General features: G+C 30.0%; 2 protein-coding genes across 2 annotated transcripts; one reads left to right on the top strand and one right to left on the bottom strand.

The window, feature by feature from the left end:
• Positions 1-30,687: 30,687 nt before the first annotated feature.
• On the bottom strand, positions 30,688-114,244 carry LOC107436133 (RYamide receptor-like). Its single transcript, XM_016047713.4, has 4 exons — positions 112,508-114,244; positions 100,695-100,795; positions 90,130-90,220; positions 30,688-31,713 (listed from the first exon to the last, which is right to left on the bottom strand). The coding sequence occupies exons 1-4, from the start codon at positions 113,354-113,356 to the stop codon at positions 31,483-31,485; spliced, it is 1,272 nt and encodes a 423-aa protein (XP_015903199.3). The 5' UTR covers positions 113,357-114,244; the 3' UTR covers positions 30,688-31,482.
• On the top strand, positions 46,274-47,362 carry LOC147807751 (uncharacterized). The gene has a single exon (XM_087165587.1). It carries the CDS (start codon positions 46,579-46,581, stop codon positions 47,335-47,337), a length of 759 nt encoding a protein of 252 aa, XP_087021713.1. The 5' UTR covers positions 46,274-46,578; the 3' UTR covers positions 47,338-47,362.
• Positions 114,245-144,179: the final 29,935 nt, after the last annotated feature.

Below are 144,179 nucleotides of genomic sequence, written 5' to 3'. Positions count from 1 at the left end.
CAAAACGTACATATCATTTCCGTTTTTTTTATACTATTGATTCGGACTTATGGCCGTCAAAATATAGAGAGTTGCCGCAATTTCGGAAATATAGTCAGGTTGGTCATGAGAGCGATGATCCAAAGTTTGAACCCCTTAATGCAAATTTTATTTTTCACATATTTCAACATATATCGAAAGCCTTTTTTAAGTGATTTGAAGCCTTTTTGGTCATAATTATAAAATTCGTTTATTCAAAGATAATTTCATGCGAAAAATAACTTTTATTAAATATTTATTATTTTTCATTATTTATTTAATAATTGTCGAAAGAATTTGGAATAGTAAGGCATTAAATTTTAACATCCTTTTAAAGAAAGTGACTTTACATATCAAAATGCAAATTTTAAATGAAATCGGTCGAATAGTTCTTGAGAAATCAAATTTGAAATATAGAATTTTTTTACAACTTTTTTTAGATTATTTATACAAAGAAGAAACTTAGATCCTTAAGCAATATACCAGAAATACTTTTTTTTAATTTTAAATGCCGAAGTTAAATTTTTTAGTGAAAAAGTAATTCATTGTATTATCATTTCTATTGTTTCGATGCAAGGACGCTGAATAAAAAACTGTTGTCTAAATTTCACTATTGTCACAGAATGATAAATTTAATCAATCACCTCATTCTAATTGAAGAAATGTCTTAATTAAAATACTCCCTGGTTTTTCTCTTGTGTATTCTCAATTCCGTTTAAAACTTTTTTCCCATTGTTCCATCCTCATGAAAAAAAAATTTTAATAATTAATAAACTAATTTCTTTAACCCCAATAAGTAAAAAAAAAAAAAATACTTAACTCTGATGAGGTATGTGTAAAAAACCACTTATTTTTTAATTAGATATTGTATACAAACAATATTTTTTAAATGCATAAAATTAAAAAAATATTCAATTCCTTTTGAATAATAATGTTTCAAATTCAATTCCCGCTGTAGCTTTTGATTTTGTTATTTTGAATTTACTAAGATATTTCATCAATACTTAGTATAAAGAGGGAAGAAATTCTTTTTTTAAAAAAAATGCTTCAAAAGAACATTTGTTTTTGTCAGAAAATCTTATTTAAAATGCTCGAGAGAATATTTCCACACAATGTTTTTATAACTTTAGAAAATAATTTTTATAAATTCAAAAAGCATTTAAAAAACTACAACTTGTTTAAATCACTATTTAAATATTTAAAAAATAATTCAAAGTAATTTATATAAAATTATAAAAAATAATTTATTAAAAAAAATGATCAAAATTTATAAAGGCAAATACAAAACAGTTTTATGAATACATATAAATTATATTTGTGTAGTTTTATTAAAGAATCAAAAGTTTATGCAAATTAAAAAATTATACTTCGAAAAAAATCAAAAATCATCCATGAATAAATAATAAAATAGTTTAAACATAGTGAAAATATTACAGCTATTACTACTATTTTGTGTTGTATAAATCTATTTAATCTATTATACAAAATTTCAACAATGATTTAAATTTTTATTCGAATGAGTATTAAATTTTTAAAATAAAATAATGTAATTTAAAAGCTAATACTAATCAATTAGGCCCATAGCCGTGTGCTCAAAATAAAATGATTAATTCTAAGTTAGTGAAATAATTAAAATATTTGAATGCACAAACATTTAGTTTCACAGTATCTATTTTCTTTAAAGTTTTAGATTAGTTTCGTGTAATTTTGCTTGATGATCATCACCACTGAGAAATACCAATTGAATTTGCCCGTTTGGAATGTTGACAGAGAAATCGCACTCAACTGGAAAGAATATAGACAGGAGAGTAGGCTGTCTCATCCTTTTTCCAGGTGTAAAACGCTTCAAGGCGAGGCAAAGTCAAGTATTGGATGGCTTGATGGCATGAAGAAATTTAAATGTTTTAGTGTAAAGTTTTGTGTGCTAAAAAACTTAGAAAAGCACTTTTGATTGAAGAAAGTGGCTTATGTTTAGAGTTGTACATTTATCTGATAACATCTGTAAATTGCAAAGAGTTGGGTAACATTTTGTTACAAACTGTCTCCATTGTTTTGGTTCCAGTATTGCAAGTACATACAGGAAATTTCTTCTACAGGTAGCTCTATTCATTATTTAATAACTTACATGCGATTTAAATAGATCATAAAAATGTCATGAAGTGTGACATTCATCTAAAACGAAAACAAATAAATAAACACAGATCTTGCCATGTTAATTAATTAATTATGTAAATCATTGAATTTTGCATATGAAAAAGGTTATCTATAAATAAATAAAAATAGTATCGAGGTTTAAGATTAAATAGTGTTTATTGGAGAAAAATTAAACTCGCATACACATTTTAAAATATAAATTTAATAAATAAAGCAAATTGCAGTTGAGATAACATTATATTAAAAAGTTAAATTTCTATAATTGTAAATTGCAAATTAATGAAACTTATCTAACCAGTTAAAGCTGTTTTACGCTATTATAGAACCTTTTCGAATACATATGCTTAGCACGTGAAATACTTGAGGCAATAAAAGGATAAACAATACTCTCAAATTGTACAAAATAAGACTTTTATTTTTTTAACTCTAAACAATTTACAAGTATAACTAATACGATGATTCTGTGTTTTATGCTGTTTTCTTGCACACTGTAAAAAAAATTCGGGATCAAACTATAGTAAAGTTACTGGCACTCTGAATGCAATATTTGTAAAGTCCATGTTATCGTAAAATCTATTCTTACCTTAAAATTGTATACCGTAATTTTTACTGCAACATTTATTTCATTACAGTGATAAAGTGATTTTACACAAAATTACTGTCAGTTTTTTTTGTTCCGTGAAACGTAACAGTAAGGATAAATTTTAGAGTAAAAATCACTAGTATCCTGAGTGCCGAAATTTCTTACAGTGTATAAAAATTGCTGAAATTGGTAAAGTTACTCTGGAAATAATACTAGAACTATAAATACTGAAAGTAATGAAATAAAATACTGAAATAATCAAAATTAGTTCTATGCAAAAAATGAATTTTGAAGAAATTTGGTTTATCATTATAGTACCCTGATTTTAATCTATGATTCGAAACTTTATAAGCTTTCTTATGTGCTTTACCATGCTTTCATACTTAATTAAAATACTTTCAAAACGTTCCTTTTCTAGATAGCTCTGTAAATTATTTTCTAACACTTCTTAGTTTTTTTATAAATTTTTTATTCATTATTTTATTTCCATTATATTTAATTATTTATATTTTTATTGATACTTATCGGTTAATGTAAGAAATCCAGATCACGTATATCATTTTTGTTTTGAAAAACCTCATTTTAATAATTCTTTTAATATCATTTATAGTTTTACTAATCATTTTTGTTAAAAAAAATATTACTAACGTCAGCATTACTTTTTTAAGAAGATCGTAAACGAATAACCTTAGATCAGAAAAAGAGAAATTCGTTTTAATTTATTTTCTTGATTGAAAAAAAAATACGAAAAAGCATTCTTAGCAAAGAACTCTGAACTTACATAAGCTGCATACCAATGAAAACTTGTTTCGACGTCACTAAAATACCATTTTTAAATTTTCATAACTCTTTGCAGTTGTGGGTCTTATTTTCAAAAGCTCAAATATTTGCCTACGTGATAGTTTTTGCAATTTTTGCTTGGAAATTTCAACACTAGGATTGCCTTAAAATTAAAAAATCTTTCGAGTTCTCTTTTATGATTTTTATTATCATCCTAAAACCAAAATTTTAATAAACAAACACTTTGCTTAACGACTAAACAAAAAACAAATCCAAAAGCGAAAACATATTTTATTTATAAAGAGTGTAATCTTGCTTTAAGCGCAGAGCAAGTAAATTAATATTTGCGAAAGAAAAACAGGTGTTTTAAAGGCGTAAATAAAAAATTTAAAAATATTTACGATAAGTAAAACTTATAAAAGCAGATTATTTTTTAAATTTAAACCCTAACAGATTACATTGTAATATATTAAAGTAATTTTATTTTGAAATTTGAAATTTTATTGCTGAAATGTATTCAATTGTAATCTATCAATAATCTATCACGTATAAATATAATTGTGGCTCTAATCCTATGGAGACACTTTGATACAAAATAATATATTCTTTCAATTATACTTTTTTATTCATTTTTGTGGCTGATATACTTGTTCGTTTGAGAGATACGAAATCAACATAAATAGTTGCAAATACATCACTGTATTTATAACTTACAAGGGAGACTAGGGAAGTGTGACTCGCCAATTTTGAAATAAACTAGTGGGATGTATGCCTTATGAGGAATAATTTTAGGGGGCAACATTCGTTTCGGCCTATAGAAGGTCCTGTCAGAGATGAAAAATAATTCAATAAATAGAAAAATCAGTATTTTATTGCTTCAATGCAGACTATTAGGTATTGTAATTGTCTCATACTCCAATTAATTTGTAATTAATTGGATGATTAATTAATTTGCTAATTAATAAATTAATTAACATTCGTTTCGGCCCATAGAAAGTCCTGTGAGAGATAAAAAATAATTCAATATATAGAAAAATCGGTATTTTATTACTTCAATGCAGACTATTAGTTATTGTAATTGTCTCATACTCCAATTAATTTGTAATTAATTGGATGATTAATTAATTTGCTAATTAGTTGTTAATTAAGTATTATTTAATTGTTAATTAATTATTAATTGATTTTCAATTACATACTCCAACTAATTTGGAAAGTTTTTTGGAAAAAAAATTAAAAAAATTTGATGTAAATTTTTTTTTTTAAATTAACCTAACAGGTTTTTCAGAAAAACTACAGATATATAAAATTTTCGAAATCAATTTCGACAATAAATATGCATTATATAGTACGTGAAAGTACCACAAAATTAATTGGAGTATGAGACAATTACAATAACTAATAGTCTGCATTGAAGTAATGAAATACCGATTTTTCTATATATTGAACTATTTTGTATCTCTCACAGGACCATCTATGGCACGGCTAAAGAGAATACAAGGGCTAGTTCACTCCGCTCTTAGAGCTGAAGCTACGATTTCCCTCCTCATGACGTCACTGTGTCCGCAGATCTCGGAGATCGCAAGCAAAGATATGATAACTTTGCTTCCTTCTCTTTGTAAAAATAAGTTAAGACTTTTTCTGGTTATTAGCCTTCAAACTTTACGTAATTAACACATTATTTCCGTTCATAAACATAGTTAAAAAAAACTTTCTTGGTTATTATATTAAAAAAAATACCATTTTAAACTTATAAAAATGTTTTGCTAGTTGGTGAAAATGACACGATAAATACTTTATTTTAAAAAGTTCAGTTTTAACTTTAACTACTAAGAAAAATGAAGGCATATATCGACACTTTTTTTATCTACATATTCTTTTATAACGATAAGTTAAGTTAAATTTAGAATCCCTGATTTTAAAATATGTCGTTAATAGCAATTTGTTCATACTTAATCATTAGGAAACATCAACCTTAAACGCTAATTACTGAAACAAAATAATAATTTAGGTTCATAATGGCATTAGAAATTTTACAATTGTTTATAGACATTTAAATTTACGATGATATAATTTATAGATATTTAAATTGAAGAGAATATAATTTTTAAAAAAATCATAAATATTTAGAATAACTACATTAAAAAATATGTTATGAAATTAGGAGAATTTCAACTATATACTATATATTTTATTTATACTTTTCACTTACATTTTAATTTTCTTTGACTTTATCCATTTTTTAATTCTTTTTACCTGCCTTTCTTTATGAAGTAACGAGGCGGTTTCTATTTTAGATAATGAATTTTTATAAAAGTTATTTGCGACAGAATAAACGTATTGCTGTTTTATATTAACTGTGTCATTTCGGAATCCATTCTTTACATAGTTGTTCATTTACTTTAGGGAACACGCGAAAAATTATACTTTTTCCTTTTGTTTTTGTATCAGAATTTTTGCAAGTTGCAATCGCGCAAACTGGCATTTCGATAATAGTTTTAAATTCTTGTAAATTCACTGCAAAAACTGAGGAAAGTAATTATAGAAAATAACAAATGTCTTAGAATATCTCGCAAAAAGAAATGATCCAATATTAGTTAGAGCTAGTAAGGCCAAACGCTCCGTTCTTGAAGTAAAAGTGCGAGCTTTGCGCCAAAGTGACGTCACTAGAGTGACGTCGGAGGATCGGCGCGGCGAAAGATACTTCAAAGGAGTGAACCAGCCCTTCTATTCTCTTTAGCCCTGATCTATGGGCCGAAACGAATGCTTTCCCCTAAAATTATTCCTCATAAGGCATACATCCCACTAGTTTATTTCAAAATTGGCGAGTCACACTTCCCTAGTTTCCCTTGTTAGTTAAGCAGTTAATGAGCACCAGTGAACTTAAGTTAAGGAATACTTGTTTCATACCTTCTGACTCTAGAGAGAGTTACGCAAGCCCATGAGTTTATACTACAACTATTCTTAGTATTTTTTTTATTTGTATCACATTAAACTGTGTCCAAACCAAATTTTATTAAAAACCTGCTGAGTAGAACAGACGAAAAGGGATGAATAGATGATATGTTTCTTCTTACAGATATACAGATTTTATCACGTGCTTTCAGATTTCATTTTATATTTTATAACTGGTATTGAACAATGGACCCAATTCTGAATCTACGTATCAATGTTCAACTACGTAACCTTGTAATTTTGAACCCAATCCAGATTGAACTCTGATATTGAACTCTGATGCTTTTCGAGGTATTTCTTTCAATTTTGTTTTTCCTTCCCCAAATTCAACTTTTCTTTCACATTTGAAAATTTGCAATTTGTAATTTTTTTTTAACTATTTATTTTGCTTTTTAAGAAAAAATTCGAAATTTGCTGATTTTAACGTCTTAAGTAATCATCAATGGTACTTCTCCTGTCCCCTTTCCAGTGAAAATAAGCAAATCATCAACTCCCTGATAGGTGCTTACGTTATATTTGGACTGCCCCGTAGAAACTTCTGTTGCGATTGTTTTCACGAGTTCGGCAATGCTTTTTTCTAACCTTAGATGTTCTACGAATTTATTCCTAGATTCTTCAACAAACACTATATAGTTGAGAGGATAGTGGTAAACTCAGAATTGAGTCGACTGTTCGACACCGGTTATAAAATAAAATATGATTACGATATATGGTGGTGACTCAAGGGATAAAGCACTCGTCTGCCATTGAGGTGACCTGGGTTCGATTCCCATCAATGGCTGGCCTAATATTCCCGGATTTAAACGGATCATGGGTTAGTGTCTCCTTTCTGTCAAGCTAAGCGTAGGAGTTTTTCGAGGTTTTCCTTTTCATTTAACGAGAATTAGGGTTAGTTCCAGCAAAAGGTCCTAGTTTTTACCAATGCTTGATTCAAAAGTTCTCTTCTTTTGGGTTGGATTCAAAATCAAAAGGCTTCGAGTTGAGCATTGATAGTTGTAAATTCAGAATGATTCGGCTATTCAACGCTACTATAATATTCGGCTATATCACATCTATTTAAAATTAGAGTCAAATAAACTCTAGCAAATGATAAACTTTAAAATTTCTCTCCCTTACTAACTCTAGTTTTTTTAGCACTTTTTATTCATTAAAATGCAAATTAACGAACAATTTCCCCCTTGAAATAAAAGGTCTAAAAATGCAATTCAAACACAAAACAAAAAAAAAATTAAATTGTTTGAAATAAAATAACATTAATTTGTGTCCATTATATCATTTTAATGAGAATTAAAAATATAATAAATCCGAAAATACAAAACAAAATATCACTATTGAAAATTCGTTAATTATTTATAACTGTAAAATTAAAAAAAAAATGCAATGCTGAACAAATCGTTTCTGTTACAGTGTCTGTATTACCTGAAAGTTCAATTAATTAAAAAAACAGAATGCAAATACTTGTATATAAAATAATTAAAAATCGAATTTAAATAAACTTTTTCTCGATTTTTTTTTAAATTTCGAGTTTTTTTTTCACAAAGCAAGTGTTTTGTATTTTTGTCAAAATATTTTATAGAAATTTTATATAAAAACAATATTGAAAATAAATCAAAAATCCGACTTTATACATTCCTGTAGTATAATATAAGTCTAGTCATTATAAGTTTAGTCAATATAAGTCTGAAAATTAAGCAAAAAAATTTCGAATATAAATTTTCACTCTATTTAATTTTTTCCACTTGCAAGTAATTGTTTTAAATAATGTCTTATTTGTTATAAAATTATATTTTTAAAAAATTAATAAATGTAGATAAAGAGTAATAAACATTGCTTAACAAAATATTTAAATAATTGAATAATTTACTTTGACTTGTTTATAAGATATAAAAATTGCTTAAAAGATTAAAAATAATTAAAGCATATAATTCATCTTAATATATTAGATTTGCCATTTCTCAGGACATCATGAAAAAAAATAAGAATTCGGAGTGTAAAAATATGAAATAAGTCTCTTGTTTTATTTGGCAGAAAAGTGATTTTAAAGTGATGTTTAAAACAACTGACACGAATAAATTTTCTATTTGGTGTTTAACGAAAAATTTCTTTTTTTTATTAACCAACATTAGTAATTATGAGTTTTTTCAGTCGAATTTCTTAAAACGCTCAGAAGAAAATATTTTTTAATTTTTTTTCTTTATATCTAGCTTAACCTTCTGCACGCAAAAGCTTGCGAAACACTGAAATACGCACAAATACATAGATCAAAGCTCGTTTCATACACTTATTTCACTCTAGTGTTACTTCAGTTTTTATATTTTAATTTCTACCGTAAAATATAAAAAGTTTTTTTTCATCTGTACACGGAATCACTCTTTGAACCTTGAGTTATACCTATTAAGTAACAAATATTAAGGAATTGAATTATGTAGTTTTTCGTTCCTTGCAGGCAAATGTCAAACTTGTTAATTGTACGTCATTAAAAGGTTAGCTGCTAATGAAATTCTGCTGTTTGATTTGAAGTTCAATATCTCTAATCAGTTTTGTTGCCAATACTATTTAGGTTAGAAACAGTGAAAAAAAATGGCTAAAGATGTAAGAATTTATTCCAAAAAGCTTCATGTATATTTTTAAGGAAAAAGAAAGCAACAAAATGAACTTTTCTCTTCCTCGACGTAATTTTGTCAAAGACACAAACCCACTTTGAAGGGACGCTATAAGAAAGCCCGGATTAAGTTGTGGTGAAAACCGGCAGAATTCAGGGTGTCAGTATTTTTTTCTACCCCTAAAATCCATTTTTACCGTAAAATTTTACAAAAATAAGAAATCTGATATGCCGAAATTTTTACTATAATATTTCTAATAAAATCACTGAATCACTGTATTAAAATATATATTACTGTAAAATATGCCTACTGTCTAAAAGTTTAGGATAAAGATGGACTTTACGGATGATGCTCTCTGGGTACCAGTACTATGAACCGTACTATTATCTGTACTTGCTGTGGGAAATTAAAAACAAATATTTATTGATTTTTTTTTTAATTATAAAAATATATAATTTTAAATTCCTTAATTAGAATTATTCCACAATATTTTTTAATGGATCAAGAAGAACTGATTTTCTAAATACAAAAAAGTAAACATAATTTTTTAATTATATTAAGAAACTTCATTAAAAAAAGGCAGAAAACAAAATACAAATATTAGTAGACGTGGAAAATATTTTGGCTACCTATATAAACTTGACTAGCTGAATATCCGTTCTTCGTACTGGGTGGAAAAAAGTAAGCAATCAATAAATGAGTACTGAACAGCACAACGAAATCCTGACTAGCTGAATATCCGTTCTTCGTACGGGGTGGAAAAAAGAAAGCAATCAATAAATGAGTACTGAACAGCACAACGAAATCTTAACTAGCTGAATATCCATTCTTCGTACGGGGTGGAAAAAAGTAAGCAATCAATAAATGAATACTGAACAGCACAACGAAATCCTGACTAGCTGAATATCCATTCTTCGTACGGGGTGGAAAAAAGTAAGCAATCAATAAATGAGTATTGAACAACACTACAAAATCCTGACTAGCTGAATATCCGTTCTTCGTACGGGGTGGAAAAAAGAAAGCAATCAATAAATGAGTACTGATTAACACTACGAAATCATGCGCAATACTGAAAGATACATACCAAACATAATAATTCTATTTTTTAAAACTCATTATTATATGTTCTCCTACCCGTCGAATTTACGTTATTAGATTAACCGAAACACATTTATCAACCATATTTTCATTTCATTTATAACAACACATTTATCTTGATGTTACCAGTGAAAAATACCAGCATTTTCGGTGCACATAAGATAATTAAATATATAGACAAAAGAATATTTTAAGACATTTTTAAAGTGAAATATTATTGCACGAATCGAAATATATATTAAAGGTGCTTCTTATAAATTGAAATAAATCTTTAATTTACGACTTACAAATGGCCTTCATAATCTTAATTAGAAGGTAATGAGTTAAAAGTATTTCTTAAGAAAAGTAAAGTTAATTTGTAAACAAAAGATGCGCTAACTTTTGTATCAATATTTAGTAATCTGTTACGTGATTTGGTTACTATTTATTCATAAGGATTTAAGTTAAGTTGAAACGTGTATCAAAAGCGTATCTTGTCCCTTTGAACAAACCTCTTCATCTTTACATTTGTCAAAGGTTTCTGATCTCAATATATTGCCAATTAAAATTTCTATCCTTTGAATCGTCTGAATATCAAATCAGTTGATTTTGACTAACTAGGGCATGAAGGGAGGGAGAAATTGCAAATTTAATTTCCCTGGTAAAAGATCAGTTAAACATCAAAACGTAAAATTAAAAAGTTTTTGCTATCCTTAGTATTTAATTCAATATAAATTATTTCGAAAATAGTTTTGCATCTACTTTAAATTTGAATTACAAATGCCTTTATTAAAACATTAATAAAATGGTAGAGTATGTATTTGCTAATAGTAGGATTAACTCATTCTAAATAAACCAATCTTGAGTTTGAATTAAATTTAACTAACTTAAGTGCTGCTCCATTGCAAAATGCTATATGAATGATTCGAACAAATATTTTTTTATTCGTATCGGAACAATTTTCTGCTTACCTAACTGTTTAGAATAAGTATAGTGACCTAAGACTCTATGTACTTTTAAAATTCTATATAACACATTATTTATGCATCAGATATTCATTTCTCAATTCCTTTATGTCTAGTCTATGGAAATAAATATACTTATATGCCCTAGTTAGAAAAATTGCAGGAACTGTGAACTATAAAGGGAAAATGATTTATCAATTTTAAAAACGTTTTTCCTCGTATAAATTTTTACAATTTCTGATAAATTTCAATTACATGTTAAATTTATATTTCAATACAATTAAATTTAATTTCAATGCAATAATAATTTCAAGGCAATTAAATTTAATTTCAATACAATAATAATTTCAATACAATTAAATTTAATTTCAATACAATAATAATTTCAATACAATTAAATTTAAACTACCTAAACTCAAAGGCTCCAAGATCAGGTTCTGTTGGATAGATCTAAATGGAATTTCAAAGCAGTGTTATTCAGATCATGGCTGGAGGTTTCAGTATAAAAAAAGCTCGAAATCTCATAATGAGTCGACGCTCTAAAGCCGCGAAAAGAGTAACTGCTTGAAATTGAAAAAATAACAGAATATTTTATTTCTTAAACATCTGCTTGATTTAGGTATATAACTTGCCAGTCACCAATATGCATATAGTTACATGTGTGCATTATTTGTGTATGGTTTTTTCAATACAACCCCACCTGTTGGTAAAATGTCAAACTATTTTTTTTTATTGAAACATTTGCCATATGAACTGAATAAGGTATGTTTAAAGTTTTATTCCGGTTCATTCAGTATAACCACAGCTATAAGTAGTTAAAAATTGTGGTGGCGCTCACAGGCAAGTGTTCCGGCACTGAGGTAGGAGGGAAAGAAGATAATCTTAATTTGGATATATTGGGTGAGGTTAAAATTACACTAAAATCGCTGTGCTTCACTATTTAATGTTAGGGTAAAGTTATACTAGTTTTTCACTAGTATTTTTACGTCACGTGTCAAAAGAGAAACATTATTAATTATAATTGTCTCATAAAGTAGGTCGAGGTATTACTCAGGTCTTCAAGCTTGGTTAAGGGAAAAACTTAAAATTGTTAGCTGGGTGATTCTCACGAAACATGACAATTCACTGTCCCTTGCTCCAAGATCTAATACTATAATACTAAAAGAACTTTTTTTTAAAAAAAAAATTGATAAATAGCATTGCTGTTAGCATTTTAAAATGACTTTGCACTACCATTGACTGCTCTGTATACTTAAAAAAATTAATTGAATATCAAAATGTCATTTTCCTGGTATGTCCCAAACAATATTTCCAATAATAACTAGCTTCAAAACTTCCCATACATTTATCAAAATCTAATTTTTTTTATCTTATCCATGTAAGCATTTCTAGAATATACGCAGAGGATATTGTTTACGAAAACTTAGTTTAAAATAATTTTTTCTGTTAATAATTTATTTATCCCCTGAAAATCTGTCATTTTCGTTACTCCTTTTATTTAGTGATTTATAACCAAAATAGATAGTGCCAGGAATAAATATCTTATGTTAAATACTCTCCTATCTGAACATATCCTGTTGCATGAATAAAGAGCCAGTTTTCTGGTTCAAAATCTATTTCAAAAAACGTTTCAAGGTCAGTAGGTTTTCATGCTGTCATTTTCCCGACTTCTTGAAATCATTAATAATAAAAACTACATAGGTTTATCTGAGTTACTTTAAGAAATACTGTTGTTATCTGTAGAATATAAATGTCTTCGGTCAAAATATTTAATAAAGTAAAGTTATATGCTATAAAATGGCGAATTTGTCATGATCCTGGCTGTCATTTTCCTGGCTTATGAATGCCAGGACATTGAAGTATTACAGGAAATTCTTTTTAACTGCTAATACTGTAAATAGGGAAAGCAAATATTAACCTAATACCAAGTTTATTTATGATTGTAATATGCTTGGATGTAATCAAAGTTATTTATTTATTTAATGATTGATTATTATACACAATTTTATTCTGTACATATCAGCAACAAAAACTTTTCTGTTTCTTTCTACAGTGGATAAGAAGAAGAATTAATTTAAGCAATTTATGATCCATCTAACATAAAGGCTTAAGTTGAGTTACTTACTACTAACTTAAAATGACTGTTTTTTAAACTTCTAAGGTAATATGTCATTTTCCTGGCATTCAAGATTTGGTGAATTTCTATTTTACTTTTTTTTCTCGAAAAAATGTCAATAAACTACACTGCTGTCTGTAAAATATTAATAAGTGTAGCTAAAGAAGTATACAAAAAAAAATTAGATTATTTTGCAGACGTTAAATTATTATTTGTTAAGAAATTACTTGGTCCTAATTGTCATGTTTCGTGAGAATCACCCAGCTATAAATTCTTTAATTATGACATGAATGTGAATTATTAATTATGACATGATGTGAATTATTAATTAAGTAAACGCGTTTTTGTTTCAATTATGAAATAAGAAAGAAAATTTAGACAAAGAAATAGTATAAAAAGATCTGTTAAAGGTTTCTTATATGTTAGAAATATTGAAATTGTAGGAATGATTTTATTTATTGAACAACTAATTACCTAACGTACTTATACATTATTACACGTAAATGAAGCTACAGTTTTAAAATTAAAGGTTACCTTTGGTGAAATTTTTTTCAGAATATAAATAGAGCTAAATTTATAGCAAAACTTATTAAATTTTACAAAATAAATATATATAAATAAAACCATAATAATTTATTTCACTACCCATAAATATGAGAAAGTAATTGCGATTTCTGCATGGCAGTTAATCATTTTATTTCATTTTGAGAAGACCAGAGTTTTGTTTCATTTATAAAAACTGCGATTACATAAGAGAAAAATACATTTTATAATTAAAGATTCGATTCTGACAAAGCATACATCTTCGAGTAAAGTTTGGGAGCTTAAATTTCACAACAGACCAATAAAATACATATTGTTTAATTCCAAACAACCATTTTTAAGAACTCGATAGTAAAGAATGGCTTATATTTTTGTTTAAACTATCTTTTTATGCTTTCATTGTTATGAGTGTTATTAAATTAATTAATTAATTTAGAAGAAAAAAACAATTGTAAAAAAATGTATTGTGTTAGAATTAATCTGATTTTTCCTTTAATAAACATAGTTGTTGTGTTATTATTAAGTAAAAATGTGCAAAAGTAATTTTAAAACATTAGTAATCAACATATTTTTAATTGCTGCAAACAATGATATGTAAAGATGTGTAAATCAGTAAGAATATTTATTTAATAGTAATTAGGCTTTTATTGTAAAAATTGAAGATAAACATAAAATCTAAAACAATATAGGCATCTTTTAAAGTAGCTTTTACATAAAAATTCTTAAAATTTAAATGTGAATTGTTAAATTAGTTATGCCATTTTATTATTTTTTTTTTAAATTTAATTATCACGTAAATCAACAAGAAGTTCTTTCAATAGCCTTTTTCTAAAAATATATGTTGAAACTCAAATAAATAATAAACGTAAAGATGTATTTGCGTTAGAGTTTTAAGAGAATAAATAAATCTTCGCAAACCTGAAAAGATGTATTCACAAAACAACCGTTTTTTAAAAAAATTACGGTCTTAATAGCTTTAACTAGATCTTATTTGATGTATCTAAAAAAATTCACATCATGCATACTATTAATGCAAATACAATTGCACTGATGAATTTTTAAAACTTTGATTATAGTTCATCTACTTAATCAAATGATAAATCCTGGTCCTTAATAATATTCCGTCATTTCGTTTAAAATACTTATAAAAAAATTAAGCGTAACAGTGTTTACTTAATTTTGCATGCTGATAAATATTTACTTAAAATGGATACAACTTAAGGAATTTATTGAACCCCTGTAGAATTATCTTCGTCTTCAACACTATTCATAGATTCAGTTTCAAATAAGTAATTTTATTGACTGATTTAAATTTTATGTTTCAAAACATGCGTTAAAACTTTCTCATCAATAAATTCACTTTGAAGTGTTCTTTTTTTTTCTCTTTTTTTTGTAAAATTCCCAGGGGTGTAAGGTTTGATTAAATTGTATTTGAATATTCCTTTTCTAATTAATTAGTTTAGTTTAGAAAACAGTGCTATTTAATATTTATATCATGCTTATTTTCTACATGTAAGTTTTCTTTTTTCATTACGCTTAGAAATAATTTGAGGGCGCTTTACTCCCTCATTGGAAAATTTATTACTTCAGTATAGCTCAGTATATATGGTGATACTCTTTTTAAAATATAATCCTAAAAGTTTTTAATACATCATAATAAATACCTCATGTAAGACCTTTGATTTATAAGCATTTTATTACTTTTTTATCTGCAATGAAAAAGAAGAGGAAGTTTTATTTGTATTTTAAACTTACTGTAACTGTCTTCGTCAATTGCTTGGCACATAACTAGAGCGAAATGAATACAAAACTAACATGAGGACTAAACCGGAGATATAGTTTTTGAGAAAAAATGCGTTTCAGTTGGTGCGTACAGGTTGGCACATAACTACAACTTATTTATCCTTTACCTAACTATGATTCAAAGCAAATTTACCCTTTTTTGCTTATTTACATATGAAGATAATTTATATGTAAATAAGCTTAAAAGGGTAAATCAGTTCGTATCAAATGGGGAAGAAGTTAAACTTAAAGGAAGGGAAGAAAATTTGATCTTTTGAGGAAAGATAATTTTCAAGATGTTTATGAAAAGTTCTTCATTTAATCCACTTTACGTTTGTAAGAACAAAGTTGTTTTCTGAGTTTTTAACAATTAATTAACTATACTTTTTAATTTTTTTGGTTTACCCGAAGTTTCACTAATTAAAAATTCAAAGTTAATGGATTCAACAACATTTTAACTAGTTTTAAGTATAAAAGTTTCCTGTGAAATTATTGTTCATTGTAGAACAGTTTAGGTGCACCCTAACATTAGTAACGCTTTTGATGTACTAGTCGAAAAATGCAACGGGAATAGAAATTTTTTAAAAATACGGGATTTAAAAATAAATGTACTTTGACGTTCGAGTTTGCTCGAACCGAATAGAAATATTCAAAACAATCAGTTTTTTTCGGGAAAAACAATAAACATAAGGGCCTGAAAAGCCATTAACTAAGAGAAAAACGAGCTTAAGCTACGCGGAATCCATTGATGGCTCTGTTTGCCTGTAAATTGTAGGACACAGCTCCTATTGCTGTTATTGAGAGCGGTAAATCTGAAAAAATGCATACTTATTCTTTATGAAACACTTAAAATATGGGATACTCAATTTCAGGATCTTGGCTGTTAAGTTTTCCTTCTGGCTTAGAAAATGCCAGGCGAGGAACATTTTTGTATTCCAGGAGTGTAAAAATTTTTTTGTTATTTCTGCTACAAAATTCTATAGACAGATTTAGGCTTAAGTAAGTTCTTACACATCTCATCACATTATTTCATACAATAATAGATTTTTTTTTAAATACACTATTTCCTAGCATAATAGATGTGCTTTACAGGGCAGTGAATACAAAAAGCGTTATATACCTCAGTTTGAACTTATTACAAATTCATGATAAGAATTTTTTTTTTATTTCCAATGAGCTGCACAATCGGTCTTGCCGATAAGCAGACCTAGTGCTTTCTCCAGAGATGGTATCCATTTTTTCAGGACCACCACAATGAGGTGAGATACCGTTGGTCATGTTAATTTGGACGTCTACTTTCTGCCACACTAGATGGCAGCACCGAGACTCTATTTGGATGCTAAAGTGCACTAGGAATTTAATTTTGCCGGAAACGCCAAGATTTATGATAGGATTATCAGGGGAATTTGATGATCAAATTCACCTGACGTAAAGTGAGGATAGTAACGGTTAAAAGTCTCAGTTTAGAACTTAAAATCTATGATAAGAACGTCAGGTGAATTTGATCATCAAATTCACCTGACGATAGAGGGACAACAGAAACTGTTACGTTCATCAGTTTTAGAATTAAAATCTATTACAAGAGCGCCAGGTGAGTTTTATCAACAAAATACTTTATCAATCCAACAGAATGGCATGAATAAACTGGGAAAATTTGACAAAAACTAAAAATTTCTTCGTCTTTTTTACACTTTTAGAAAAATTTCTTGCACCAGGAGAGTGAGATAAAAACCTCAGAAAGAATTATTTAATTTTTCAAATTGGTGAGTTAAATGGTTATATAGTTTCGAAAAATATTGTCTTACACCTTAAAGTAAAGATAGTTTATTAATATACTTTTAAATATGAAATATTGGTGTAAATACACTCTATAACAAAAAAACCGACGCACCAAGAAACAATCATCCGATTGCTTTGAAATTTCGTATGCATGAATGTTTTGAACAGATATGGCTGGAATGATGCCGACTGAGGACGTATAGTCTTTAGCGACGAATCCCGCTTCCAACTGTGTCCTGACGATCATCGAAGACGTATTTGGAGAAGCACAGGGTAGAGGGGGATCCTGCCTTCACTATTGCGCGCCACACCGGCCCTCAACAAGGCATTATGACCTGGGGTGCCATTTCCTTTGGCAGCTGGACCCCATTGGTCGTCATTAGAGGTACACTTACTGCACAGCGGTACGTCGACGACATCCTAAGACCTGTTTTGCTACCATTCCTTTTGCAGCGCCCTGGGCTGGTTTTTCAGTAGGACAATGCCAGACCACATACGGCACGTGTTGCTATGAACTGTCTGCGAGCTTGTCAAACTCTTGCTTGGCCTGCCAGATCACCAGATCTCTCTCCCATCGAGCATGTCTGGGATATGATGGGAAGGCGATTGCATCTGGCACGGAATGTTGATGACCTCGTTCGACAATTGGATCGAATTTGGCAGGAAATACCGCAAGAGACCATCCTGGAGCTTTATCGGTCTATGCCACGCCGCGTGGCAGCTTATATCCAGGCTAGAGGTGGGTCAACACCTTATTGAACTTGTTACTTTAACTCTGCAATAAATAATTCATTTGTTCTGAAATTTTAATCATTTACTATTCTGTACATTGTCTTCCTATCCACCAATTTTCGTTTCAATCGGACAACTCCTTCTTGGAGGGTCGATTTTTTTGTTATAGAGTGCATTCAAATAACCTAAACAATGTTAAGAAAAAGTTTCAAACAAGCCAGAAGATTGACATTTAGGTAATTTTATAATTTTTTGTATAAAATTCGCGATTAAAAAATACCGGCACTCAGAGTGCCGGTACTTTTTATCGCGAATTCCATTTCGCCGTAACATGCTACAGAACAAAAAGTCTGGTATATTGTAATTTTTAGAGTAATATTTATTTAATTAGAGTAATTCAGTGATTTTACGGTAAGTATTTAATTAATTTTATTATAGTTATACTAGGAGGCTTCGCCCCCTGCTCGCTGGCGCTCACCAACCCCCGGAACTCCTTTCACAGTTCATTTCGGATTGCTTCGCAATCCAATGCTCCCTTTGCTCGCTAATTGGATACGTTCTTAACGTCTAGTTTTTGTATACTTTTTTGAATACTGAAGTTCCGAAAACTTTTCACTGTAGAAAATTCTAAACCTACATTTCAATATTAATTTGAAATTGCAAACAGTTCACATATTTTTCTTAATCACACTATTCTAAATTTCAGTTGTTGAGAAAAGTAACTGTTGTAAGTTTTGTTTTAAAGTCTTTCCCACCAGAGGGCTAAACAATGTGTTGTAAAACAATATGAAATAGTAGTCTGCCACTGAACGCAGGATGTAAAGCATCGGCTTTGATGAAGATAATTTTGTATTTTTAATTCTCTGAAGGGCGCCACCTTAATAATATGGAATTTGTAAAATAAATGTATATATTTTTGATGAAGCCCATCATTTTGTGTTTTCATCAGTGTTCTGAAGCAGAACAACTATAAGTTTTTTATTTTATCACAAAAATATGAAATGTATAAAAAACAAAGAAAAGAGTAAGAAAATGAGTATAGTCATAGAAAAAGATAAAATTATAATAAAGTATTTGTCAGTTAAAATAAAACTTTTTGTTTAAGTCATTGCTAACAATTCAAATTTCTCCGAGGCAATTCTAAAGTATAAATTAAGGTAGTATTGTTAAGTTGAAACACAATATTTTTAGTTTTGATGTCAACAATACAATTCAATTTTTCACAAAAACGATTGTTTCCATTGTTAAGTTCAATGTCAACAATTCAAATTAAATGTCAGTATTCAACCACAAAACAACTTGAAGTCCTCAAATTTAGCATGAAGTTGTAAAATGTAATGAAAGAGGGTCATAGCAATAATGAAAGTAGAAGTAAAGTTAGTACGGTAAAATTAAAACAATATTTTTAATCAATGAGGTAAGTTCTTCAAGAAGTAGTTGTAGAAGTAGGTTGTTTATTTAAAACTTTTTATGGAATTTCTTTAAGAACACAATTGTTAATTTGGGCATTCGGCGATACAACACTTTTAGAATTGAAGGATTTTTTACGTCAAGCTCTCAGGTATCATAATTTTGATCTAGTTACGCTTCAATGTCATTTTGATTTATGTTGGTAAGTTAACTTTCAAAAAATTCTATGGCTGGCAACAGCATTTTTATTTCTTAAGTTGTTTATTTTTATTTATTTTAGAATTCGTTATTTTTTTAGCGAAATGTTTTTTAACCTAACAGAATTCTTTGCCGATTGTTTTCTCTATGAATGAAGAAAATAAAGTAAATATTTAACTGTTGTGAAAAGAATCTTATTTAGTTGTACAAAGTACTTCAGCCAAAATTTGGGAGCCACGTAAGAGAATTATATTTTTAGATCAGAAACACATCATTAAAAGGCAGAATGCTTTGGTGTTTTCAAAACAAAGCAAACGTTGCCACCGGCGGAAAAGAAATACAGCCAAAATTTGGGAGCCACGTAAGAGAATTATATATAATAGATTTTAAGTATAAGGTAAAAATTTATTACATTCATTTTTTACCGCAAAATCCCTGAATTACTCTAATGACATAAATATTAATATGTAAAAGTTACGGTGTGTAGTATTTTCAGTTAAAAATGGATTTTACGGTAGAATGCATTACTGTTGACGATTAACATGTACTGGAATTTTATGCCGTAATATGATCCACAATTTTTCATAGTGAATTATATAGTAAAAGAATAATCTATTTTACATGAATACATGGGGAAAATAGTGTCTTTAAAGTAAAAAAAAAAGCAACCTTTTATCTCAAGCCGATCTTGTAATATTTTGTTTGGACATTTTGTTGTTAGGTTTTCCTAGAATCACCCCTTTGTCGTTGGCAAATGCAAACATTTGCACAGATATATGAAATTTGTTTCCTCTGGTGTTGATCTTTGAGTCACGAATGACCTTCTTCAGTGCGATGTTGAAAAATATAGTTGCCTGCGTGTCACGTTAACTTCATTTCTTATTTCCATTGGTTTTGAACAGTCACCCTGAATTTTAAATCTTTTTATGGCTTTGATAAAAATAGCGTAAGAGTAGTGAGTCTTGCACTGTAAGAACTCAAAACAAATTATGGTATGAAGTACCGATACTTTGGGTGCATCATCCGTAAAATTCATTTTACTGTAAAGTCTATTTCAACTGGAAAATACTATCCCGCAATTTTTACATTAATATTAATTTAATTAGAGTGATTTAGTAATTTTGCGGTGTAAAAATTACGGTGCATCAGATTTTTTTGTTCCGTAACCTGTTCCGGTAAAAATGGGTGGATTTTAAGGAAAAATGATCAGTAATTTGATCCACAATTTCTTATAGGGTACAAGTTTGCCTGAGATATTAAATTCTCGCATAGTTTCAATTAGTAGATTTCTATTTGTGCCATCATAACCAGTGACCTAATTAAATGATTAAATAATCGGAAAACTCAGGAAAAAAGTTTAAAGCCTCATTTTCAAACCACAAAAATGTAAAAAGTTTATGTTCTAAATAAAAAATCACGTACTTAAGTCACCTGACGACGACTTATTTGCATATATTTTTATCTAGATACTTTTGAATTATAATTTTAATATTCTTATTATATTTATACTTTTTATATGCTAAGCTTAATACTATGTATACCCTTTAAAATTACAATAGAATTTCCTTAACTATGTTACCCCAGCCACATAAAGAGCTAATTGCATTTAAACTTATAATGATTAAAATATTTGAATAATACAATGATTAAAATATTTAAAATACCAGTAACAAAACGCAAAACCAAACTGTTCAAAAGAAGAACTGAAACCAGTTTTAAATTTTTCCAAATGAATCAGCCTCATTATATTTAGAATTGCCATAGTTATTTTTTTAATTAGTAAATAAATGAAAGAAATTCTTTGAACACTTTTATTTGGTTTTCCAGACAACAATATTTTACAAACAGACTGTTAATACAAGTTTAAAACAGGTTAAATTTTGTTACTTATGTAATTTTATTACTACTTACAGTTTAAAATTCCAAGTAAAGTGACGGTTTCAAAAAATCTCACATAAAATGTTCTTGTAAAAGAATTACCGTAAACCGGGGCGAGTCTACCCATTTTTTCAGTTTGTCAACTTTCAAGTGGTCAAACTTTTGTAAATATTAAAGAAAAAAGGCTTTTAATAGGTGTTTCGGAATCGCTATTTTTCCCTCTTTAAAGCTGTGAAATCGATTTTAGAAAATATTAACAGTTACGCTGTTACTGTATATTTTTATAGAACTGCTGACAAATCTCTCGTATGGGGCGAGTCTACCCATTCTACTAAAATGAATGTTAACATTGTAAATAATCAAATTTTACTATTAAATTGTTATTTTAGTTACTATATAGGATATTTATGAAGTAAAATTAATAACTTTATTATATATTCCATTTTTTTATTCATAAAATAACACAAATTGAGTATTTGATCGATTATCACATTTTGATCACAGTTTTGTTTTCATAATCATTAACATTATAAAATAAATTTTTTTTCTGATTACTGTTGATAAAAATAAATTAAAATTAATATAAATTTACAATTAAATAATTAATAAATAATAATAATTAAAGATTATTAACAAAATCATGGCATTTTTTTGTAACATTTAAATCCATTTGTTTTGCGAATATAATTTCGAACCATCTGTAATAATAAATAATAATTTATTTAACTTGCATTAAATAAAAAAAGTTAATTTTGTAATATAAAAATTGAAAAAATAGGTAAAATAAACATATTTTATATTTATATTTATATTTAACCTATAAATTTTCTTATTAATGATAAATTTATCAATGCAGAATTAAAATAATACACTCAAATTCAATTAAAATGACTTAATTTTAATATAAACAAAGTTCTAAATTATATTATTATGCTTTATTAAAACTAAATACGAATGGGTAGACTCGCCCCGCAAATTCTGGCTTTTTGTTTACAACAGCAAAACTTACATTCTTTTTGTTTTTTTTTCATATAAAATTAATGTAATCTTAGTCTTAGATAAGTTTATCACTTAACCAAAGTGAAAATAGTAATAATAATAATATACTTACGGAGCACCAACTAAAAGTTTGCTGATTTTCAATACAAATCTCTCAAAAGACGTTTGAACAGGTCGGTTAAAAAGACACAAAATAAATAAAAACGGATCAAACTACTACAGCGCCATCTTCCTTAGAGTCTGAACCAAGTCCTCCGTCGGTAAAAAAATTTTTATTTGCAATTTAAAATAGTGAAAATTAAATAAAACTAAAATGGGTAGACTCGCCCCTGGATGGGTAGACTCGCCCCGGTTTACGGTACTATTATAAAAAAATGAAAAAAGAACAGCAATAAAATATTCAAAACCACAGTAATTTCAGAGCACCATATGTGGATAACAATAAACTACATACAGTTTAAATACATTGAAATCATGCATCATATAATAATACATCAATTGCATCAATCATACAATTATATCAATTCTATAGAATTTCTACTAAATGAATCGCGAATAATAAATTGGACTAAAAATTTAAAGTTTTACGAATAAAATGACAGAATATGTTCTACACTGCTAATATATAAATATTAATCAGATGAAAACACATAATTTTTGCTTTAATTTTAAAATATTAATCATAAAAATATCGAAGCATATCACGAAATATTAAGAATATAGGGTTATAAAGTATCAATGATTTAACAGTATTGTACAACAACGTATTGATCAACAGTCAGGGTGCCTACCGGCCACGAAATTTTTTGTGACCTTTATTCCAAATTCAACGATATTCGAGGATTTTTCGCCTAACTACTTTTTAAGGTGCAAATTCTTAAATGAATAGGAATTTTAGTTTTTAAAAAGTAGTTATATTTAACAGAACCACTAAGAGAGATTTTTCTTCGAGATTCTCGTCAACGGTAGGCGCCCTGAATAAGATAGAATATTAAATTTTAAGGAGTTTGGACCATTGAGAAAAATTTATACACCGACAAAATATATGAAGTCAAACCAGTGAATAAAATGCAAAAAAAATTACAATTTCACAATATCAATAACATGATAACAAAAAGAGTGTGGATTCTATAGAATCATGAGCTAACGATAAAATGGGATATCTATAACATCTGATAAATCGTCTAAGTAATAAATATTGTGGTGAATGTCAAAAAGTCATCTGGAAGTTAAACTTTGCTTAGAACCAGTATGTTTTAATGTCATAAATCTTCCCTAAGTGGCAAATTTCAATCCTTAACATTGTACTATAACGTTTTGTTTTATCTTATTTACGACCTCAATACTTCAAGCGCATCAACAGGTGTATTACTATAGTGCGACTTTGAGGAGAACTCCTCCAGACTGAAAGTCTCGGGCTGTCTGCTGCTATGGTAAGAAGAGTGAGAGCACATTTCTAAGGGGTGGTGAAATGGAGGAAAGAAGGTGTCGATTGGTTTACTCACGACGACCTAAGCTAAGATTAAGAAAAAACTATTCACCCCAAATCCCTTTTCGAAGTGACCTTTCCTCGTAACCATAGTACCAGCAACGACGCGAAACGGGTGTTTGGAGGAGTTTTCATGAAAGCCACACTATACATGACAATTTTCACCCACACACAGTGAATTCCTCAAAAATATTTACTGTAGAAGTCTTTTATGAAGGTTTTTAACCATCCAACCTACACTCATGATCTTACTTCCGAAGACTTTTATATGGTTTAGCAGCTAAAGAAATTCCTGCATCGACATCCCTTTCCAACAGATTTGCAAACATCTGCGACACACTAACTTCATTCCCAAGGGGACAGACTGATATGATACTGGACTGCAGAAACGTATGCCAAGGTATGACAAGTTTTACAATTTTGTAGATTTTTACATATGGAAGTAATTGGAATATCTTTTAGAATAAATCTTTCCTGGAAATTAAGTTTTGTTTCTTTTTCTGTGACATTGGAGACTTACTTTCCTTGAAGTTATGGAGATAAAGTGGATTACCGCCTGATTTTAGATACGCTATGAATTCTCACAATTCCTATGAGTCTCTTTATCCAAAATTTTAGTGCAAAATTATCTGCCTCTCAAAGCAAAAAGCACAAGAATCATGATAAATATCTTTAACTTTATACATACTTTATGTAATCTTTACTCAAGAGAACTGTTACAAAATATTGAAATTGATAGGCAGGAGTAACACTTTGCATACTTCTGTTTTGAGCAAGATGGCCTACCTAGTGATATATCGATCATTTTTCAATCATTCTAAATGACTTTTTGGCTACTATATACATGGTAACCTAAATTGGTTTTGGTTTTCAAATTTTTTTAACAAGAAATGATTAAGGATGAAAAATTAATTCGGTCAACAAGTTCATGTGACAGGGAATAAGTATTTTCTTCCGAAATTTTTGCCTAAGTTGAAAGCATTTTCGATAGATGGCGCTGCAAGAAGAAAAACAAAGAAAAAAAATAGAAAAATCGCATCACAAGTTTTCGAAATCTTTCAATGAAGACCACATTGCCTATTTTCGAAATAATCAAACGCAATCAAATATTATAATCGAAAGGTTGAATTTGCAAGCATCAAAAAGCTATTGTATGAAAGATTTGCAGCGGCATCTGTTGGAAATATTTTGAACAAAAACCAGGAATTCAAAACTAAAACATTTAAGCCATGTAACATTCATTTTTTTGCAAGAGTTGTTTTTTACTCAACTGTTTTCTTGTTGTAAATTTTTGGAAACCTTTAGCCCAATTTAGGACACCCTGTAATAACAATAATGACTCTACGAAGAGTTGAATACAACAATGTTGGCAATCACAAAAAAAAAATTAACAACACTCAACAAGTAGAATAATAAACACGAATAATTGGAATATTTACAAGGTGTTTATTTTTATCTTACTTTCCGAGCTATATATTTTTCTTGATCCCGTATATTTTACTCCTTTAACTAATGTCAATAACAAACTACTTCACAAGCTCTACATTGTGTTTACTTTTAGTAGTAAGCTCGTCTTTTGTTAGCATAACAATAAATGCAATTTCCATCCTTTTGAAAAATCTCTTATTCCAGTAATTAAACGTTGTTAATCCCTTCCACTCCATATATACCTACTCTTTTATTTATTCAAAAAAGTTTTTCTTTTCTAAAAAAATTTTCTTGTTAAGTAGTAATGCTGTGTTTTTTTATTATTGCAGGATTTATCGTGGTATCCTTGCTTATTTGCCTATGAATTGTTTTTTAGAAGTTTGGTAAGTAATATAAGCAGAAAGTAGACCTGATAAGCTTATTGCATAGTGAGTTTGGTTCATGAAATTTTTCTTTCGTAGATTTGTTAAGTTACTAAAAAAAGATAAACTTCTTTTTTATAATTTTGATTAAATTTTCAACTGTCAAATGACTGTTTAAGAGTCATGAGTAGCAGATGAGTTCTTTTATTTCTCAGTATTGTGCTTTTTACTAGTTTGATATTTGTCTAATCGCATAAGAAAAGTTCTTTGTCATTATTTTAGAACCTTATTATTTTTTTATTATCATCTTTTTTTAATTTTTTATTTATATTTATTTACTATTTGAATGAAAATGCGAATGCTGATTTTAACACTAACTAACTGTAGAGCATTTCATTTAAATATTCAAGGTATGAAAGAGACATTTATTCAAGACTAGATTTAAATTAATATTAGATTCTTAAATTATAATTTTTTATTATAAATCCATAATGAAACATGAAACATGAGGATTTTTTATCGATTTCCAGTGCTTCCAAAAATATGAAAAATATTTCTATAATTTAATTATAGAAAAAAATTAAGCAATCATTACGAAAACCGTTTTGAAAAACATACATTTTAAGTTGTTAAAGTTTATTCGCAATGCATATAAATGGATCTGTTTAAAACATCAAATCTTTTTAACAAAGTTAATGCATATACACAAGAACTGGTATGTATTGCATTACTTGATAATGTACAGTTTTATTCCATGATACAATATAACACTTAAACTCGCATTAAAAAATGTTAAGCTTATACACGATTTTTCACACAATTATTCTTATTAAGAAATATACAAATTAATTATTTTTCACATGATTTTTCTAATTAAGAAATATACAAATGAATTATTTTTCACACGATTATTCTTATTAAGAAATATACAAATGAATTATTTTTCACACGATTTTTCTTATTAAGAAATATACAAATGAAACTAGTTGATGAGGCAGTTTTTTATTCCTGGTGTATGCATTTCATATTATTAGCAAGAATATGATTTGGAAAATTCAGTTAATGGTGAAACTTGGTGTATCAATATATTTTAAATGAAAAAAAAACTCTGATAATTTCCAATAAATAATTAAAAAATTTATTTATCAGTAATACCATTATTTATTATTACTTAAAGGTTAAATATAAAAAAATCCTTTTATATTTCAACTAATAATAATTGTAAATAAAAAATTTATTAAAAAAATATTTAATAGAAAATTAAGCGACCCAAATAGCGAATTGAATCCGAAGAGTTTAGATGTCAAGCAAGTATGTTACAACTTTACTATGTCGATGTTACAATGTTCAACCATTCTAAAATGCTCTCCTCAAAGATAAACACTTATATTTATCTTATATTAATAATACTCTAAAATTCACTTTAAAGTGAATCTCTTAAAATAGCTAACGGCATATAATAGTAAACAAACATATGAAACGCTTCCTAAAATGCAATTTCTGTTCAATTTTAAATTATTCTATTTAATATGTATTTATTTTTAAATTTGTTCTTAACAATATATAATGAATTGCTTATCTTTGTTTCAGTTTAGATAATTGCTTTTACTTGCGTAAAAAGAAAAATCAGTAAATTAGACGACAAATTTAAAGAGAGATATTTTGAATACCATAAAATAGTTTAATTCTAATGAATATTAATATTCATTCAGAACTGCGCTTAATTTCCTTACAGGTATCATTCGAAAAATTTAAATCACAAGCAAACAAGTATAAATAAAGAAACTGTTTATAAAGTATATTGAAATTTCCTCAACATTTTTAAAACAAGTGTGAATTTTCATTAAAGTTGCAAAAGAGAGTTATTTTTTGAGGTAATTTAATTTTAAAATATGATCATACTACTTTCTTTACTCAATTTATTCATTCAATTCTAGTAATAATTCATTTTAATTTGAAATAATTTATTAAAAACTTACGCTAATTTATAACAATCAAACCCTGAAGGCGATATTCTAATTCGAAATATCTTTATATTTATAATAAATATTCAATATTTAAGTTAAATATGAATTATTCAGGACCTGTGTCCGCCGAGAGCGTTTGACATTAATTTTTATTGAAATAATTTTTGATGTGTCTCTTTTTTCTTGAAACAATTAAATAAAATGAGAAAAACACTATAATAAGACTTTTTGTTATATATTTTGTCTTTCTCTATTTGCGTTAGTTTTTATTACCTATTTTTACTAATTTTAAGTTATTTTTTTAATTTGATATTTTTTTTATATTTTCTTAGATAATATAATTTTTGCCTTAGTTTAAAACTATAAAACAGTTACTTTAAATAGTTTTTAAAAATTTTTTATTTGATTTTTCAAAGCACACTTTTCTTTGAGCAATTAGGCAAAGTAGCCACTTCATAGTGCTAGTAAAGCCATCATCATAAATGCTTATTCCAAGTAATACAGAGTGATTCTGAAATTATCGTTTAACCTTGATGAGAGAAAGAACTCACCATAAGGATTAAGAATTGCTTAGGAACCCATAAAAGTAAAATATCATTAGGGGGGGGGACATTGATTCCCAATTAAGATCTGTTTCTTCGTGTGCCTTTGAACAGATAACTTTATTGATGTAAATTATCTTAGTTTCATGTTAATTTCATGTTTTCCAATAATTGGTCTCAAAAACTGATTTTAAATTGATCTAGTATTACATTTTTGTCGTAATTTAATGATTTGGCGAACTTGTCAAGTTAGACACCAAATTATTACATTACGATAAAACGGCTAATACTGCTATCTGAATGCAATTAATGGGAATTACTATTAGAAAACATAAAATTAAGATAATTTGGATAAATAAAAGTACTTGTTCAAAGGTACGCGAAGAAAAAGCTCTTAATAGGAGAAGCATTCCTAGCGGCTTAAGATGACATTTCCGGTCAAGGGTTTCCTATGCAATTCTTAAGCCTTTTATGATGTGCTCTACTAACACTCCAAGTTTATCCCACGATTTTAGAATCCTCTTGTACATGTCAAATAATAATGAATAAAATTTGAACCAAGATTAAAGACGGATGAAAATCATTCGTCATTTTATGAAACTATATAAACTTTTGTAAAAAAGCATTAACTTGTTTTGCGTAAAATATCATATTATTTTGTTTTCCTTTTCTGTTTGAAAATAATTTTTTCAAAGTTGAAGCAAAATTGTTAAATCGTTTGTTTCAAAATTTTATTTTGAACATATATTATTATGATCATAGCGTAATGAAAACGCACGTTACTAATACTTTTCAAACTGGAGTTAAATACTTTTTATTTAAAAAAGTTGCTATATTTTTTAATTTTTCCTTCTTTTTCAGAATTTATTTTTGCCCTCCATATTTGTGTAAAAAGGGCTATCTCAAATTGTTTAATGTCAAATTAATATTTAATGTTATAAATAATAAATATTGTCTTATGAACATGTGATTACTTTTATTATGTTGGCTGCCTCACGAGTACAAAAGGAGTGTAGAGATCGAAATACAAAAGTTATCCTGTTAGTTGTTCTGTTAGAATATTTTTGTACATAACGAGAGAATAAAAACTTATCATAGAACACGCTATCACGAAGTCACATTGAGGGGATGAAAATCGCGAAAAAAAGCACACTGGCTAGGAAATTTGGCGATGAAAGGGACAAGATTTCGAGTGCAAGTACCTTGATGTAACATAACTGAAAAAGTCGAATGGAATGCTTGGGAACCCTTTTCTGGCTTGCTCATTCCCCGGAACTCAATCCACGTGACTTTTTTTTTATGGAGTCACTTTAATCCCTTAACGATCGGTTAATTTTCAAGAAAACGGTCATAAAAGTACCTATTTTGCCAAATACACGCATTTGATTAGTGCTAACACCTAGTTTAAAATAAACTAACTATCTATAATTACATTAAAAATATCCTGGTACTGCCATCTGGTGTGCAAAATGAGAAATAAAATGTTCTCTGGACAAAAGAAATGAATTAGTTTTATTCTTATTGGCGCATTACTACTGAACACTCCAGCCCGGAAATTTTACGGGAGTGAGAAATAGAGGGCGAAACCTCCACCCGTCATTTTCACGGGAGTGAGAAGGAAAGGATTAAAGCATTAATTCATGCAAATTCTGTGGACATACCAAAAAATCTCAGAGCGCGGATTATTCTCGCTTCAGCAGACATCGAAAGCACACCGGTCAACTTCGAGCACATTCAGACAACACTTTTAAGTCTATGAAGAATATGCAATGATGTCAATGGTAACACCTTGCAACAACTCTTGTTATAATTATTGAACTAAATATTTCTGTTAATGAGGAAGATTGTAGTACTGGTTTCCAGGGTGACGTTGGAACTTGTATAGGTTTTTCTGTGATTTTCAAACCGTCAACGTGATTTGTGAAGCTATGTTCTATGATAGTTTTCCTCCCCTTGATCACCTCTCTGATAAACTGTTATCTTCCCTTTGAATTCGTGAATCGAATTTTGAGCTACCCTTTATTGAGCTCTACACAATATTCCACTTTCGAAATTTCAGAAACTTAACCATTTTTTTATTGCGATTAAACCCTTCTTTCGATTTCTGGGAAAATCCCAAACGGCAATAACAATTGCGAGAAAAATTTTGAAAACTCAATAAAGCTCGTAACTGTTGTGATTACCTGTTATTTTTAGCTAAAAGTGAATAATGTTCACGTTATAGATAGAAACACAATGATGATATGACTTTTTTCTTTTCATTTTTGTCATACATGATAAGATATGGTTTTGTTGTTGCTGTTTCATTTGTTAAACTACCTGTTATTATATTTGATGGGTTTAGGGCATTGTATTAAGAAAAGCTACATTTTTTCACAAAGGCGAGTTTGTTAAATCAAACTTCTAATTGGTTTTTCTTTTTTCAGATAGTTCCTTCACAAAATTTTAAATTTCTACTTGTTAACAGCACATAACATGTGCATACGCACATGCATAGTATTGCTAGCATGTTTTGATTTGATTTGATTTGATTTGATTTGATTTGATTGTTAACGCACCACTTAAGTTACACTTTTACTAGAGCCCACTAGAGCTACACTAGCTATATGCTTCCGTTTAGGGTTCAGCACAAATGATGTTATTTATTATTATTACTGGTGCAAAGGACACTGCCACAATTTCGATCGGAAAGCAAAAAGCAGTAGTAATACCCCGCTCTTCACATCACGCTTCTCAACAATTGGGTGGCTTTTCTGTCTCTAAATCATTGAAATCATTCGAATAGCATGGGTTCAATTCCAAATAACTAATTTACTATTAAAGAAAGTGCATTACGACCAGACACTTTGCATTTATCACGGAAAATCGAATTCCTGTCCAGGTTACGGTAGCCGAAAGCTATATTCATTACAATTAGCCCAGAGCCCACCCATGGAAATCGCTAGGGACGTTCTATGGAACAATTTGAAAATGTGCCTTATTATTATATTGCCCCAAGCCCTTAAATTCATAAAAATTTTGCGTTGTAGTTTGTATAGTTAGGCTACATGAGGTTGTTATATTTGATAAGTTGTGATGTTATTACGTGATATTTTCTACTTGTTGTTACTTAGCTCGATATTATACTAATTATTATTTGAATAATCACAAGATGACTGCGTTGTACTTGAACGGACTGGGTGCTGTTGTTCAGATTGTAGGTATCTTTCCAGTTCTCCGAGGACGTTGTCGACGACGTAACTTCTCCTCGTTTGAGAGAGCGACATGGAATACAGCACTATGTCGGAATCGAAACCTTCACTTCGTTGGCGCTTCTTACAGCGACATTGCGACTTAAATTCAGATTTGAAGCGATCCTGAAAATTAAAAAAAAATTATAACAATAATAAATAAATATCTTAAATGAAGCAATATATCGCTCATGGGTTGCAATAGTGGCACAACTCAAAAATTCAAGTTTTGAGATAAGTGAGTTTAAAGTTTTCTTTGCTAAGCTAAATTCATTAGAAATGCTTTAGTTTGCTTAAACGAAGATTACATTCAAGTTGAATTATGAGTTGTGCTAGTATTGCTGCTGAAAGAATGTCTATTTCCATATTTACCCCTGTTCTTAGCCCGAAACTCGTGTTTTTTTAGTTGTGCCACTATTGCAGGCCATGAGCGATGGTATGATTAGTAAGGGAAAGCAGATAATATAGTACCGTATTCACTTACAAACACGAGAAGAATTTCGAACTTGCTTTCAAGAGGAGTAACATATTGAATTTTTTCTTGGCCGTGTTTCGTGTTCTCAACGGTAGGGGACAGTATTTGCAGAAGTTGTTTTACCTTTCTTTCGAAGATTTGCTATTTCTATTTTATCGAAGATTTATCGATTTTTTTTTCATTTACATCAGATTTTGACTTATTTTTTAATATAATTATTTGTTTTAGATAGCGGAAAATTCGCTTGCAAGGAGCAGCAGTTGTTTTGCAATGTTGGGCTCACTATGCGTCAAATGACTGATTTGTCAACTGAAATTAAAATGTTTAAATTTCCCAAAAACGTATCACGCCCTGAATTCCATGGAGTAATGTATTAAAAAGGAAAGATTGAAATAATTTAATAATTGTACAACCAGTTTTTTTTTGTGGCTATTAAGACATGCTTCTGGAGTATTACTGGTGTCTATAAGTCAATACGGTTTTTGAAATTTTGGAACATCGTGTTTCTAGCAAACTTAATAAAGTGAAAACATTGCCTGGGAAATGTACCAAGGGAGCATTTTGTAAAATTGACGAATCTTTATTCTCTCATTTTTGAGGATATATGAATTTCGACACAAGCATGAGATCTATACTTACATGACAATTACAAACTTGATAATTGAAGTTCGACATAAAACAAAAATTGTAATACGCCGTCATATTGAGGGATACCCTTGACTATCCAGTCATACCAAGAAAAAATTTTCAATTGTTGGTGGAGTCCAATAATGAGGATTAGACACACGTGTGGAAGCAATTTTTTTAAACAGTTAATACTTCGCGTTTTCTCAAAAAATCACGACATTTCAGGATGATAAAAATTCAGGCTGTCAAAAATTGCGATTTAAAACTGAACACGAAAATGATTTATAATGCACTGGTGTGCAAAAATTAAGGACAAAATGGTTTTTTGAATGTAAATTTTAACAGCCGTGTTGAAATTCGATGAAAATCATACCATTAGATCTTAAAATGTAGGAATATGGGGGAGTAAACATCTTGCAAAATATGAAATCCACAGGACCAATAAGGAGCTTTATTGAAATATAAACTTAGAACACAATTGTACAAATGACCAAAACATCAATGTTACACGGGATTGACAGGGAAATTCCATGCTGAATTTTCCTGGTCAACACCGTATTAATGTATGGGATATGATACACTAGTATGGGATATGATATCTCTCATGCTACGCAGGATTGACTCTTGAGGAATTGCTGCCTATTCCTGTTGTAGTGCAAATCGCAGATACGGAATTGTTGCTGGCTACTGGGGTCATTCTTCCAAGCATTTCACAAGAGTGTCTCTTACGTCTTAAATCGGATTAAAATCCGAGCACCTCATTGACCATTCCATGCGTGAAATATCTTTACTCTCCAATAGTTCTATGACAGCCACTGGTGCAGAATTATCGTCCATGAAGATGAACTCAGAACTCACAGCACCTCTAAAAGCGACGCACACGAGGAAAGAGAACCTCGGTAGAATAGCGGAGACAGGGGACAGAACCACCTTGGAAGATGTAAAAATCAGTACGGGTGCTAAGCATGATCCGGCCCCATACAAGAACTCCACCTCCTCCGAATCAGTGTCTTTCGATAATGTTAAAGGAGAGATTACGTGCTTCTCGCTCTCTCCAGATATGCATGCTTCCAGAATCACTGGTCAGATTAAATTTGCTCTCTTCTGCAAAGCGTACTCTACCCCATTGCGCATCTGACCAGTTGCTGTATTCCCCGCACCAGATTAAACGGCGTCCCCGGTGAACTGGCGTTAATGGAATACACCGTACTGGCGGTCGGGCAAACAGACCATCCTTGTTCAGTCTCCTTTGCAATTATGTTTGACTTATACTTTTACATCTACGTACATAAGGATTTGTATATTTGATGATTAATCGATTATGAAATATGAATTTGTCAGGAATACAGAAATGGTACAGTGGCTGGAATCTGTTTGTTGTGTCATGGGTAAAATTGAATACGTATTCTTATTAATTAATCTAAAATGCCAAACGTCAAGTCAAACAGAAAAAAACAGAATAACACCGTAAAAGAGGAAAGTCGAAATTATTAGTTCTGTTTTAACCTGAAATCCTGTTAAAAGATTGACTATGAATCATTGGTTATTTTGCAGGATTGAAACCTGGCAAATCATCATACAGAAAGGCTCATGTAATAAACAATAAGACAGGTTTGATTCCAGGGAGACGAAAAGAGGAGTTGAAAAATGATTATTACAGACACTTTTAAATTTCATCCTCCTATTAAACCAGTTTCGCATCCACACCTTACTCGATTGTAAATTGTTAGATTTTCATAGCGTTTTTTTGCTCTCTTAAATATTAATTTTTGCCTCCCAATTTGTATATTTTTGTTATGTTCAAAATTCTAAAAATGCATATTAAGAATATATATGTTAAAAATACTTACAAAAATACGAAAATCATAGTACATTAACCTTTTGCTTTTCAGCGCATGACATTATAAAGTCATTCTGGTCCACTAAATGTACCAACCGTAAGCAAAGGGTTAAAGCGAATATAATAAGGAACAAGATAGGTTTTATTGCGAAAGGAAGCAGGGAGGAATAGAAAAACAATTCTTACTAACACTTTAAAATTTCAACTACCAATTAAACTCTTTATTTGATGTTTATTAAACATTATAAAGTCATTCTGGTCCACTAAATGTACCAACCGTAAGCAAAGGGTTAACGCGAATATAATGGAGAACAAGATAGGTTTTATTGCGAAACGAAGCAGGGAGGAATAGAAAAACAATTCTTACAAACACTTTAAGGTTTCAACTACCAATTAAACTCTTTTTTTGATGTTTATTAAACATTATAAAGTCATTCTGGTCCACTAAATGTACCAACCGTAAGCAAAGGGTTAACGCGAATATAAATAGAGAACAAGATAGGTTTTATTGCGAAAGGAAGCAGGGAGGAATAGAAAAACAATTCCTACAAACACTTTAAAATTTCAACTACCAATTAAACTCTTTTTTTGATGTTTATTAAACATTATAAAGTCATTCTGGTCCACTAAATGTACCAACCGTAAGCAAAGGGTTAAAGCGAATATAATAAGGAACAAGATAGGTTTTATTGCGAAAGGAAGCAGGGAGGAATAGAAAAACAATTCTTACAAACACTTTAAAATTTCAACTACCAATTAAACTCTTTTTTTGATGTTTATTAAACATTATAAAGTCATTCTGGTCCACTAAATGTACCAACCGTAAGCAAAGGGTTAACGCGAATATAATAGAGAACAAGATAGGTTTTATTGCGAAAGGAAGCAGAGAGGAATCGAAAAACAATTCTTACAAACACTTTAAAGTTTCAACTACCAATTAAACGCTTTTTTTGATGTTTATTAAATTCCCTTTCCTCTAGTTTAAATTTCCAAATTTCTATATCGTTATTGTTTTTTCTTCCCTTAAACATTAATTTGCGACACCCGATGCCCTTACTTTTTTCGTATGTTACTGATCGTAGAAACACACATTGAGGTTAATCTATAAAGAACATCCTGTAGAGTAGTAGTAAGAACTAACAAAATAAAAATTTTGAAAATCAAAAAAAAAAAATCTGAATTTTCCGTTTTTGCTATTTTTGCCGAGCGACACCCTTAGGCGGTTTTAATTGCTTTGTAGATATTTAGTTAGAAAAACTGTACATTAATATCTTAAAGCAAATGCAGCTAATACTTAAAATTAGGATCCAGGGTCGTGACGAAACTGTAAATTGTTTCAGATAAGATCTTCATTTTTCATGTCGCTCTTTTTTAGATGATAACCACATGGCCAAAGTTTATTTTTTCTCTATTTTCTAAATTTTACACTAAAAATGTGAAATACTTTTTTATGATTCAAAAGAAAGATCGTAAAATATCATGCTTCAGAATGTGTAATAAAAATTTATAAAATAATAAAAATCAATTTTTTCTTTAAAAACATTAAATGTCCCTTGTAGGGCTCTAAACAATTTGAACAGGAACAATAGTCCATCCTTAAACCAGCCCTGGTTATTTATGCAGTACTAAGACAAAATGATAAGTGCGTTTTTGACTTCAATTCTTTAATTAAAATTTTTGAAGGTTACGGGTTAAGTCAAGGTTAGAATAAGGCATTTCATCAGAAACCATGTATTGTATCAGAAACCAATGCTTTTACATATATATTTATTACCCCTCTTTAGAGTGTTTTGCAACCTCTAAATGTAATAAATGATCTATATCTTTGAAAATATGTCAGAACGATCCTCATGGTAAAAAAATAATTAAAAAGAGCTTTTAATTTGATATTTTACGAATAAAGAAAAATTGAAAGGTAAATCTTTGTTTAAATTGTTAAAATGGAGAGTTATCAATCTTAGTCGATTAAAGTCTCAGAATCTTGATATCCTTTACATTTAATTGGCTAAAACTGATTCAAACCAATCCTATTCTGTTAAAGTCTTAACCAATATCTCAAATACAAATTATTATCTGTCAAAAAATACTATTGTAGATAATGTCGAGCAAGTTCATACGAGAAATGGACATTTACCTTTAAAAAAAAATGCTAAGAATACCGGGTGATTTTCTTTAATCTTAAAAATCATCAGATTATACTATATTCCTAGTATCAGGCGAGACTGGTAGGTACTATATCGAGCCAGGGTTATTTATGTATATCCCAATAATATATTGCTCAGCCCTTTCAAGACTGGTGAAAAGCTTTTCTTTTGGCAGCAGATTGTTTTTTCACCATTAATAATATCACGAATAATGTTTTTTTTTAAATCTGGACTCTTTCCTTGTAATTAGATCCTGGGACATTATTGTCTTATTAATTTTGAATGACTAATAAACAAACGACTACTGGGATGCATACATACCAAGTCATAAAGGTTAGGTTATTTTTATGTGATAAACTTTTAAAATCATGCAAACTATGGTTCAAAATAACGGAAAAAGGATATAAATACGGCTTTAATTATGAGATAATTTTTTTAATTCTATTTCAATTAGTTTTTTCTCAAAATAATTTTAATAATAATAAATGGTCTCAAACATGATATCAAGACAGTTTTATATTTTCTGCCAACCATCCAAATAGAAGAAGGAAAATTAAAAAGACTGTAATGTGCAAATCTAGTGTCAAAATAGCATCTATTTTGGCCGAAAGTCTACTTGGGAAGCATACGTCTTGTACGGTTTGTACGGGTTAATCAACCAAAGGAAACGTACCTTCGATTTAAACGATTAAAATTACTTAGGTCTAGTTTTAACACGATAAAGATGAAAGCATTGTGAATTCTGCGAGACTAGGATTGTTCAGACTAAGTTTCTTCTTCTTCTCAGGCAAGGTCGTCTCAATCAGTTTACACCTTCCAGATCTATTCGACGCTACATTCTCCACCTGTTAACTCCCAAGTCATTTAACCCCTTCTCCACTCTATCTAAACATCTTGTTCCATGCCCACTTTTTCTTCATCCTTCCGGCGTTTGGAAGGATTTTTAATAACATTTTCATCACTACATAGAAATACATGTCCTAGCCACCTTATTTGAGAAACCTTGATCACTTTTACTATCTTAGGTTCTTTGCATTTTTATTGTAATTTATGGTTGTAACGAATTCTCCAGGTTCCGTTTTCTATTACTGCACCAAAAATTTTTCTTAGTATATTTCTCTCAACAGTCATCTGTTTTGCTAATTGCCCAGCATTCATAGCCATTTAAATCTCTTGGTCTCGCTAGTTCTTGTACAACTGTATTTTTGTTTCACAGCTTATGTACCTATTTACATTTGAACTGGCCTCTCAATCCGTGATAGCATCTGTTAGCCACGTTGATTCTATATTTGATTTCAAATTTTGAGTCATTATTATTATTTACTATTGGGCATAAATGTAGACTAAGTTTAAACTGCTTAAAAATAAAAACTTTAGAGGTTTTTTTGTTTGTTTAGTTTTGTTTTACCGACTAAGACTAGGACCCAGTTTTAGTCGATTAAATGTAGAAGCGTTGGATATTCTTTAAATTTTAACCGATTTTAAACCGTTTAAAGTTAGAAGCGAGTGTGAGATAGGTGTTTAAATTACTAGAATTTGCAAATCGCTTGAATCGTAATTAGAAAAACCTATAACCGGCTAAAGATTGAAGGTACTTCGGTGTTTAAATTATTAAAATTGACAAACCTGCCTGGTTAAACTTATTTTCATCTTCCGATTCTATTTTATACGTAACAGTTAAATAAAATAGTTTTTCGGTAAAACAAAATCTTAAAAAAAAACTTTTCTCTTCCTTTAAAATTCATTTGTATATATTTTTTAATTATGATTTTAATGGACCTACTTTAAAAGCTCATCTAATAGTTTTAGATATGAACATCGAATTTCCTACCTCTAATGTTTCTGATCGATCAAAAGCAATCTAAAGAATGTTGCATCCCAGGTATTCCTCCGTTTGACCTGACATCTGGTGGACGTCGAATCTACACACAAAGAATACGCACTGTAATCCTCACTTCACTTCAAATCAAAAACGAATTTTTAACAATATATTAAAGTGGAAACAATTTTAGCATGAAAAGATAACTTTTCAAAAGAGTTCCTACTACTTCTAAAATATTAAATACATGAAAAAAAAACTAATAAAATTAAAATAAAATCAAGACCTAGACTTTAAAAAATAAAATAATCTAAAAGAAATCTAGATTTAAACAAAAAAATATTTTCGTGTTCTTACGTTTTACTTCGAAATATTACACGCAATGAGGTTTTAATTCATTTAAAAATTTGTACTTCTTATAATAAATTAGCTTAATGTTTTTTTTTATCGAACTATATTTACATTTTAAATGAAGCATGTTTTACCTCAAGTTTAAAGTATTAACTGAATTTTTTTTGTTGAAGCAATATCTTTAATGAAAACTTCGAAATAAGTCACAACTGCAGCGTTAGCATTATGTTTAAAAATGTATAGCTAATATTACTAAATTCTTTGACTTTCCCTATTAGTAAATATATCATGCAAATAAACAAGATTTTTTAACTAACTTAAAATAATTAATTCAAGAGAAGCTTTACAAGATTTAAGGGAAAAAAATCAAAAACGCGTGCTTTTAAAAGGAAAAGGCAAAATGCGAAAATCCTTTCTAACAATCATTTTGTTAGCGGTTTTAACTCATTTAGATGCAATTTCTATGCTTTCAAATACCGCAGAAAGTAATTAAAGACTTTATTTGAATAGTCAGACTACTCCACTTTCGTTCATTTTGAGATATAGAGCCTTAAAGTCAATGGTGAACAATATTTTTCCTATCTAGTGTATTTCTCTATTTAACAACAACTATAAAATAGATAAACTTATTTTTTAAGAAATCGAAGTGACTTTTATAAACATGAACTTGGAGTTGAACCTAATTTTTAAAAGAGTGCAATTGGACCATTATTTAAATAGGGTTATTTACACCGAAGAGCCATTACATTATGACCACCCTGACCATGTACGACCATCTTTAGCCCTCAAACTGCTATCACCCGCCGTGGCATTGATTCCACAAGGTGCTCATAGGTAGTCTGAGGTATCTGGTACCCAGCACTCACCAACTGGTCCTGCAATTCTCTCACATTGGGAGGGGGTAGCACGAATTTGGTTTTCCAAGTAGGACCACAAATGCTCTATTGGATTAAGGTCAGGTGAATTTGGGGGCCAAGACATGACTTGAAAGTCACTGGAATGTTCCTCGACGATTCGACCCTTATGACATGGTGCATTATCCTGTTGGGAAACACTACCCCCAGCAGGAAAAACTGTTGCCATGAATGGGTGAACCTGGTCTGCAACTATGTTCAAGTAGCTTACAGACGTCAGGATTGTTCTATGAGGATTATGGGTCCTATTGCGCCCCATAAAAACATTGTTCCTGGACGAGAAACCGTGAAGCTCTGGGAGAGTCCATTGTTACAGATGGAGGGTGGTCATAATGTAATGGCTCTTCGGTGTATATTACAGGCTATAGAGTTTATTCTCATTGTATGATGTGGAAGTGTTTGGAATATGAAACTTAATACAAGTATCATATGAAATTTTATTAAGCTATATTCAACGAGATTTCGTTCATGTGAAGAAATATTTTAAGTTTGTCACATAGGGCAGTCATTTAAACAGTAAAATGAAATAAAGCAAAGTGCAATGTAGGCCAGAATTTCATGATGGTTAAAACTCCACAATTTCATGACCATTAGAATGATGGTGGTTATGTGGTGTCTTTACTTCCCGTACAAGCTAGTACCCATATTCGAAGTTGGGAAGAGGGGCTTTAAGCCCCCATTGGGATTGAATTCCAATTTATTCCATCGACAAATCAGTGCCTTAATGACTGATCAGTCGTGGCTCAAATGGAACAATCTCTTTTCAATGTTCTTGAAAATATAACGAAAAATTATCGCATTCTTTCATTCCATTTAGCATCAGGAAATGAAACAAAATATAATAGATAGGATAAAATCCTTTCCATCGACATAAGCCTGTTCTGGATAAAATTTACTCAAAATATTGACCGGACCCATTTGAAAAGTATTACGAACCTCTAAAAATGTGAAGCAATTTGCTTCTAAAGGTTTAATACTCTTTAGCAGCCACAATGCCTTGCACAATACGGAGCTGAAGTATATTTTAAATTGCATTACTTATGGTTAGACCGTAATTACAAATCTGATGTTATTCTAAAATTTGATATTTCCCGAGTCATTATTAAGTTAAATTTTTAAATATATCAGGTGAACGCAAAAGCTATCAAACAAAACTTCGCAAATTGCGAATTAAAGCAGAATACTCCCATTTTCTCTTATCGAGCGAAAATATGATCAAACAAATCATACTAACAATTTCTGATAACTCTGAGTTTTCTAAGAAAAATAATTACATTTTGCTGACCTTATATACGATATATGATTACGGGAGGATTTTTTTATGAAACAAGTATTAGATTAAAAGTTTTGAATCCAGTGGGTATCAGAATTTAATAGTATCGAACAATTTTCTCACGGATACGATTCGAGACATTTGAGCAAATAGCTTATTTGATTTAAAAGCATAAGTCCTTCTATATTTATCTAATATTTACGATCCTTTACAAAAAACCTCTGATTTAATTATTATTTAAATTTTTTTTTTTTTTTTTTTGCTTATTCACATAATTTTTCGACTTTGCAAAATATATTAGTTTATTCCATTGAAAACTAAAACTTCGTGATCAAGAAGAAAATTACTTTAGATTTTATTTGAAATTTTTATTTTTTATTTTTAGGACTTTTAAGCTAAAATTTCTTTTAAAAAAAATAAGTAATTAAAAAATGCAATTATTTAATTAAAAATCATTATTTTTCCTTAAGACTTGCACTAAAGATAGATTCTTTACCATATAAATATGGTATTAAAGATTCACAGTTCAGTTACTGTCATAATTTTCTGGGGTCGAACAACTTTCATAGCTGTGATTAGAACTATTTAGGGATAAAATAATTTGATTTTCTTGCATATTTATTCAAGTAATATGTTACTTTACAGAAAACCTCTATTTTAGTTATCATTTTAAAATCTAGGTCCTGGGTTCGAATCCCGGGCAAATCATGGATGTTTCTTTCTCTCTGTGTGTGTGAAGTGTGTGAATGTGACCCGCCCTATAAACGGGTTGTGATTGTGTGACTGGCGTGGCAGAAGTCGAATTCTTGGCCATAGATGGCGCCACTGAAAAACAGGAACAATCGCACCCCCACTGCCTATACGACAAAAAACAAAAAAACTTTTTTTAAATTCGCAAATTAGTTCAGTTTTTATTGACCAAAAATTAAAACGTTATTTTCATGAAAAAAACTATTTAAGATTTTATTTGAAACATTTTTTTAAGACTTTTAAACCAAAATTTCTTATAAAATTAAGTAAATAAAATAAAGCATTCCTTTAATTAAAAATCATTAATTTTTCTCATGAATAATGTTGAAGTATGATTCTTAATGAAATAAATATGATATTGGATATTCACAGTTCAGTTGGTTTTTTTATTTTCTATGGTCGAACAACTTTATCATGGCTATGATTCGATCTATTTAAGAGTGAAACAATTTGATTTCCTGCCATGTATCGTCATGTATTTATCTTATATGTATGATACTTTACAGAAAATTTCCGTTTCAGTTATTATTTTAAAAGCTTTTATCATATAATTTCTTATTTATTTAGTTTTTAAAATGCACAATTTAGAGCAGTTTTTCTCGACTAAAAACTAAAACTTTATTTTTCAGGAAAAAACTATTCTAGATTTTATCTGAAGTACTTTTTCTTTATTTTCTGAAACAATTAAACTCAAATTTATTAGTAAAAATAAGTAAATGAAATGAAATGTTACAAATCAATAACTTTTCGCACGACTAGTGTTAACGATAATGATTCATAACGATACAAATATGATACTGAAGATCTAGAGTTTTGTGTCGCAAGTTGGTGTCGTAATTTGCCGTTAATGCCGTAATTTGCTTCGGTCGACATGTTTTTCTATTCAAGCATTTGAGCGAATAACTTATTTGATTTCCTGGTATATATCGTGATGTATTTATCTAATATTTACCATCCTTTATAGAAAACTTCTATATTAATTGTTATTTTATAGCTTGTTTGCTTATTCACATAGTTTTTGAGCTCAAAACTTATTTTTATTTATTCGGTATTATTAAAAACTAATTCGATATTTATTCTTTATTTATTAAAAACTAAAACTTTACTTTCAGGAAGAAAACTATTTTAAACTTAATTTGTAGCAGCTTTTTTATTTTATTTTCAAAAAAATTTAAAATTAAAATTGCCTGGAAAATAAGTAAATAAAATAAAGTTTTCCTTTAATTACAAATCAATTATTTTTCTCAATACAATTGCTAAGGAAAAATTCTGAACGAAATAAATATGATATTGAGAATTCGCAGTTCAGTTGCTGTCATAATTTGCTAGGGTCGAACAACTTTGATATAACCACGATTAGAGTTATTTCAGCATAACCCGATTTAAATTTGCTATCATATATTCTTACGTATTAACACAATTTTTATTCCCCTTATAGAAAAGTCTAGTTTAATCTAGAGTTTAAAGGCTGTCCACATTACTTACATAGTTTTTCAAAATCATAAATTAGTTTCTTTTTTCTGACCAAAACTTTGAAAAATTTTTGGGAGGATATAAACTATATTAGTTTCCTTTGTAGCATTATATTTTTTTTTCGAAACTTTAAAATAAAAATGTCTGATTAAAAATTTACATTCTATATTATATAAAGTATAAACCTTACTTTTTTCTTCTTTGCAAAATTCATACGTTTTTCTTATTACAAAATTTAAGTAATTTTTTGTCCGTCATTTTATATATTTGCAAAGCAAATTCTATTCGCAATATGTTAAAACCAAATAACAATAAAATTTTTTGTATAAAGTAAACAACAGCCAAACTATTAATCAATGGATCAACTATTAGCCACGTCCCTGTTCATGAGATTGGTATATTCTCCTTCTAGGTTATAGTATGTACCCATCAGTTACAAGAAACTAAGTGGATTCCTAAGGTGGGTGGCCTAATTGACGCGGGTGAAACTCGGGTTGCTTAATCGTATTAACAGTCAATAAGCGATTTTTCACAAAGTTAAGATTATGAATAACATCTTTTTTATGGTTATTTGACTATTTTGGTAATTGAATAAAATATTATTTAAGCATTTGGTACTACAAATTTGTAACAGTAACCACCAGTCTAAGTTAATCACTAAAGTAATCACACCGCTGTTGGTCAACTTTACACAGGTTTCACCGCAATTGATTTCTCTTAAGAAAAATATTACTACTGTTTTTTTATCATACAAAATTAAACAAATCCCTCTTAGTAAAATCTTTGTATAAACACAAACAGCACAACCCTAATTCCTTTAATAAATTATTTCAAAATCAACTCACATTTTTAACACAATGATACACCCGCAAACAGTGCACAAGAATACTTTTATCGATGAGTTAACACAGCTTTGTTCGCATTATTTTATAATCAGTATGTTATTCAACCATTAAAAAAAAGTTTTATTTTAAATCATCGCACACAGCAATTGTGTAATTAGGAATTTCTTCAAACCTCAGAAAATTCTTCCCCGGAAAAAACTTCTATGAACTGACCTCCACAGACCTCTTCACAAAAGGTTTCTTACCAAGGTTTTTCAAACTGCAGCCCACCAGTGTCACCAATCTGGCCTAGGCAGACATCAGATTATTTGCTTTTTTAGTAAACACATAGCTTTTAAATAAAACTTCACAAAAAAACGGAATCTTACGAAATAATTATCTAATTAAACACAATATAAACATGATGAAATTAAACAGTTTATAATCGGTATCAAATTATATGAAATTTATTCTTAAAGCTTACGGAATAAACACAAATATTATTATCCATATATATATATATACAGGTGATTATCAAAATAATGGAAATACTTGTGAATAAAGGGGACATTTAAGAATTCGCTTCATAAGCATTAAAATATAATCTTAGCTACCAGTTTTTTCCAATGTAAAAAGTACACATATTGGGTGGTATGAGAGAGCTTTAGCAGAGTTGTCTACGTTTTGATTTTTTGTCAGAAGCGTAAAATGTCAGACCTCACAGATTTTCAGAGAGGCCAAATTGTAGGAGTCCGACTAGTTGGAGCAACAGCGGCCGAAACATCCCCGCTTTTAAGCGTTTCTAGAGTTACGGTGTTTAAAGTCATGACAGCATACACACAGCGCGGAAAGACAAGCTCAGCAAAGCAAAATAGTGAACGGAAGGAGAAGCTGAGTGAAAGAGACCGACGGGTATTGACGCGGATTGTAATGTCTAAAAAGAAAACAACTGCAGCCAAAGTGACTGCAGAGCTCAATCAGCATCTGGATTCTCCAGGGTCAACAATTACAGTTAGGACACACCTTCATAAAGAGAACATTTACGGCCATATTAATAAGGGATTCCTTCAAAATCCAGGGTGTTTCCATTATTTTGATAACCACCTGTATATAAATATATATATATATATATATATATATATATATATATATATATATATATATATATATATATATATATATATATATATATATATATATATATATATATATTTATATATATAAGTTCAAAATGAAGAATAAAACAACGAAAAATTGTAGACATATGAAAAAAGGGGGGGAAATAATAAGAAAAAAATAACAAACATCAATGCATATTTAAAAAAACAAAACAAAAGAAAGGATTAAATTTTATTTAAAAAACCGGGGAAAAAAACCGGAAAAAAAAAAGATATAATCTTTTTTTCAGCCCGCACGATTATATCCGCAACTTATTGTTTTTCTTAACTTTCTTCGTGTTTTCTTGTATTTATATATATATATATATATATATATATATATATATATATATATATATATATATATATATATAATACAAAAATGATAAATACTTTTGTATTAATAACAATATTAAAACTCTTTCGTTTTCATTAAATGTCTTTGGTAAAGAATAGGTGCAGAAATTCTATTTTGGGACTTCAAAGCTGAAAACATACCATAATTAGATTTATATTTCAAAGGAGGAGTTATTTTTAGAATCTTGTTCCTCCTTCACTTCCATATTAGGAAGCATTAAATGATTTTCCATAATGCGTAGAGTTACAAGGTATGTATGACTGGAACCTAATTACATCAAAATCTGTAAGTATTTAATGCGAGACCGTTGGTTTTCGCATGTCTTTTGCTGAATAACGTGTTCCATAAAAGCTCTGCCGGAACCATCCGCAGTTTCGTCCACACCCCCTCCCTTGTGGAGTGGGGATTTGAACTGTTATAACCACCAGCCTACCTTTAAATAAGCCTTTTTTCAACATTTTATGGCTTTTGACTGCATTATTACTGCTGAATACAACAATGTTAACAGGGGTGCAGCCCTGTCATTATATATATATATATATATATATATATATATATATATATATATATATATATATATATATATATATATATATATATATATATATATATATATATATATATATATATATATATATATATATATATATATATATATATATATATATATATATATATATATGTAGTATTATTATTAATCGATTCTTGAATCGATTAATGAGATGATTATAAATATTTTATTATATGTTGGATGGCAACAGCTACAGGAAAAAGATAGAACAGAACGATGAATAAATACTTACTTACTAACCTTCTGAATAAGATGTCTTGTATTAAAGCGATGAAACAACACTTCAATGGTGACTATGCGGACGATTTGAATTGATATTAATTATACCCATCAAGAATTTTGTTTAGTTCGATTCTGATCTCAGTTTGAAAAAAAAAAAAAAAAATCTGGTGACGCCATTCAGACTTCTTTCGCCATGTCTGAGGTAAGTGCTGTACAAATACCACTATATAACAGATCAGATCCTGCTCTTTGGTTTATTATGTGTGAAAGCACGTTTAGATTGGCATCTCCCAAACCTATAACAGAATCTATAACCAAATATAATTACATTGTTTCTCAATTACCGCCAGAGATTGCATCGATTGTACGAGATATTTTAATGAATCCTGATGCTACAGATCCTTACAATAATTTAAAAACAGAATTAATTGTTAGATCAGGCGAGTCATCGCAACAAGAAATTCGCCAACTTTTGTCTGGTGAAGAACTGGGTAACAGGAAACCTTCCGAACTATTAAGGATTATGAAACGTCGTGCAGAAACATTAAAAGTTCCTGAAAAGCTTATGTTAGAATTATTTTTGCAGCGTTTGCCAACATCAGTACAAACGATTTTAGCAGCTGTTTCAGATTTAACTTTAGAAAAAGCAGCCGACATTTCCGATAAGATATTAGAAGTCACGCCAGTTCCCATGGAAACCCACTCTATAACTGAAAACGATTCAAATTCAATGGAAGAGAAATTACTTCGCCAAATAAAAAAATTAAATGAAAGAATTGACAAACTTGAAATTTCTCGCTCTCGTTCTCCTTATCGCAGGAACAGAAGTAATAGTGTTAAAAAACGAGATTCATCTGTTTGCTGGTACCATCGCAATTTTGGAAACAAATGTAAACCAGGAAAATGCGTTATGCCATGTAAGTTTCGGGAAAACGGAGTTGGCGAAGAATAAACGCGACATGTTCTTTGCCACAAACATCGCGTCGTCTGTTCATTCGAGACCGGACAACAAACTTATCATTTCTGGTCGATACTGGATCCGACGTGTCCATTCTCCCGGCAAATTATATTCAAAAAAGAAATAATCCTCTGCAAACAGTTTTCGCTGCTAATTCTACACCAATTAATGTTTATGGACAAAAAACACTTTCTTTAGATTTCGGATTAAGACGAATTTTTTCTTGGTCATTTTTTATTGCTAATATTACGACGCCAATTTTAGGTGCCGATTTCCTTCACTCTTTTGCTTTAGTGCCAGATTTACGCAATAAATGTCTAAGAGATTTGACGACTAAATTTAAAACAAAAGGTCATGTTAAGGAAACAATTTTGCATTCAGTTAAAACAATATCAGGTGATTCCGTGATTCATTCACTTTTAGCAGAATTTCCCTCAATTACTAAATTACCGGATCCCAATCAACCCGTAAAACATAACACCCTTCATTTTATAAATACGGTAGGTCCTCCAGTAGTAGCAAGACCTCGCAGATTAGCTCCGGATAGACTAAAAATTGCAAAATCAGAATTTAAAAAAATGATGGAATTAGGGCACATAAGACCATCTAGAAGTAATTATGCATCCCCACTTCACATGGTCCCAAAAAAGGGAACACTGGAGTGGAGGCCAGTTGGTGATTTTAGGGCACTAAATGCACAAACAGTGAAGGAAAAATATCCCATTCCTTGTGTAGCTGATTTCACATCTGAACTGCATGGCGCCAAAATTTTCAGTCACATTGACTTAGTAAAGGCCTATCACCAGATTCCAATTAACCCTGATGACATTCATAAAACGGCCATTTGTACACCTTTTGGACTATTCGAAAGTACACGCATGCAGTTCGGACTGTGCAACGCAGCAGCTACATTCCAAAGATTTATTGACGAAGTCACTAGAGATTTACCTAATATTTATGCATTTGTCGACGACATATTAATCGCGTCTAAAAATCATAGTGAACATATACAAAACCTTAAGAATTTATTTGCAAGATTAGAACAATATGGTCTTTGTATCAATGTTGAAAAATGTACATTCAGTAAAAATTCTTTAAATTTCTTAGGCTTTAAATTAACAGAATTAGGAATCGAACCTCTACCCGATCGCGTACAATGCATATTAGAATTCCCTCAACCTTCCAATTTAACACAACTTCGCAGATTTTTAGGCATGTTTAATTTCTATCGCAGATTTATCCCAAAAGCCGCTGATATCCTTAATCCTTTAATACAATTTTTAGAAGGAAATAAAAAGAAAAATCATTCTAAGGTCAAAAATGAGCCATTAAAATGGAATGAAAACGCAGAAAAATCCTTCTTAAAGGCAAAGGAAGCAATCGCGCAGGCAACCCTCTTAAAACACCCTATTCCTGGTGCAAACTTAAGCTTATGGGTCGACGCATCGGATTTTGCAATAGGGGGTTCATTAATGCAACTTTCAGAGGGGAAATGGGAGCCTTTAGCTTTTTACTCGATGAAATTAAATAATTCTCAAAAAAAATGGTCAACCTATGACCGCGAGTTATTTTCTATTTATTCGGCAATAAAAAAATTCAAACACATGTTAGAGGGCAGAGAATTTCAAATATATACTGATCAAAAACCACTAATCTATGCATTCAAACAAAATCCGGATAAATGTTCCCCAAGACAACTACGCCATTTAGATTTTATATCTCAATATTCAACTGACCTTAGACATGTACAGGGACCCGAAAATATAGTAGCCGACACACTTTCGCGTATAGAATTAGATTCAATTACTAAATCGAATTTTCTGAATTTTCACGATCTGGCGAAGGCTCAACAAACTGATGCAGAAATTCAAGATATTATTAAAAATAAAAATTCTTCTCTTCATCTTGAACTCAAACCATGTCAAAATACAGACATTGACTTAATATGCGACAATTCAAATGGTTCTCCACGCCCATTCATTCCGACAACATTTCGAAGACAAATTTTCGAGCACTTGCATGGCATATCACATCCTGGTATTACAGCTACTACTAAGCTCATCTGTGCCAGATATGTTTGGCCAAATATGAAGAAAAACATAAAAGAATGGGTGAAATGCTGTGAACCTTGTCAGCGTTCTAAAATTCAAAGACACACCAAAGCTCCTCTAGGAACATTCAGCTTACCTGATGCTCGATTTCAACAAATACACGTCGACATTGTAGGCCCGTTACCTTCATCTGATGGTTACCGCTACTTATTAACAATGATCGATAGATTTTCACGATGGCCAGAAGCCATACCGATTGTGGACATGCAAGCCAAAACCATCTGTCGTGCAATTTTCCACACTTGGATATCTCGATTTGGATGCCCTTCGATAATTACAACAGATCAAGGTTCTCAGATGCGATCATCTTTATATCGTGAGTTTTCCGGAATGTTAGGAACAAGCCGAATTCGTACGACAGCATACCATCCCATTTCAAATGGCATTGTGGAAAGATTTCATCGCCACTTAAAATCATCAATAAAAGCGCATGAAAACTCACAGTGGACAGAAGTACTTCCAGTAGTCCTTTTAGGAATCCGTACTGCTGTAAAGGAAGATATCAACGCATCGTGTGCGGAACTGGTATACGGAACAACTCTTCAACTTCCAAGCGACATGCTAGAAACATCCATCATTCCACCATGTGATGATATTTTTGTTGATCGTCTTAGAAACACCATGCGTGAATTGAATCCAATTGCAACATCTGCTCATGGACGAACTACATTTTACGTTAATCCCTCACTAAGCACTTGTTCTCACGTGTTTTTAAGAGTGGATTGTGTAAAACCTCCCTTATGTCAACCCTATACAGGTCCACATAAGGTTTTGAAGCGATCAGCTAAAAACCTTACAATTCAACTAAATGGCAGGCAATCTACTGTGTCCATAGACCGTGTAAAGCCAGCATATTTGATTCCTACTACAGAGAAGGTTGAATCAAACTTACGGGTCGTAAAACCTGGAATTTCCAAATCTTTACATACAGAAAAAAATCATTCTCCCAAGGAACCAGACAAAATTGTGACTAGGTCTGGAAGACATGTACACTTTCCAGCAAAACTGGCAACTTATGTCAGTTATTAACATTATTAGCTAAGCAAGGTTGTTAGTATAAAAATATTATTTTCAATGATGTAAATAGAGTAATATTCAAAATTTTATGTAAAATATTATGTCGTTTCAGAGTATAATTCTCTGACCCTGGGGGGATACTCTGTAGTATTATTATTAATCGATTCTTGAATCGATTAATGAGATGATTATAAATATTTTATTATATGTTGGATGGCAACAGCTACAGGAAAAAGATAGAACAGAACGATGAATAAATACTTACTTACTAACCTTCTGAATAAGATGTCTTGTATTAAAGCGATGAAACAACACTTCATATATATATAAGTTCAAAATGAAGAATAAAACAAAGAAAAATTATAGACATATGAAAAAAAGGGGTGGGAAATAATAAGTAAAAAAACAACAAACAACATATTGTTACTTATTGTTTTTCTTAACTTTCTTAGTGTTTTCTTGTATTTATTTATTTATTATATATATATATATATATATATATATATAGGGGAGAGTCGGGTAGCCCCGCCCACTGTCAATTTCATCTGTGTAAAATATTTTTTCAACTCAATGGGCCATCGGACATTAATTGTTATATTTATAAAAGATTATTTTCAAAGTTTCAAGTATTTATGCAGCTGGTAACATGGTAAACAATAGTTTTGAAAATATTTTGAATACAGTAGTCATGAAATTAAGAAAAATTGGTTGAATGTTTCGATTAAACTTCATTTTAATACTAAAAAAATAATTTTTTCTATACATACAGCATTAAAGTATGTAGTCTTAAGTTTAATTTGCACAAAGAAAGAAGTTTGTATGTAAAAAATTGTTCGAGTTATTACAAATTTACAAAAAAATTGGATTTCGGGTAGCCCCGCTCACATGAATATCGGGTATCACCGCCCAATTTTATTTCGTCGATAAATGTACGGTTGCAAAGATTATTATTTTATTGCTTCAAATTTGAATGTTATATGCATTTTTAACAACAGATATATGTTTTAATATTATATGAAACATAAATTTATATATTTAAAAATGAAAAATTAAATATTTTTAAAATTTAAATGATATATCCAAATTAAATTTAATATCAAGAAATCATAAATATTATGATAAGCTATTTGCTTACTTATTTATTTTCACTTATTTGTGAACGAATCAATCTACAGAAGCATTTGAATGCAATCAAAATACAAAGTGAATTTGCAATTTTATAAGAAGTATTTTATATTAAGTTTATAAGAAGAGATCAACCAAATAAGTTTATATTGAAAAACAACTATTGTTATTAATTTTTGTTACTTAAATTAAATTATTTTCGTTAAATATTTAATATAAATATATATTAATATTATAATATATTAATATACATTAATAATGATAAAAAGTATGACATTTGTTGTTATTAAATGATAGAATTCACTAAAAGTATATAAATATATGTAATAAATAAAATGATTTTGTGATAAAAATGATAAATGAGGCTTATCTATTGTCAATACATTGGTCATTCTCATTTACACCTGAAAAAATAGCCAAAAAACACAATTTTTGTAACTGGGCGGGGCTACCCGACACATTTTGAAAAGAGCTGAAAAACATGAATTTCTAAATTTCTATTTTTTTAAGTTTAATTATTCTTTTTTTGGTTTATTATTTTTGCATTATTTAATTAGATGATAAAACAATAGAAACATACAAAAATGTTGATTATTACTCAGTATTATACAGAAATATAAGCAATACTCCTAAAGTGAGAGGAGCTACCCGACTCTCCCCTATATATATTAGTCTGTTGGATTGATCTAAACTAGAATGCATCAATAGTTTAAATTTTACGCTTGAAAATATTTTCAAGATATCTTATTAAAAAGCAATGAAAATAAGATTTCATTGCACTGAATCATTTTTCTTCCGATCGATTTATATTTTACATTGGTTCGGTAGACGGATACAAACGACATCTCTCAAAACTCCTGAAGCCATGAAAATATTTTATTGCAACGTGCTTTTTGCTGTTTTGTTTTTTTAAATCCAATTTAATATAATTCTAAAAATTTCTTTATTTATTTATTCCGATATTGAAATAATATTTTAAAAATAAATATCTTTAGCATCTTTCACTATGAAAAGCAAATAATTGAATTAATGCGTATGCGGCTTTAGTAAAATAAAGCTTAATACGTCAATATCGAAATCGTCATGATTTCAGATTATCTGCTAAGTTCTATTAAAAATAAACATTTGTTTGTCTATTATATAAGTTAAGGCTCATATACTATCAGAGCTGACCTTTCAAGCAATATTGGAGCAAAAAAGTTCGCAAGTTAACGTTATGTTAGCATTGTGCTTATGTTAGCTCTTTGGAGCAAAAATAGATGATGAGTCGGCCTGTCTAATTTATAAGTAGTATAAAAATTTTATTACGTATTTTTCCATTCTTGTAAACTGCAACAAAAAAAGGAAACTACAAAAACTACAAATCTCGAAAGATACAGATAGTCTAAGAAACGATGCTTTGAGTTCGAATGAATAAATAGAAACATCGTGAATGAAGCTCAAATATAGGAACAGAAATGGACAAATAATGGAGCAGAAAAAAGTTAAATTGACTGTCATGCCTCCATGTTGTGATGGCACGATAATCAAGTGTAGATGTAGTGAATAAAGATATGTAAGAGTTAGCAGGAAGTAGCTGTGAAGTATGGACGCTCTTTTGTAGGAGTCTGGGACTCTGAGAAATTATTGTTTGGACAGTGCGATATTACATTGACATTAACTTATTTATAACTTGTTTAATAAATTAAACACTGTAAAAAAAATTTTACATTTACGGAAGAATGCTCTGTCAGCTGGTGTGCTAGTATAAAACCGTTTATTTTGCTGAAAAATACTGTTATTTAAAAATAAACGTCTGTTTTTTAAGTAGATAAATGCGGTTATTTTAACAAACAAACTCTGTTATTTTAAGAAATTCTTTTATAAAATAACTATGCCAGTGTTGTGGTCGGTCCAAAACGAGAGCTCGTACTGCCAGTCGACGTTGGGATTCAATTCTGGGCCACCACACTGGCAAGCGGGCACTCTATCCTCTGAGTTATCGTAGCTCTAGAGACTAAGTATGAAGAAAAATAACAAACTGTTTTATCTTAAAAGTCTAACATTTTATAGTCGTTACCTTGAAAGTCAAACAGCAGTTTTGCTTATGCGATGTTCAGAACCATGAAATAATTGCTGAAAAATAAGAGCAAGTAAAGAAAATAACAGTAACATGATTGGAAAAAGGGTAAAGTTATCGAACTGCAATAAAACAGCATGGTAAAAACTAGAATTTGAACTGACAGTTTTAATCTGTTTATGATTAGAATGAAAAACAGAGAAAAACCGTTTTGTCAGAGAAAGTCTAAAAAACAGGACTTTTTTACAGGACAGGAATTACAGGAATTTTTTACAACGTACACTTCGTCTAATTTTTGCATAATATAAATAATAGTTCGCCATGAAAATATTTCGTGACCTTAAATGATCAGATTAATATCTAGCTAGAATATTTTTAATAGTTTCTTTTAGATCATATGCTGAAATGACCCTTTTTTATGTAGCATATATACAAAATAATCAATTTAGTGTAAAAGTACTTTGCAAAGTATGTTTAAACATCAAACAAATTACCCTATTAGTTTATTTTATTAAATGTATCACTAAATTCCATCAGAAATGTGTTAATATAAAGGATGTTCTGTAGTGATCGCACTTACTATATATTCTAGGATCCTTGCCAAAAGGGAAGTAAAAGGAGCGAACTTACTAGGGGTCGCAATTTTATAAGCTAATATAATTGAAAAATTCTAATGAAATTGCCGTACTGTAAATCCGGAACTGTATCTGGTAAAAAAGCCATAGTTGTGGTAAAAATCCGAAATATACCGCATTTAAACCATTCCTATAATATTTATAGGGAATTCTGGTTTTCAGAACTATAGTTTTTATTTTACCACCATTTCAGTTACAAATATAATTTCCCAAAAAATAAGTTTAACCGAATAATAGTTCATGTTCAAAGATATTATCATAAAATTACCAAATTTTAACAGATATTATAAAGCAGAATTTTATTGTTAATTTTAGCAAACTATTTACTAAATTGTTTCAAGTAAGAATTACCTTGTTTTCGGTGTCTTCATTGAGCCAAAAGCATCGTAACTTTAGATTGAGATTTTTAACATTTCGTAGTGTTTTTCCTTTCTCCACCATTGAATATTAAATTTAGAATGTTGGTGTGACTTTGTTTTTCACATTAATTTTTTGACAATTATTTAAAACATAAATATTAGAAGTGATCATTGCAAAACACGCAGTATTTTTCCAATTTTCAAAGATATGACAAAAAGCACAATATTGGTTTTTAAAAAAAAATCTTCGATATGAAAGAATCTGAAACTGATGCTAAAAATTATGTGAAGATGCCTGAACCTGTTGCAATAATGTGTAGAAATGTAGATAAAAGGTCATAAGATATGTTATTGAATTCAGAGTGTACACTGCAGAAATTTCCGGATCAAATTACAGTAAAATTACCGGAGTTCAGAGAGCCGGTACATTTTTACCGGAACATGCTACTGAGCAAAAAATCTAGTATACTGTAATTTTTTCAGTAATAATTACTATAAAATCACTGAATTACTCTAATTAAATAAATACCACTGTAAAAATTATGATATAATATTTTACGGTACAAAAGGATTTTACGGATGATGCTCCCAAAGTGCCGATACTTTGTACCGTAATTTGATGTAGAATTTTTATAGTGCAAAAAAATACATACCCTGAAATCGCATAAAAATTGGTTCAACGATGAACTCTAATATCGGTTCCTCGGTCTGTAATATTTTAAAAATTTGCTACAACCTTAATAAGAGCCTGAATTGAATCACATTTCCACTGAATCACTCTAAATAAATAAATACTACCGTAAAAATTAAGGCATAATATTTTACGTTAAAAAGGAATTTTAGGGTTAAGGAGATTTTATGGTCAAATGGATTTTACGAATATGTACTGCAATTGCTGGTACTTTTTACTGTAATTTGATGTGGAATTTTTACAGTGAACGAAATACATACTCTGCACTCGCATAAAAATGGTTCAACGATAAACTCTAATATCAGTTCCACCGTCTGTAATGTTTTGCAAATTTGCTACAACCTTAATTAGTTCCTGAATGGAATCACGTTTCCGTTCAAATTGAACCACAGTATCGCGTAATCAAGTTTAAGAAGCACAATAATAAGCTTCAACTTGTCATCATACTTAGGTTGGTAGCAAATTTGAATGGTATCAGAGATATTTTGCATAGTGTTTTTCGAACATTAATTCTGAGACGTGTAGAGAAATTTTTACACACGCACTGTGAAGCTAAAATAACTTTCGAATTTACTGAAAACCGCAGCACTTTGAAAAATCTCTCTATTATGGATCAAAACACTTCAAAATTTCTAACAATGTATACTAAATAAGAAAAAAAGAATAAAAACCAACATATATTTATTCAACTATTGCAAATAAAAAAGATGCATTTAAGTTTTTTTCAGGGAAATTAAACTTAACAACATTCATATTTTCATATCACTAAAATTTGAAAGCATCGTGGTAAATTATTTGTAATTAATACATTTTTATTCCACTAATATAAGTATAATTATTTTTCCAATACTTCATCTAACTTCCTTTCGATGCTTAAATTTAATCAAGAAGTCGCTTTTATCGTGCTTATTTGGATCACGATAAAACATATTTTATCAAATTCACATGAGAGCACTTAGTCATTAGATATTAGTAAATCCGGAGTTGTAATTAATTAGCCTATGTAAAAAGAAACTTGTGGTAAAACATTTTCCTGATATATAAGTATCTTCACTAATAGACTTGCATTTTAACGATAGACGCCATTCATTACAAAGCGATCTCTTTTTATGCTTTTTGCGCTATAATTTTTTCTATTCTGTTTTGTTTCACCAGGCAGTTCGTTAATACGAAATCAGTTGTATTGTTTTTTATTAAAAACGCTTCCAGAAGACGTTTTTTCAATTTTTTTTTGTTTCTAAGAACTATTCAACTGATTTTATAAAACTATAGACTTGATATCTAAAATCACATAGTTTGAAGTTGTGTTGAAATTTTTGTACTTTGCAGTGAAAAGAAATTTTAAAAATCAATAAATAAGTTTTTTAAAAATAATCAGTTATTATCTAATTATTTTACATGGAATGACACTGAAGAAAAACATTTTGTTGCATTTATACAAATGCTTGATTTCGCCTAATTGGAGTGTAGGGATTTTACGTCAGAACTTAGTTGTTCTCCTAAAGTTATGGATTTTTTTTTATAAACTGACATTTATAGTCAATTTTTTTGTCGAATTATACAAGTTCAAAATCGCTGCATCAAACATGCGACATACTTCTAGGGATGATAGGAACATCAGGATAAAAACTGCATAGGAGTACATGCCCAAAAATATCGTCCCACCCGGCTAGGAACGCTTCCATATCAAGACCTGTTCAGAACTATACGAAAAAGGAAGATAGGAAAATTTCAGAAAACAAAATGCTACTGCATATTTCTAAGGAGATTAGAGCACATTATTAGGATTTATATTGCTCGGAAACTCTTGCCCGGAAAGTCATCATATGCCGCTGGGTCTTCCCTATTACAAACTATTGTTTCGTGAACTTCTGAACAGGTCATAATAAAGAAGCACCTCTAGCGCCGTATGACGACATTTTCGGGCATAAGTTCATATTCAATTTTATTCCTTATGATGTACGCTAACTCCCTCAGTAACTTATAGTAACGTTTATGAGACCTTCTGTTATACATAACTCTTTTAAACGTGTACAATTCAACCAAAAATAGACTGAAAATATCTTTTTAAAAAGAACTCTAACTTGGAGAGAGAAACTGCATGCAAATTTCAAGTCAGCAGTTCGAAAATATCTGACATCGGTTGAAAACCTCTCATGCAACATAAGAAAAAAATTGCTTCCCAGTGGAATAAATTAATTTTATAGTTGTGTGCACATAGAATTTCTAATTTATGAAAAAAAATCCACGATATATCGTGAACTATGCAAAAAGTCCTAACACCATATTTTCTAGATTGTGACTTTTTTCTAGATTGCTGTATTTTGATGTTTAAAAATCCAAATTATTCATATAAAATGGTATAACACTTATATGAAGTTGGTTTTTGTATATGATTTCGTCTCACCACTAATAGTTAATTTAATAAATAGTAATTTTGTAGTCAACTCTTTAAAACATTATTACCGGCTCTTAAAAGGATGGTACCCGAAGTATCACTTATATTCACAGAAAATGGCTAAGCTGAATTATTACGGCATCAGTTCTTAAAACAAACAATTTCTCACTGAAATTGAATCATTATCTGTGACCTAATAAAGGATGCATCACTGTCTCCATTAGTGTGATTGTAACTAGCCTTTAATGTAATTGGCCCATAAATGCGACACTCAAGGTACCTAAATGCAGTGCTATTTTACAACGTTTTTGTTCACTTGCTTTTGTGTTCATAACAGAGAAATCTTGCCATTGAAGTTCCGAACTCTTTCCGACTAGTTAGAATGATCCTTACCCAATGACAATACGAGTTTAAACCGTTTCATGATGAATGCAAACAGCGTACAAGGAGCCGTGATGCCTCAGGGGATAGAGCAGGGCTCGAAAAAACTCAGAAATTTTACCCGTCCCGAGGACGGCTTGTCCAACAATATACCCGTCCTCCTTTGAAACTAACCCGTCGCTTCTAAATAAATAAAAATATAATTTCCTCTCATTTATTACAAACATTTATATAAATTGCACAATGAATTGGAAGTTACTAGGATTACATTATACAGTAATAAAAGAAATACTAGGTTACTGATAGTAACCTAGTATTTCTTTTATGAAATAATTTAAATGACAATGGTCAAGTTATCTGGAATGTTAATTTATCCGAGGGTACTGAGTTTTTTAAATGAATCAAATATGACGTTTGCCGGTTCCACAATCAAGGCAATGACTTACATAGGTTTCTGCACAGAAATTTGAAAGGGGTTTTCCATTTAGGTAGATGTTCATAATTGCGTTTATAACGCTACTTGTTTGTTTAAAACCAGTACGTAATTTGTTTTTCTTCTAAGTTCATTGCTGAAAAGCCCCTTTCAAGCGCTGCAGTATACCCAGACAGGGAAAACATCAATTCCACCATACGCAATATGTTGCTGTATTTCTAGATTAGAGGGTCATTTTAGAAGTGAAACGCTAGACTCTTGTAAGATAACAAAAATTGAAAATGTATCACGAACATTAAGGCCATATCACACATAGCGAAAATTCGTTCAATTCAACCATAACTCAACCCCAACTTCAACTCCGAAGACAACCCCGTCCGAAAACATAGGTGTGCTATACTTATCCGAGTTGGCTCTGTTGCTGTTCAACTCTTTCACATCTCTTCGAAAATGTTGAAGCAACTTCACAATTCAACCAATCAGGTGGCAGCAACCGCACGGGGTTATGGGATAGCGCAAGTCAAAACAATATGGCGGCAAAGTTTATCTGACGAAGCAGGATATCTAATTTGTTATATATTAATTCAGGTGAGTTTTTAATTGAGTATTGATTTTAAAGTTATTTTATAAGAAGTATAAATCTGTTTCTAACCATTAAAGAAGTTTATGTTATAAATGTGTTACGTTTTTAACCGTGAATTTAAAGTATGATTTTTTACGGCAAATTCGGAAATCTGAAGTAAATTTTGCAAGTACATAAAAGTAGTTTTGTTTTATATTTTGACATTACTTTAAATGCTAAACAAATTTTATGAATTGCATTTAATCTTTTTTGTACGTAACTGTATATTTGTTAGTATTCGCCGAATTAAAATATAGTTGTTTTTTTTTTCAATTACTTTGCTCTTTTTATAGTTCCGATAAGATTATACCAGCAATTATTCTAGAGTTGGTACTGAATTCAGTGATTTTGAATATTTTTTTACAAAGGAAAAAATAGCGTTATAAAAAGTAAACTTTTCTGAAAACTTACTCATACCTAAACAATATGCTGACAGAATTAATATATTTGTATTATTTTATTTTTAAACTGTACATTTGTCAGTATTCGCGGAATAAAAATTTGTTTTTTTTTTCCAATTACTTTGCACTTTCTATCAGGGTTCGACAAGTGGGCCCACCTTGAAGAAACCCACTTGGGACGCTAAGTGGGTTTTATTAAAAAAAAAATGTTTTTATTAAAACTTATTGATTCACATTTACTTTTATGTAATTTATTGTTTAGCATAAGTTTGTCAAATAGATTTGCATGCTTTATATGATTAAGTTTTTAATATTTATAAAGTTGAAGAAACTTCAATCTGTAATTTTATAATACTATTAAAAACTTAAAGCGGGTTTTTTCAAAAAGTAATATTTAATGAAATTAAATTAGATGGAAATTTAAATAAAATAGTCTGTAAGGATCAATTTTTCAAATGCAGTTGCATGCTTTATATTATTAATAAGCAGGTTTTGAATAAATTATGAAGGAAGTTGAAAATATTTTTTTACCCGTTAAAGCACTTAACAGGTTTTTTCAAGGTAATATTTTTAATAAAAAAATATTAACACGCGTTTAACATTAAATGTACTAATACGTAGGTACTTTTTATATCTGCTTTTTTCATAATTTAATAGATTAATTTATTTTTTGAAATTAAAGATAAAGTTCAAATTATTTATCTAAAAATGAAGTCTTTTTCTTAAGGTTAAATATTTGAAAAAATGGTAAATTGTAATTATACATAATTTTAATTTCACTTTCTATTAATCTTATTATAAAAACATAGAAGACCATTAAAAATTTATTTCAGTTTTTACCGATAATAAAAAACTTACTCATACCATAACAATATGCTGACAGAATTAATTGGTTGGTACTATTTTATTTTTAATGAATGTTCCTTATTGTCTGCTGCCTTAAATACACTTGCTTCACCTTTCTTAATAAAATTTTGTACTTGTATTGCAGCAATGATGAGTAAAAATTTTGAACAAGCTCCCGTTGGGGAAACTTTTAAATAGAGCATCGAAATGGAGAGCACATTTATTGAACTCTTGAAAAAAGAGAACATTTGGAATGTAACATCCCGCCACCACAGGAAATATCATTTAAGAGCTCATAAAAAATTAATCGAAACTGCTTTTATATTTCTTTTAGAATAAATTGTTCACTTTTATCAATTCTTGTTTTTCCTAATTTTTAAATAGTTAGTGTTTATTCATGATGAACCTTTAACAAAATAGTGCCGTTTAATAGCTTTCTTTTTTTTTAAAATTCAGTTTCACATAAACTTTTAATTTTCTATAAATGGCAGGGTTCGTGATTTTTTTTATTTTTTAAAAAAAAATCAAAAAAGTCCGATTTTTTTTATTTAAATCAGATCACGCTGACGCCGGATTCGAGAAATTCGTTGTCCGCGGGGAATTTTTGACAGCCGAGGGCGGGCGGCGGTATTTCGAGCCCTAGGATAGAGCGTTCGCCTTCCACCTGGTGTACCGTGTTCGAATCCAAGCGATGGCTGATCGATACGAATTAAGCACCCGGTAAGCACTGACAGCAGTGCTAAAGTAAAATATCCTCAGTGGTAGATTGATCATGGGTTAGAGTCCCCTTTCCGGTAGGCTAATCGTGGGAGGTTTTCGTGGTTTTTAAAGGAACGCAAATGTGGGATAGTTTCTTCAAAAAGTCCTCGATAAATTTTTCCCAATATTTGATCCAAGAGTTCCATTGTCTTCTGTATTGGGTTAAAAATAACAAGGCTGCGGAGTTGGACATTAGTAGTCATAAATACAAAAAATTGGGTCTGGTGTTCACCGACAGTAAAATAAATAAAATAAGAAATCACGGACCACTGTGGTTCAGGGAATAGAGCTCTCGCCTATTCCCTGATGGTTATAAAATTTAAAAAAACAGCATTTATGGTCATTTAATAACAAAGTTGAACATATCTTCTATCGAAATTTTGATAATTTTTAAGACAAAGCAAAGTGCTTAAAATACGCATAGAGCTCTTCTCTGAATGACTGTACAAGTTCCCATTGTTTTTAGACTGCTACTCGCAGAATTTACCAAATAGCAATTAACCGAATTCCTTTCAAGCTATTAAAAAGAACAATAACAAAATCATATTCACTTATAAATTTCAAACAATTTCTCGTTATAGTTCTAATTCAGAAATATCTATAAATATAATATGAGTATATTTGTATATATCAGAACAAATCAAGCAGTATAAATTATTACAGCTAAATGATATTTAATCTCTTTAACGCAGCAAATCTTTTGAACTTTTGCTAACTACATGGAAACATTTTTTGAAGAAAATAAACAATTGTAATCTTTGTAACATTTTGATTAGTTAGCATACCGGTCACATTACATTGCAGGCTAGTCATACAAACAATTGTTTGTTTACAAATGAAAAATTCCATTGTTACTTGTTTTGACGCAATAAGCAGCAACCGTCATAAAAAATAGAAAATTACTTATTTTTTCTGTAGATAAATAGTATCAAAATATTGTTTCTCCTAAAAATTAATTTTTCTTCGGAAAATACAAACTTGTTTAAAATAAACATGATAAATTCCATTTGGGGGGGACAAAGATAAGATAAAAGGTTGAATTAACAATACTAAATTTTGGACAACTCTCCTGACTAAACTACTTGAACCATATTTCTCATATTGCAGCTACCAATATATTTTGGGAGTCAAAAATCCGTATCCGTTGAAACAAATGCATGTTTATTCAGAGAAAGTATGTTTTTATGCCTGATTTCAGACCTTAAAATATCGTCTACAGTAACTAATTAGCATATTTGAGATCACCCCCTTGAACCATTACGGTTAAATTCTAGAACATGACGATTTGATTATTAAATCAAAAGTTATTCACAATGGTCCGTTTTTTTTAGTGCACTGTACATTAACTCTAATGAGTAGAAATTTTAAAAAATATTTACAGCAAAAAAAGAGATTACAAGAATTCTCAATGTATTTTATTAGACTTCGTGATTAGTTCTCAAAAAATATGCTTAATAAATTAATATTTTCAGCCTTTAGATGTTTTTATTCATCGCGAAGAAACTAATGAATTTCTGTGAATGTCTAATGAATGTAAAATGAATTTTTTAAAATTTCCTCTACCTTATATGTAACTTTTTCATCATTTTAAAAGTATTGTGCCTTCTAAAAAGTTAATTCATCCATTCTTTAACTATTACTACTGTCTTTCTTTATTCTGCTTTGTATCTTTACTGCAACTTTTTTTTTCAAAAGTTATTCAAATTAAAACTATGTCGAAGAAAATGACCTTTGGAGAAACACTTTAACTCAGAAATTTATAGAACTTTTACCTATCAAAAGTATTAAAACTAAAGGCATGAATTTTTCTGCCCATATTGCTGTAATAGATATTAAAAAAAATCCAGAAAAGAATATTTTTGTTTCAAAAACCATTTAGTAGGTGGCGAAAAGACTGGCCAAAGCAATGGTTTAATCAGAATTAAGAATAATTGATGAGAGGAGATTAAGAAGGTAAGAAAGAAAAGGTTGTTTTAGGGTTTTTTCAACAGAAGACTTTTGCCTATTTTTGACTGTAGTTCCAAATGTGATAATGATTCAGATTTAAAATATACTCTCTTTTTCCCATGTTTTAATGTAGAAGCTACTGTATGTTTTATGTTTTTCATTGAAAAACTATTAAGAGGGAAAATTGTTTCTAATAAATGTTAAAAAAGCATATTTATGGCTCTATAAAAAAAGTAAGGAATTGGTATTCAAAATCTAGTAAATTTACCGATCTTATAACATACTATAAAGCACACAGGGTGTTCCATGAAAACAACCAGTGATGTACATTTTTTAATATTTAGCAAAAAATGTTTAAAAAAATACATATCGATTTCTCAAATTGATATTGAAGCCAGAAAGAAAAACAAAAATGCTATCGATTTCTAGCAAGTTGCATAGAAGAATGCTAAAGTAATAAAAATCAAAACAGGCTTAATTGAAGGTTGAAACTTGAGGGAGTTTCTAATAATCACTTGTGAACTTTCTCTCTCTCAACATCTGTTTATTGCATCCACCTACCTGTAATTTGTCAGACCTCGATACTATATTTGGTTTTCTTTACATAAATATCAATTTATAAACCCTAATGTGTATACTTTTTCATTTTCATTTTCGACCAAAATTCTAAACATACAAGCCGCATACAGATCAACTTTTATTATCTGAACCTCTTTAATCCGAACATCTCAGTTAACCGAAGTTAATTCCACCTTCAGTTAACTGTGGTTAGGTTTTTTTTTTCGTTTCTCATCCTTAATAATGCGCTAACATAATACACCAACATATGATACTTTCAATAACCATACATTCCAACATATGAGAACTTTTTCCATTTGATTGTATGGCCTAAAATATAAATTAATAATGTATAGTTCGTCAATAAATATATTTATTAGTATATTTATGATCTACCCTTCGTAAGTATTACGATGATATAGTAGCACATGAAAATCCGACACTTAGAGCAAAAGTTACTGAAGGTTTTTAATTTTTTTTTATAGCCACTTCTTCAGGTGCTACAGCGTAAATGGCTTCAAAATTACACTTTGGCTATTTATTGCGAAATTTAGAATATACCTTTTAAAAACTAAAAAGAAAAGTGACATTAATTATAAAAATAATAAGTAATGAGTTCAAAATAGCTTTAAATTTCAAGCTTGACTTCTATATTACAAACAGCATTATACTTTTAAAAGATTAAATGGAAGTGTTACTGATGAATGCTTTCGAAACTAAATAAATCTGAACTAAATAATGCTCTCGGAACTAAAAAAAAAGTAGAATCTTCTATTTCGAAATATTCAGCTTCACTTGTGAAACAAAAAAGTAAACATCAGGCATAAAAGTATCGCGGAACAAAGTATAAAAGTAAACTTGTAAAACATCCACTTATCTAAAAGATTAGAAAATAATACATTCTTCAACATCTTCCACATCAAACTACAGAAACGAAGTATATTTTTGTTCAAACAAAGTACTACTTAAATGCAACAACTTAACCAGTAAATATTAACTTAGCTATACGCTACATTGCTTAGATAGTAATGAAACAAGAATACTTGGTATTTGTGTAACTTACACTTAACAATTCCCTCGGCCTTCAAATAAAGTGGATATTCCTTTTATCATTAGGTATCTTATCTAAAACTACAAAATAACTATCAAAAAACTTTTCTAAATTAGGAAGCTTCTCCCACTGCTCGCACCACTTACAGACCTCCATGATTGCTACACGTTTATTTTTTTTTTCATTTAAAAGCAGTAAATACAAGATTATTCTGCTTGAAGAATATTTAAATATTATACTGTCATGTTAAAATATTCTGCTGATATGCTTTTGATAATAAAATGGATGTAAAAATAATTAATTGTACAGTAAATTTATACTTAGAAATAGCTTTGTGGTTGCATTTCTGCGAAATGTAGAGCGACCCGAAGGGTATTTTCTACATTAAGTTTAACTGTTGATAGTTCATGAATTAATTATCGAATTCTAACTTCATTCCATCACACTCTTTGTACATTTTTCTGCACTTCTTCCTAGTTTCAAGTTTATAATTCAAGCCTTTGCACAGAAGAACAAAATGTAACGTTAAATTGTGTAAAGCAAAAAGAAAGTGTGAAAAAACTCCGGAAAAACCAATTAATATTACAATAACTTTTGAGAAAAATTAAAATACCAAAAAAATATAATGTGAAGTTTGTAACTGAAAATATCACTTTCAGCTCGTTAAATATCAACTCTGCAATTGACTTTCTTTAGGCTGCACAGTGCCCTGTATGATCCTTTTTCCACAATTTAAACTATTATTAATTCTTGAGAAAATTATCGAATATTACATTATTTTATTCCATCGTACTCCCTGTACATTTCTCTATGCACCTACGAAATTTCAGGCTTCTTGCATAAAACGAAATATAACGTAAAGTTAATCAACCAAAGAAGTGACGGCAGATTTTTTAATTTTTTAACGTTAAAATGCCTTAAGCTTATAGCTATTATTAATATTTATTAGCTTATTATTAATTAATACTCAAATTTTAATTTTAGTAATATTATTATTGCTATAATTTTTAGTACTGAGCTGATGATAGAAACAATGTTTTTAATACATTTTCGTAACTTTAGCAGTAAAGAATGTTTACATGAAACATTAAGATCTTAAACTGAATGTGTCCCTCATTTTAAAGAGTAAAAAGTTGTTTTAAAGAATCTTTCACAAGATAAAACACACATTTTAAAGGAAAACATGCTTGGCTAATAAATGTTAGCTTTCTTGAAATTAAGCATTATCTTATTCACATTATGATTTGGACTTTTTTAAGAGTGATCCAAGGTAAAAAAAAAAAGTTGCATCGTAGGATGATAATACTAGTTATTAACAACCTATATTGTACAAAACCTTGTTTGGATGTTTGTTTGCATTTTCTTTATATAAGTAATAGCTTTTTAATACAAAATGTATTTCTTTAATACCGTAACGTTAGTGATACTGTAGCGTAATGAGCATATTTTACCAAAAGAGAGCTCAGAGCAGATTTTCTTAAAAGATGTCTCGAGCTATAGTAAGTAATCTTAATCTAGTTAAGCCCGATCTGCGATGCTTTATTTTTTCTTTTTTGACTTTCTTTTAAATAAGAGATAGTTTGTTTTTATTCCTTATTTAAAAATTTGTGTATTTGCACACTAAGTTTTGAAATAAAGTTTACAACTCGCGTCGTATTTTCTGTTAGTTGCGGCGCTACAATACATATTATCAAAATTAATTAAGCATTGTTGTCAAATATAATTTGGCGATTTTTTACGGTTCCCAAAAACGAATATGTATCTTTTTTTAATAACTTTGCTTTTTAGTTAATAGTTTTTTTTATTTCAATTAATGCCTGATACCAGGGGATAGAGCGCTCGTCTCCAAATGAAGTGACCCGGGTTCGAATCCCAGCGATGGCTGGTCGATACGAATTCCACATCAGGCTAGCACCGATGACAGTGCTGCCGAAAAATATCCTCAGTGATAGACGGATCATGAGTTTGAGTCCTCTTGCCATCGAGCTAGCCATGAACGGTTTTTTGCCTCTGAACTGGTAGTTAGTTTTATTAAGAAATCGTCTACAAAGGCAAATTTCTCCTTATACTTGGTCTAGGAGTTCCCTTGTGTTCTGGATCGGATTCAAAATTACAGTAGGGAACCGATTATCCGGAACGATCGGGACCATCGCTATTCCGGATAGCTGGTTTTTCCGGTTTTCGGAATCGCTACAAAAAGCCGTTTTTTTATTGTGAAACCCAACTTAAAAAAAAAAAAAATTTGGAAATAATCTTAAAAAGAAGAAAAATCGATGAAGTAATACACTAATGATTATTTCCAAAATGATGGTAAGGTGAACATCTTTCAAAAAAGAAAAAAAAATCCTAAAATCTTATAAGGAAAAAAAAAAAATTTTTTTTTTTAAAAATGGCGGGAAAATTTATCGAATTTCATTCCGGTTTTCCGGTTTCCGGATAACGGGTTCTGTACTGTACAATGATACAGGGTTGAGCATTGGTAGTCGTTAACTCAAAATTGGGTCGGCTGTTCAACGACGTTCAGAATATGATAAAAAAATTCATTTTATCAACATAGATTAAACATCATTGGCGTCAATAATAGTATGACGATTTTTTGTGGTTGGGTAAAACGAATAACTACCTTCATTCTTTAAAGTTAGCTAATTAGAACAGTACATAGTTTATTTTTTCACTTCAATTATTACCTTTTCGTAAAATTAATTAAGCAACTTGGCTCCAATAATAGTTTGGAATTTTTTTTACGTTTCATATAATCGAAATTTTCCACTTCTTTTCTTTATTTCGCTTTTGCATACATAACATATTTTTTAAAATTCCTTCTCCGCTGATCTTAAGTTATTTAGTTAAATAGAAACGCATTTTAAAAACATAATATAAGTAAAGTAAACAAGTCTTTTAAATGTAACGTAACATAAATATAACATCTTTTCAGATAACTTTAGAATTACTCTGATAGCTATGAAATCCGCTTGTGCTGCCGCGTTAAAATTGATCCTTTAGAAATCGGAATTAACTTCTTTTTTGAACAAATAGAACTATAACGTAGCAAAAAACACTGATGTCATCTTTAAAAATTTAAAAAAAGAATTGTCTGTTGTTAAGTTTGAAAAAAGTGGCAAATGCTTAACCAATGAGAAAATTCCATTTTTCAAACAGCTCTCCTGAACGATCAAAAAAAACATTTCGAACAACTTTTAAGATCCAAAGCTAAATTTGCAAATTTCAGTCGCTGTCCAAATTTCAAGACAATAGAACAAACGGTTTTTGCATTATAAGAGTCACACGCTGGTGCATCTTTCTGTCTTCATTTTACTACGCATGCATAGAGTCTGCCAGAGATGAAAGTAATCTTGCTTCAGCTGTAAAAGAGGTTGCCATTTCAGAAGGATCAGAAAGACGTTTACAGCAAATGTTTATCGAAGTTCGAAGTTAATAACTTTTATAGAAGCAGGAATGTTACAATTTTAAAATTTCGGGGGAAATCAAAAAAAAAAAATTTGAAAAAAGATTATTAATAAAAATTTAGATTGTTCATTTCGAAGGAAAAAGTCTGAACTTACCGATGGAAAAAAATTAAAGTTCTAACATGTTTCGTTTGAACTCGTTGCGCTTCGAAATGCTGATGTATCGAAAAAATGAGAAAAAGAACGAAGCCTGAAATACACCTGAAAAAACTCATAATTAAAAATCTAAAAAGAATTAAAAATTGGTGTTCATAATTTGCTTGCAGTTGTTCTCATTTAGTTTCATGTTGAAAGTTATATTTTTAACTCCTACGATATACCCGCATTTCGGTATGGAAGCATTGACTTAAACTTACTCGCACAAATCCTTCGTTTTATTGTATGCATAAATAACTATGAGCTTGGTAAGGAAAATATTTAGAAGTTGTACTATTCAACAGAAATAATTGACAGAACTCATTTACCAAGAAATATCATAATACAATCCAGAACAATATTTCATGACTTTTCCTTAAAGAATAAAAACTTTTAAAAGCCATGTCAAAAATTTTGAAATGAGAAAAAATTATGTACCGAGTAAATTTAAATTTAAGAGTTACATTTTATAGTCACTTCGCTCTTAAAATAGTCTGTAAATTCCTAAGAGAGTACGATTTTGTTTTAAGTTTTCAAAGGATAATTAACAACGAATATTTTAAAAAGGAGTCTGAAGTTTAATGGTCTAAGCGCTATGTATCGTTTTTCATAAATTAAGACAGGAGAAACTTTCTGAAAGGTGAGAAAAATGTTTAGAAATATTTAAATACATTTTCAGTATATAAAAACAAAATATATATGATAAATCTAGACAAAACTGCCTTGTTTCTTTTTTAAACTTCAAACTCATGGCAAACAATAGCATGCTTTTCCTTTATATAATTGAAAGTAATTGGGTATACTATAGCCTACGTCACAGATCGTGTTATTCCTACTAAATTTAACTAGTAAACAGCATTTTCTGCGAACCTGATTTCTAGCAACAAGTAAAAGCATCAAACGATGTGTCTTGTTTATAAGTCGCTACTCGCCAGGTTGGAATTGTATTAGTCTATCTCCTTTGGAAATAATTTATATTGTTGTTTTACCGAAGTTTATGAATTTAGTAAACATATTTAAAACTCAGTTTATTAATTAAACTAAAAGGTAAAAGTGGAAGTAGTTGTGCTTTTTTCATATTATACCCAATTATATTCAAGTGAAAAACAAAATCTGAAGAATATTTTCAATTTATAAATTTCAAATTTTATCACTCTCGCAAATTTAATTCCATGTATATAGCTTTTCTCTGTACAGTGTGCCAGGAAAGTGGACTACTTTGAATAACTTTTGATCCAATGATCGGATTTTCAAGTTCTAGGACTCAATATTAATGGTTTGAAGGGATTATTTCGAATATGCTAATTAATTAGTGCCGACGATGTTTTAAGCTACCAAATCAGACCAAATGCGTATTTTCTCTGAATAAACATACATTTTTTTCGAAGGATTCTGAATCCCGAAATATAGAGTAGCCGCAATTTGAAAAATATTATTCTTATAGTTTGGTCATAAGAGCAGTCCAAAGTATGTTCCCTTTAATGTTCATAATGCTTTTTGAGTATTTCGCCATATCTCGAGAACTTTTTTAACGAATTGAAACATTTTGGCCCCACAATTACAAAATTCATTTATTCAAAGTTATTTCCAACCAAAAAATAAATATCAGTAAATATATTTTTATTTTTTATTATTTTATTTAATAATTGTCGAAAATAATTGAATTTTAAGGTATACAGTTTACATCATTTTAAACTGTCTAATTTCAAATTGAAAAATACAAATTTTGAGCAAAGTCGATCGAATTGTTTTTGAGAAATCGAATTTTAAGGAAGTCATTTCCTAAAAATTTGAAGTCTCAATAACTATTCGATCACTTTTGCTGAAATATCGTATTCTGCCATGTAAAATTGCATACTTTAAAATTATACAAAACAATGTATGCCTTACGATTCAGAGTGTTGCAACTATTATTAAATAAAATAATAAATGAAATAAATATCAACTAAAAAATACTTTTTGCACGAATTTATCTTTAGACAATTGAATTTTATAATTATCTGCAAAACTTTTTCAATTCGCTTAAGAAGTTCTTGAGATATAGGGAAATACGAAAAAATTAAAATTAACATCAATGGGTCCAAACTTTGAGGCACCAAACGATTAGGACCATACTTCCCAGATTGCTGCTACGCCTAATAGCTTAGGGGTCAAAAATCCAAATCCATTGGAAAAAATTTTTTATTTATTAAGAGAAAGTACGCTTTTGTGTTTGATATCGTATTTTAAAATATCATTTGTACTAATTAATTAGCCTATTTAAAGTTACTTTCTCGAACCATTAAGATTGAGTCATAGAACGTAAAGATTCGATCATTAGATGGATCGAAAGTTATTCAGGGTGTTCCAATTTTTTTAGAGCACTGTACCTTTATATAGTTTGCTCTTAAAAGAAAATTTTAATCTAAGAAAGTGATGTTTTATAATGTTTCAACTTTTTTCTTTTATTATAAATCCTTTAAACGTAGAGATCACTTTCCTTATCGCTACTTATAGTAATAATTTGATCTAGTTACATCTCATATTATAAAATGAGTGTTCTTACTACCATATAATATTTTTTGACTATTTCTCATTATTACACTGCGCTAAGAGAAAAAAGTATGGTTAAAACTACTAGAATAAGGTAAAATTCACTGCTTTTGTGACTCTATGGGAACACCAAAAAGCTCGGTAATTTTTACCAAAACACTTTGTAAAATCGTAAAATTAACATTAAAATATGAATTTATAATAGGTAATACAATTTGGTAATCATGATACCTTAGAGCATGGCATAAAAACCATTTATTTGGTTAAATTTACTTTTCAGTTTTGTATTTGTTACTAAGTGGGTGGTAATAAGAATTGTATTTTTGAAAAACAGAATTTTCAGTAAACAGTTACCATGAGAACCAAATGGAAAAATTACCAAATGAAAGATTTAAATACCGCATGTTTTCGTTTCATTAACCGGAATTATTTTTTTTACCAGAAATGCCACAACCATATGATATGGTAATTTTACAGGAATTTTTTTTCTCCGTGTACTATATAATATTTTTTGATTATCTATCACTTTTGATTGTTTAAATTTATAATTATATATGAAATTTGAATCAAAAGTTTTTAAATTTTTGCATCGTTTTATCTGCAAATATTTAAGATCAAAATCATCAATCATTTGGTATCATGATTACCAAAAATCAAAAGTTTTAAAATTTTTTCATCATTTTATATTATTGTATCCAAATCTGAAGTGAAACGATTGGATAGTTCAGGAGAAATCATAATTTTAGAGAATGTTTCAAAATTGTATAGCTCGCATAGTATTTTATTAATTTCTTTCAAATTCAGGTTCTGTTTTTTAATTCTACATGGTTTGAATTTATTAAAATTTTTAATTAATTAATAAAATATTTAACTAACTAATACTATATTGAATTAACTAATAATAAAGATGAAAATATGTATTTTTTCTCGTTATTATATTTTTATAGGCAAATATAATAGCTGTTTTCAAAACTTTTGGTTCTGTTAAATAGTTTAAGAGATATTGAGAAACATATAAAAAAATAAATATAACAATAAGAGTTCTAATTTTTTATCGCCCTCTAGACAAAACTATTGGAACCATCCTTAATATTGAAAGATCAAATTATTAATTCGTCTGGAAAAAAATAATGCTTATTCGGGGAAAATAAGCTTTTATCTTCTGTTTGCAAAAGTTTTTTTTAACCGCTGCAGTGTAAGAGTTACAGTATAAAATTCCATTTTATGGCAAGTAATATTGAATAACCTAATACAATATTGAATAACGTAATAAAAAAGTTGAAAAATATGAATTTTTCCTCGTTATTATATTTTTATAGGCTAATATAATAGCTGTTTCAAAACTTTTAATTCTCTTAAATAGTTTAAGAGATATTGAGGAATATATAAAAAATAAATATAACATTAAGAGTTCTAATTTTTTATCGTTCTCTTGACAAAACTATTGGAACCATCCTTAATTGAGGTATGAATTTCCGGTTTCCGATGAATTAATATTTTGATACTTAACTTTCAAAATATTAATTCATCGGGAAAAAAATAATGCTTATTCAGGGAAAATAAGGTTTTATCTTTTGTTTGCAAAAATGTTTTTTAAACGTTACAGTGTAAGTGCTACAGTATAAAATTCCATTTTATGACAGGTAACTCCGATTTTCAGATCAAAAGTTACTGATGAGTTTTTTCCCTCCCGTTTGTTCTCAGATCTAACATTTCTTTATTCTATTACCATGAACTTAATGCTTTTTTAAAAAATGATCATGTATTTTACGTGTCTAAAACATGTAGACAAAAACATTAAAATTTATAGTGCGGCTTTCAGGAGAGCTCCTCTAGACACCCGTCTCGTGTCGTGGCGGGTACTATGGTTACGAGGAAAGGCCACTTCGAATAGGGATGTGGGGTGAATAATTTTCTCTTAATCTTAGCCTAGGTCGTCGTGAGTAAACCAATCGACACCTTCTTTCCTCCATTTCACCCCCATTACAAATGTGCTCTCGCTTGTTACCATAGCAGCAGACAGCTCCAGACTTACAGTCTGGAGGAGTTCTCCTTAAAGCCGCACTATACTTACTTAGTTATATTTTTTCAATCCGTATCGAGCATAAGGTCTTTGTTATGAACCTATTGGTGGCCAATCACTTTATCTCTCTTCATGTTTCTCGTTTTTATTTCATTTGTAATAGTTCTGTCCGATGTCATTTTAGATCTCTTCCATTCACCCTATGGTGTCCAGTCCATCACCCCTTTTACTTTGAATTTTTCCGGTTTTAAGACAATGTGTCTAATCTATCAAAACTTGTTTACTCTGATTTCTAATTCTATTGTTTTTGTTTGGTGATTTTAAATAATTCATTTTTAGATTTTTTTAAAACCATTTTTTATTAAGAATTAATTTGATACATTTCTTAATAAAAGCCTGTAAATTATTTGTATTTGTTTTCAAATTTTGCCGAGTTTCTAATGCGTATAAAAAAATTTATTTAGCATTTGAGTTAAATTGTTAGCATTGAGTTGAGTTGTTTCATTTAATATAGTCCTGCATGATTAATATTTATTTAGAATAGCAACAAAAAAAACTGCGTTAATAAATAAATAGATTTAATTATTAAGGTAATTTAACATTAATTGTGTAATATTTATTCATTAAGTTAATTTAACTTTGTTTTGATCTATATGTGCTGTTTCTTCAATTGCTTACTTTATAGTATTCCCATCACTAATATTTTTTTAAAAGAAAGTGCTATTACCAGATATTCTTTACACTAATATTTTTTTAAGTTTAAGATCCAAATCCCGGTATGAATTCACGACGTTGATGTTTTTTTTAAAAATAAATTGTCATTGCCATGCATTCTTTACTCTGAATTTTATCTCTGGTATTTTTTCTGATCTCCAGAGATACTAAAAATCATCCCACTTGCTAAAGAAAAATGAGCAAATATAATAACATAAAATAAAAATTAGTACAACATGTGGCGAACTCGAAGCGTCAAACTGCTATTAAATGCATTTACTTATTAGAGTGATAATATTTTATTTTCAATTTCCAATTCCCTAATCGATCAAAAATGGAGGACAGGAAAAATTCTACCTGCAAAAGGAAAGCAGCAACCCATTCCACATAGGGAAGCAACTTGGAATTGGAGGACAAGCGCAGCATGCTTATTGTTTAGAAATTTTTGCAACCGGTTCTTCTGGCTTTTGATTTCTAATTTTTTTCTTCCAGAGGTTAAAAAAAATTTAATGTCTTTAAAAAATCTCTGGAAATTTCCTAAACGGAAAAGCACTTTTATTCGCAACACTTGTTCTAATCCCTACAGTGAGCTCATAAATATGCTGTTTTTCTCCTCACCACGCTAAAAAAAATTTAAAATCCAGCCCCTTATGGATTTTAATGTACTTGTCTGGCCTGTTAATAAAACAAAATTTAAGTCACTCATAGATTCTATTAATATTGATAATCGTTGGAGTCATTTAAACATGTTTTGTCGATGCATCCTGGGTTACATTGTGCAAGCCAGACACGTTTTAAAATTTAAATTCAAGGAAACAATAGATATGTTCGCAATCACAAATTCTATATCTCATCTATTGTTAGAACTTCAGGCATAAAGCCAATTTCAGTAACACTAAAATTCTTCACCCGTCATCTTTGGTTTTGATGCTCTGAATTCCTAATTCACGTGGCTGTAATTCATAATTTTAATATACTGTGGGCTATGATTCATAACTGATTTTCGATAATGGGCGTCTGCTTCGAGCGCCAACATTTTTCTCCTAAATATTTAGAACTAATGAGTTTTTCCATTGACAAACAGCATTGATTATTTATTACTATATTTGTAGGCATTTCTCAAATGAAAAAAAAAAAGCTCTGTTGGACTGAATCTAATTGACTACTTAAATTCTTGCCGTTTTTTTTTCGTTTTGTTTTTGTTTGTTTTTTTCATAATGCTCCAGCTTATTCGAAAGATTATGCTTCATTCTACCGAAATCTATATTTCGCTAATTTTTTTCTAGTCAATTTGTGTAAGCTTTTAAATAATTACGACGGAATATCAAGTAGAGAAAAATTAGCAATTTTGATACCTCTTTTTCGCTTTAATCAAAGCTCAAAGCTGAAAAAGTTTCTCGTGATATTTGTGCTGTGAACAGAAAGTGTTCCATAGCTGAAAAAAACCACTTATGAGTGATACCCCAAGTTTAAAAACGAAAATTTTGACCCCAAAAACTCACCTCATTCTGACCGTCCTTTGAGTTCCATGAAAAGCAATTCAAACAACTTCTGCTCGAAAATTCAAGTCAAAGCCGACAAGAGAACAGGAAGAGAAAATTTTAAGAAATCTCACTCTGCTTACAGAAAACTTTAAAAAAAATTTAAAAAATGGAAGACATTTATTTACTCACTCAATATTTCAACTGTTATACGTGAGTAATATGATACATTTAGTACTATTTCACTTACTCGCAGAATAAATTTTTGAATATTATTATTTTCTCTCCTTAATATGATTGTAAATGGGCATCCAAGTACCGAATTAATATATTTTCGTTGCTAATACAAATCTTATTTTTTATAAAGGTAAATCATTTCTTACATTTTAAGTGAGCAATCTATCGAAAAATTATCTAATAGGTTTTGATTTAATTATTCTTACGAGAGAAAAAAATCTTAGCTTTTAGCAATATTTAAAGTTAAACTCAACGATCTCGCATTTTAACGATGCTTCAACGATCACAAAGTACTTGACTGGATGCGAGAAAGATTTTTTTCATCACTCAAATTTCTTAATTAAACTTTTAATTTTTGTTTCTTATTTGTTTTAGATGTTTTTCAGCAAGGTTTCTTCATTCTTCATATATTGTCTTTTATCAATGATAATAAGTGCTTATGAAAAACCAATTTCAATTCAAGTTCAAGAAAAGTTCAATTTATGTCACAAAAATGTTTTAGCTGCAAACATATAGCATTAATAAAGTTTCATTTGGCAAAAGATTACATATTTATGTTTGCAACTTTTTAAAATTTATTGTTTTTTTGGAGAAACGAATTACCGATGACGCAATTTAAACAGTGTGTTTTGTAGTTAGCCACTATAATACATATTTTTTGATTTTCATTGAAGATTCTAAAAACCTGCTTGTCTAGAATGCCTAGGCATTGCATATAATACCTAAAACTATCCCAATATTAATGAAACAATTAATATTTCACACATTTTCTCGGCATTTTATAGAATGCCAAATGGGAAGATTTTTTAGATTGACAAAGTTTAAAATACATATCCGATTCATTTAGAATATCACGTTGCTAGGCGCGTAAAGTTTAGCGCGAACCTCAAAATTCAAAATTTGTCAGCTGCACTTTGCGGTTTGTTTGGAAATGTCACAATAATTCATACTTAGCATAAAAATTTTCAGCTGTATGCATGCTACCATTAAAGTGTATAATTCCTTTATTTCATAGAATAACTATAGATATTTCATGAAATAACTAGACAAGTCAGTTAAAGTGTATAATAAATGAATAATTTCATACTTTACCTATTTATTCTATGAAATGGCTAGTTATTCTATGAAATCACTAACGATAGACCATTAAAATGAAAAATAAACAATTTCAAAATTATTTTATAAATTAATCGATAAATAAAATAGCTAAAACCTCTCGAAAAATACATTTTATCCCTATTGCGGATGATTAATTGATAAATAATATGGAAAAGCAGATGTCAAAATTTATTATTGCTCATATTAATAATTGCGTCTAAAAGCAACGGAATGAAGCTTACCAAACACGTCATTGCAAAGCAGCTATAAGCGGTTTAAAACTGACTAAAATCAGCTAGAACTGATTCAAAGAACTTCCGAGTGCCATATTTCATGCTTTAACGATCAGGAAATCGCTATTCTACAGAATATCTGGTTAATTCGTAGAATTTAATAATTTTATGTTCCTTAACTAACTTGTCTAGTTATTCTGTTTACTTGTCTAATTCACACTTAAACGGCAACAAATAGGCACTCAATAGAATGCCAGCGTTTCGTAATTTCCCGGTATTTCATAAGTTGCCTAAAAACGTCCAACATTATATACAATTCCTAAGCATTCTATAGAATCCCGGATTTTTATACTTTGCCGTTATATAATTGCCTTACCAAGATCTTTTTTCAAATTTCGCCTAAAGAGCATTTGTCATTCAAAAGAATGCCTAGGCATTATATACAATGCCTGAGGAAAGTCTGTAATAATTTTTGTACATCTACTTTGCATAAAATCGTACTTTACATATTTCGCATGCAATGCTTAGTCATTCTATAGAGAGCAAACGTTTCATGCATTACCTATAACATGTACACAGTATAAATAAACAGTATACTCATTATAGGTCGCGAATTAATTTTTAAACGAAAAAAAAAATTGTCAAAATTTTTTGAAGTAGGAGGAATTTAAATCAGTTTTATTCTTGGTTGCAAATTGGGTGATTTTCTAATATTCGTTTCTCACCTTTTTTAAGTTCCCTTCTGCTTTCTTTAAAAACTTCCTACTTAATTTTCGACAAAAAGTCTAAAAATATTTACTAAAAAAGTGCAAACTTTCTTGCAAACAAATTATATGCTGAATTCTCATTATCATTCAGCTATGAAGCATCACTTATTTCTCAAAGCTACATGCTTCACTCTTTTTTGCATATTTTTTATGCATCGTACCTTTCTGTTGAGTTTTGTCTTCTAACTAGTACGTTTATTATAATTTTGGTGCTGATGGTTATTCTTCCTAACTCTCACAAATTTTATACATTTTTTTCATTTTATTTGGTTTCTTGACAATAATTTCTATTAACAACTTGCTGAAGACAGTTAAAAACAAATTGATTTACGTTATTTCATTAAGAAATGTCGCATTGTTTCTTGCGTAATAAATTCTAGATTAGTTATCAGTTCTATTATAAAGAAATATGAAAAATAGAATAGCAAAGCTAATAGTTTGATATCATTTAGAGGACAAATTTGATAAATGCGGAAAAGATGAGGAAAAGACAACTTGATTAGTTGAGATAATTTAAATAGTTTCGAAAACTCACAGACTTAAGATGAAACATATTTACTTTTGTAACTAGAGGAACTATAATTAAAATGGCTGAAAATTCTAGTCAGCTAGATTGTGAAGTCTAGTGTTATGAAATTTAAAAATAATCATGATGAAATTCGTTTGGAAATGTTTTAGCTGCCTACTTAATTTAATAAAGATAATGTGAAGAGTTTTGAATTAGAGAACTTCAAATTGAAATTCAGTATGATTTTTCCTTAATTTTCTTTATTATATGTTTATATTTCGCGCTACATTCGTACTAAGAAATATTTCGTGATAAAACTGAAATTGTTAAAAAAGCTTTGAAAGTTGAATTTTAAAGTGGTAACAATAAAACGTAAATTTTAGGTTTAATCCTTTTATCCTCATAGCTTTACGGAAAGACTTCTTGTGAAATTGTGTAAGACAAAAAAAAAAAAAAGATGTGTCGTACTAAAAAGTAGAAAAAAATGCTTTTCAAATTTCGTAGACTTAATAAATCCTATTAACAGCCAGATCCTATTAACAGTCTTTTTTTGGCGAAAAAAGAGACCAGCGCCCATTATTGTAGCGAAATTCTAGAAAATTAGTAGATTTGACCTTTAAATTTAACGACCAGCTCCTATCTTTGAGATAGAAGTTCACTTAACGTATAAATGCTTTCCTTGAAGAAGGATCTTCTCGGTGAGCAGCCGCCATTGTTTGTTAGAGGTCACGTTACTAAAAAAATACATCCAGACACCCATCTAGCACCCACCTAAAATTATGACCTGATTGTGTTTTTATGATTATCTCTAGATCTCTTTGTTCCTGTGGTTAAAAACATGAACCCAAAAGGTGGACCCTAGATGAATCCTGACATTACCCTGGATATTCTGGACAATGCCACTCTTCCAACACTCAACTGCAATATTCCAGGGTCGGTTTCATTTCTCATTTTCAGAAAAACTGTTTCATTTACGCATCGGGACTTGTGCATCCATGTTTGGACGAAATGAGTGTTCAAATACTCGACTGAATTTCTCATAATTCTGATCTAAATCCCATAGGCCCATTTTTCCTTCTGAGGATAACTGTTCTACTTACACATCGAGACTTATGCGGCCATGGCTCGGTTCGACGAAATGGAATTTTAAAAACTGGACTAAACTTCTCATAGCCCCTATCTCAATTCCATTGGTCTATTTTTCTCTCTGAACATAATTGCTACATTTACGCATCGAGACTTGTGCTCCCATTATTTAATGAAACGGGTGTTTAAATATTGAACTGAACTTCTCGTAGCAGCAATCTGAATCCCATAAGCCCATTTTTCTTTCTGAGGATAACTGTTCTACTAACATATCGAGACTTATGCAGCCATGGTTCGACGAAATGGGTTTTTAAAAACTGGACAAAACTTCTCAATTCCATTCGTATATTTTTCTCTCTGAACATAATTGCTACATTTACGCATCGAGACTTGTGCTCCCATTATTTAATGAAACGGGTGTTTAAATAATGAACTGAACTTCTCGTAGCAGCGATCTGAATCTCATAGACCCATTTCTCTTTCTGAGGATAACTGCCCTATTTGCACATCGAGATTTGTGCAGCCATGTTCTGTCGAAATGGGTGCTTAAATACTAAACTGAAATTCTCACAGCCCCGATCTCAATACCATAGGCCAATTTCTCTTTCCAAGGATAACTGCTCCATTTACTCATCGAGACTTGTGGTGCTATAGTTTGACGAAATGGGTGTTTAAATACTGGGCTGATCTTCTCCCAGCCCCTATCAAAATCTCGTAAAACATCTTTAGGATGAATTAGAGCGAAGATTACATAACCAACCAAATAGACTACTTACTTCAGCTGTGTAAATGCCTGGAAGTCAATTCCAATGGCCACCTATCAAACAATGATGGAAAATGTCACCAGTCGAGTGTAGGATGCCATCTATGTTAAAAGGAGACCAACATCATATTGATGTATGCCTGAGGGCTCCCTGGGCTTATATCACTTAACTTTTGTCCAGATAGTGTAACTTTATCAATGGTTGGTGACAAAAGGCAAAAACAAAACTTGTTGGTTCTGGATATCAAAATAAAAAGTGAAACTGATGTAACACAACAGAGAACTGTCTTTCGCGTCTCGGTAAGCTGATAACATATGGAAGAAAATTAACTAATATGCTATTATTATTTCAACTGACATACTTTCAACTATATAAAACTTTTATCTTGATATATGAATAATTTTATTTTCTCAAATCAGTGTACTCAGTCCAGCATTTTGTTGTTTGATATATATTTAAAAGCAATGCATTTTAAACAAGTGAGAAGTTGTAACTCTCAAAGCAACTAACTAAATATCTGATAAGAAAATTAGTAATTCAGACTAGTTTTCAAAAATTCAACTAATAATCAAATTTTAAAATACAAACATTTTGAAAAATAATATTAGATAAAATCAAAATAAAGTTCAAACGCCAAAAAATATTCTGAAAATATGAAAAAGAAGTTTTGTAAATATTCGTTCAGCAACCTGAAAATTCTGATGTTTGATCCGTATTTCGATATATAATAAGTATCTGAAAAGCTTTAAAATTTAATCAGTAAACAAGAGTGTTTAAATTTATTTATGTAAACTCAACTGATAATTGAATTTTTAAATATGAATATTTTTGAAAGCCGCTTAAAATAAATTTAAACTTAGACAACCAAGAAAATTATGAAAATTTATGAAAACAACTTATATAAGCTTTCTCTCTAGTCGCCCTCAGCTACCAACTGGTTCGTCCTTTAAACATATCTAAGAATATAAAAAAATTCCTTTAAATATCTTCATCGTTAAACAAAATAGTGAATTATCCTTCAGAAAGAAAGTTATACTTAGGAGCATTTTGATTTTTTTATAAAGTTTCAAAACACCATTTATTTTATTACTTACATCTGGATAAAATTACTAATAAATAATTTCATTTTTCTTACTTGAAATATAGTTAAAGAAAACTGGAAGATAAATTTATAAAATATACAGTAATGAATGAAAATTGAGAACTCTAATGGAATCTAAGCTGCAAAGAATCTAAGATGATGTCAAATCAATTCTTAAATGAAATTATGTCACTTTCTTTACTAAATTTTTCAATTTAACAATACTTTTAAATTATTTAATATGAATATTTTATTCAAAAATATCAAAGAAATAAGATGCTTAAGTTATGAATTCTTAAAATCTTAATTTATTTTAAACCAAGCAATGTTATTTTATATAAACAGAAATTTGAACGGTCTATTTGCTTTCGAGAAATTAAATTAAATTAAATTGTTTAAAAATGCTATTTTAAGAAATTAAAAATAGTATTCCGACTAAAGTTTTATTTCTTAAAATCATTATTTTAGAGCAAAATTTCTTCAAAAGTTTAAAGATGAGACATAAGGTTAGAGGGAAGAAAGGCATGAGTACTCTGACTTGTCATGCATTTATAAAATCAAACACTAGACTACAGATTAATATATACTGAGTACTTACTAATCCCCTTCCTCAGGACATATTTTTAGAATTTTGTTTTTCTTTGCTTTTTTGGAGGACTTTTTTATAGAACTATCTCGCATTTGCTGTACATGAAGAGGAAAACCACGAAAACCTCCCACGATTAGTCTAGCGGTAAAGGGATTCTAACCCATGATCCGTCTACCACTAAGGATATTTTTCGTCAGCAGTGCGAGCCATCGTTATGATTCGAACCCGATTTTCACCTCATTGGAAGACGAACGCTCTAACCACTGAGCTACCACTGCTCATATTTAAGAATGAATCAGAATCTGACGAATCACTATTGAGCAGAATTAAAAACATCACATACAGTGTAACTATTTGATGTATTTGTATATACGGAATGCACTTTAATTGCTCCCTGTTTCATCTACACTGCAAAAAAGACCAGATCAAATTACTGAAAAAATTACTGATACTCAAGGTGCCGGTACATTTTCCTATAGGATCCGAAAAACATTACGGAACATGAAGTTAGACATACCGTAATTTTTATAGTAACATCTACTATAAAACCACTGAATCATTGTAATTAAATAAACATTATTTTAAAAAATTACAATAAAAAAATTTTAAGGTAAAAATAGATTTTACGGTTAAATGAATTTTACGGATGCTGCACTCATTGTGCCCGTACTTTTGACCGTAATTTGATCCAGAATCATACACAGTCAAAATGGTTTCAATGTTCTCATTCTAGCCCTCCTAAAGCTTTGGTATTGTTCTTTTTTCTCGCAAAATACTAATTCTCTTTTTTTATGGGGATTTTCTTCTTTCATTTTTAGCAAAAATATTTAAAATATATGAGAAGGGTGGTGTTTACGGAAAACTCTGTACATGCCGTATTCTATTTTTACTCGCTCACAAGAATAATGTTCAATGTGCTTATTTATCTCTTATGCGTCAAAATTGACTTCGTAAATTGAATTGATATTATGATTAGTTTTATGAACACTCAGACATCCAGACAGACCTGCTAAATCACCTGACTTGAATCCCTTTGAAAATTCGTGAAACATGTTGAAACAACGGGTAAAACACCGAATTCAGCATCCTCAAATCCTCAGCTAGTGGCTTAAACAGGATTCGACATACCTGCTAAACGTTGTGGGCTTTTTTCCTAACCGAATCCAGGTGGTAATCAAATCCAGAGGGGGTGTTACATGTTATTGATGTTTTTCATGATTTCTCTAATTGGGACTTATTTCTTATCCGGTGGGCTTATTATTTACGTTATTTTATAAGAATTGAAACAAATATAATAAATTTTATTAAAACAGTTTTATTTTGTATGACAGCATTGGAGTTTTAATAAAAATTTTAATAGTCTTCTATTCTTGAAAATTTTTAAAGTCAATTTTTTTTTCCGTCTCTATTGTGTAGAAATATTTAATTTCCTTTTGCATTGGTAATTTAAATTTCATCGAATCTATGAAAACACCATAATAAAAACAAAATATATTCAGAGCTTAATTAACAACTGTATGAAATCACAAACCATATTTTACCAAGATTCATTTTATTCAACTAACTATCTATAATTTTTATTTAATTTATCATCTACTTAATTACCTTTAATTTGAACGTAATGTATTAAAAAGAATAATAACAGCGTTGTTCTTTTAAAAATGTAAAAGATTTAATGTTTTTATAATGCGAAGAGAAAATAAAACTCATTCCTTATTTTGAAAACTTTCGGGATTTCACTTTGGGTAACAATAATTTAAAGTGATTTATGACACAATTACATACTTTTTAAAAAATTGTAGTTAATTATGATTCAAAGTTTTATCTTTTATCATAAAAGTTTTAAGCTAAAATGTCCAGAGCAATACATTTTATTTAATTCTGTGATTAAGTATGTAGAAAAAGATTTATTAGACAGAAATATTCTGCATCATTATTTCATTAAATAATGTCCGCATAATTTTTAAAAATAAATGGAAGATTTTATTGATAAGTTTATTAACGATTTAGGAAAAATAACGAAAGTTTTCAGAATAGCTAAAATTGTTCCCTCATTACATTCCAAATGAGAAGCTGTTCTCTGCCATAAATTACGTCTTACGCAAATCCTATTAATGGGATTTATCTTTTGTCCTAGATAAAAAAAAAATTCCTATTAATTTATGAATCCATATTCATTTTCGGATGTTAATTAATGTGCCGACATTGTAATTCTTGATTACATATTACAATGCTGGTTTTAATTATGTCGCATAGAAAATATTCTAAGAAAAAGTTCATAAATTTATTTCGTCCGCAGGAAACGTGTATTTATGTGTGGACGAAATAAATTTATTTCGTCCACACATAAGTCTATTATTGTCCTAATGTTAACTCAATTTCCATTTGAAGTGCTATTAATGGAATTCCATAAAAGTGAAAAGAGCCTTTCAACTGAGATAAAATTGATTGAAAATACGTCTTTCAAAAATAAATTATTTCTGTCAAACTGTACATTTTGAAAAAATAATATCAAAATTGTAGATGATTGACGAAATAATGGTGATTGACGTATGTCTGATGATTTGATTTGCTGAAAAGTAATTAGTTATTCTAACAAATTCTAAGTTTCGGTGAAATAAAGTAGGACAGAGATAATGTTAACTTGAATAAGTGAAACAATTCATGTTAAAATTATGACGATTGTCATAACTTAATCATTATTTTTTGTCAACTGTCATAATTTCGTCAATTTTCATGATGTCCATGCCCTATAAATTACATGATTCCTGCTTTTCAACAGTAAATCTATGTTTAATTTTTCGCAATTTATTTATATTACAACGATTAACATGCATATTATTTATTTTTATTACTTTTTAAATAGTAATATTTTTCAAAAGGGAATTATTATTTATCGATGTTCTAAAAATAAAATTTTCCACTGCCATAAATTACGTTTTCAGAAACTTATGCTGAAAAAAAATTATTTAATGGATTCAGGTGTTATCTTTTGACAAAAATAATTAATTTTTCTTTTCAATTAATGAATCCGTATTCATTTCCGCACCTTAATTAATCTGAGTGATTAACCTTAATTTGATCACATTGCCACGTTGAAGATCTTAAATATGTCCCATTGTGAATATTATAAGGAAGAGTTTATAAATTTATTTTGCGAGCAGGAAACGAAGCATTAGTTTAAAACCTTCACTCTGTAGTTATTTTTTTTACTTTTAACTGTTATTATTGAAATTCTATTAAAAATTATTAAAGTTCGAATTTTTAAACGCGTTCTTTTCGCTTTCCTTTTGAAATTTTAAAAATTTTCTATAAGTGATAGAAGAGTAATTGTGAAATAAGAGTGCCACAAAAGTTTGTAGATTTTTTGAAAGACATTTTTTTTGAGAACAGTAAAAAAAAAATTAGCAATTATTAAGTATTTTTGTTGTTTAAATTTATAATGATTTAAAATACTTTTATCTTTTACTGTAGAAAAATTTGTACAACATGAAGAATAAACATTTACTCTTTTTATAACGCATGATAAATGATAATATTTAGAGCGTGGAAAAAAACCAAGAGTATCATCAAAATTTTCGGTTAACTTTGAAGAAGACCTTTATACAGGAATGGATTGATAATATCTGGGACTTTGATGATTGGAAGACAGTAGTTCGAAATTGAAGAAGAACCTAATCTTTAGAAGACTTAAATCCAGCAATAGGCTGATACTGTTAGAAGACGGTGATGGTAAATGCTTTATATACACCTATATAGGTTTATTTTTATATTCTTACTAACTATTCAAAAGATTTTATGGTACAAAATTTCGATAACTATATTCATGATTATTTGACACTCACTCTCTTGCTCAATGGACGTTAAAATTTTGTTTGCAGTTTGCAGAAGGATTTTTTTTCCAATTCCCACCCGGATGTTGACTTTTCGTCATTCTGGTACCAGAGCAACAAATTTGTTGACCACTCTCTAAGGAGCATTATAGTAAATGGGCCAACGCTGCTCCCTCAGTAAGAAAGGCAGATAGTAAGAAGAGGAGGAAAGAACATCCCGGGATGCAAACCCGATACCTTTTTGATTCGATGCGAACTCCCTGACCACCATACATTCTGGTTTGCAAGAATATCCTTTATATAATTTTTACTTTGTGCTTTTTTTCGATTTTACTTATACTCACAAAACTCTGATTTAACCTTAAACGATATTATGATGTTGATTTGTTGAAATTTTAATAAGGTATTACATTGAACAGTGTTACCCTTCATGGATAATATTGTTAAAGATATAAAAAGTAAAGATAGTACAAACTGTAAGATAATTGGTTAAACTGGGCACTATAAAGTATTAATAAATTAATACAATTTTACACCAAACAATTTCTACGAAATTTCTAACGATGTATAGGATATGATAAATTCATTTTTATTTAAGACATAAATAGAAAGTATGAGAATAGTTGTGTTTGAAAAATAGCAAATATGTTTCATTTACTTTTTATCTCTGATAAGAAATTTAAACATTTTCATCTGCAAAAGAATCTTAAAGTTTTAGAATGTCTTTAGGATATTAATGTGATTAACTAAGTTACGATTCGATTGGCAATTTCGGTGAAAATTTGTTTCTCAAATTAACATCTGCCGAGATCTTTTAGTTACTAAATTCTTAATTAGCTTACTAAAGAAACTCTGCTTTCATTTTTCTAAACGCTATTCTCCTAAATACCAAAGTAATTAGTAATCAAATAATTACCGACCTCAATATTTGCTTCAGTGATAAAGTTAAAGGAATTAAATGATTCACTTGAGAAAATATAACGCAAAACAATGAAACAAATTTAATTATTATTTTGGTCCATAAATATGAATAATTCAATTTATATAATTTGATGAGCATAGATAATAATTATAAATTTATTTAAATCGACAAGAAAATAGAATCGACAAGAGAATAGTAGCCTCTTGGATGTTCGGATAAATTTCACCTTTTAAGTCATGTTATTGAATTATACAAAGAAAACTTACTATGTTCTAATTTCTGTTATAATTCTACATTCAAAAATAGATTTTATTAAATAAAAATAATCAAACAAAAATATTAAGTGGCTGCATATTGTGAAATATATGTACTACTAAAATAAACAATATAGAGTAAAAATGAATTTTGTAGTCCACGGATGTTCCATAATTTCATGGCATAACTGTGGCAACGTTGACCATCAAGCCAACATAACTTCCCAGACAAGCTGGTAAAAAAAACTCAGATTTTGCATTTTTAAAAGTTTGGATGTCTATATCTACTAAAAGCACCCATAATTCTGTAATGAGCAAAGTCACAGAGATTGCCCTAATAGTGAACTGTAGTATTCAGTAACAAAATTACTGGGCTGCTGATTTTAACTAAGATTTTCCAGGCAGAAAAATATCAAAAACCGAACTTTTCAATAACTTTGACTGAGCTTAACTCCATAAAGCAACAATGTCCCATGGAAAGGAGTGCATGTCCATAACTAGACAGAGCTTTATGCTAATAATATAGCATATCAAAATATCAAAATATTTAGATGTTATTGCTTTCTATAAATAAGTCACTTAAATTCACTTTTAAAGAAATTACTTATCGTGTCTTTCAATATATAGCTATTTTTTTCACAAATCAATAACAAATTATTTTTGATTATTTTAATTTATAGAAGCACGTTTTAATACAATAACTATAAACAAAATAAACACGTAGTTTCAGATAACTTTAGGAATACTAATTTGATTACGTAGTCAACCTGTGCTTTCATGTTAACTTTGATCATTGAATTTATCTAATATAGGGAATTAAAAATAATTAAACATTACAGCTTGTGCTATAAACTCTCTTTTATCAAATAGAGCTATAAGCTAACAAACATCACTGGTGGTGTCTTTAAAATACTTGAGTAGCTGTAGTTGTTGTTGTAGTTCATTTAAGTCGCACTAGAGGCCCAATGGGCTATTGACGACGGTCTGGAAAACATCCCTGAGGATGACCCGAAGACATGCCATCACAAGTTTGATCTTCTGCAGAGGGGGTGGCACCCCCGCTTCTGTAGCCCGACGACCTTCACGTGAAGTCGAGCACTTTACGGTAAAACAGTTCAACGAGGACCAGTACCGCACACCCTTGGTCCCTGCGCAAACTAATCTAAGTGGTCACCCACCCGCACACTAACCGCAGCCAATGATACTTGACTTCAGTGATCTGCTGGGAACCGCATCTTAACGATCAGTCCACTGCGGGACTTAAAATATTTGGAAAAAAAAGTACAATTGGTATAGTCTTAATTAAAACTATGCCTAACGCTTAACCAATGAGAAAATTTCGTTTTCCATAAGACACTCCTAAACAAATTAATTGAAAATTTTGAATGAAATAAACCCTTCTAGATGCTGCCCATACATCAGGATGATAAAGCAAACATTTCTGGAACTACAAGAGACACACGCAAACTTTTCATCATATTGTTACAGATAAATAAAAATGATAATTGTTGTACACTTTATGTTTGTCTTACTAAATAACTCCATACAAATTCAGATTCGACGTATTTGTTGAATAATTTCTAATTGTATAAACCAATTATTTTTAAAATTTAAATCATTCGGCTCATTCATATTAAGGCTCATTGATTAATCTAGTCATTTAGAGAAAGTGCAAAAGATTACACGCTAAGGGCTCGACCGGGATTTGAACCCGAGACTTCTCGCACTCGGAACGAGAATCATATCCCTATACCACCAAGACACATTAGATTAACAATTAATTTCTTATTGGGATATATTTTTATTTCTGTGCATGCTAAAGATAACGATTTCCATTGCAAACAATTTAATTTAAAAAACCGTTAATTAGTCTCCGTCAATACAAAAATGGAACTGTCTATAAATTTAAATCTCTACACCAAACACGTAATAATTCTAAATTCAGTACAATTAAAGATCTTATTAAGAATTTTTTTTTCTTCTCGACATCAAGAGGTACAGAGGACTCCAACCGCTTCCTAATTTTTGTAAGTTCTAAAAGCTCCATTTTTAAAGAAAATTCACATACCCGACTGGTCCCACCATGAGGCGTTTGCAATATTTAGACTTTTCAATTAAAATAACTGTCTGACTGAGCATTTTTTTTAAAATTGGTGACTTTCTGAACTCTACTATTAGCTGCCATCACATCATTATGGATAACTATATTTTTTCAAAGGGACGTGGAACTATCTTGGCCGAGTGGCACTGGGAGGAGAGAAGTTGAATGAGACGAGAACTTTTTTATTCATTTTATTGTTCCTTGTTCTCTTTTTTTACCTGTTACATTTGATTAAGTTTTCGGTCATTGGAAATAAATTATTTAAATCTTACATTATTCTGCATAAAGAATTTGAATATTTATACCCAGCACTCTCCCAAAAAGGAGAGTGCTTCTACTCTAAAGGACATCTAATTGAGCATGAGTCAAATCAGGTCCTGAAATGTTGTTAACAAACTTATTAAATTTTCAATATTTATTAATATAAAGACTACGTTTTGTTTTCAATTTATATTATCAAATGGACTTAACTCATTTTTCAACCAAAACGTTCTAATTGTATAAAGTAATAGAAAGAATCTCTTTCTCTCTCTCTCTCTCTATCTTGAAGTCGATAACTTGTAAGTGTAGCAAAAGTTGAAAAGGTACCAATACTCGACCGCTATTTAAATGCGGGACCTCTCGCTCTCGAAAGAACCATACCGCTAGACCATTAAGCCACTCCAATGTGTCTTTACTCATTTGAGTTAGTCTATTTATAGTTTAAACTCGTAAGCATGTTGGGTTAATACAAATATTTTTTTTCTAAAATACGACTCATTTAGATCGAATAGTAGTAAAAGCAGTAACCTTTTGCATCAAATGCAAAATTCATACCCGTAGTCAAAATTATATCCCTCTCACATCTCCATGATCAAAAACAAAAATGGGGTAAAAAATGTAAATGAAACCTCCTTTCCCCCTAACACCCGCTGTTCAAATTTCAGTATCATAGCACAAAGAGTCATAAGAGTGACGCACTCAGACAGTGAGAAAGACTCACATACAAACTCATTTTTTTATTTTTTTATACATAGATTATGTATGGACTAGGAAGCTTCACTCCCTGCTCGCTCCACTCACTAACCCCTAAAGTGGCCTCTCATTCATCTTTGTTTCTTTTCCCTCTAAAAACAGTTATCGAAACAAAATCATTTTCCTTATAAAATATTTAATTATTTTAATTTCATGTAAAAAAATACTAATATGTTTATCATAACAAAATGAACGAATATTTGAAACTATTTTAATAGTGGATATTTCGCCTTTTGACACATGTATTAATAATTGCACTTAACTAAGCCATTTAAACAAACTTAAGCTATTTATGAACTTCTGCACAATAATATTATGCAAGAAAAGTATCAAGTTGGTTATAATTGTCCTATTCCTTGCACAAAATAGAGATTCTTCGATAAAAGAGGAATTGAGGTTTTCAAAAAAGCACAAATTTTAAACCATCTTGCCAGCTTACTTCAAAAGAGAGATATCATAATTTCACAAAAGAGTATCTTCTGTGAAATAGCAACAGTAGTAAATAAAAAAAAATATTAAAATATTGTTATGTTTTAGACCAAAATAATACTTACGTTATAAATGGCGTAAATGAAAGGATTGCAGCAAGAGTTACTCATAGCCAACCAGTGAGCGCTAAACCAAATCACATTAATGTATTTGTACCTGGAAGATACATTTACAAATTAAGAACACTGAATATATAATCAAAGACTCAAATATACCGTCCGTACCTCCCTTTAAAATTCGAAGTAATAATATTTAAAAGTGAATATCAGTATTTAAAAAAGGAAAGTTTATATTTAAGGGAGGAAAAAGTCCTAGCTATTATCAAAATTTAATGAATAATTATCGATGCAAGTGTAAAGTTAAAAGATTGAAAAGCAGTTTGATCTCCAAATAAAATTGAAAGGAATTTTCAATTTTTGCTTTAAACTGCCTTTTGGACTCACAGACTATTAAACTGATTTGTATAATTTTAATGCACTACTAACTGTTATTGTTCCTGATAATTATTCGTCAAGGTTTGATAAAAGTTATATTTTCTTTTATCGATTTTTAGTTCTTATATTGAAATTTTTTTTCAAAACAGTACCTTTTAAACTTTTTTCCCCAAAGCGATAATTTGTAATAGATTAAAAGTAGTAATTTCGGCACACACTGCAAAAAATGGATACTCAAATATCACGAAAAATTTTTCGTTTTTGACGAAAAGGTCTCCTGGTCCATGCTCCGAGTGAACTTTACTTGAATTGAAAAAGTTATCGTCACTTCTTCGAGGAAGCAAATTTCGTCAAAAGCAAAGATGTATTTCGTAAATCAATTTTTCTCCACAAAAGAAAGACATATTGTGTCTAATGCATTGAACTTTACTAATAATCACTTAATCGTAGGTTCCATATAGGTGGTACAACACAAAAAGAACAGATAGAAGAAAGAGATAAACTACAAGCATGCCCGATGCAAGATTCGAACTCGGGATCTTCCTGGTATCATCAAACGGGAGAGTTTTCCTTCTGAGAGTGAATTATGAATAATTGAAAGAACACGCTGTTGCGGAATTCTGTAAAAACATTTTTTTATCTACATTAGTTTATCAATTTATCTGTAAAGCTTAGTGTAGGGAATGGTGAATTATTGTATAATAAAAGTCAACTCATTTTTTTAACGCGAATGCTCATTTCTTTTTGTCTGCAATTTTAATTATGAAATATTTATACTATATCTCTTAGTTTACGTATTGTCTTTTTGGGGGAGGAGGGGGGTTGCGACATCAAGCAAAAGACGCGCTATTTTAATGTTGCTTAAGCAATAATAATTGCAGAGTAAAATAAGTCGTTTGCTTTGTACACAATTGTTTAACACAAAATTTTGGACTCTCCAAATCAGCGGTTGCCAATTTTTTTCCGTTTACAAAACCCTTAAAAGTCGAGTTTCTTTCGGCAGTACCCAGAATTTTTAAAAAAAGCTTGATAACAGCTGCGAATATACCGAAAAAAGAAGAAAAGAAAAACAGATTAATTTGAAAACATTTGCTCTGAAGAATGAAACTTATTAATTAATGAAACTTATAAAATTCATTAACTTATTAATTTACTATTTTATTAATTATTATCATCAATAAAAGCTTAAAATTAAGTTTTATCCTCGGCAGTTAAATGCATAGGTCTACAGCGGCTTTTTGTCGGGTAGTTTTTAGCGTATACGTAAGTCGAAGTGAATAAAATAAGCTAAATTATGTTGTGCTTTTTTTTTAAAAAAGAAAAGCATCTTAAAATATTGTTCATTGAAGAAAAATACTTCTTTTTTTTTATTAGAATTTGGTTATTTTATTTTGAATTTCAACGTTCGGTGAGAAATACTAGTGCATAATTAAGATAAGAAATAATTAAAGTTTATTAGTTCTTTTTTCATTGAATAATTTCAAAAAATAACCGAAATATCAAATAAATAATATATTATTGGTTTGCCTATTAAAAGTCTCAAAAATGTTTACTGGTATATAAAAAATTTCACGTGGAACCATTTCGATATTTCTATGGAACCATAGAGTTCCGCTGAACACCTTTTAGGAACTGCTGCTACAGTCGCTTCGGGTGGAATGGGGGATAGATTAAAGATCATCCAGTCAGTTACTAAAAGTTTCAATAAGTGTTTGCTCCGAGGTAGCTCAGGGGATAGAGTGCTCGCCTCCCAATGAGGTGATCCTGGTTCGAATCTCAATGACGGCTGGTCGATTCGAATTCTGCACCCGGCTCGCACCAACAGTATTAACGTAAAATATTCTCAGTGGTAGATGGATTATGGGTTAGAGTTCCCTTGCTTTTAAGCTAACTGTGGGAGGTTTTCGTGGTTTTTCTCCATGTTATACAAATGCGGGTTAGTTCAATCAAAAAGTTCTCCACGAAGACAAATTTCTCCCAATACTTGATCCAGGTGGTTCCCTGTCTTCTGGATTGGGTCCAAAACTACAAGGTCATACAGCTGACTAATGGTAGTCGTAAACTGTTATTTGAGTCGACTGCTCAACGATGGTGATAAAATAAGTATTTCCACCTCTCCCCCTCTGCAAAAGCCACACTTTAAAACCAATTAAATTTATTTATTAGTAAAAATATACTTTTATCATTATTTTTATATTTTGTTAATTTATTTAATTTTAATTAAGTTATATTAAAAAATTGTTTGTCCAGGTTATTTTGCTGCATCCCGTTTATGAAGGTTATAAATAACATTTTTATTTAAATTATGATACCTTATGAAAAATTCTTATTTTCGAACTACACAAAATAAATATGACTTGCTAAGTATTTAAATTCCACACAGCAAATCAAGGTAGAGACATCCAAAAGAGTGAAAGTGGGAGAAGGTTCACACGAGAACCAAACAGTGAAGGACTAGTCTTAAAAAATCTGTTTTTTGTCAACAAATTAAAACGCTAAACTTGTTATAAAGTAAATATAACTTATCTAGCGTTTAATAATTAGAAAACAGTAACTAAATATTTTTATCATGAAGTATGTATTATCGTTCGATGACTTTATAATATAGGAAAAACCCTACTCCTTTATAAAATAAACAACAATTTTGAATTTAAATCTTTTTATTTTGAATTATTATTGAATTATATTGATTACTTCCTTATAGTTATTGTGAGTTTTTATTAATTATTTTTATCATTTTTGATAATATAGAATATATTGAAATATTATGAGTATAGAATGATATGTTTGTAGAATATATTATTTTTTTTAAAAAAATTATCTTTATTTAAACACTGCATGTCTGGCTGCAAAATTTTTAAAAAAATCTGGCTGCAAACGATTTTATCAAAAGAAAACTCAACAGCAACCATTTTGTTTTATATCACCTTGAATCAGCTTTCATTCATAGAATAATTCATGCATGCACATAATTTTTATATTTCAAATAATGCACTGTACTGATACAAAGAAAAACCGGAATGAGTAATGCATGTCATACATTATTATTTTTTTCAAAATGAATGAATAACTAAAGTTTCTTTCAACAATTATTGAGATAAAAGAGATTGAGACTGAATTTTATTTCACCAAGAATATTATTTTTTATGTAGCGAATTTTGCCAACAAGCTTTAGTTCTACTGATTTTAAATGATATTTAAAGTTTGACAATTTAGATTTACTTTTTCTGGTGGGCGTATAATAAAGTTATAAAAACAACATATTTTGTTTAAAAGAAAAACTAATATTCTATTTGTCAAATATCTAGATATTAATACAAATATTAAAAGCCAAAAGTCACCGTTATTTTTCTTTTTTAAATCCACAATGATTAAACCAATGACTACTATAAAACACCATAGACTCATTTTGTTATAATTCAAATGAATTGATTCAAACAATTTTTTTTAAAAAGCCATCGAAGTTGATTCGTTTAAATCTTCACATTCAGATAAATTTGTATTATAATTAGTTTTATTATTCAATTTAAAAGTCAAAAACAGTTCTCTTAATATCCGATCAAAATTATTATTCAAATTCTTATAAGCTATATATCAATAAAATCAAGACAAGCAAATCGATAGCTCTTTATAGAATTTAATTTCTTTTTTCCTACTTCTACATGGAATCCCACTTAGCATTTACTTATAATGATTATTTTTACTCAGAAAGAGAATAGAGAATTAAATATAATCTGAAGAATTAAGTAACAGAGGAGATATTAGGAAATACTTATAAAGATTAATAATAATATTGTTCCTTTCCGGTCGTTAAAATTAATGCTCTACCTATTGCTACATTATTATTTTAGTAGAGTGCGCATTATGTTACGAAAGTCCTTGGGCTATTTTTATCGGAATTTTCAATCAGCATGGCCGTGAATGGTATGGTTTGCAGAAAGCTATCTTCCCTCAAATGATTGCTAATAACCACCGAGGAAGAAAGTTATTTTCGATTATTTTCTGTATTGTTATTCGATTTTATCAGCTCATTTCCCTAGAATAAGAAGATAAGAAACTCGAGTTTTAACTCGATACATAGCAAAATTGGAATGTTTTTATCAAAACATAAACTTCTTTAACTAAGCATTTCGCAGAATTAGCTAGGTAGATACAAATAAAGATTGTGATAAGTTATAGATTGTTCTAATTTAAATCATTTTAAGCGTTTACGTGTTTGACAATCGCGTTTTCTTAGTCATTTGAATGCAAATTTTTTTCAGTCATTCATAATTTTGTTTTAGAATAAATTAAGTGATCATATGTAGCATTTATAATACTCGTCGTGTAAGGGTTGTTGAAAGGAGTGAATTGGCTATTTATTCTACTTCCAGATACTCGTAAGCGTTTATCGGATATTGACAAAGAACTTTTAAACTCCATTTGCTTGTTGTCAATTCTTTTTCTCAGTTTAGTACTTGAGAGAAAAAAACTATGCTTATGTTATTTTGTGTCTTGTACATAGAGATAATCGTAACAAGAAATTGAATAAAATGATTTGAGTTAATAAACAATCACACCATAATATCAAACCATTAACCCAACATTATTTTGTTAATTTATCTTCTTTTATTCTTAGCAAAACACAAGAAGAGGTCCTTAATTTAGGATTAAATTTCGCTGCTACTTCTAAATTTTCAGTTCCCACTACTATTGCTCGCTTAGAATCAGCATTCAAAGAGTAAAGTTTCTTCTGGATTACTCAATACCCTCCGGTATTTATTTTCTATTTTTCAGTAGAATAAATCTAATCTCACCTACCCTTAAAAACATGATATTAAGGAACTCAATTCTAATTCTGACGTCTTCTTTATCAAAGCTGATAAAGGTAGGTAGATTGTTGTTTTCAACAAATCTGATAACTAAAATCATGTTGAGAAGATGTTAGCCTCTTTTCTAAAGATATTTTCCTCCTTCAGACTACATTAAACGTTATGGCATTCCTTCTGTTTCAAATTGTGGTCGTTTTTATGCAATTCCTGAAATTCAGAAACCTCAACTTGCTTTTAGACCCATTGTCTCGAACATTGATACCTCACGCTATAAACTCTCTCGATTTTTAGCTCTCAGCATCTCACCTCTAATAATATCCATACTGTTAAAAATTCCCATGATTTCGTTTCCCATCTCGTGCGTCTACCCCCGTCAACAAGACAATGCTCTCTTCTGATGTTGTTTCTCTTTTCACTAATTCTATTTTCACTAATTCTATTTTTCCCTATTTCTAGTACTATTGATTGTTTAAAACTACGGTTGCAAAATTTTCACTACACTTTCATTGAAATTGATATTATCTCCCTTGTGAATTCCTGCATTCAGAAAACTGCTTTGCATTTCAATGGTAATTTCTATAAACAAATTGAGATTTTAGCCATGGGCAACACTTCTCACCCATACTATGTGACATTTCCAAGCACTATTCGAGGAAAAAATCTTTAAATTGTTCAAATTCTCTGGGTAGAAAAGATATGCTAACGATACGTTTGTCTTAGTAGGCAGTGATACTGATTTTCAAGAGTTGCTTTCTATTGTCGCTCTTTTTTTTTTCCTCCTTCTGCGCATCAAGTTAGGGGGAGTTGTTTTTTCCTTTATTTCAATTTAGTTGTTGTTTGGCAGTCAGTAGTGTTATTTGGTTATGGGATTTATGTTTCAAGTAAGCTTCAGTGCGTTTTATTCTTATGTATTAGTCTTGATTTTATACTTTTGTATTTGCTTTATGTATTTTATATTTTGTATTGTATTCTCTTCCTGGACTTTGGCAAAACCTTTGGGGCAGAGAGAGAGAGCAATTTGGACATTTGTCTTGCTCTCTCGATAGAAAAGGTTTTGCTTTTATGACTTCCGGAGCTGGTTCCCCCTGAAGACGTCAGCTTAGATGGTCGAATTTTTTCATAATTTTCATTTTTCATTGTTTCTTTTGTTCCTATTGTCAACTCACTTGACACCAATATTCAATTTACATTAGACAAGGAAATTAGTTTTACTTTACCCTCTTCAGATATCCTCGTAACCAAACACTCCAATAATTTCATATCTCTGTTTATAGTAAAGATTTTGCCTCCTCTTTGCCTTCTCATGTTAATTCTATACATCCTAATTGTCAAAAAATGTCTGATTTTCCTACTTTCGTTTTACGTGGACTTAATCTATGCTCTGACACTTTGCACTTAACCTTTGCTCTGATTCAATTTCGACAACGCTAGAATTATTTCCACTCAGTCACGTCGACTCATCTAGATACCATGGAATCTTATTTAATTCATTCGAATGCTGATTCCCTTATTAACGACATTGGTTTCTACCAACCTCTCCATAACGCTTGGAAATGCATTTTACCCTGATTTGCCTCCCGGTCACTGCACTTTTTCTTGTTCTATTTTACATCTCTTAACTCTCTCAGCATTTGTGGATTTTTTTTCCTTTTTGTTTCTTACTTTTTTTCCATTTTTTGTTGGCAACTTGCGCTCTTTTTCAAATCATTTTTGTTTCGTTACATTCACATCTGTCAAGTCTGCAAAATGGGGACTTATTTTTGATGCGCTTGAAACATGTCGACTATGCTTTCAATTTTGCATATTTTTGAAGTATATGGAGTTTTCTATCAGGTAAATATTTTTGTCAGAGAATTAGTTTCACTATATATATTCAGGATGTTCTGTTATCATCGCTATTGTATTTTTAATATCTTTGTAAAAACTGAATTAAAAATTGTATGCTGTCTTTATTTAAAATCTAATGAATCCGTACCAGAAAAATTCTCCTTTAAAAATGACAAAACTATTTTGATTCATTTCGATTGCTGCCTTTCATATCCTCTCGATTTTCTCTGGCAATTAAACAGGTTTTGATATTTTTAATTTAGCCTCCTCTAGAAGGATTATCTGGAATTTTAAAAGGATTTTTTTCCACTTTAATTAAATATTAGCTTTCAACCCCAACTTGAAATATAATATCAATTTCATTTTTGCAAAAATTAAAAAAATATTTTTATGATGGTCGATAATTATGGACCACTGAGTAAAATGAAACTATTTTCAGTAACTCGTGAAACGAAGTTTTTGAGCTTTTAGTAAGTGTCACTATCAGTGGCTCAACGGAGAGAAAGTTCACCAAGGTTAATCAGGTTGGAATCCCAGCGAAACCTGGATTATATCAATTATGCTCCCGTCTCGCACCGACGGCAGTGTTTACGTAAATATGCCTCGGTGGCAGACGGATCATGGTTTGGAATCCCCTTTTAGGTGGGAATTTTGCGTAGTATTAAACTCTATGTAACGCAAAGGCAGATAGGCTTAATCAAAAAATAATCCTCCACCAAGGCTTGGTTGTCCCATTGCTTGATCCAAGAGTTCCCTTGTCTTCTGGGCTGGGTTCAAAATTACAAGAACACGGAGTTTAATATTTAAAATCCTTTTTTGTTTCTTGTTTTGAACTTTCGTGAAACATAAAAATAAATATACTAAACTTTTTCCTACCCGTTACTACGTTTTCATAAAAAGCTAGCCATTTTTCTTCGAAATTTAGAAAAAGGTTCTTTTATAACTCTACAAATCGCTGTGGGTCCTGGCTTGCAGCACAATGTTGTTCCAAACCTTCTTATTTTTAGTTTGGATTTCCAATTGGCTATTTTCTATATAGTTGGATCTTTTGTTACGTCATTTAACCATCTATTTTTCTCATCTTGAATTCATTGGTTTCCAATTTAAAATTTCTCTCAGCCCCATACTTTTATTCAATTTTTTTTGTAAGGGATGGGCAATCCAAGTGTTTTAATTTTACGAATTAAATAATATTTTTATAGTTATTGTTACTAAGTTCATTATTGTTTCCTATTGTTCCTCGTGAATAGTTTTATTTCAATTAACCAAAATCGTTTTCGTAAAATAATTAATAAATTATTGCTATTCGTCATTATTCATCAAAATCCTGGTTTCGCGTCCATGACTTACTCCGGGCCTTATAACTGTTTTATAAATTTTATATATAATTTTTTAATGATTTTGTTCTTGAAAGCATTTTTTTTTCCTTTTCTGTATTCTCGAATTTTTTTCCTTTCAAACATTATTATTATCATTGATCATTAAGACTAGTTAATTGAAACTGGAAACTCTTTCAATCAAAGAATTAGCAAGAATTAAAAAGTTGCGTAGCACAGATATCGAGTATTTCGCGAAAATCTTGATCTGAATTTCCGGATATATTTTTTATATTTCTTATTACCAAGTTTTATGCTATTCTCGTATATTAATGCAAATAGAAATTTAATAAACAAAAAATAATTTTTACTAGTTACTTTTAAACGTTCCTTAAGATCATAATCACTCCCTTATAAAAGAAGACTCCTTTAAAACTCAATTTAATATTATCTCGATCTTTCTTACTCAAACTTTTTACAATTCTTGCATGCCATAAATGAATAAGTTTGCCACTTAAATTTGTTTTCCTTTCTAAAGGCTTAAATACTGGCTTATGTTAACCATAATAAGTGATATTCGATTGCCATAACTAAAACTTACAATTATTCACAAAATAAGTAATTACTAACACTTACAATTGGGTATAATATGAAAAAAAAACACAACTACTTCGATTTAGTAGGAACAACATATGACGCAATGCTAAACGAATGGAATTTAGTTGTTGTTTATTTAGTTATTGTTATTAGTAGTTGTTGTTATTTTTTTTAGTTGTTGTTTATTTAGTTGTATTTAGTTTCAATAACTTCTCTTTATAATGCAATAAAATCTGGCGAGCAGCTATTTAAACGATCGAACACTTCGTTTGTTTATTTGTGGCTTGAAGTTAGGCTCGCAGAAAATGCCGTTCATGGGTTAAGTTTAGTGGGAACAAAACAACCTGTGACATAGGCTATATTATACCCAATTAACTGTACCTATTAAAATTCAAACATCATAAATGTAAATATTTTAATGTGTGCTAGGTTTAAATGAAAATCGAATCACCTTTCTTTCAGCAATTTCTTGTCAGAAGATAAAGTAACACAATATAAACTCAATTTTAGTTTAAAGTAATACCTCGAATTAGTTCTTTAACTTTTTCCGATTAATCCATGTAAATACCATGAAATTTACACTGTTTTGACTTTAGTGCTTCTCAACGCCAAATATAGTGGCAAATACTTGACATCTAATTGGTCTAGTGAAACACCAAGAATGTTTTTTGCACTTCTTGGTGTAAAGTAATTGCTACCAGTTTTTGATATTCAGTAACAATAAAATTTATAACTACAGTAAGATATGCTACACATAAAAGCAAAGTATTTTTACCAGACAATATAAAGTAAGAATGTTTAATTCAAGGTGCTTGTATGCATTAATTTTTTAAGTAAAATTAGTTAGTTAATTAATCATACACATGGAATATTCAGATGAGTTTCTCTGTGAGTAATTTTTTGCAAGGATTTATCTTCAAATAAATGAAATTTATAACCATAGGGGGAAAATTTCAATTAGCTTTAAAAGTTCTAGAGATATGCCTGAATACGCAAAAAGTAAAATTCACACTAAGGAGCCCAAACTTTGGATCGCTCTCCTGACCAAACAATGGGGAGCATATTTCAAAGATTACGACTACCACCTATATTTTTAGGGTCACAAATCCAAATCAGCCGAAAAAGGTATGTTTATTCAAATAAAGTACGTTTCTTTTTGTCTAATTTTGTAACTCAAAATATCTTCTGCATTAATGAATTAGTATATTTGAGGCCACCCCCCTTAAACCATTAAGAAGGAATCCTAAAAATTGAAGATCTGAGCATTATATCAAATGTTATTCAAGGTGGTCCGTTTTTTTAGTGCACTGTACAACGACGGCAAACTTTCACTTTCTTGTGCCCGATGGTAAATAATCTACTCTGTTCATCTGATGGTTTCCAAACAAATGCCAAAATTGGAGAAAATAATTCATGATTGAAGTTAATGCATCGGGTTATTGAGTAAACTTTCTTAATTATTGTTTTTTAAATTTAACTACACCCTCGTAAATGTGTATGAGCACTCGATTTTGCATTAAATTGAAATAAATTATTCATTCACACAATTTTTGAAGTTTTGAAGAACCAAATTTGAAAATAAGTTACACCACAATTATGACAGTGTAGTAGATGAATGAAATGTAAATTAGACTCTCTTACTTACTCGTTGATCTTTGGAATTATTTGCTGGAGAACATTGTAAGCTTGAAATGGTAGCCAACAAAGAGCAAACATTGCCACCACAATTGAAAGCATCTTTATGACCTGAAAAAAAAAGGGATTACTTTGCAATGTATATATTTATTCATTTAAAATCAAATGGCCTGACAATCACTCAAATTCAGATGAGTTGCATTTATTTTATAAATTTCTGGCGGAGTTCCAGCCTCTTTTTGTCATGCTATTGCCAACAACCAAACTCTATTTTGCAAATTCTTTTCGGATTGCTTCACAATCCAGGCTCATCTTGCTTGATCATCGGAAAATTACGTATTTCAGTCAAGCTTTATATAAATGCGGTTCTATTCTCAAAACAAAGTTCTAAAAAATTTTGGTTCATATACATTTCGGCACTATTCCGCTTCTGTGGGTCATAAAATCCTAATTCCACAAAAATAGGTTTTTATTTACTTGTTACGATTTATAATTGTAATTTTAAGAAAAATATATAATGCAAAAAAACCTTTTTCCTATATTACGTACCTATTAGCACTTCAGTAGAACCAATTACCACAGTTAAGGAAGCAATATTTAAATTTTCGATAAAGCTTCGGAGGGTCAAATCTAAAGATTATCTGATATTAAAAAAATCCCTTAAATTTCCACGTGACAGTACTTTTTGTGACACTTGTGAACCACAGCACTGACAATTATGTTCAACTACACCTACTTTCGGAACATACACCGAAGAGCCATTACATTATGACCACCCTCCATCTATAACAACGGGCTCTTCCTGGTTTTCATGGTTTCTCGCCCAGGAACAATGTTTTCATGGGGCACATTAGGACCCATAATCCTCATAGAACAATCCCTGACGTCTGTAAGCTATTTGAACATAGTTGCAGACCAGGTTCACCCATTCATGGCAACAGTTTTTCCTGCTGGGAATGGTGTTTACCAACAGGATAATGCACCATGTCATAAGGGTCGCATCGTCATGGATTGGTTTAAGGAACATTCCAGTGACTTTCAAGTCCTGTCTTGGCCCCCAAATTCACCTGACCTTGATCCAATAGAGCATTTGTGGTCCTACTTGGAAAACCAAATTCGTGCTGCCACGCTACCCCCTCACAATGTGAAGGAATTGCAGGACCTGTTGGTGAGCGCTTGATACCAGATACCTCAGGCTACCTATCAGCACCTTGTGGAATCAATGCCAAGGCGGGTGCTAGCAGTTTTGAGGACTAAAGGTGGTCCTACATGTTATTAGCAGGGTGGTCATAATGTAATGGCTCTTCGGTGTATAATCATAATTTTAAGAAAATTATCTAACTCACGAAAAAAAATTCCTATATTACGTACCTATTAGCACTTTACCAGTTGTACCAATTACCACAGTTAAGGAAGCAATATTTAAATTTTTGTTTAAGTTTCGGAGGGTCAAATCTAAAGAATATCTGGTATTAAAAAAAATCACTTAAATTTACACGTGACAATACTCTTTTTGACACTTGTGAACGACTGCACAGACACCACAGCACTGAATGTTCTATTACACCTAATTTCAGAACATAAATACCAGTAAATAATTTGAGCTGATTCTTGGCACTTATATCATACAATGAAACATTTTTCTTTTTCAGATTTTGAATGTCATGATCTGCAGGGGTGCGCCATCAATGAACATATATTTCATTAAAGGAATGCAAGTAAGAAGTGCCTATGGAAAGCTAGATATTGAGTGGTGTACTTTTATGATATGGAACATTTGACCTTAAAATTGTGAAAAAGTAAAATTTTGCTAAAATTTCAAAGCTATTGGCTACCTTTGCCAGAAGTGTCCAGGTATGAAATGTACTAGAGAAGAATCCATAATGCAACAGAAACAAAATCAATCCACAGATTTAAATCAGTGTATAGAACGTTTATACGCGAAGAAAATCATTCTGGTTAAATTACCGTACAGTAATTTAATGATTTTTCTGGTAAAATGACCGTACTGTAATTCAATGACTTTTATGGTAAAAAAGGAAGAAAATATCGTTTTTTGATAATGAAATTAAAAAAAATACAATATATACTTTACGGTGTTTAAACCATTAATTTGGGAATTTTAACTTTCATTATGGTAGCTGTTTACCGAAAATTATAGCTTTTAAAATTATAGTTCTTATTACTTCACATTTGGTAACAAATACAAAACTGAAAAGTAAAGTTAACCTAATAAATTGTTTTTATGCTATGTTCTCAAGTATCATGATAGAATTTTTTATTTTATATCAGTCGTCGAACAGCCGACCCAATTTTGAGCTTACTACTACTAATGTTCAACTCCGTAGCCTTGTAATTCTGAACCAATCCAGAAGACAAGGAAACTCCTGGATCATTACCCCCAAGGTATTATTTGTTATGGGAACATGGAGGACTTTGTGACTCGACATATTTAATGTGCATCAGTCACCATTTACTACACAGGCAGCCTTCGGCAGGAGGGGATCGAACCCACTAACTCTTGGACATGGTCCCAGTGCCCTACCAACCAGGCTATCCCAGCCTATCATGACAGAATTACCAAATTTTACCACATTTATCAAATTTGATCACGGATTATAAAACAATGTTTTACAGTTTATTTTATTAAAATAATTACCAAAGCGCTTTGATAATATAAAATTTACTGATATAGTAAAGGAGAATGGAGGAGTTGAGTTTTTTATCCGTGACTGCATCTTTTGAAAAAATTTCTGACATGTGTATAAATTATTTTTACCTCTATTATATTTTTTTGAGAATTTTGAACTGTATATTTGAACCATATATTTTTAACACCCAGCATATGGAAAGTCAATTATATATTTTAAGCATTAAAATCGAAAAAGAAAGTCACTCACGCACTGCAATCATTTCGATTAAATATGGCTGAGTAATATCTAGCTTTTATAATGATGGTTAATGACGTTTATATCTTATCGAAAACTTAGATCAATATAAAATAGGGATACTGACTTATAAGTTAACTATAACGTATTGATTCCCCATTGAATGCTGCTTTTAATAGCGACTATACGAGCGCCATTAATTATATATTCGAAGCTGTTGCGTTTGAAAGCTTATTATAAGGTATTACTAAGTCTTCTGTATGTTACCATTTGTAAATATCTAACATAATTGCTATATATATTCTTGTTATTTCTTAATATGATATCTACTCCTCATTTCAGTTCATTGGAAATCGATGTCGATTAAACTATGGCATGTCATTTAAACTATTTTAAAGAATTATATTGGCTTTTAATGCAATATTTTCAATTAAGTAAATTTTTGCAGAATATTATTCTTTTAAATTATTTTCTGCAATGTTTTTTTTGTGAGTTCTCCAAAAAAGCATGGTTTTGAAAACTAAATTTTACATATGAATGAAAAACAAAAATTACTACATTAATTTAAAGCAAGCTTTTACTAAATTAAGTATTTTAATACATATTATTTCTGATCATTAATTATATTTAAATATATATTTTAATCAAAATTTAAGTATTTTTGATCTATAAGCTGCAAAACTTTTCGCACCGTTTTGAATTGGATAATTTCGAATGGTCTGATCAAAATTGTGAACATAATTGTTCGAATATATTTTGAACTATTAAAATGATTTGGTGTTCTTAAATATTTATTTCTCAAAACCCTCTTTGAAATCTTCAATTCAAATTTTGAATTTTTTTTATATAAATTTACATAAAAGGTGCCCAAAATGCATGGAAATGGCCAAATATCTAAAAAATACGCATGGAATAAAAAATGTAAAAAAACACTTATGAACTATATTCAACTGATGCATTCAATGATTTCAAATCTGATTTCCCTTTTTCATTCTATCGGGTAAAGTGCACTGAGCAAACCTATATGGTCAAAACTACCAGAATATGGTAAAATATACCGTGTTTTTGACCCTGTGGTAATATTTACTGAATTGCTGGTGTAAAGATTTTGGTAAAAATAACAATAAAATATGGTTTTATAAAATGTGATAAAATTTGGTAATTGTGATATAATTTGGTAAAATTATCATAGTACTTCAGAGCATGACATTACAACTATTTATTCGGTTAAAGTTGGTTTTTTGTATTTTTTAATGAATAGGTGGTGATAGGAACTTTAATTTTCAAAATCAGAATTTCAGGTAAATATTACGGTTAAAAAAAAAATTTCTAATAACCACCTGTGTTAACATCCGTCAATTCAAGCATATACAGGGTGATTTTGTTGGCCTCTCTTTCAGGGGCACCATATTAGGTGGGCCAACGTTGCTCCCACAGTGAGGACAGATAGTACAGAGAAGGAAAGAACATCCATGCCTTGCCCGGGATACGAACCCAGAACCTTTCTGATGCAAGAACAGTTCCCTGTCCCCTGCACATGCCCGTCGGCTTACGGTTAAAATACGAATTGAAAAATAACGTACATTTTGGTTTTATTTACTTAAATTAGGTTGTTGTTGCTTTTTTTTTAATCAGAAATTACATTACCATAAAATTACCATGAAAAACGGTAGTTCAACCAGAACTGCTTTCGCCGTGTGATTGTGCAATTACAGAACGATCTTCAAACCAAAAATCAAAGACACACTATTAAAAAAATTAGGGTATTTTTTCGAAAGAAATTCATATTTGCATTAAAAAATGGCAATTCCCTTTAAGATTTCAAAGTTTCCATTTACTCTACACCTTGTGAGGAGTTAAAATGATCAAGTTAATTTTGCATCGATATTTTAGTACCATCATTTAAAAATATTTCACACTTGCATTTTTAGATAATTGATTCGCTACTATTTCTCGAGATATTTAAGCATTTCCATATTTGTAAACACCCTGCGGTTTAGGAAAACAAAAAAATCTATATGCTTTACGATTCGTTTAATATAATTAAATAATAAAATAATAAAAAATAAATAATTTTGAAAATTATATTTTCTAGATGAAATATCTTTGAATATACAAATTTTATAATTGAGTGCAAAATTCAATTCTTCTAAACTTATGTTTCCCAACTTATTCCCACCCCTTTTTTTCATTATTACTAAAAGCTCATTACCCGCCCCCCCCCTTAAATATTTAAAACTAGTATATATGAGGCGAAAAATTAAAACTTCCCTTCACTATCTGAATTATTCAAGATTTGAACCAGCTCTCATTTACATATTTTAATTTAACAACAAAGCAAATAAATGATATGGCTAAAATAGTAATTGAATTGTGCATTTATGAAAAAGACTAATTTAACATACCTTTGGAAAATGTTCATATTTGAATTCAGACTAAAAATCATTTGAATTTGAATTTTGTGAAGAAATAAAAACTTTTGCTTATGATTATTTTAAAATAAATCATATTAGTTTTTTGAATTTTGGACATTTCATTTTAAAACCCTCTAACAAGATGCAGTGTTTCGCAACATAATTACGCAGTTTTTAAAAGAAGTTAGATTTAATAAAATAAAATAAAAATATTTTTTTACTAGTTTAACATTTTTAATTTTTATTTCCGGAAATAAATACAAGAATTACTCTGAGGAACAAATTGTACAGTAAATACAATACAATTGTACAATAAATACAGTACTTGATCTTGCCTAATTTGGATGTGCGGATTTCAAATCTGAAATTTGCTTTGCTCATGAAGCAACAGATTTTTTTAAATTATATTTTTAGCCTATTTTTCGTCTAAATTTATTTAACAGTAACAGTTCCTAATAGGGAAGCTTCCCTAATGGCGCATGATGACATTTTATGATGGTGGCGTTTGGCATGGGCTCCTATGCTATTTTAGTTATAATGATGCATCCTAACTTCCCAGGAAGTTTGTCGCTACATTTATATGACCGCTGTTATGTATAACGTTATTAAACTCGTACATTTCGAGCACGTATTAACGAGAAAAAGCTCTATTTAATAAACACAAATTTAATATTTTTCTATCTGTTTGTATATTTTTGACTTTACAGCCACTTAAATATGGGTTAAAAATAAAAACACTTACATCGCTGGCATGCATTTTTTATACTTTTAAAGGAAAATAATAATACGAATGTAGGTAGAAGGATCATAAAGAAGAATTCCATGAAAAATAACTAAACAAAAAAGGCTTTTTTTTATCCTACATTCATCTGCGGCATTTCAGAAATAAGTTAACGAACAGCCTAATAAACTGAGGTGAAAGTTTTTTTTTTTAATGGCGGGCACTTGGGCGGGCACTACTCTCTTCTCGTTACCCAGTGGACACCTGTGACGCAGCCACGGCGGAGGAGCAGCGTCGCCTACGTCACACAACCACAAGCCCGTTTATGGGCGGATCACATTCGCACAATCACACAAAGGAGAAAGGACATAGAACACAGAGAGAAAGAAACATCCATTCGTCCCGCAGTGAACTGATCGTTAAGACACGGTTCCCAGCAGATCACCGAAGTCAAGCATCACTGGCTGCGGTCAGTGTGTGGGTGGGTGACCACTTAGATCAGTCTGCGTAGGGACCGAGGGTGTGCGGTATTGGTCCTCGTTAAACTGTTCTACCGTAATGTGCTCGACTTCGCGTGCAGGTCGTCGGGCTATTGAAGCGGGGGTGCCATCTCCACTGCGGAGGATCAAAATTGTGATAGCATGTCTTCGGATCATCCTCAGGGATGTTTCCCAGACCGTCGCCAATAGCCCATTGTGCAGCTCTAGGGCGACGTAAATGAACAAATCAATCAATCAAATCAAACATCCATGCCCTGAGCAGGATTCGAAACCGCAACCATCGGCTCCGCAGTCAGGCACGTTAACCACTCGACCACCTGGTCGGCATTGAGGCGAAAGTAAAAGGAAGAAAAAAGGAGAGATGGCAATAATGGGACATCATAAATTTGCTTGTGATTAACTTTTAAGTATTAGAGCAGTTCTTGAGGTGGTCACACTGTTAGAACTACAGCAGCCGCACTCTCACTGCGTCAAAACTTATCCTTTATTCAGCAATACTAGACAAAAGCTTTGGGTTCTTTAGATTTTGGTTTTCTTTAGATTTTAAAAGTATAGACTCTTTGATACCAATCTGGAACGTCTTAATTGCTCAGCGAAAATGGAAGTGAGAATGAGTATCATGAATAAGAATTTCTGCAAAAATAACGAAACATCGAGAAAAGCTTCTTTTTATCTCACATACGATTGTAACACTTCTGAAATTGGACGACAAACGGCCCAATAAAATTATGAGAAAGTAAAAAAAAAATATGGTAATAGTTTTCCTTTATAAATTTGTTTGTAATAAACTTTTAAACACTACACTGTGAGAAAAATTCCGGTTCAAATTGCGGTAAAAAGTAACAGTACTCAAAGAACCGGTACTTTTTAACGGAAAATTCATTTTTAACAAAAACTTATTACCAAATAAAAAGTCAGATATACCGTAATTTTACAAGTAATATTTACAGTAAAATCACTGGATCACAATAATTAAATAAATATAAATGTAAAAATTACGGTATAATATTTTCCGGTAAAAGTAAATTTTACGATAAGATGAATTTCATTAATGATGCACCTAAAGTTCCGGTACGTCATGTCGCAATATTATTTATACTTTCAACCGGAATTTTCTTACGAAATAGGGCAAATCTTGAGGTGTTCAACATCCATTTCATACTGTTGGATCACATAAGAAACATATGAATTCTCCTATCCGAAAAAGTCTACATTGTTTGCAACAGCAGCCACACTATCATTATGTTAAAAATATGTGTCGAATATCAGGCAATAATAAACAAGAGTATTGGGTTAATCGTTTTTTTTTCCTTAAGTGGTCACAGTACCCGAAAGATGACCAAAATACCGAAAAAAAATTATTGCTTATAATAAACTTCGAACTATTTCAAATGCACAGAAAAAAATCATCTCTCTATCTGCATTTTTAAAAAAGCTATGAATTATTTTAGATTGCCCTAATACAGAAACTTGCCAAGCAGACAGACTTTAAAGAGTTTTTTCTCATAGATGATAATTTTGTGCTTAAGAAATTAATGAAATCCCTAAGGAATTTTTTCTATGTAAGATAAAGCTTTGAAGTAAATTCCGTTTTATCGCAAGTATAATATACTTATTTAAACTGTGCATGTAATAAGCATTTTATGAGGTATCACAATTTTTACAGCATATTATATACCTAACTGGAATTTTTGAACTTTTTTTTCCACCTTTTTACAAAATAAATCTATAAAAAATATTTTAATTGATATATCAACAAATGAGTGCACTTAATTGTGAAGATGAATATTGCAAGCACTAAGAAAGAAAAAAAAAATTGAAATCTTGATATAAAAAAGCTTTAAAGATTTAAAAATTTTGAATTTTTTCAATAATTTTTAAAATTTAAAAAAAAATTAAGCACTTTAATTACTTTTTGAAAATTAATTACTGATTATAAGTTTAAATGAGCATGTAAAGAATCCCCAAAGGAATGTTATATCTATATTTAAAAAAATTGTCACAAGGGTACTGTGACCCCTTAGTATTTAAAAAGTTTAAAGTGCGAGAACATTTCATTTACTCTGACATTTCTCTTATTGTTTGAAGCGAATTTTAGAACAAAAGTTGGCTTAACCGCTTTGCGTTGAGCTCAATTGGACAGACAGTACAAAATGTGACTTCGAGGTCAAAATTTCAATTTTTAAACTTAGCACACCAATTGCGCGAGAATCTTTCAGCTAATGCACCCTCTCTATACACAGCACAAATATTACGAGAAGCTTTTGTTGTCTTAGATCATTGATTAAAAGCAAGAAGGAGATAGCGAATAATTGATTGGAACTAAGAAACAGGACGTGGATTTCCATGGAACGAAACTCTTCCATATGATCTCAAACATCATGCCAAAAATATTGAATAACAAACGGAATGAAACTAAAATTGCGATAACTTAATTGCTGACAAAAGTATTATTTTAAACTGTTAATATCTCGCTGCTCCTAACGTCGTGGCATATTTTCTGATTCCCATTTAGTAATATCAATTGCAATATTTTATTACTTAAACGAAGTAAAATGTTATGCAAAACTTAATTTTCATTTATGTAAGTAGAATCAAGGGAGATTTATATATTGATGATAATCATAAATTGATTGCTTCTAGATTAATTACATATATTGAGGGAGATCCATGGAATTGACAAATACATATTTGATAAATCATTCTATCCGTCGAAATAAGTCATTTACGAACTGAAGCAAGAAACCCCAAACAGATTATTACTATTTGTAGTTCAATAAAGCGGGAAATGATTGCAATTTATAGTTAACAGATGAAACATTTAATAAGTTCAGTCACAAGGAATCAAAATGTTCAGTCTAACTAGTGGAACCTTTAACTACTTAAAAGTAATTTTACAGCAAATTATATTTTCGTACGTGACATAAATTACGAAAGAATATTTCATTTTTAAGTTTTAAATAGTTTATCTCAAATATATTAACCGCTATGGTATGTTAGTTTAATGATTTAATAGATCTTACCTTTATTATTTTATGAGCTTATGAATATTATTTTATAAAGTGCTGGTGTAAACTGAAAAGAGTTTTTTTTAAAGAATATATAAAATAATAGATAAATATTAGTAAAGAATATATAAAATAATAGATAAATATTAGTTTTAAACATTTGTTGTTTAAACAAATTATAAGGAGAAACGTATGTTTTTGGTTAAGTATAATGCAGTGCAAATGTATTATTCTGAATAATTCAAATATGAGATGTCACGCCACTGAGTTTAGTTCAGTGATTCGAGTAATTAAACTGTAATACATTCTTTTTTGCTTACGAAGTTAAAAGTAAAGTGCATTTTAAAACATTTCACCACTAGATTACCGTCATTGACCGTACAAGTAAATTTATGTCCGTAAATCTATCAAGACTATAAAAATTCAGGTCTACCGTAAATTAGCATTTTGCTCTTATCTTAAAAACGACTTGTTTGTCGACTATGGCAAATAAAAAAGTGCTGTTATCTGTCGTTGGAGTAAGAAAGTTGCCTTTTCGTTTTTGATAAAGCTGAAGAAATGATTTTTGTAGCCAACTGAGGCAGAATACTATTTTCACCATAAAAGTGAACGTGAAGTGCTGAAAATAAAATAATGAACGAAGCCCTCTGAATAGCTTTTGATCTCATGATCAAATCCTCTCGTTCTAGGATTAAATCTATATGGAGTGAGGGATGGACATTAAACATGCAAATTAATTAGCGCAGACGATATTTTAAGTTGCGAAGAAAAATTACGTCAAGAAGTTGTATATTTGAAATTCGATTTTTCATGACTGATTTCATTCAAATTTTGTATTTTGCCGTGTAAATTACTTTCTTTAAAATAATGTAAAAAATTGTGTACCTAAAAATTCAAATTTTTTTCGTCTATTACTAAACAAAATAATCAAAAATAATAAATGCATACTAAAAATAATTATTCGTATGGAATTATCTTTTGATAAACGAATTTATATAATTGTTTGTGAAAATATTTTAATTTTCATAAAAAGACCTCGAGACATGACGAATTACGCAAAAAGTAAAATTATCATTAAAGGGTCCAAACTTTACTATGTACTTTAAGTGTTTCAATAAATATGGGTGATTTATTTTCTTTACAATCGGACGACTGTAACAAATAAATAGTTTATTTATAAACCTACATGAAGTTACTAGTCTTAATTCTTTATAAAGTGTATATTAATCAACTTGAAATAATTAGTCCCACTTCTATGTAAATTTATGAATTTATGCTAAACGAGCAATTCAAATAAAACACCGTATTTTGTTTCTTTTGTACAGGATGTCCTTATCAAATTAGTAGTTAAACTATAAATCTAAATGAGTACTTTAGTGATAAAGTAGTAAGTCGCACTAGTACTGCATAATGGGGTATTGGTGACGATCTGATGAACACCCTTGAAGATGATCCGAAAATATGCCATCATGATTTTGATGCTCTGTTGACGAGATAGCTCCCCCGCTTTGGTAGCCCAAAAACTTGTGAGTGTTATACAAATTAAACAGTAGAACAGGTGAACGTATCGAGACAGCACACCCACGTTCTCTTCTCAGATTGATCAAAGTGGTCACCTATGTGGCCAACTGACAGCAGCCAGTGATGTTTAACTTCAGTGATCCACAGGGAACCTTGTTTTAAGAATTAATCAACATGAAATAAATTATTTCTTTCTTATGAGTGAATTGCATTATGCACTTTGAATTATTTCATAAATATTTTAATACATTAAATTATTAAATATAATTAATTATTAATGATTTCATAAAGGAATTCATTTTCTTTTCTGCAGAACACTCGTAACAAAACTTCATCTTTGTTAATTGTTTTATAAATTTGAGTTAATCAATTTATAAGGCATATCTTTATTTGTATAGGACGATCGTATTAAGTTAGTGCTTAATTTTATTAATCAACATAAGGAGCTGAATTTCATTTTGTTTTTTTGTAAGTTTTTCACTGTAAGTAATTTGATTCCATCAATAGGGGTTAAATTTTCTTAAATGTTTACCAAATAAAAAATTTATTAACACTAGGGCATCAACCCGTTATAGCAAATTAACCTATAATTGCAAATTTTAACTGAAATGAACTTCTGAGTCCAGTAATAAAATTTGTTTCCTTACATTGTGATTTTTCTTCAATTGATGCAATAATCGTAAAATATTGCATTTTCTTAAGAATACCCAATGCTTAACAGTTATTACAAAACTTATATTTTAGCCAATTTAAAGCAAAAAAAAAACTCACCTTCTTTTTATTTTTTAGCACCGCTTCATCTCTAGGTTTAACCTCTAGGTTACTTCCACGAAGTCTTAATCCCATCTTTCCATATGCATAACAAATAAAACACAGTGGCAGAGCATACTGCAGAAATGCAAGCCCATAACGGTACACGCCCCAGAAATTCCTGGGGATCTTCGTGTTCGTGCAAAATGGCTTAGTGTCTTCCATCGTCTCTGGATCATACACGTAAGTGACACGGAGTGCCATAGCATATGGCACTGCAGCCAAGGCTCCCAGAAACCAAATGAAAAGAATGACAAGTTTGGCACAACGTTTAGATGCGCTTCTTTTACTGAGTGGATAGAAGACAGCTTGGTATCGGTCAAATGCAATGGCCGATAGAGTAAAAACACTAACATTTACGGAAAGAACTTGTACAAATGGACAAAATGAGCACAGAAACTTTGGAAGGATCCATTTTTGGAGCAGAGCGGCTTGGAATTGAAATGGAATTGCAAATAGCCCTATGATTATATCAGCAAGGGCTAAGTTACCAATGTAGTAATTTGTCACTGTTCTCATTCGTCTACGAGATGCAACGACCCAAAGGACGCTGGCGTTGCCTAAAACAGATAGTAGAGATACAGCACCATAGCATATTGACAGAAAGATGACTATGCTTACTGGAACTTGGAATATCTCCGTGTCTATTGGATGAGAAGAATCTGAAGTCAAGTTCAATTGAATTTGTTCAGAAAGTTGACCAGAGTCAGTCATGTTTATTAAAAAAGACGTTTTCTGACTACTATTCATGTAGACTATAAGTTTGCAAGCGCTTATTATAAAATAGTATAGTTTTATGTAATTTTGCATTGGTACGTTTATTTTAATTCCCTTTATCTCGCGAAGATTTTTTTTAAAAAATCATCCTTATTAAAAGCATTTGTTATTTATACAAAGTTATTAGTTGTTAAATTAAAAACAAAATTTTAAGTTTCAAAATTTAAGTATTAAAATTGAAATATTAATTTTCAAGCATTAATTTATATTTCAATTATCTCAAATTTCTGATTGCTAAGTAAATTAAATTAAACTATCAAAAAATATATCAAAGATTAACCAATTAGTTTTTACTAGTTAATTTTTTCTGATCAGTAATTTACATTTTTGAAATGTGCTTTATTTCAATCGAAATTATAATTCGGAAAATTAGTCAGGAAGATTGAATCTGCAATAGTTTTTTCATTTGTCATAGCTGTCAACTTATGCCAATCAAAATCGTTAACGGACATCATTTTACACTTCAATAAATTATTATTACAATTTTAAGAGATAATTGAAAGTAATTAATCTTATATTATTTCATTTTTACAGTAATTTCTTTATGCTTATTCATAGGTAACTTTAGTAAATTATCCACAACTTAAGTAACAACGCTAACTTGAACACCTTGCAAAACTTCTTTAGCAATATTCAATTTACATTTCCGTTACGGCATATTTGAAGGCTTAGAATATTTCACATGAAAAATTTAATCTTTAAGTTTAGGAAATTTTACTGCAAAATACTTAGTAAATAGTTTACAAAGCGTATTTACTTATGATTTTTTGTTTAAACTAAAATTTGCGTTTAAAACTATGACATATAAAATCTGAGTACAAGAAATCCACCGAAATCCAAATTAGGAAGTACTATCTCGTCATCACTTTCGGGAAATGAAAGCCACTCCTGCTTATCATGCGAATCAGAAGCATGACTTACGGGAAGTCCAGAGAGGATTTCTATTTTGTCCTGAAAACTCCGGGTTTTCCTTGACTGCAGAGGGCGCTGTAACAAGGAGTTGAAAACTCTCAAAGACTCGCCTTTTCCACCAACTGTTTTTTTGAATAGAATAGTTCAAAAGCAAAGAAAAGTGCCATGATGAGAGCTTTGAATACCATTTTATTCAACAAAGGCGTGAAAATATTTGTAATTCTATCATAAAGGTGAAATTCTGAGTTTGGAATCGTAAATATAAATGTACAAAGAATTATATGTTATTATAATTCTTTGTATAAAAATGAAATCATCCAGATCCATGCCAATTCTCGGATAAAAGAGGAAGTTTAAATTTTACTATTATACAATGAAAATATTTTATGGGTACTTTAAAGTGCTGCAGTAATAGTTATCGTTTTATGTACATCTTTAAGCTGCAGTTTTTCTATTGTGCTTATATGATATCTTTCAAATAGCTAGGGAGTTTTATAAAAATTGAAAAAAGTTTATGAAAGGTGTTAAAAAAATTAATTTTATACTCTGTATACCAATAATGCTAATAATTCCAATTATACCAATAATGCTAAAACTGACCTTTTTCAATGTACATTTACTCAGCATCTAAACAAGATACTACTTCAGTTTTTTTCCCAGAATATTTACAAATGCATGTTTATGTGATAACTGTGAATACATATTTTTGGCAGAAATCTTTTTAAAAAATTATGAACTGAAAACTTTTTTTTAAAAAAGTTTCATTATTTTTGAGAAAAATCTTTCATAACTCGAAAGGTATTCCTGTTAATTATCACAGCATAACACGGCTTAATTCCTGAAAACATTATCACATCATACAACTAATATAATATCAAATATCTCCAAAAAATTTCATAGCAAGTAATTTCTTAGAAAAGGTAATTTCAGCATTATTGATACATGTCTTACAGTTCATTCTTAACAAAAGTATCTGCAGTTGACTATAAATTAATTATTATAAGTACATAAAAAGTTAAAATGTAGTCAAAATGTTTTTAAAACGTCAAATTGTAATCAAGTACTTTTCAAAAGATTTCATCGATTTTATATAGGTTTATTTTTATATTTTATAAGAATAATTTCTTTTCGATCCACATTTGATCCACATTTTTGCAGCAGAATTTATTTTTTATAAGTGCAAGCAAGCAAAAATACAACCATAATCTGATTTTTTTTATATAAAAAGTAATAGATTTCTCTCGGCTCGAGTTTGGAGTCTAAAATTTTAAAATTGTCTGTAAATAATACAATTTATTTCAGAGGATTTGATTTTATGAAAACTAAAAGTTCGTAATAATAATCAGAAAAAGAAAAAAATTCATTATTAAAAATTCTTTCAACAACTTTTAAGGATAAATTAAAGTTTGATTTATATACTGTTACAGTATTTAAGTTTTGTAAACATACTATTTAAATGTTATCCTGAGAACTGTGATGAAGATTACGTCATTTTTAAAAAAAAGTTTGTTACCGTAATTATGGAGTTTAAACTGCAAATCTACAAAGAAATATCGATCCTGAAGCAAATTGATAAGTACCTTTGTGTCTTGAAAAATGATAACTACCTTACGCTAAAAATATAAGGTACTGGTAAGTACGGAAAGGGTACTGGTAAGTACCCTCCGCTTTGCACGAGCTTTACTTTCCAAGTTACACCACCTCAGCGTTGATGAATGAGGAGTAAAAGCTGTGGAAACTTACGTATTGCTCTTTAGACAAATAAAGCATTATTCCAGAATTAAGTTATTACCTAAATCGAATGAGCCCAAACGTAAAACGATAGGATTTAATAGCTTAAAAGTTATGCAGATTTTAAATACGAAAAGTACAATTTTTGAATTGTATTTTTGTACATATTTGACTTTGATATTTTGCTGTTTCAAATAAGACTAAACACGAAGTGATAAGACTATTAATTTAAAAGTTTTTTTTTAATTTGCAATGAGCTGCACAATCGGTATTGCCGATGAGTAGACCTAGAGCGTTCTCCAAAGGTGGTATCCACTCTTTCAGGACCACCACAATGGGTGAGATACCGTTGGTCACGTTAATTTGGACGTCTAGTTTCTGCCACACTAGATGGCTGCACCGAGATTTTATTTGGATGCTAATGTGCACTAGGAATTTAATTTGCCGAAAATGCCAAGAGACAATAAAGCACTCCAGGGATCATACGACATGGCCGCTGAGGATTTTCCGAAAATCCGGTGTCTGGGCCGGGGATCGAGCCCGCAGACTTGGGCTCAGAAGGCCGAAGACAAACCAAGTGCGCCACCCAGCCAATTTAAGCGTTATAAAAAATTTTAAGTACAAAAAATGCAGTTTTCGACTTGTGCCTTTTTTACACATGTGACATAGCTTTCTAGAAAAGTGCCTGCCCAATGATAAACAGGTTTGTGCCCAATACATTTTTAATGCGGAACTGGAATGAGAATTTTAAGTACGGGATGTTCCGTAAAGACCGCTCTAAATGCATTAATGGAATCCTTATCAGCAATGAAAACAAGGCTTTGACATCGAGGGTCCAAAAATTAATATCTGAGCTTGAAAAAAACGAAACCGATACCGATATCGAAGACTGACGACTCACAGTACGAGAAGGCAAACGTAAAAAAAAAAAAAAAAAAAAAAAAAAAAAGACAGTAGGATAGCAAGAGAAAACCGAGAGGTGTTGAAACACGATAATTCCTATTCAACCCTAGCAACCTATTCAACCTGTCTGGCATAAATATGGATGCTAAACTACAGATTAAGAGTTGTCTTTACGGAACACATTGAAAATATTCGATAGAATAAAGAGTTTAGACAGAATTTAGTTTTAGATAAAATATTCAAATACACTCTCATATTTCACAGAATATACAGTTCAAAAATTATGCCTGAAAAATAAAATTTTATCTTTTAAAGTCGCCCTACTTTGTTGAAACTCGAAGCGTAAGATTGTGCATAGCGCAAATCTAGCACATTGCACAATATGCAATTTTCTACTGATCGAAAGGAGGAACGTCCTAAATTCCTCCCTATTATTGTCTTTAACAGCGTACACTTTTTGGACGTCTGGTTTTTGACAATTTTAGAGCTGTCTTTATTAAACTAATTGCTCTGATTAATTTTTGACTACGTTTTCTACACCCTGGGTAAATAAGGAAGGGAAAAAATTAATGTATAAATCTACACATAGCTATAAAATCAGAAATTATCACTTCACACTATTCCCCATACTTAAAATTGCTCTAAAATATAACTATATTAGCCGATACATTAGATACAATGATTTTTAGATACAATGACAGATAAAATAGTTTCAGAATTCTTATAAAAGCAAGATTTACATCTTGAATTTTTATAAAAATACTAATTTAATTGTGATCATACAGATAGAGAAAAGTTACTTTAATAAAATAATAATTTAAAGAAAACAACTTTTATATCCATCTGATTTTGATTAAAATTTGTTGACTTTTAATAACTTTGTATAAACTATTTCAATGTTTTTATATCAACATGAATTTTTTTATTGAAAATCAAACCAAACTGCCTAATTGAAAGAAAAAGTTGAAAATTGCTTTTAAAATTAAGCGATATTATTTTCAGGTTCTAAATATTGATCTATAAGCAAGGAAAAAACATCTCCCCAAATTATATCTTCCTTTGATAGGTGACAAAAGAAAATGAATTTACACTTATATGTTACACTTTATAGTGTAACATTTGAAATGTTAAATATGTATAACACACCATTATTATAAATGTTCAAATTTCTTTGAAAATTGTTTGCTTGATTTTTTTTACTGCGAAGCAAAACGATAAGTTTATATCAAGACTTCAAGGATATCGACGGTTCTTGACATTTGGAAATCTCGTACAAAAGAGTCTTAAAGAGATTCTTCGCCTGTAATAAGCCACCTGCATTCGACTGTAGTACACTAAAATCTGAAGATTTAGGTCGGGCGAATGCGAAATGGGAAGCAAAAAAAAGATCGCATGCCAAAACTGTAGTTCACTTTGCTGTCAAAGACGTTGCCCAGGGTGCACGACGAGGAGGTAGAACCACTTTGCTATGCAGTGGATTCCTGGCCACTGCAATTTATTTGGTAACGATCAGGCAGATTTTATTGCCAAAAAGGGTGCCACTGTACAAAACGAGATACCTCTTTCCACACTCCTAAACTTTATATTAAACATTTAATGCAGTCGACGTACCAATATGAATTCAGATGTAAAATGGAAACCAAATACGGAAAATAGTGCTGTTGGATATTCCTGATAGATCTGATAAACCTTTTCACCTGTTTACTGGCAAGATTGTCTAGCCGCTCATCTGAACCACATTGGTATTCTTAATGAGGCTGCCTGTCCCCTATGTGACAAGAATGAGCCCATGAACAAACGTCACCTGCGTGCCTGTGTAATTCTCCATGGAGATACTTCTACATATCTGGAACCTAGAAGACTTTTGGGGAGATAGCCTTCGGCTATCTCTTGAACTTTTTCATGTTTTTCTCTGATGTTGTTCCTCTTTTGTTTTTGACTTGTATTAATTTTGTTCTGTACTTGTCCTGTACTTTGTTCATGCGCCCCAGCCATTGGAAATAAAAAAAATTCTTTTACTCATTGTATTATATGTAGGACAAAGATTACAAAATTCATTTATAATTTGTATTTTTTATTGTTTTAATTTTGATATCTTTCTCGTTCTCGATGCAGTTTTCGAATTTTTTTTTTATTTCCAATGAGCTGCACAATCGGTCTTGCCGATGAGCAGACCTAGTGCTTTCTCCAGAGGTGGTATCCACTCTTTCAGGACCACCACAATGGGTGAGATACCGTTGCTCATGTTAATTTGGACGTCTAGCTTCTGCCACACTAGATGGCAGCACCGAGACTCTATTTGGATGCTAAAGTGCACTAGGAATTTAATTTTCCGGAAATGCCAAGAGCCAATAAGGCACTCCAGGGATCTTTTACATGCCGCATAATCATACGACATGGCCTCTGAGTATTTCCTTTCCATGTAGTTTTCGAAATAGCTACATGGATTCTTATTAGCTCACTTATTTACTGCATAATTTTATTATATGTGTAGATGACTAAATTTGTCATGTTTTAAATTTCCTTAGAATTCCGAAATTTTGCATAATTTATAACTTCGCGAATTATTTATGACTATATAACTTATACATTTTAAATGATATACGATTCTGCTCTATTATAATTTAAATATCTAAATTTAATATACCAAAACAAAAAAAATCTGAACTTCTCAAAAAGATTTCAAAGCCACACCATGTATTGACTTTATATTCCTTATTTTTAAAAAAAAATTTTGAGTCTAAGGTGAATTAATTTTAACTTCAATAACTTTTGTGTGTTTGAGTTTCAAGTAGTTGTCAAGTAAGTAGCAAATAATAAAAGGTTTTACAAACTTCCTAGTTGCTATAAAAGGAATTTTTTCAAAACAAACAAAATATTAGAGTAACTTTAGTACAAATTATAAGACTTCATATAAAAATATTTTTATTGTATACTACTTAAACTTATAAGTGCAGAAACAGTTAATTCCAAAGTGCTTTGAAGATTTCATTTTAACACATACAAAAGCTCTCTTAATAATGTGTAAAAAGAATCAAAATAATGTGTAAATATATAATTAGTAATATATACTTTCATAGAGGAGTAGGCAAACAAAATACTTCACATAATCTAATTTAAATACGGTATTTACATTCCGCCTACAGCCTTAGTACTTTAAAAACATTATCATTCAACATTCTGTTAATTATATTAAAATATTTATAAATAAATAAAATTATCGTTTCTGAAAATTTGCTTTGAGGGAAGATTTAGACTGTGAAGTTATATATATATATATATATATATATATATATATATATATATATATATATATATATATATATATAAGTTCAAAATGAAGATAAAACAAAGGAAAATTACAGACTAATGAAAAAAAGGGGGGAAAGAAAATTAATAATAAAAATAACAAAAACTGGAGAGAGAAAAATCCGAAAAAAAGGATATAATCTTTTCGTCAGCCCATACGATTATATCCTCAAAAAAGAGTGCTTTCTAATATTGTATCAATATAGCCAAAGCAAAATATATCAATACAATAGTGTGAGGATTACTCAAAACATTTTTACAAAAATTACAACAAATAAAATAGAAAACAATAAGTAAAAATAGCACGTAAAAACGGAAAATAAAATGTAAAGAAAAAACAGAATAAAACGTAAAACATAATCTATAAAGCGAGTAGCGAAATCAATTGAACTTGCATGAACGGGAAATTTTTCAATGTAATCGTGTGGGCTGATGAAAAGATTATATATCTTATTTACCGGATTTTTTTAAAAGATTTCTATCCTTTTTTTCGGATTTTTCTCTCTCCAGTTTTTGTTATTTTTGTTATGAATTTTCTTTTTTCCCCTTTTTTAATTAGTCTGTAATTTTTCTTTGTTTCATCTTCATTTTGAATTTATTTTATGAGTTCTATTTACTTGCAGCTTATGCGCAATAAATGAAACTTATTGTTTTTCTTAATTTTCTTCTTGCTTTTTTGTATTTATTTATTATGCTATGTATATATATATATATATATATATATATATATATATATATATATATATATATATAACAATGGATTATTTTATAAAAAGTTATTTTTCTACCCATTTGCATAAATTTTAATAATAAAAATATCTTTAGGGAATGTAGATGTTTCCAAATATGGTGGATATACATGTTTTCAAGGTCTGGAGAATATACATGTTTCCGATGAATGGCGAAAAATGCAAAAAGATAAATTAAAAATTAGAGACTCATACTTTTGACCACTCTTTTGAGCCAGCTTGAGTTCTGACTTCAGTTCTAATTATCAAATGCTCATTAAATAAGTATCTATTCTAATTCTAAGTTCTCAATGTTGACTTCGAATCTGCTCACTAGTTATGCTATCACTTAGCAATATTTAGAAATGCAAAAATAATATCGGTATTTAAACAGACGTGCAAGTATCGATTAATTCAATTTTAATTATGCAATTTTTGCCTGCAATGCGACGAAGAGATATATTATAATATCTTGTAATAATTCTTAAAGGTAATAAGATACCATATAATGTCTTAGACTTTACTCTAGATATGACAGTCATGAAATGTATCATTAAAGCATAATATTCCTCGATATAATCATAAGTATATTTGAATAAGTAACTTGAAAATAAATAACAATATTTGTCCCGCCTTTGGAGAGATCTGCATCCAGCAACTTGTTTAATCTGATACGTAAACTAGCAGACATAAACAGTACATCAAAAATTAATAATCACTCTGCAAGTTTGTTCTATAATTAACGATATTCTGCTCAATAAATGATTACGGTATGCAATTCTCTGCCATGATTCATAAGACATTCTGTGCAAACATTATTTAATAACAAGAAACCTAAGATACAAAGTATTAGCCTTATGATATTCTTAAACTCCAAAGGGTAATGCAGTTACTCAGAATTAGAACTAAGAAGAGATTCTGGTATAGTTATTTAAGAATACAAAGCTATTTCATTATTTATGTACCATAATCTGGGGTTTTTACAAAGAGAGAGAATATTAATACGATTTGAGGTAATTTTTATTTTAATGAAGTGCCATTGTTTAATTTTTGTTTTACTCTCTTTCTTCTTTTACACATGAACATGTAATAAGCATTGATATTATTCATTAATTAAAACAAAAATACATTGTACATCAGAGTACGGAATACATACGGTAGAATACATCTTCCTTCAATAAATGTATGAATTCACATAATTTTCTAATTATTCAGTAAACATGTTTCAATAGACAAGTTTTATTTAGATTTATGTATTTTTATCAACAAAAAATAGAGTAAATTAGTTTTCAGATATTTTAATTATCAAATTTCAATATAATGGTTATATAACAGTGCTAACGTAAATTTTACTGCGCAAATCAGGAATTGGTGATTTGAATTGTAAGGTAAGTTTTTTGACTAAGTTTAAGTTATAATGACTAAAATTAATAAAAATTATCAACGTTATAAGTAGATATCAATTAAAATACATTTAAATACTGGAATTTCTGTTTAATGTTTGTGTACATGCGTTAAACGTTTAATGGTGTAAATCTTTTTCAACATCTAAAATTAGTCAAAATTCCACCGCGTAATTAGAGGGTATCAATTAAATTGCATTCTAATATTAGAATTTGTGTTTAGTGTTTGTGTACATGCGTTAAATATTTTATAGTATAAATGTATTTTTAAAACGAAAATTTTCAAAATTTAAAAGCTTTATAGGTGGGTATCAATTAAATTACATTCTAATATTAGAATTTATATTCTGTGTTCGTGTATATGTGTTAAAATTTGTATGGTGCTGTCTTTTAATAACTAAAATTGGTAAAACTTATGGACGTTATCATTAGTTATCAACTAGGTGTTCAGATCTGTAACTCGGATTCCATAAGACTGCTTCAAACGTTTTATAACAGTGAGAGCTATTTTATATTTTCCGTTACTGAGACGTCTTTTCCTATCTTTTCAACACTGTTTTGAAACTGGAGAAACTCTTTTATAAATAGAAACCTATTCTTATATGGATATTCAGATTCTTCAAATATTTCCTTACGATTATACTCTTTAAAAAACTAAGTTTTGAAATTTTGTTTTAAGGAATAATAAACTATTGATGTAATTAAATAAACGAATAGATTCAAAGAAATGTTTTGTTACACTGTACAAAATTTTCGCGTATCTAAACACCAAAAATGGTAATAACTACTTTACGCCAAAGTAGTGTTTTACTAAGTGTTCCACTACACAAAAACCCAAGATAGTTCCTGATGTAGTAAAGCACCTCCTAGTATATTCTTTTGTTATTCAAAAACACTAAAATTTACTATCACGGTAAGATATGATAAAAATAAGAATCAGTAAAATTACTTTTACGATACAATATAATGCAAGAATCATAGATTTAGGGTGCATATATAAAATATTTCCTAAAATTAAATTAGTTTGTTTATCAAACCTACACAAAGTAGAGAGAGAATATTAATATGAATTCAAATAAAACCAAAGTAAATAGAAGTTAAGTGTCATAAAATTATTTTATATTTTATACAGTTAACAGATGTTGGTAAATCTTATGAGAGAAATATATTTATTATATAACAAAAAGATAAGTGTATTTTATAACAGTTTATATGAGTTGTTTATTAAATCAATCCGACAAGAAGATTGAAATTACTTAGCGAATAATCGACCCCAATCACTACTCTGAATCAATCAGTACAGAGGATTAAAACTTGCTTGGTATTAAAAAGGCTATGTTCAGTTTCTCAATTTAATCCGACAAGGAGAACTCACATATAATCAGTATAACAGTATGTAAACAAACCGCCATCTTAACCGTCATATTGTCATTATCTTGAAATTGCCCAAATATATTTGCCTTTAAATTTCTAATAATGGTCCAAAAGTATTTGTTACCTGCCATCACACAGGAACTTAGTAGAGTCGATAGAGGGCTTCAATCTACTTCAGAAATGCATCTGTTATGATTTTACTTTCTGAAAAAATAGTTTCATGAAATAGCTCACCTATGCTCAACCCCTACCTGGAAGCTAAAGAGGGTTACTCTTATTCTGGTGTCTTCCTCCTGACCATTCCAGCAAGAAAGGCCCTAGCAGAAGTTACGCTATCACCTATGCGAACCCTATGCTCAACCCCATCCTGGAAGCTAAAAAGGGTTACTCTTATTCTGGTGTCTTCCCCCTGACCATTCCAGCAAGAAAGGCCTTACCAGAAGTTACGCTATCACCTATGCGAACCCTATGCTCAACCCCAACCTGGAAGACCAGAGGGTTACTCGTAGTCTGGTGTCTTCCCCCTGACAATTCCAGCAAAAAAGGCCCTACCAGAAGTTACGCTATCACCTATGCGAACCTTATGCTCAACCCCAACCTGGAAAGCCAGAGGGTTACTCTTAGTATGGTGTCTTCCCCCTGACCATTCCAGCAAGAAAGGCCTTACCAGAAGTTACGCTATCACCTATGCGAACCCTATGCTCAACCTCAACCTGGAAGACCAGAGGGTTACTCGTAGTCTGGTGTCTTCCCCCTGACAATTCCAGCAAAAAAGGCCCTACCAGAAGTTACGCTATCACCTATGCGAACCTTATGCTCAACCCCAGCCTGGAAGGCCAGAGGGTTACTCTTAGTATGGTGTCTTCCCCCTGACCATTCCAGCAAGAAAGGCCTTACCAGAAGTTACGCTATCACCTATGCGAACCCTATGCTCAACCCCAACCTGGAAGACCAGAGGGTTACTCGTAGTCTGGTGTCTTCCCCTTGACAATTCCAGCAAAAAAGGCCCTACCAGAAGTTACGCTATCACCTATGCGAACCTTATGCTCAACCCCAACCTGGAAGGCCAGAGGGTTACTCTTACTATGGTGTCTCCCCCCTGACCATTCCAGCAAGAAAGGCCCTACCAGAAGTTACGCTATCACCGACATAGCTCAGTGAGTCTTTGACACAAGCCAGTCCCTCACCACAACAAGGTGGTAATTCCAAAACCACGAATCAATAGTAATTGGTAACGTATATATAATTATACAAATCTGTTTAAACTGTCACTTAAGACAACCTAACTAAATTAATTTAATGCTACTCAAATTACCATTTAAGACAACTTAGCAAAATGAATTATTGCAGATAATTATAGTGTTGCCAATTTGAGTAGAGAAATATCTGTCACAGTAGAAAAATAAATCATGAATAAACAACATCATGAATAAAATATATCATGAATAAACAACATTTTTATTAGAACCAATTTTTTGTGTGTTCACAATTTTAATTGCATTTAGCTACAGTCAGTAGTATTTATTTTTCTGTGAGACGTGACAAAAACTTTTCTTTTTCTCTTACTTTCAAACGCAAGTTTTGCGTCTGGTTAAAATAGTTTATCTTCCTATATATTTCCATCTATAGTTTATCTTCCGAGATGCTATTTTTATTAGCTTTACATCAAAAGAGGTGTAAATGAAATTCCTTCAAACTTTACAAAGAGTGAGGTTTATTTGAATTTCAATAGAAATACAATGAAGAGCTTTTGAACGTATGTTTAAGAATGCCTAAAGCATTTGTAAAAAAGTATTTTGGGGGTGTTTGAATTTGATTTATTTCACAGATATTTTGAATATCTTCTTTAGAAAGACCACTTGAAACTATTTTCTTTATGTTTATATGAACAATGTTGAACCTAATTTTTATTCGAGAAAAATAAGTAGATTCAACAAATTAAACAAAGCTGATGTCTGTAGAAGTAAGAAATTTTTGATATATTTACCATGTTTATTTTTAAATTTACTGCGTACAGTGCACAAAAAAATTAAACAAAACACCCTGAACAACTTTTGATCTAATGGGGTTTTCACGTACTAGGACTCAAACTTTAATGGTTCCATGGTGACCTCGAGTATGTTGATTAATGCTATTTTTATTAGCAGAATGATATTTTTAGATACGAAACCAGACACAAAAATGTACTATTTTCGGAATAAACATGCCTTTTTTCGACGAATCATGATTTCTGAGTCCCAAAATATGGGGGTAGCCACAATTTGGGAAATATGGTCCCAATAGTTTGATCAGGAGAATAGTGAAAATTTGGATCCCTTAATGTTAATTTCATTTTTTGCGTATTACGTAGAACTTTTTAAGGTTTATAATTTTTAAGAACTTTAGACTTTTTCCTCACAAATATAAAATTCTTTTATAAAGGTAATTCCATGCCATCTATCCAATTCCAAGCATCCAAAAATAATTCTATTATCAGTAATTATTTATTACTTTTTATTTTTTTATGACAGTCAAAAAAGTTTTCAATTTCGAAGTCTACAAATGTTTGCATTATTTTAAAAGGAATGTATTCTTATGTGGCAAATTCGAAAGAAATTGGTTGGAAAGCTCCTGAGAAATTGAATCTTAAAATAGTTGATTTCTCGGGAACTATTCGATTGACTTCATTCAAATTTTGTATTTTGCCATTTAAAATTACATTCTTTAAAATTGTGCAAAAACTTCTAAACTTTCGACCTCTCTCCGGACCAAAATATTGAACTATATTTCCAAGATGGCGGTTACCTTCAATATTTTTGGTGACGGAAATTATAATCCTTCAAAAAAATAATATATTCATAGAAAGAACGCTTGTATGTCTGATTTCGTAATCTAATAAATCGTCTGCATTAACTAATTAGCATATTTGAAACCACTCCTTTCAACCATTAAGATTGAGTCCTAGTACGTGAGAATCCGATCATTAGATCAAAAATTATTCACTGTTTTTGCTTACTGCACACTGTAGAAACTGTGGTGTAATACCTATCCAAATTTGGTGTCGAAAAAAAACTGTGGGAGTGATTACTGTATTTCAAGTTAATGAGCTTCCTTACATACTTTATTGGGGGTACAAAAATAAGCCTTCTTACACACTTTGAAGTGTGTAGTACCAATAATCTTCTTTACACCAATATTCGGTAAAACGAACCGCGATGGCTCAGGGGATAGAGCGTTCGCCTTCCAATGAGGCGAGCCGGGTTCAAATCCCAGTCGATGCGAATTCCGCATCCCGCTTGCACCGACCACAGTGTTGACGTGAAATATCCTCAGTGGTGGATGGATTATGGGTTAGAGTCCCCTTTCCATCAGGTTAACCGTGGGAGGTTCTCGTGGTCTTCCTCTCCATGTAACGCGAATGCGGGTTAGCTCCATCGAAAAGTCCTCCACGAAAGCAAATTTTTTTCAATACTCGATCCAGAAGTTCTGCTGGATTGGGTTCAAAATTACAAGGCTACGGAGTTGAGCATTAGTAGTCGTAAACCCATAAAATTGTTCAACGACGGTTATAAAATAAATTCAAATATTCGATAAAAGTTTACGCAAATTTCAGATGTTTTTTAACTCCCCTCATGGGCAACAACTCGCTTGTGAGGTAGGACTTCTTGGAGTTCCGTAAATTTACTGATTAGTTATTAAATTTATTTAAATTTATTAATTTTATTAAATTAAATTTATTATTTTATTAAATTTATTTAAACTATTTGACTGAGTTCTTTTTTAATGGAATTATCTTTGAATATACGAATTTTATAATTGTGTGCAAAAAGTTTCGATTCTTAAACAGTTTTCGATGTATGGTGAATTCGCAAAATGAAATTGAATAATTCCAGAGACTTTTAAATATACGACTTTCTTTAAAATTTGATTTCTTAGAAACTATTAGATCAGTTTCACTCAAATTTTGCATTTTGCCATGTAAAAATACATTCTTTAAAATGATGCAAAAAAAATTTATACCTTACAATTAAAACAATTTTCAACTATTATCTAATAAAATAATAAATATATGTTCAAAAAATTACTTCTTGCATGAAATTATCTTTGAATAAATGAATTTTGCAATTGTGAACCAAAAAGTTTTTCAATTCACTTAAAATTTTCTCGAGATATGGCAAGGAATCTAAGAGCAAGTGGTTAATAATTATTTCTGAAAATTATGAAGGCTAGAAAAATCTAAAAATGTGCACATGCTCTTTCGGGCATATCAGTCTACTAATTATCTGACAAAGTAGACATTTTACAAACCCAAACTACTTCTTTTATGGTATTAATAGGGACCGAGTATCGGATACCTGCGCGGTATTGGTCTTCGTAAACTGTTCTACCGTAAAGTGCTCGAATTACGCACAAGTCGTCCGGGTCCCAAAGCAAAGGTGCCATCCCTTCTGCAGAGGATCAACATTGCGATGACATGTCTTCTGATCATTCTCAAGCATGTTTCCCTGACCGTCGCCAATAGCCCATTGTACAGCCCTAGTGCAACGTAGATAAAGTACCTACCTTATGCACACCGGTTAGAGTAAAAAAAATTCTTTACTTTTGGTACAATCTTCTCACCATTATTGAAGTCTTGGCGATTTTTGTTAAAATTTGGTGCTACGCCAACGTTTTATAGTATTTTTGATTGAATATTTAAGCACCGAAAATTTAGTTAACGATGCATGTTCGAACGCCATTTTTACGTGTCCGGGCATTTAAGACCCTAGTGAAGAATGTTTGAAATAAAAAATTGGCAAAACATTTCTAAATTTAAATTTTTTTTAAATATTTAAACATTTTAGCTGCTTTTTTAAGCATTGAACACATTTTATGTCAAAATATTTCTTAAAAAGAATTTTAAAATAATATGGCAATAAATACCATGCCGGTCCTTTTCTGTTGAATGTATGAAAAATATATTTATCGGAAGTAAAAAAAAAACTGAGTTTTCATAGAAGAGACGCATATTATTATTTTTTGAAGAAACAGCGATTTAAATATTGACTTATTTTGTCCTAAAAAAACTACACATAATATAAATTTTCGAGAAAAAAAAAATTTATTATTTTTTTTTTTTTGCATCGACTTATGTCAAAAGTATTTTTATTTCCTCGAGTTTTTTTAGTTTTCCGGAGTCTTCTCTTCAAGCCTTCATTCCAGTGCACAGGTTTTTTTTCACAAGAACTAGTTGTCGAAAGAAAATGTTACATTCATGTTTTTTTTTATTATTATTTTATTTTTTTCTTAAAAAAAATTTTGATTACTTTCAAAGCTGAACTTCAGCAGTCTATATAAAAACTTCGCAATCTACCTCTAATCTGTCGATCATGACACTAATCTGATTGAAATTAAAAACTTTGAAGTGGATTTTTTTTATTAGATTAGTATATCTCAATGAAGCATTTGATATTAAAAGATGTCGGTAAACGAGGTTTTTTCTAATAAATATTAGATTATCGAAAAATTATAAAATTTTATTTACTGCTACACTGTTAGAAACGAGGTAAAAATGGTTGGATAACAATTTATGTAATTGTTAGTTTAACGTATTCCAACAAAACAGTAAACAACCACAAAAAGGAAGATATTCAAGTTTTTAAATGTGATTGTCTTTATCTAATACGGTTTAAGAAACAGAATTCTATACACGCCACTAAGCCCACCTAATAAAACCATTTTGCTCCGGGCAGCTCTGAATATACAGTAGCTGATGGAGATAATCGGTCAATAGCATAACTGGTTCGAATCCCAGCCTTGACATCGTAATATTTCCTCCATTCCTTCAATACAAGAGGAGTTTGCAGTGTCCAACACTCTTCAATCGGTGACCCTGGATAATACGAAATTTTCCTTTATGCATATATGTTGCAGAACCCACTAAGCTCCACTATCCGTTTAGGTTTTTGTGGAAACTCTGCTAATTGTAAATGGTTGCAAAACCGTAAAGTTTTGTATTCAAGGTTTTTCAACCGTACAAGTTGTAAACTGCTTCAAAACTGCAATGGTAAAATGCTCCTAACCATAAACTTTATGGTTAATCTGATGAACAGCAATTTTACCTTGCCGGCAATTTTGCCCTAATTTCTGAATGAAAATTTAGTTTTGTATTCGCGGTTTTTCAACCGTACCAGTTGCAAACGGTTTCAAAACTGCAAAGATGAGAAAATTCGTAACCATAAACTTCATGGCTAGTCTGATAGACAGACTGCTGCCGGCTTTTTTACCCTAATTTTAGAATGAAAATTATAATGGTATACAATGAGTATAAAAGCATAAAAATGGCAAAATATTATTTATAAAGTACTTAACAAATACAACAAACTAAAGTTTCCCTAAATCAAATGTCTCCAAATAATGAAACATTTAATAGGAATGTTAAAAACATTTCAAATATTACATACAACGAAGTGGTTGTCTGTAATAGTTGTCTGAAATCTGTAATGGGACATTTGGATATTTATTTTCCGATTTTCGTCATTTTAAATATAAGTTGCAATTTAGAGTTGAAATTAATTGGAACGTTTAAAAGTACGAGGATATAAAGTCGTTCACACTATAAATGAAAAGATAGCATTTGGGTGATAAAAAATAAAAACTTCCTTACTAAAATAAAATATTCCTTATCTTTACTCCCGATCACTTTTTTTTTTTGTGCACAACTATATTACATCAAAATAATAAGTTTCGGATTTGACACGATTTCTTTTTTTTTTCATCCACTCTGGCTTAGATAATCCAGTCCCTTGATTATTAAAAAGTATCACTCATTAAAATGTTAGAAAAAAAATAAAAGTATCTCAATTTAGAAAGGAAAAATTGCTTTATTATTTATTCTCAGTCACGATATCAAGTATAACCAAACAGAGAATTATGTGCTCAGAAAAAGTGAACTCGAAATGTTGAAACTTTCTAAATCTAACGAATAAGTAACTATTCGAGTATGTGAAGAGCGCACTAATGAATTTTATTTCAGTATTAAAGTTCAAAGTTCTTTCTTCGTATAACTTGGCGGCAAAATTGTTCTTCGACTAATGAGAAGTAACATTTGGACGCAGTGAAAATATCATCAAAGAGAAAAAGAAATTCTACTTTCTCGATGTAAACATACTGAGACATATCTTATTTTTTATTCAGAACCTAGTTAATTCTTTCGAATGCCTCGTTGTTTTATTTTATTCACTAAAACAAGTTCTGTTGAATCTAGCCGCGAAGTTTTTAATTTTAAGATTGTAAGTATTTTTTAAACTTGAATTTTTAAATCTTTAAGAGAGTTTCAAAATTACTTATAACACTGAAATTTAAAATTTATAATTTCAGTAATACTTATTTTAATGAATACATAAAAATAAAAATATTAATGAGTTTTTAACAATTATTAAATTGTGTTCATATAATTTTCCATTAGTTTAAGAGGGAAGTAAAATAAAAATTTCCATGTTTTTTATCCTTTTAAATATCTATCTCATGCGTCGCAAATATGATTGCATCCGCTTTATATATTGCTAATTGTTATTTTCTGTTTAATATTTTATTAGTAAAACTGTCGTCCTAAATAATTTAAAAAAATCCGCGGTAGCCTAGTGATTAGAGAATCGGACTCTGCTCCAAGTGCGCCGGGTTCGTTTCTTGACTCTGATAAGACTCACCGAATACACGCGATATACGTGCTCGTAAGCTCTGTGGAATCGAAAGTCTGTGGTCTATCACTAAGTAACAGCATCGGTGCAGGAATTTGGACGAAAATTTTATTCCTCTTCAAATCTATGTCCAAAGTGAGAAAGAGGTCTTACGAATGAGTGGCTCTGCCGTCCATCCATGCGGTTCTGAACTAAGAAGTACTTTCACCCTTACGGTGCTCTCTTGTCAAACGAAGGACTCGCCTTCCTGACTTAATCAGTAAAAGGCCAATGGCTGGTGAGCTTTTCTGGTCCAAGTGTCATTAGAAACATAAATAAAATAATCTATGCAAATAATTTTAAAATTTTAATTGTAGTTGCTTTTTGTATGCTAATTTTTAACCTATTTTCTTAAACATTTAAGATTATGTGTGCTTTTTATTTGAATTTAATTGAATTTGAATTAATTGAACTCGCACTGAAACTGCATAGGAAAAAAATATAATCGAAATTAACAGAATATGGTGAAGTGTACCGAAGTACTTTAGAAATGATTTAGGTAAATTTAACAGCAAAATATGATTTTATAAAACTCGATAAAATTCGGTAATTTTGAAAATGTGGAAAATATGGTAATTTTATCATGATATCTTCAAGCATGACATAAAAACCGTTTATTCGGTTAAATTTACTTTTCAGTTTTATATTTTTACTGAATGTGTGTTAAAAAGAAATAAAATACTGAAAATCAGAATTTCCGGTAAACCGTTATCAGATTGACGAGAAAAAATTACCAAATGAATTGCTTAAAGGCCGAATATTTTGGTTTGATATCAAAAATTTTATTTACCAGAAATGTCTTTTTTACCAGTTTTTTACCAGAAATGTCTTTACCCTGAAGTACAATAATTTTATCAGTATTTTTTTCTCCATGTAGTAACTAGTAGAAGTAAAACTAAAAACACAGTCGTAAGTGCAATGAAAACTACAAATTGATTATGAAGAAGCAATTGCATTTTTAAGCTTATCAGTTGAAAATTTAACAAGCTATGGTGTTTTTCAGCTAAAAACACCGTTTTGAAGAAATGCTATTTTAAATATTCTTATTAATCAACCTATATTGGATGTAGGAAAAAAAACTTATCCTATATTTTTAAAATTTACCTTATTTCACCTGCATATGAATTATAAGAACTCATAAGTATAATTTATTTTAATTTGGCTAAAATAAGTGGCATTTCTGTGCTCAATTCAGTCATGTTTATACTAAGGAATCGAAGTAGCAAGTAAACTAAGGTACAGTGCGCCATAAAAAACAAACCACCCTGAATAACTTTTGATTTAATGATTGGATCTTCACGTTTTAAAACACTTAATGGTTCGAGGGGCGATTTCAAATATGTTAATTAATTAATGCAGACAATATTTTAAGTTACGAAATCAGCCACAAAAACGTACTTTCTCTAAATAAACATACCTTTTTCAATAGATTCGGATTTTCTGACCTCCAAATATAGGGGGTAGCCGCAATCTGGGAAAAATAGTCTCCATATTTTCAATCAGGAGAGGGATCCAATGTCTCAACCCTTTAATATTAATTTAACTTTTTGCGTATTTCGCCATATGTCGAAAAATGTTTAAGCGAATTGAAAAAAATTTCAAAACTATAAAATTCGTTCAAAGATAATTCCATTCAAAAAATACATTTCAGTAAATATTTATAATATTTTATTATTGTAAAATATGCAATTTTTTACATTGTAAGGTGTACAGTGTTTAAATTGTAAGGTATACAATTTCTTGTATAATTTTAAAGTATGCATTTTACATAGCAAAATGCAAATTTCTACAAAATCGATCGAATAGTTCCTGAGAAATATACGATATCTATATACGATTAAAATTACGACATTTTTAAAATTCGATTTCTCTCTATTCCACCAATATCGCTCAAATTTTGTATTTAGCCATGTAAAATTTCTTGTATAATTTTAAAGTATGCATTTTACATGGCAAAATGCAAATTTCTACAAAATCGATCGAATAGTTCCTGAGAAATATACGATATCTATATACGATTAAAATTACGACATTTTTAAAATTCGATTTCTCTCTATTCCACCGATATCGCTCAAATTTTGTATTTAGCCATGTAAAATTTCCTGTATAATTTTAAAGTATGCATTTTACATAGCAAAATGCAAATTTCTACAAAATCGATCGAATAGTTCCTGAGAAATATACGATATCTATATACGATTAAAATTACGACATTTTTAAAATTCGATTTCTCTCTATTCCACCGATATCGCTCAAATTTTGTATTTAGCCATGTAAAATTTCTTGTATAATTTTAAAGTATGCATTTTACATAGCAAAATGCAAATTTCTACAAAATCGATCGAATAGTTCCTGAGAAATATACGATATCTATATACAATTAAAATTACGACATTTTTAAAATTCGATTTCTCTCTATTCCACCGATATCGCTCAAATTTTGTATTTAGCCATGTAAAATTTCTTGTATAATTTTAAAGTATGCATTTTACATAGCAAAATGCAAATTTCTACAAAATCGATCGAATAGTTCCTGAGAAATATACGATATCTATATACGATTAAAATTACGACATTTTTAAAATTCGATTTCTCTCTATTCCACCGATATCGCTCAAATTTTGTATTTAGCCATGTAAAATTTCTTGTATAATTTTAAAGTATGCATTTTACATAGCAAAATGCAAATTTCTACAAAATCGATCGAATAGTTCCTGAGAAATATACGATATCTATATACGATTAAAATTACGACATTTTTAAAATTCGATTTCTCTCTATTCCACCGATATCGCTCAAATTTTGTATTTAGCCATGTAAAATTTCTTGTATAATTTTAAAGTATACATTTTACATAGCAAAATGCAAATTTCTACAAAATCGATCGAATAGTTCCTGAGAAATATACGATATCTATATACGATTAAAATTACGACATTTTTAAAATTCGATTTCTCTCTATTCCACCGATATCGCTCAAATTTTGTATTTAGCCATGTAAAATTTCTTGTATAATTTTAAAGTATGCATTTTACATAGCAAAATGCAAATTTCTACAAAATCGATCGAATAGTTCCTGAGAAATATACGATATCTATATACGATTAAAATTACGACATTTTTAAAATTCGATTTCTCTCTATTCCACCGATATCGCTCAAATTTTGTATTTAGCCATGTAAAATTATATACTTTAAAATGATGAAAAAATTATGTACCTTACAATTCGAGCACTTTTTGACTATTTCATGAAATAATAAAAGAATAATAAATATTTACTAAAAATTTACTTTTTGCATAGAATTAACTTTGAATAAACGAACTTTGTAATTGCGATCAAAATTTCTCCAGATTTGGCGAAACACGCGAAAAGTGAAATTAACGTTAAGGGGTCAAAACTTCGGATCGCTCTCTTCACCAAACTATTGGGACCATATTTCCCAGATTGCGGCTACCCCTATTTTTTTGGGAGTAAGAAATCCGATTCCGTCGAGAAAAAGGTATGTTTACTTTGAGAAAGTACGGTTTTGCGACTTGTTTCGTTACTCAAAATATCACCTGCTTTAATTAATTACCATATTTCAGGTCACCCCTTTGAACCATTAAGTCCTAGAACGTGGTCATTGCTTGATCATTAGATCAAAAGTTATTCCGGATGGTCCATTTTTTGGCGTACTATAGAACAATTTTCTGATAAATTTTGAAAATATAAAGAAACTTAGGCAACATATTTGGCATGTATCTAGCAACCTTTCCGTATATTGATATAAAAATATGCACAATATACGTTTAGCATTCTTTGTATTTAAATTGAGCACTGACTTTGAATTTATGACTATTCTGAATAATATGCTAAGAACTGGAGATAGAAGTGGTATTTTGCATGGTCAAACTAAACTGTTAATTATAAGATTTATGCAATAATAAATGCGTTGTTATAAATGTGTACTTAAAGGGCTTTACTATTTTTTTTTAATTCAAAAGACATTATGAAAAAACAAATTGAATAATGCAAGTTACAGTTTCGGAACAATGACCCATATTCACGTTCTTAATTATTCGAGATCCTACTCTTAACAAGTTGAGCGCCGCGTCAGCCATCGGTGGCTGACACTGGACTTTCCATTTAGACCGCGTCAGCCACCGGTGGCTGACGCTGAAATTACATTTAGGCTGCGTCAACCACCGGTGGCTGACACTGAAATTACATTTAGCTGCGTCTGCCACCGCTTGCTGACATTGACCTTTCACATAAGCCGCGAAAAACAGCTGGGTGACAGCATATAACATGATATAGAACTATAAAATTTACACTCTTTTATGGAATTGCCAAAAAGTCTAATATTTGCAAATTTAATTTGTAACTGTTTACCGTGGCCAGATGGGCAAGCCATGTAAAATTAGAGTGGTGTTCAACGCGTTAAATATGCAGAAGCAACTTTCAATTTAATGTAACAAAATTCGAATCAGTCCAATATTTCAAGAGAAATGAAATTCTAAAAATAAGTCTTCTTTGAGATGGTGAAATACACAGAAAAGGAAATTAACATTATGGGGCCCAAACTTCTGACGTCACTTCAGCTTAAATTATGATGACCATGTATTCAAGATTTCGACGCTAATTTCTGAAGAATAATTCCCGCAACTGACCGTTGGGTGCCAATAGGTCATGAAATTCAAGGCTCTACAATTTCGTAATCAATCTCATGATGGTGGGCAGTATGATCCGTATTGCGCACCGATTGCTCATACTTCCAAGACAAGCTGTACCCGACTATCTGAAAATGGGTGAGCTTAAAACCAAAGCCAGAGATAATATTCCAGCTCCCTTATTTAAAATTAAGCAGATTAAAAGGATTTAAATATTTACTATTCGTAATTTTTAAGCAATTAGCAAATGAAATAATAGAACAATTAGAAAAAAACAATTAGATAACAATAGAACAATTAGAAAAACAATAGAACAATTAGAAAAGATTGTTAGAAAAAAAAGCAATTATTACATGGAACTATGTTTGGATAAAAAAAAAGTTCATAATTTTGCTCAAAAATATTTTGATTCGTAAAAAGTAAACCTAACATTAAAGGGCTTGAACTTTCGACTGCGCTCCTGCCTAAACTACCAAGATTATATTTTCCAGATTTTCCAACCCCCCATATTTCGAAGATCTATAATCCAAATCCTTCAAATGAATGTTGTTATGCCGAGAATAGTACGTTTTTGTGTCTGATTTCACAGCTGAAAATATCATCTGCGTAGTTTAATTTTCATATTTAAAGCTAAGATTTCAAACAATAAAGATTGAATCCTGATCAGTGAAATGCAATCATTGGGCCAAACGTTATGAAAGATCTTCCCTTTTATTACACAACTGTTTTTAAAAGTGATAATATTTTAATTATATTTATGTTTGAAATAAAATCTATAATTTTAATTTTATGATTCACATTAGCGCATTTGAAAATTGAACCATTTTCTCGATATAAATTCGAGAATCTGGAAAATTTTTCAAAGCTGAATATCATCTCATTTTTAAACGTATAAAGTCTATTTAATATTTTAATTAAAAATTCAATGCTCAACTATACTGACTGATTCTATAAGCTTTATATTGGATGTGATATATTCTGACTCAAACTTTGCAAGTTTTTAAAATTACAAAATTCTAGCTCATTTCTAAATTCCACTCACGCCTATTCAAAAGTTATTTATTTACCGATACCTTGTTAGAGAATAGTTACAATCGAAATAACAAATGGTTAACTTGTGGTACATATATATATTCCTTTTGAAAATTTTCATCGCTGGACAGTATTGCTAAAAGAATGGTGAATTGCCTACTCCAACATCAAGTTAAGTAAACTCAAATTTCTAATACAGACCCATTGTCGACAACACAGCTTTCACTTGATCCTTTAATCCAAATATTTATTTCCGAATTCAATTACCGGTCAATGTTATGGGATGCTTGTTTAGTTAAATGAGTGGACGTTCATAAGATACTCTAACCTTATCTACTTAATTCCAAATGAAATCAGGAGGACTCTTCCTACGCCATCTTGGATTTTATGGTTAACATTTTGTGTGTTTTTTTTGTGTTTAATAACCTTTTGACGATTGTGATGCCACAACAGGCATTACATATTTCTTAATTTTTAAAGTTTCTTAAACGTTTTTTTAAATCATTCAGATTTTAACATATATATATATATATATATATATATATATATATATATATATATATATATATATATATATATATATATATATATATATATATATATATATATATATATATATATATATATATATATATATATATATATATATATATATATATATATATATATATATATATATATATATATATATATATATATATATATATATATATATATATAAAATTTTGAGTTGCGCATTTAAGTTCTTGATGCGTCAGTCTTGATACTACTGTGTAAAATGCAAAATGCTTTTTTCGGTAGTTATCGCTGCGAATTTTCAAGGTTTTAAAACTCTCAATATTTTTAATATAAAAATCTATATTGTAATTTTTCATTTTTATGTATTTTTAATAACAAAATTGTGATGCAATAATTTCGAATTTTAGTAATTACTTTTAAAACTCTTTGAGTCAATTTCATAAATACAAGTGACTTTTCAATCCTGTTTCCGGAAGTTGGGTCATGTTGTAGGATTTCCTCGTGCTTCTTAAAGTCCCGAACTCTTAAATATGATATTATAACGGCTCGCGACTTTCGAATCCTGCAAATAGGAATCACTTTTGATGTGAAAGCTATTTTTCTATCGTTTTTTGGCACTGCGCCTTTCTATGCATAGTTTTGAAAATTCTGATATTTTTAATGCGTATTAATATAACACTCGAATCGTGTATTTAAATGCGCTCTTTATTTGTACCAATTTCATCACAAATCTAAGATATTTTAATCGTTCTTTCAACAGTTATTACTATGCTTTTTCAAGGGGATTCGAAAAACCTTATATTTTTAATCCGGTATTACAACGACTTGCAATTTTCAAACAAAGCAATTTAATCATCAATCTTGACGTGCTTTACTTGAACCTTAGTTGCTGCTATGTATTTCCAAGTCATTTTTTTCTTTTCAATCTGGATATTTTTAATACAATATTATTACAAAACGCGAAATTCAAATACGGGTTTTTAAACTGTTTACAGTTTTTAAACTTTTTCCTAATATTTTGTAGCTCAAAAAAGTGCTTAAAGAACCATTTTAAGTTTTAATATTCATAAAATTTCGTATAAATCAATAAATATTAATGTCCATAAGTTAAAAACATACTGAACTGGATCCCAACTGTTTGTTGTATATTATTTTGGCTATAATGCGTCCTGTTTTATTTTAAATCATTTTAAGCTCCATACAATTCCTTTCATTGAAATATTTAATTTGCATTTATTTTGCTCAATGAAAATATTTACCTTTTTTTTACTTTCGTTAAAGAACACTATGGTTAGTTTATTTTAAAATGCACTTTTGTGTTACGTGATGGGGAAAAAACCATCACTTTTTCCCAATATTTTCTTGCTAAATCTATTTTTTGATGGAAATATACTTTTATTTTGAAGAGTATGAGCTAGGTATTCTTTAGTTTGAAATTAATTTTAATATTCAAAAGAATTTAATTTTAGGCAAATATTACTGCTAAGTTGATTGATTAAAAGAGTTGCGTCTGAAACACTAATGTTTACATTAAAATTATCATAATTGCCCATTGTCTAAGTACTTCTGCTCAAAGCCCTTCATTCAAGAAGGTTGTTCACCCCTATGTATATGAAATACAATAAGGAAAAAAAAATTCTTTTATAAGCTAGTTTTATATCACTTTACAAATAAAATTAACCGTTAACTAAACTTTGAATACAATTACTGTAAGATAAGGAGATGTATCTAATTATAAGATAAATTTCATTTCAATGTCGGTAAGTGCATACAAGGTTCCAATTTAGTACTCAATGTAGTACTTTTTCTAAACTTCGCCATTCCATCGCAATTATTAAATCTCTTTAATAATTAATGTTTAAATAATTCAAATTAAAATATGTAAATTAATGTAATGAACGATAAATACCCTAAAAATGAACGATTTGTACCCTAATGTCTTTTCATGGTATTATTGTCTCATATTAAGATTTGTTGTTGACGTATGCCTGTTTTAGGGAGAGGGGGTGCGATAGTTCTTGCTTTCCAGTGGCGCCATCTATGGCCAAGAATTCGACTTCTGCCACACCCATTCGTCGCACCCGTTTATAGGGCGGACCCTTTCATACATCCATTCATTTATCCTCAGATCGTAATTTTCACCTGAATCAGAGAACGATCGATCCCCAATCCAGTACCCCCAGAGGTATTGATTTGTTATGGGAACATGGAGGACTTTTGCGACTCGACAGATTTAACGTGCATCAGGCACTTTACTACACGGTTCGGTCGGTGGGGTTCGAACCCACGAACTCGGGTCCAGCGCCCTACCGACCAGGCTATCCCGGCCCATATATTAAGATTTTAAAAAGGAAATTGTGTTAAGTCTAGGATAGGGCGCATTTATAAATCATGCATTGGATGCACCTCAGTCTATGTGCGTACACTATTGCCAGTTATCCATCGTTGCAGTAAAATTTATCTTTTTCTATATCTCTGTTTCGTAATCTCGCTCTTGACTTGGTTTTATTAATTAGGTATTTATTAATAAGGTAATTAGATATTGCTAAATAAAAAAAATTAAAAAACATAAAAGGTTCAAATGAGATTAAGACTTTCACACTTGTTCTGTGTGCAGTATGGTAATACCAGTATTTTTTTCTCCGTGTGGTTCTTTTAATGTAACATTGGTCACGAATCTATTTTATCTCTCAGTCTATGTTTCAATTTTTTTTCTTATATCCATACAAGCTTTTTATAAAAATTTAATTCATTTCCTTCTATAATATAAACGGAGAACTAACTACTAAGAAAGTCAAGTCTTTGTTAACGAATATGAAGCGAGAAGAGTAGAAACTTTCCTGTTACTAGTATGAAGCAATTAGTATGACAGTTTGAGAAAATTTCTTACTATTATTACTTCAAATTATGAATAGGAATTTTTTCAGTCTAAAATTTAAAACCAACTCTTTTCTGATAGAGACTATTATTTCATATAAATATTTGATACATTTGAAATAATGTTTCAATCAAATGTTGGTACTTTGGTAATATTCTTTAAATCACGCAAAAAAATTTAAAGAAGCTATTTACGTCATAGAGCAGAGGATTAAAGAATAAAAGATTATTAAAATATTATATGAAGAATAAATTCCTTTCAGAACGAGATAAAAAAAAATAAACTTTATATTTCTATTTATTTCTATTCTAAAAGTATAAGGACGCCCAAAAAAACTTCTCAAAGAAATTATTTTATATGTTCCCGCTGACAGGTATGTCTTTGTTAACTTGATTTTGAAGGATTTTTTCATATCTTCAGAAAGGAATGATAAAGGAAAGTATTAAACTTGAAATCAAATTCTAAATCTTTTCTATTTTTAACTATATCGTATTTTGCTATTTAATAGATCATGAATCTTTATATCTCTATTTATAACTCGATCATTGCATTGTACATTTGATCGTATTTTCTGACAAATATTTAAAGATAAAAATTAAAGCGAATAATTAGTTTCAATTAGAAATTTACAACTTTAGAACATAATTTTATTGCATTTTTGATTGCGTAAAAAAATAACCACTTTGACTGGTGCAAAAACCATGAATAAATGTAAAATGAGTCTTCTCCAGTGTAATAAATAGTGTAAGAAGAAACTATATAAACCTATTTCCTTTTTTAAATATCATTTGTTTCTCAAATGCTATCTGTGTATCTAAACTTACCTTCTTATTAGACCAAGCGCGTTGTTAGAACGTCTTATTTTAAATACTTCTCTTTCATCATTCCATTTATCCTGAAATTTTATTGATCACAATAGTTTTTGTATCTATGAGTATTTTAGTTCCATCAAAAAATCCTCCAAAAAGGCAAATTTCTCCCAATACTTGATCCAGGAGTTCCCTTGTCTTCTGGCTTGGGTTCAAAATTGCAAGTCTACGGAGTTACGCATAGTGGTCGTAAACTCAATAATTGCGTCGGGTGTTCAACGACGGTTATAAAATAATTTTTGTTGAAAGTCGGGGTGGCTAGGGGTATAGAGTGCTCCCCTCCCCTCCCCTATGAGGTGAACCGGGTTCGAATCCCAGCAAAAACTGGCTGAAGCGAGTTTCTCACTCAGCTCGCACCGATTACAGTGCTGACGTGAAATATCCACAGTGGTAGACAGATCATAGGTGAGAGTACCCTTGTCTAGTTAACCGTGGGAGGTCTTCCTAGTTTTCCTCTCCATGAAACGCAGATGCGGGTTAGTTCCATCAAAAAGTCCTCCACGAAGGCAAATTTCTCCCAAAACTTGATCCAGGAGCTCCCTCGTCTTCTGGATTAAGTTCAAAATTACAAAACTATGGAGTTGAACATTAGTAGTCGTAATTTTTATGTCCTTTAGGACAGGCTAGTACTAATGTGTACTTTTATCTTGAGTGTAATTCTTGACTATTTCCTTTCACCCAGCAACTAGCTCTAGCTCTCAATTCGATCCTATTGATACCTTTATTCAACTGAATATCTAGTAAGTAAAAATGAGTTCGTGATGTTACAAACATTCCGTTAGTATAAGGGTCTGTTGGCCTGAAAGGTACAACACCAAGCACGATCAATATTGTTTTAATTTGTTTTTATGTTAAATTGTTGAACGATATGTTGAATTATAAGGGTCCGTTGACCTTCTTTCTGATGTGTTTCAATGTTTTCGAGGCTGGTTGCCATCGCTGTTACTGTAAAATTTTTAACATTTTATTTCTATATAATTGCTGTCAAATTAAAAATTGTTGTTCCACTGTATTCGGCGAATGGGCCTATAGGCCTAGGCCGCTGTAAAATTTTCCATATTAGTAGTCGTAAACTCGAAATTGGGTCGGCTGTTCAACGATGGTTGTAAAATAAAATAAAACAGTTTCTGTACTGTTGTAACTTTTATAGTATTTTCAAATATTCGGAAAGCATTACTTTCTGGCCCTTGTCAAAAAATGGTTGGCCTTTTATTGCTTTAATCGTTTTAGAATAATATATTATGTTGTTTTTTACTATGCAAATTCATTAAGATTAGATTAAAAAAATCATTCTTTATCAATTGACAATATCTTTATGTGCCTTGATAAATCCAGCATGACATTTATTAGTTGCTAGAACGTTTAAAAACGTCTCAGCATTAACTCTGAAAATCAGTGTTCTGATTTTTGATTTCATGGGTGTGGAACCGTATTTTTAGCACATTTATTTATCATAAGTTTTTTATAGTGTATTCCATCTCATAAAAACGACTCTTCAAAATATGCCTCTTGTTCTCTAGGTTTCCAGTCTAATAAATTGCCATGAAACTCTAGTGTCGTTACATAGGTGCCAATTCTTTTCATCCTTTTCTTTTTATGGCAAGCGATATTTTGTATATTTTGAAATTTTCGTGTATGTTTCTAATATTTCATTAAATTCTATGTTAAAAATTATTAAAACTTTGTTACAATTAATTTGCCCAGAAAAGCACTTACTATGGTTTTACCGTACAGTGTAAGTAAATGAATAGCTTTCTAAAATGCGTTCTATTAGTTCAAATAAGATACAATGCGAACAGCAGATAGTTTAAACATTGAGCTTAACATTTGTCACATAAAAACATTTTGTACAAAATTAACCATTAGATGACGATGCATGAAACGGTATTCATTTGCATGTATTGAAAAAAAACACATCAATATTCTGTGGATAAAATAATGGCGCTTTCTTCTGGAGCATTTGTTTCTTCTCTGCACTTCATGCCTAGGTTCCAATAAAAAGTGCTATTAGCAAATATCTTGTACCAGAACCAACTAAATTCTGTGCTGCTTTAGAATATGTGGTTGGTTGGTTTCGTATGCCTGTTTAGGCAGAGCGGTGCGATTGTTCTTGTTTTCCAGTGGCGCCATCTATGGCCAAGAATTCGACTTCTGCCACACCCATTCGTCGCACCCGTTTATAGGGAGGACCCATTCCTACACTCATTCATTCATCCACAGATCGTAATTTCGGCCTGAATCAGAGAACGATCAATCTCCAATCCAGTGCCCCCAGAGGTATTGATTTGTTATGGGAACATGGAGGACTTTGCGACTCGACAGATTTAACGTGCATCAGTCACCATTTTACTACACGGGGAGTCTTCGGCCGGCAGGGTTCGAACCCACGAATTCTCGGACATGGGCCCGACCAGGCTATCCCGGCCTTTAGAATATATAGTTCTGCGTTATGTCTTATGCTTCATCTGAAGTTGTTGTTGACCATGCAAGTTTTATTTTGCTTCTTTCTTATATTAATGAACATTTATAAGACATTTGGAATGCGTTTAAGTTTATTCTGGTGTCACCTATTGGGAAGTTTTTTAACTAAATGTTTAACATAATAAATGTCAAGCTCATTATTTTAATTATGTGTTATCTCATTTAGACATTTTAGTGCCCTCTGGATCGAGAAAGTTATTTCTTGCTAATCATGTGAGCCGTTTCTTTTTTTCAAAAATAGAAAAACTATTTTTGTGCGTAAGTGTGACGTGAAAGTTTAAAAATTATCTAACTCAGACGCTTTCATCGTTTAATCGAAATGAAAACTACGTGATTTCTTTTATCCTAGTAAAAGAATACATTCCTAAAA

This window comes from Parasteatoda tepidariorum, chromosome 6, assembly GCF_982258835.1.
Source record: "Parasteatoda tepidariorum strain Cologne lab strain chromosome 6, Ptep-v5.0, whole genome shotgun sequence".
NCBI classification, from domain to species: domain Eukaryota; kingdom Metazoa; phylum Arthropoda; class Arachnida; order Araneae; family Theridiidae; genus Parasteatoda; species Parasteatoda tepidariorum.
This window is presented reverse-complemented; position numbering and strand designations above follow the sequence as displayed.

What these genes read in the sequence shown, in the direction of transcription:
- LOC147807751 (XM_087165587.1), top strand. Translation starts at nt 46,579, where the DNA reads ATGTCTGAGGTAAGTGCTGTACAAATACCACTATATAACAGATCAGAT.
- LOC107436133 (XM_016047713.4), bottom strand. Translation starts at nt 113,356, where the DNA reads ATGCAAAATTACATAAAACTATACTATTTTATAATAAGCGCTTGCAAA. An exon ending in ATAATTCCAAAGATCAACGA is followed by an intron (nt 90,221 to 100,694) that starts GTAAGTAAGAGA and finishes TGTATCTTCCAG; the next exon opens with GTACAAATACATTAATGTGA. An exon ending in TCATTTACGCCATTTATAAC is followed by an intron (nt 31,714 to 90,129) that starts GTAAGTATTATT and finishes TTTAATTTTCAG; the next exon opens with GATCGCTTCAAATCTGAATT.